This window comes from Cydia pomonella, chromosome 7, assembly GCF_033807575.1.
Source record: "Cydia pomonella isolate Wapato2018A chromosome 7, ilCydPomo1, whole genome shotgun sequence".
Classification (NCBI taxonomy): domain Eukaryota; kingdom Metazoa; phylum Arthropoda; class Insecta; order Lepidoptera; family Tortricidae; genus Cydia; species Cydia pomonella.
In genome coordinates this window covers 7038861-7179946 of record NC_084709.1, presented here as the reverse complement: position 1 = coordinate 7179946, position 141086 = coordinate 7038861, and the positions used below count along the sequence as shown (strand labels likewise).

The window sequence follows — 141086 nt, the reverse complement described above, 5'->3', positions numbered from 1 at the left end:
AATGTATATATATGTACATAGTCCTAATTTATAAGTATTTATAAATACATAGGAAATACCCATGTCTCAGGAACAAATATTCATGCTCATCACACTAATAAATGCCCGTTCCAGGATTTGAACCTGGGACCATCGGCTTCATAGGCAGGGTCGCTGCCAACAAGGCCAGACCCGTTCTCATGATTAACAGACATATAAATACATAAAAAGTTAAAGCATTGATAAAGGGTTGTTGATAACTGGATGCCGAAAAACATGATTTATAGATGCATATTAGCGCGAAATAATCAGTTGATCATCTCATTAGCAAACACATGGAATATAAACTGTAGATAAAGTCATGTTTTTCCAAGGCTGTATGTTTTCAGATGCAGGCAGTGGGCCAAATTTGTTGGGAACGAAGACCTGATACATCTTCCCATAGAAAAGTTACATTTATTCAAACATGTATGTGCACATAATTATGAAAATCAAGCATTTAATAAAATAAAAAAAAACACGACTTAAAAACTGTATTAAAATAATTCGGGTCCACATTAAGCCCGACCAGATAGTAGTCCAATTAAGAACTATCCACTATATAACATACAACTTAAATGTGGACTCGATGCTAACCTGATTTCGAGTACAAAATTTGTAGACAGGAGCCTATGTTTCAACCCTCCCCATTTTATCGATATCGATAAGAATCGTAAGCGTGTAGCGTACTACACTATTTAAATAGCTTATGTTGGTACTATGGTTCTTTGACAGTTCTTTGTCGTACATTTTGGTAATGATTTGCGAAACAAACTGATTCCACTCGCTAGTATGGAAGTCCCGTCTCTTAAAACGTAGTGATTATATGCTCTTTGACAATGACATGCAGTTGCGTCGATGTAGATCTATCATAAAACGTACATGTGACGCATGTGACAATTGTCCAGGATGAAAGAACTATCTTGACAATTAACATAAAGCAATACAATACCACAAAATGTCAACAAGAAACCAGATTTATTATAAAAATACAAATTATATACAAAGCTTCATTTTAAAACCAATGGTCGTGGGTTCTAACCCCGGCTCTTAACAATGTGCATCTTGAAACATGTACCGATTGCTTTTCAGTAAAGTAAAATATATTATCATGAGGAAGATGGAGTAGCCCCAATAAGGTATATTTTCCCCTCTGGGTTAGAAGGTCAGATAGTAGTGAGACAGGGAGATATAGTGAAGAATGCGGAAAAACAAGCATTTATTGTGTTGTTAGGCTAGTTCTTTTTTTCAAAATTTGAAAACGAACGCAACAGCATGCTCAAAGCCCCCTGTGAGTCAGAATCTGTTAAATTCAGGCTTAAGACGAAACAGGAGCTGAGCCCGTACACAAATTTGAGATTTTTAGGTAAAAGGTAAAAAATATCGCCGTGGCGCTGACGAGTGTGGCACCCCGTACCTAGCTAGAGACTATCCCTTGTGTGTGTACCAACAAACCAAATTTTAGACAAATATGATACGTCTTCTTCTTCTTTGTCGTTGTACTCTTTGCAGAGCGTCGTGGTCAACTGCTGATATCAGGCGCAGATGTTGCTTGCCGTACGATTTCTCGCCATTTTTCGCGGTTGGGGGCCATTCTGGCAAATGCGTTCAGGGGACCCTTCATGGCAGATTTGATTTGGTCAGTCCATCGCATAGGTGGCCTTTTGCGCGGTCTTTTTCCGTTTGCTCTACCCTGCACCACTAGACGCTCTATGGAGTCGTTGTTCCTCCTCGAGACGTGACCGAAAAAACTGAGTATGCGGGTCTTTACGAGAGTCGAAAGGCGCTGCTTGATACGGAGTTCTTTAAGGATGGAGACATTAGTCCGAAACTCGGTCCAGGATATCCCCAGCATTTTCCTCCAGCACCATATTTCTAGGGCATCTATCGTCTTCTCCTCTGTCTTTCGGATAGTCCAGGTCTCCGCAGCGTATAAGAATATAGGAAAAACGAGGGCCCGTACAAGCCGAACCTTCGTGGTGTTTGTGACGTTTCGGTGATATCCTTTATAATTTCAGGATTTTCTACACAGCACAGAACATGGCACCCATATAGATCTCAATTCCGTTGTCGGCGAGTCAACAACGACACATATTCTTAATATTGAACTTAATTGGCTCTCATTTCACATTTATGTTTTAAATTAATTATAGGCATGGACATACCATATCCTATTGTAAGTACAAAGTTTCAGAGCAATCTAGCAAGTCATTTTAAAATGAGAGCGTAACTACATTTGTATGGAGAACCGAATTTGCTGCGGACGCACAATGTAGCATAATCGGATTAGGACCAACCTCGAAATCTCTGTAACAGTCATGAAATTTATTATGTATATAAATTAAAGGCCCCTTTTTCATGCCTAAACCATTTAACATTTGGGGACCTCGAGGAATCCGAGCCATCTTGGAAAATGTGTACCATCAACACATTAAATTCTACACAAAAAAGTCCTCGATATCTTTGCAGAACAATACATCTTGTTATAGAGAATACTTGCTGAATCTAAGTTTAACGCTTATACACTTCCAGGGGACATTCTCTTAAAAGGAAACTCGGAGGAATATGAATTCTATTTTTAACTATACATTTGTACGTGGTCTACCCCAATATTAACATTTTACTCTACTGTGACTAAACCAGAAGAAGGGTTATGGGTGTAAGTACTGATGATTCAGTACACCCAGTAGCTAGGTATTAGGATACTGGACGGATTTTTTTAAATGACGTATCGTTAGATTCCTCTTGCCATTCACAACCTACTTTTACTTGTTCTATTAAAGAAAAATCAATACAGCCGCCTTGAGAGGACTCCGAATATTAAATCATATTTTTTCTTCTAGCGCCTAAACTATTGAGCGGAGTACAGTAAAACAGACATCAGTAGATCCACAGTTAGTATACAAGTGCTATGCAATACAAAGTTACTAAAATTAACGGAAGAAAAAGGTTTAGGGCTAAATAATACGTCATTTAAAAAATCCGTCCAGTATCCTACAGGGTGTCCTGAATCCTCAGTACTTATACCCATAACCCTACTTTCTGGTTAAGTTGCAGTCAAGTAAAATATTGATATTGGGGTAGATTATGTACAAATGTATAGTTAAAAGTGAAATTTTTATTCTTCCAAGTTTCCTATTAAGAGAATATCCCATGAAAGGGTATAAGGGCTAAATCTGGGTTTAGCAAGTATTTTTTAAAGCAAGATCATTTTTTTTCGCAAAGATGTCTAAAACTATTTTATGTAGAATTTTATAAGCTTGAATGTTGCCTTACACGATTATTGAATAAAGAACGTAGATTTAGAGTAAAACGCGAATTTCTCCTGGATGGTCCACATTTTCCAAGATGGCTGCGGTTCCTCGAGGTACCCAAATGTCAAATGGTGTGGGCATGAAAAAGGGGCCTTTAACGTATATACATACCAAATTTCATGACTGTTCAGACATTTCGAGTTTGGTCCTAATCCGACTGTGCTAATGCCACTATGTACGTAAACTGTAACTGTACTGCGGACTCAACCTTCACGTTATAATTTTTTAAGTATTAACGTTGACATAGTAACGAAAATAATAAACACGTCAATTGAAGTAAACAATATTATTATATGCAAGAAAATTTTGCAAAATAGGTACATTAATGATTAATATGTAAAACACCATTAATTATTGAATTAAAATTATGATTTTGTGTTAAAAAATATGAGACCCATGATACAGCCCGATTACACGGGCTACATATTAAAAATGATTATCATGGAAACAGTAAATATACACAGGTGAACAAAGTTATAGTAAAATAGGTGCATAATTTCAGAGCTTGCCTGGCCCACCTGTACCACCTACCATGACCACGGCCGTGTCCTACTATTATTTTTTTCTAATACCTATGGCCTTACTAGCGAACAGTATTCCATGTTCTTGATCCAGAATTTAAACCCTTTACTACCTACATATTTGTGGCACTTGGGGTTGAATTTGAAACTCTAGGGCACTAGTGTGGCTCTATGAGAGCGCCTTATATAGGCTTCTGGTGACCAGAGGATCAGCATTGTTAACCAGCGCGGAAATGCACCCAGCCTTCTGAGCACCCTACCGAGCGACCAGAATATAGGGCAAATATATTATGTATACGTTTTTGACTTAAGTGTTTTTATCATGTTTTATATTTAAACTTACAGATGTCGAACTACCAGCAAAGTTTTTGAAGAGGTGTAGTTTTTATATTTCCTGGTACCAAACTGATACAGGAAATTGGAACATCAGTAAATAATCTACACCGAAGACAATGAAATATAGTCACATAATACTTTAATGTTTTATTTTATTAAAGAAATCGGTAAAAAAATGTGTTAACTGAAAAAGATAAATTTTATTTTATTTGTAGTTGAATAACAAAATATGTATTTAATCTACTTTTAACATAGGAATTCTCTTTGTGTAGGTACATATAAATAATAGGTACTTAGGTCTTGGTAAGTAATATATCTGATGGCGACTGTACATACAATGGGGTCGCGTATACGAGTACAAAGAGCATTAAAATAGTTGTTGATAGACCAAGTGAGCGAGCTACTATGGTACCTATCTTTATATCAATTTTATGCATTATGTATTTTTATTTTTTTATTTTATTTATTCAGGATTACAACAGCTTATAATAATTACATGTGCAATTTTAAATTTTAAGTGTATAAAGCCAATTACAGTAATCCACAAGGTCAAATCTTGATATAAGTAAATAGTTAAGAAGGTAGTTACAGAATAGTAGGTATACATTAGTGAACATGATTGAGCACTTACTGAGACACAATTAGCTAAACAAATATATAAAAAGAACCTTTTTTTTTTACTCTGATTAATTATTGAATTGAATATTGAGGTAGGCAATACATTATAAAACAATATTTCAATATTATGTGTAAGCTAGGTCTAGAACCAGTACGGATATTTATGTCTACATATATATAGGAGTGTGTGTGTGTGTGTGTGTGTGTGTGTGCGTGTGTGTGTGTGTGTGTGTGTGTGTGTGTGTGTGTGTGTATGTAATAGCGCAATACAGAAAAAAAAATTGACAAATGTAGTATTATTTTTATAGTAATAAAGGTTATTCATGAACCATCTCGTAATTTAAAAAAAAACGGACTTTATCTCTAAATCATATGCTTTATATTTACAGATGTGTTAGGTTACAACTTGGTTCGTGAACGTGGTTTAGAAGCAACTTGAGACTGGGTGCGGAGTAAATTGCATCAAATTTTTTTACAATTTTGAGCGTTTATAGGAGAATATGTGGAGCGAGCATTATTCGACGTGTAGGTGTGGGTTCAACAAAAAGATCGCATGTCAATAGTTCTTTATTGTCGTTAAAATTCAATTAATAATCGCCTTTATCGACCATCAACTGTGTGGTCACTTTTTAATTGATTGACGTTGTCAGGTACAGTTTCACTACTCGCCGCCGCATTGTTCATAGCGCATTACTTATCCTATCGAATACAAGATGTCGCTGATTCCTGTAAACTTATGTTTAAAAAAAAAGACGCTTTACTCTATGCCATATATTGTAGGAAAGGAAGGGTATTCCCTGTCGTACGTCAAAAAATCCAAGATGGTGCCCAAGCCCATGGACAATAAAGTCTAGCAATAAAATCAACACTTGTCAAAATTTGACATTAGCAATCCACAGTCAGGTGACAATCAAATCAAACCGAACCACTTCGAGTTCAGAGCCATTTCAAACTATATAGTAGTAATAAACAAAGTTGATTTTTGTTTGATTATTTTTTCTATGAATGAGTTTTGATTGTTCCAAATGATAATATCCACAGTTGATAGAATCAACACTTGATACAATCAACATGCGATAGAATCAAGTGTTGATTTGATGTGGACGCGAAATTTGACAGTTGTGCATCTCGAATAAGGCCCCTGGTTAACCGTTTTGACAGTTCATTGTTAGTGAGTCAAATCAGTTGAAGAAACTGCTGGGTTTTATGATTTTTGGTTGTAGTATTTATATTTCACTGATACCTGAACAATTTCTACGGCTCTTCGCGATAACATTTAAATGTCCTATTCATCATCTTTTATGTTTTCGACGTGTTTAATGAAAGATACTGCAATTGGTTTCAATGTAATTATCTAAATAAAACTATGTTTTTTCTCCAATCATGGACAGTAAGGCGCCATTACATTTAGAACAGTTAGAAATTAATGAAACGTCAAACTTAAGCAGCTCAATGGCTTTTTTTATGTTAATTAATAATATAATGTTGCAAGTCTTTAACCCTGATGTTTAATCTCCGCCAAGAAGATCAAAACGAAGTGCAATTGCACTACCTACATTTTCTCGAAGTGCTTCGTCGTTTTGGATTATACCTGATAAACAAAATTCTCGGGATATAATGTCAATAGCACAATAAATTTCAATTGCATATTACACTCATTCACTGATGGTCATCAAAACCCTTAGGGTACTTACTGAAGTCCCATTAGGAAGCTGAAATTAGGTGTGTAGGATAGTATTAGTCCACAAACAACAAAACTCGTAAATCTGAAAAATACTTTTGGGCTTGTAGAGTTAGAAGCTTGTTATGGTTTCGTCTTGGCAAAATTTTACATGAATTTTTTTTTGATGGGATACTTATTTTACAGGATTCGTCGTTGACGTTTCATTAAATTGAATGGCCCTACTCGTATAGCGGGATACATACTCGTATTCAAAAATTTTACCTATCATTACTGATGTCATGATGTGATATGATGAATAAGCTTCAGCGAGATACACTGAGGGTTATTTTATTAGTCTAAAAAATGGACAAGTTTAACATGGACATTATCAAGTTTAAAAAATGTAGGCGCGAATGATTATCGTCCCATAGAAAATTAGAATTTCGCGCCTTTTCAACTAATATTGATAAAGTTGTTTGACAGACTATATATCATATATTATGAATATCAAATCATTAACAATCTTTTAAAATCTAAATGGCGCTCCTAATTAGCAGGTTGGTGTATAAATAAGCAGCTTAAAATGAAAAGGCAAAGAGTTCTATTTTTATACCTAAATAAAAGTTATAATTGTTATAAGGAAGTAAACAATCAATTAACGGCTTGTTTCCACTTCCCATTTTTTTCGTGCCTATATAATCATATAGAGATGACGAGTTTCATGATTTTTGCTTTGCCTTTTGATTTGTCAGTCATGTGCATTACAGAAGATGTTACTTGAATGTAGTCAGTACATGACACCCGGGTAGGGCGCATAATGTTAGTACTGATGAGGTTCCTAATTACCTACTTATATATTTTTAGGATTAATTGCCGTACTATACCTATGAAAGGTACCAAGACTACCAAGTAACTGGTTCTCCATAGTAATATTTAGGACTAAAATTTAAAATCAGTATCTTGTAAACGATGGGTCACCCTAGTGAATGAATTTGAAACATTACACAAGTCAACATAAAATAAACTTTTTCTTGACTTTCTATTTTAATTGATAAAGTTCTTTCCGACGGAAAATTACTAAAAATATTATTAATTGCAAGTAAAGTTTGCTTTTGTAATTTTTACATAGCTTGGAAAATCTCTATATTATTAGTGAATAGCATTGCCGTACATGGCAACGCTGTGAAATTAGGAAGCAAACTTTATGCAATGTAACTATTTTTTTTTTTCATTTTTCATTAGTGAAATTTGTCATCTAAAACTCAAAACCAAAAATCGTGTTGACCGGTGTTATCAAAGAGTAAAGTAAGGTGTTATTAACAAATCATTTAACAACTAAAATAGTCAAACCATATTGGAAATAACTAGGAACACTTGTTTGTGTAAACAAACAAAACAAGCTTCTCCCTAAAATGTTTCCTTTTCGTTGTAGGTAATAAGTAATAAGTAATAATTGTAAGTTTTTTGGAGAAATCGCGAAACGTCTGGTTGACGTAACTGGTGACCGAAGAGCTGGCGGCTTCCTCGCACAACGTATCAGTATTGCGATACAACGAGGAAATGCCGCCAGCATCCTTGGTACAATGCCTCAAGGGCCTATTTTAGATATAAGCTAGTTATAGTAATCATCTGTATATATCCATTATGTATATCGTTATTGTCAATAAATAGTTCTCAATTAAAAAAAAAAAAAATAACAACTATAATAACTAGGTGATCGCGTTGTCTTTAAGAAATAAGATGTTTGTCTACGAATTTGTAACGTACTTTTAGTTTAAACTTGGGTCTTTTGCTTGCCAAGTTTTGTTTATGTTATCTAATCTGTGGCTTCGACCAAAAACACCATTAACTTTTTTACCTATTACGGAAGTTTTGTACTATCGGTAAAGCGGTTTATGTTGAAATATCTAGACCACAAACTTGAAACTAGATAGACAAAAAGAAACCTAGGTTTTGTAACTTTTTACTTTTAGTTTTCTATGTAAGTGATCGATGAATTAAGTACTAGGTTCTTTTTTTTTCATGTCCCCCATGAGTCCCATGACCCACCCCCTGGACGCACCTATGGGACCAATAGGAAGTTCTCAAAAATTTTATAAATATTTAGGTATTTTTATACAGAGTTATTTTGTTATGTATGACCATACTCATACTGAACAACTATTGCTATGGGGCCAAACACGAAAACGTAAAAAAAAATCGGCCGTCTCCAACATTTTGGCGAATCATATGTCAATGGGTTCTATGGAACAGCAGATTTTTTTCGCGATATCGGGATTGGCCCCATAGTAGAACCAACTTCAACACCGGCCAACATCATAAACAAGTCTGCAAAAAATCAGAACTATCGGATTTGACGCAAACGCTATCTAATGTACAAAGTTACTGTATTAATAGTAGTTAAATTATTTATTTACAATAACAAAATACATAATGGATATATACAGATGATTACTACGAGTATAACTAGCTTATTTTACTATTAGGCATTTCCTCGTTGTATCGCAATACCAGCAATACTGATACGTTGTGCGAGGAAGCCGCCAGCTCTTCTTTCACCAGTTACGTCATTAATAGTTAGTTTTATAGCCGATTTCGAGATCAAAATTACATATCTATATCGCTAGCCTCTGCTCGTGACTTTGTTCACGTACAAGTAGCATTATTTTAACGATTTGTACTATGCCATCAGACGCAGTTTTCAAATATTACTGCGACAAAGGGTAGTTTTAATTAGACGCTCAACGCAGAGCGCTGGTAAAAAAGAATTTACAAGGACATGAATGTTTGTAAACTATCCTTTAATTTTGTCTTTCGGGGCATAAATATTACAAATAAGAATAATGACCATTTTTTTATTGATTAATTTCTATTAATATTATTTGTACCTCTTTTAATATACATACTGTTTTTTTTAGAAATTTCGTAATTTAATCAATACAAAAAATGGTAAATATTCTTATTTGTAATATTTATTATATTCAAAGACAAAATTAAAGTAAGTAAGTAAGTAAATATTCTTTATTGCACCAACAATTATACATTTTACATACATGTAAAACTACAAATGAATTTTAAAGGAAAATAGAACCAGGTAACAACAGGCGGTCTTATCGCTAAAAAGCGATCTCTTCCAGACAACCTTTAGGTAGCAGGAAATTTCGAACTCATACAAAAGTCAACAGGTAGTGCAAGGAGCTAAATATGGAGACTATTAAATACAAACACACATACTACTTATATAAGTATTAAAACAATACCTAATATACTAATAAATATACAATATAATATAATACAATATATATATATATATATATATATATATATATATATATATATATATATATACTTACACACATACAATATATAAATGGCAACTTAAGGTAGAGATAGAAAGGTTAGTATATAACTCGTCAAAGTTCTAGTTCTTGATTATACAATTAAAATCACTTATTAAATGTATGAAAGAGATGAGTATGTATATGAGTTGAATTTTATTGCTAATGTCGACTCCATAGCTCGCTATATTAGTCTTACCGTGCGATAAAAACTCCGATGCCTGCCATTAATATCGCCGTGATAACGAAGTATTAAAGCGTATTTTAGAGGCTGAAAATAATTACTTTAATAGTGACTTATTAATCTTGTTATCCAGTGATTTTCACGGTAGTTAAATCCAGCCAAGTCTCATATATTTGTCATAAAACACAACTCGATCGTTACTATAACTTAAACTCGAGTATCGTGACAGCTATGTCTAATTAAATGTCATACTTATACTGGTTTTAGTGAGGCGAGGCGAGAGGTAGATGCTTCATGAGTAAGACCCAGCCCTTGCAAACACGATGGGTACCTAGTTATTATTTATTATCTATCAAGGTAATCGACTTCACGTAATAATGGCAATTGAGGTGCAGTCGAGACAATTGTGATAAAGACTGGTTATTTATAGGTCGTCTTCATTTGTCGGCCTATACTTAGTTATTTCCTGTTCTGAGTTTTAAACCATGTTAGTGATTCAACTATGGATCTATCACTAGAAGCATACAAATAAATTGACATATTAATGGGTCGCACACATAAAAAAACCCAAAAGGTTGAACCCTTATGTGTCTAATACCCCTTGTATTAGTTTGTCTAGGAATCTGCGTGATACAATTATTATTATCATGCGAGCTATTAACTACCATACACTGTGTGTGATCCTAATAAAGACTTTTCGCTGTAAGTAAGCAGTTAATTTGAGTTTTTAGGGTTCCGTACCATAAGGGTTCCCTTATGGTGCGACTCTGTCCGTCCGTCCGTTGTCTGTCACAATGCTAAATATCTCGAGAACCACTTAAGCCATCCATTTGAAATTTGGAATAGTTATGAATAACGCTAACCCATACACATTGATTTTTTTTTTTATGATTTAAAACTAAACAAAACTACTTTCTTACATTTTACATTCCAAAACATTTTTATCTTTTTTTTCGTAGTGAAAAAAAAAAAGATTTATGGAGGAAAATGTGAAAAAATAGTGTGTGTCTATTATTATTACTGACATTTCTATGAGATTCCATTAAAGACACCTTTTTTTAATAAAAAATAAAAACAATTTTTTAAATCAGGTCACATTATAGAAAATTATCCTCGATAAACCAACATACGTGCATTACATCGCGCAAATTAGTTAGACAATTTGCCGATAGATGGCGCTGTACACAATTATACTTAGTATAGGTACTTCTGTTTAAAAGTCTCTCGCCTTTATAGTTATACGAGATAATTCAAAGTTTGTACGGGACCCTCGGTGCGCGAGTAAAACGAACTCGCACTTGACCGGTTTTTTAAAACACATGGCAGTGATTGCAGTAAACATACAACATAAGCATAATTTATACGAGTAAAGCGTGTATTTTTGATACGACCGCATAATCAAAGGATAGTGTGTTTTGGCTTCAATGAACACTTTCATAGGTTTTATAAAAAAAAAACTATGTGAAATAATCAGCAAGCAATGTATCACTACTTTGTTTTAACTCAAAACGTCGCATTTAATGACGCGATTCATGGCCGGTCGAAAAAAAAAAAAAAAAAAAAATATTTTCTAAGAGTTAAAACGTAATTTTAAAAAATCTTTCAGGATCGTTTTAAAGCACTAAAACCTACGTCTAGATTAAGTTTGCGGTTATATCTAAAATACACATATTCATAAACTTTATAAGTATTATAAGTTATAAGTCTAAATTGGATTTCCAAACTCATTATAATCCAACGAATAATATCTCACGTTAACTAGAAACTTATTAAATTATCAGATAACATTTTAATAAGTTACAGATAAACAGTTCTTATCGGACTAAGTTACACGATTTATCCCATTCCTAGTTATTTATTTAATTTTTATTGCACAAAAGAAAACAATCTTACAGTAGAAAAGGCGGACTTAATGCCACGAGGCATTCTTTACCAGTCAACCTTAGCAGAGATATTGTGAGCGGTGCTACAATTACAACAGCAAAAGCAAATCAAACAAAAATACATATAATAACATATACATACAATTATAATATACACATATACTACATATATATAAAATAAAAAAGACTATACATATATGAAGCTAATAAATAAATACATTAAGAAAAGTTACATAATACATTAAGTGAAATAGAAAATTGTGCATACCTTCAGATCCACAGGCAGGATTCGTCATCTTACAAGATTACAAGACACAAGATTATTAAGAGTTACAAGATAACTTTGAAAATGTATTAAACATTCTTAGTTGCCTACTTGTAATACCTACACAGGTTATGAAGACTTACCAGTTAATTACATAATTTAGCTACCGTACTCTGCAGTATGTAGTATAGCTCTAAAAAACATTAATTCACACAAGTATGGTTGCCAAAGCTGCAAAGCACAGAATTTCCCCTGACATGTCAGGATTGCGTGGGAGACTTGGCGAGTCGTTTTTAGAACAAACCGCTAGAAGCGAGCTAAAAGTTTGGAGTTGGGCACAGGAGGCTATGCTGTAGCTACAGAATAATGCGGTGCGTTAAGAAGCCAGTGGTCCGCGAAAGTTGCTGAAATAAGGGATTGAATAAAATAATCCCACTACGCTTGTGTGAGAGCACGATTGTTACTCGGAACGATATTAGCTTCGTAAAAATACCTAGTTTACAAACTCCGATTTACAGGGGTGTAATTAAGGTGGAGACGTCCGTCCACTACCTTACCTTTAAGCAAAGAGAGTTTGAAAGAGAGGTGGATTGACGAAGAAAATTTTGTGGTCACAGTAAATTTACTGCCATATATAAACACATGATTATTACTTTTGGAACGCCATTTGACTTTAATCCTTATTTCTTTTTATTCCTCATAGGTATGTGTTAAATTTGTTAAATATCAAAAAGTGGCGCCATGTTACCGGGCATAACCCAAAGGTTGTGGCGCCATCGCTCGAATCGATGCGGCCATACTAATGGCCTTTGATCTATTAGATGGCGCCAACTTTTGATATTTAACAAATTAATCACATATCGCTCATATCAGTGAAAGGATAAGGATCAAAGTCAAATGGCGTTCTAAAAGTTTTAATCGTGTGTCGAAAGATGGCAGTAAATGTACTGTAGCTCAAAGTTTTCTTTGACAATCCACCTCTATTTCAAATTATCTTTGCTTTAAGTTCGTGTGAATAGGAAACGTCAGCGTTTTTAGAGTGACATCCGAACTTTTGTCAGGATATTTCATTTCTTCATATGGCAACACAAGCAACTTCCTTAATATGGATAAAGTAGGTATGGGACTTTCTCTACACTTAATACGTTAAGGATACGAAGACGGAATAGGTTAATACTTTCATTAACACTTTGGTTTGGTTATGTGATTATGTCACAATTCGCTAATAGATATATTCTACTTAAGAGCAAACCAGGTGCTCATAAATATCTGAACATAATCTTATTGTCGAGACGATCGATTAGAACGAGGGTTTAAATAATCGCTTCCATGACATGACATACCTACAGTGTGTCTCAAAAGACTATCTTTTCTACTGCTAAATAGATAGTAAGGAAACCTCCGTGTGAGGCGTTACAATCGAATTGCAGCACAAACTGTTGCCCGTGAATGTTTTCAAAAGTAAACTCTATTACCTAAGAGAAAGAAGAGCTTCGCTATTATAATCTATGGAATACGAGTTCACCAAAGTAATGTATCTCTGTTTAGCAGCTCCTTTGTACGAGTCCTTATTCACGCCACAAAAGAAGTTTTTGTTATCATTAGCGGTTGTAAAACCTCTATTGCTGGCTGTTTTATGCCTTGCCTTGCCTTTGCCTTAGAAAATCCAGAAAAATTTGAGCTCCGAGTATGCATGGTTGCTGCTAATCTCGGTATCGCAATTATTCTGGTTCGTAAACATTAGCACAAGCCTACGCTAGCTAAGTGAGCCAATTTTGTACTCTGAGTCTGTAACGCAGGGCGTTGACCAAGTTTTATTATTGTTGAATACGTGACGAATTTGTCGTGACGTGATTTTGTCGGCAAGTTGTAAAGATATCATAATAGTTACTTACTACATTTTATGCCATAAATATGACCAGCATTGAAAAATGGCGCACCTTTTTCAACATTTGCGAGAGCTTTACGCTTTTAGCTTTATTAAATGTAATAGTAGCTATCTTAATTCTAACGACTTAGAATATTAGCCAAACAGGATATCCTTTAAATTTGTGTAGGAGACATAATGACGAAAAATTAATTTGATCTTTCTTCTTGCACCCAGAAATGGAAATTGTTTATATACCGTAAGTGTTATGTTTCATTGGTGGATTAATGTGGAGGTTAACTACTAATCCTGTACTTATTAGTACCTTATTATAGAACACAAGCTTTGTAATACCTCTTTATTCCTTAAACGGCGGTTAAATTGGGCACAGTGTCGGTCCCTCATTAGACAAGCTTTGAAAAGGCTAATCTTACTTATTCATTCAAAACCTTCGGCCATAAAGGTTGTGGAGAAACTCAAACATCTGGGTAATCTTATCGATTGAGGCTTAGGCGTAGGCTTACTTAGTCAATTCCACCAATTGACAGATAGGTAATCAAGTTTTTTTTTAAATACACGATGATCAAATCAGGTCATTTAGCCACCAGATTTTTGGTGTAAGAAGACATCGTAGGAAAACGTATTAATTGGTTAAAAACTCAAAATGTAGTTACGTGAAGTCCACAATCCACATTGGACTAGAGGTGTTATATAGCAAAGCAAGTAGAACAGCAATTCCAGCTATGTAAGTACTCTTATATGTCTCATTGTAGTAATAAGCTCACAGAAGCGTGATTCATACTCTACAACTAGTGGCTCTGTGAGCTGTAGACTCTCGGAACCATATGGCACGGCCATTTTGAAAAAAATCCAGAAATTATATCAACAAAAAATACTCCATAACACATACTAATAATTATCCAACCTTGCTCACAAAGTTTAAGAGAACCGGATAAAAATTGCAACCTGTAAGGGAGTCTTTGGATGAATCCGCATGTCCACTGCAATGCAATCCGCTGTCACGCTCATACACCAGAGCGATGTGAGCATTTGCATCAAAATGATAACCGCGTAAAGAAGAACAGCCAAATATATATACGAATGCATTTCTGCCCGAGCTAAAACGGGGACCATCGCTGTCACTTGGTCAATTAATCTAATTTTGAAATCATTTTGTAAAGTTCGAATCGAACAAGCCCCGGTCACCAATCTTCTAGCGTCCCAATGATTTGCTCTCATCCGTGGCAGGTATTTGACTTGAGAATTTATATTGACGCAAATATCTTTGAAGAGGGACGAACTATTTAATACAAAAGGTGCAGCTTTCATTTTAATTAAATTGTAAGGATAACGAAATATTTACTGATCCAATCTGAACCAGTAAGTCGAATTGATGAACTGCCATTATGTACGAGATTTGTTTGCTTTAATCTTCAACTGTTTGTCCATTACAATAGCGATTCGCACTTGACTGGTGTCTTCGTATTAGATTAGTGTATATTAAGTAGGTACATACATAGTTAAAAAAATAATATTTTATCCTTTTTATAATTGAAAAATATAATTCCATTATCGATCTAATCTGACAGCGATCAATTCGATTTTTATTAGGTACTTAATATATAGCACGTGACCGCCTATATAAAAGGAGGTAAACGTTTTTCCACTTCTAAACATTTTCCATTCCCCGTGATTTTTAGTATGTTATTGACTCAATGAAAAACTAGGTTTATAGGTTTTCCTTTTTTTTTTAATTAACAAAACTAGAAAAAAAAATTAAGCGAAACCTATAAATAAACCTAGAATATATTATGCTGAAGCGTTCGACATCAAAATCAAAGTGTTTGTTAAGATTTAGTTAGTGGAAAACATTTTCTTACGAAATGGAATTTCATAGAAAAATTACCGTTACTTCGTTATATTCAAAAAGCTATTCTTCCCTCTTAAATGTTTTTAAAACTTATTTGGGGATCTTCTCTATATCATTCAAAATATATATAAATTCCTACAATATTGTGTCGCTTAACTTCAAATTCGGATAAATCCATTCAACCCTCTTAGGAAATTACTACCTTATTACCATTTTTTAGTACCAAAATCGCGAAATCTAATTTATTTACTGAATAAAGATATTTTATTTATATTATTATTTATTTTATTTAGAAGTTAAGCGCCTCTTTGGTAGTTACGTATTAGCAGTATGCCTGCCCATACGCACACAGAAAGTAATCATATAAGATACAGGAAGATTAAATTTGCTAAATTGCTATTAAAAAGCAATTTGTTCACTACCTCGGTTAAGATTTTTCATCCAGTTTTTATCAATAATATAATTTTATAGGAAGTAATCTAAATGTAGGGAAGAATATATGAATAATGATGACCCACTAATTGGACATAGCGTCGTGAGTATATTTTTTCCCGTCTTCTATAACGACAACCGTAATTACTTATTGTGGCGTATTACTGGGGGCCAATTTACATTGTTTTATGATGCCTGGAAATATCACAAACGTGGTCCCATGCCTGCCATAATAGGACAATGATATAGAGTCAGCTAAGTTAGCAGCGATTTTGATAGCCCAGTCTGGACAAGTGTTAAGTAAACGTTATAATTTCATAGAAGTTTGACTATTAAAATAACACTTGCACTGTCTGGGCTGTCAAAATCGCTGCCAACTTATCTTGGTCTGACTCAACCCAATTCAACTTTATAGCCCTTTCAAATAGCAACATTTGGTAATTTGGCGGCAACAGCGCTATTGTTGACAAAACGTCTATTGCTCGTCAATCTCGTCATGTTCTGAGCTATCATCACACAAGCCGAATCGGTCACCTGTTGTTCTAAGGAAAACGGAATAAGTAGTTTAGAGCTTCCTACATATTTAATTCGTAAATCACGTAAATAACGAAAATAAAATCATATTCGACCTTAACGAGTTCTTATTTATGTAGGCAGAGATAGGTACAGTCAGCGTCAAATACTTTATAGCAACCAAAGTAGCCAAATAGTTCGGTACACCATATATTTAGTATGGTGTACCGAACTATTTGGCCACTTTGACTGCTACAGAGTATTTGACGCTGACTGTACCATCAGCCGTAAAAGTTCATGGCGGCTTTATCAATGAATTCGTTCATAATTTTTCCATGCGAGCTATGATCAATGTACACTGCTACAGTCAGCATCGAAACAACGCGTAGTATTTTCCACCCTCCAATACTTTTCCAAATAGACGTATCTAGTGTCTAACAGTTCGCATTCAAGTGTCTGCAACAGTTTGTTCCATATATACAGATACATATCTCTTTTTGTTAAGCTATCAGAGAATGGCAGATACTTATGACGCATAGTCTGATACGTTACTTTTGATGCTGACTCTACATGCAGGACAAACATGATGATTAGTAGGTGGGTTTAATCCCTAAACATAACTAATGTTATCATCTAGATAGATAAACGGCCCGATACGAAGAATGAGATACGGTAATGATAAGTTCTGTTTTAGGTTCTCATTTAGATATCGTTTGTATGTCGTATAATTGACAGAAGCAGCTCGATTCGGGCAAACAATGTCACTTTGACGTTATTAGAAATATCGTAGATAGATCTTATTGGGATGACGGCGGAATCGAAATAAACGTCAATTTTGACACGTCGTTTAGGTATAGATCTTTCCAAGATCTTAAACATGTCTTAATCATTCTTCGAATCGGGCCGAAAGTTTTCAATTGTGCGGAGCGGTAAGGCATTCGGCTTCCACTCTGTTCAGTCTGGTCGCGGGTTCGAATTCGAATCTCGGCTTATAATACCAATGAATTTATTGAAACTTATACAAAACGATATAGTATAATGCTATGTTACTTACAAAACATAAAAGTAAATAAAAAGTTTTATAGTATATCTTGAGGGTCCTTACAAATCTTAAACAATACTTATAACTAAAAGGATAGTTATTTACTTATTCTAAGTTATTTATGTAATCGAAAATTATATAACACAACCATGCAGAACCGGTTTTTCATTGCCCATAGTAAAAACACGTCATTGTAAAGTAAAACGCCCTAAGACCGAAACCTATAGGTAACGTTCAACCTGATTCATAGATGATAATGAGCAACTTTCAGAGCTTGAGCAATGAAAATATTTAGAATGTTACTTCAACAACGAACTACAAGAAAGAAAATAAAAACTTAAGCTTGAATAGCTTCGCTTTGCCTTACTTAGATAACCAGATTGTCTTAACTAGTTTACCGTCGAGATATACTTAAGGTGACGAGAAAAAAGAAGTTAAACTTTTCTTTTTAATTAAGTCGATAAACTATAACTTATCTAACACTGAAGTAGTTAAGTAATAATAATAAAGCACAAAGAAAAGAATTGTCTTTGCATTTGCATTTTTTTACCACACCAGCTTGTAAAGGCTCTCTTGATTGTTCAAAAACTGATGAGAAACTTGCATTTTATCCACAAGAGTAACAAAGTAATTTGATGCAAATTTTGCGTTGTTTCCTAATGTTGGCTGGTAGAATTGACTTTTAAATTATGAATTTGAATATAAAATTTAATAACGTTCATCTGGATTTGATTTGGTTTGATTCTATTTTAAGTTTTACAATTAGTATTTTCTCCGCGTTGGTGTGATGAAACTCGCTACAATGTGGAATTTTCCGCTTGCTCTGGCAAGCTAATAGGTAACTATTATTAGGTTTAGACCTATAAGATTAGCTGTAGAATTGGAGACTTTTGTGCCGAATTTTAATACTTTTGGACATCATCATCCTCCGAGCGCTGGTCTGGAATTTTGTCACGGCTCACTTGCGGAGCCTAGAGTCAGCTCGGCAACCGAATTCCAAGAATTAACATTAGCACTAGTTTTCAAAGTGACTGCACTTCCTTCTGATCTTCCAACCCAGAGAAGAAAATACAAGGTACAACAAAAATAATACATTAACAAAAAATATTTACTAATCATTTTCTTACTTACGTATCTTTTGCAAAATGTCTTTAAAAATTAAAACTACAATATTTTACCGAAACTTTAGTTTTGATACACAAACCTTAGTTAAAATTATAAACAATTAAAAAAAAATCGTATAATAAAATTTTATCAATTTCTGAAGGCCAGTTATGATCAGGCTTCGGAGTATTTTTAGCACGGTAAAACTAAAATGAGTTGTGGAATCGTTGTTAACTTTAAAATTAAAGTCATACTCATACTCATCCGCATTAATTTAATTCATAAAATGAATAATAACTATAAAAAATACTGAATAGAATCAGGCGTTACTGTGCGGAAATCCATACTAATAATAGTATTTTTCCTACTCCTCTACTGTTATCTGTCATTTATGCATTCATTAACACGAATATAAGAACATACATAAAAGGTTTCAAGAAAAGTCTATATTGTCTATTCCTCATAAAAGCTCTTGTGCTTTTATAAGCTATAACGTTACTGCGATTAATGGCTACCAACCTAACAAACTTACAAAATATTCATTTGGTTGCATAGTAAAAATAATTACTTCATAAGTCAGAAACACGCATGTGACACCCGTAATATAGCAACACCCATAAACTACGAAGACCGCTTAGCGTTGCTTGTTAGTCTCCGTAGGCTACGGTGGCCAAAATTGAGAAAAAACTGTCCAAAATATTAATTTAGCAAGTAGCAAGTACCAGGGCCTCATGAGTTACGAGGGGGTGTCGCCGACCGGCCGGCCGCGGCCCGGGGCGGGTCGGGCGCGGAACAAGGTATGCTCGCGCGTCTTGGCTATATACTTTTGCTGTAATTTGTTTACCTAAATTAAGATTTATTTTTGTTGACTCGTAGGAAAAATATTGTATGCAACGTTGTATAAGTAGGTCAAAAAATTCTCGTGGCGTATTCCTTTACAATGTTCGCCTACGCCTTCGGCTCCGGCTCACATTGTAACTCACGCCACTCGCCTTTTTTGACCCTTCTTATACAACTGTTGCATAATAGTATTTTATGCAACAGTTGTATAAGAAGGGTCAAAAAAGGCGAGTGGCGTGAGTTACAATGTGAGCCGGAGCCGAAGGCGTAGGCGAACATTGTAAAGGAATACGCCACGAGAATTTTTTGACCTACTTATACAACGTTGCATACAATATTTTTCCTACGAGTCAACAAAAATAAATCTTAATTTAGGTAAACAAATTACAGCAAAAGTATATAGCCAAGACGCGCGAGCATCCCTTGTTACGCGCCCGGCCCGCCCCGGGCCGCGGCCGGCCGGCCGGCGACACCTCCTCGTAACTCATGAGGCCCTGGTACTTGCTACTTGCTAAATTAATATTTTGGACAGTTTTTCTCAATTTTGGCCACCGTAGCCTACGGAGACTAATCAGCAACGCTAAGCGGTCTTCGTAGTCTATGGGTGTTGCTATATTACGGGTGTCACATGCGTGTTTCTGACTTATGAAGTAATTATTTTTACTATGCAACCAAATGAATATTTTGTAAGTTGGCAGCAATGCACTTAGTTTAAAACTGTATTCGTTTTGGTTTTGTTAGGTTGGTAGCCATTAATCGCAGTAACATTATAGCTTATAAAAGCACAAGAGCTTTTATGAGGAATAGACAATATAGACTTTTCTTGAAATCTTTTATGTATGTTCTTATATTCGTGTTAATGAATGCATAAATGACAGATAACAGTAGAGGAGTAGGAAAAAATAAAAATATTACTTTGCTGATCCGCGACAACATAACATGCTAGTCAATCAGTGCTAACCCGTTATACTTACTTGCGTATTTTTACATGCAATTAATGTTCCCACCCTCCCACCGCAAAAAAAATCACCAACATCTTCATTGACGAACAACAAATAATATGCAGGTACTACCATAAATCCATAGAACAATCAATATCCATAGAATACGTAGCTATATGAATGAGTCCTTAAAGTCCTTTATAATCTTTACGTGGTAAGACGTGTAAGTTGTTCATTTCATCAGTCCAGTTGTAAAATGTGCAAATAATTGTCATTTTTTTAATGTATTGTGGAGTGAAAGCAATGTTTGTGTGCGAGTGTTAGTTAAAAATCCAATTATGAAATATTTCTACATCGACTGAAATTAAAGTACCATGTTTTATAACTTCCTCAAATTGTTGTGAGCTTGCCATCATTCGTATTTCATTAATATCCGGGTTCCTTTTACGAACTTTTTCGAATTTATCTTTAATTGTGTCAGGGCTAAAACATGTAAAAAATTGTGTCAAGTGTTATTTGAAACACTTGCTTTATTGGAATACTAGTACACTGTAATTTTGTAATAGATTCAACAATAACTTGATAATTGTCTTTAATAAAACTAAGCTCGTTTGGCATGTTCATGTTCATATCCAGCAATGCGGATTGAGCGTTCGGTATTGCGATGGCTTTTCTTGGATATTGATTATATTTTTATAATGACAAATTTAATTACATATATGTAAAAAGTATTACATATAAGTAGTCAGAATATTTAAAAAAAGGATCCGGAGGAACTTAATCAATGAGGATGAGTATGACTTAAATTATAAAGTTGGCAACGACTCCATAGCTCGTTTTAGTCTTACCGTGCTAAAAATACCCCGAAGCCTGGTTATGATTTATAAAGAATATACAGAATCACAAAAAGTGAAATAATTATTGTTCTATTCTTTGTTTCAAATACAATAACTGCGTACCAAAATTTACTCGAAAAAAACCCTGGAAATGTACAAAGAATATTGTAATTTTGAGGCGAAGCATCGATTCTCCACAGTACCGCAAATAGAACAATGACAAAAACCTAAAGCGTTAAATTTAGCGGTCAAACATGATGGGCGTGAGATACAAACGGTCCGACACGAGACCCTGGAGGCAGAGTTTCTTACTTTTGGGCAACAAGTACGTAAAGCCTACCGTACCGTCGTTAACATTTATCTAAAGCCCCGTATTCGCTATAAACATTTTGTTTAGAAACAAGGTTTCAGAAACAGAAATCCACGTGTTTCTGAAACACAGAAATAGTTGCGGTAAACACTATTTGTTTATCGCCAAGTTCATTGCATCTCAGACCGTCCACAGTGTCCACACTATGTAAGCTGAAACATTGTTTCTGTAAACATCTATCGTTAATATTTTGGGCAGTCTATCGTGAACATTCAGCCAGGATGGAAGTGGAGCAGGCAATTTGCTTATGGATTTTACACCGCAGACAGCGACGTCGTCGTCGAAAGCAAAGACGATACTGGGTGCACCCTGTTCTAAGTCATAGACTTAGTTTAAGCCTGTTTGTGACTTTATATCCTATACTGAGATTGCACGCAGATCGATTTTTTTTTTTTTCTTTTTCAATTCTTCCCATGACCTTCTCTTTATTATTTTATTAGAATATTGCTTCGAATTAAGATTCCAAATCGCATCTCTTTTTTCAATTTCGTCAATAAGTAAATCGAGACATATTTCCTCCTCCATTTTGTACGTCGCTCCGTGCGTCCAACCGCCTCAAACCGCGCGGGTCATCTGAACAGGTCGAGGCAGGACTGTAGTTCGTGTCCCGCGCGGCGCCGCGCGGGACAAGAACTTGCGCGCGGTACACGGCGGTGCGCGCGGTGCCGCGCGGCGCCGCGCGCTCATGTGTACAGCAACATACATTTGTTACGATCTTGAACCGCGCGCTGAGCAAACCGCGCGGCACCGCGCGTTCATCTGAACGTAGCCTAAATGTGTGACCAGACAAGCTATGTAACGTATGTTACGTTAATTAGCATAAAATTATCTATTGTAATAATGGCATTGCGGATGCAACAGCATTTTGATATGATTGAAATTATATCATTACACTTGGAATATAAAACACGATTCATGTTTATAGCTATTTACACTACCGATACGGTTAAATATAACTAGTTATAATACTAACACGTTAAAATTATCTGTTTTTATGGTAATATATATGTTATAGGCATACCCGTAAAAGAAACAAGTTAGTTACTGTTTACTGATTTCTTTATTAGATATCGCCGGTACAGTAATATGGATCAATTTAAAATGCAGTTATGTATCACTTCGAACATTATCGCCGACCACTTATTTGTACACAGGGCAACACACGAATGGCTATAAATTTAAAAAATAATGTCAGCGTTATTTCTACTTTTCATCTGGTGTGCGAGATTCAATGCATAATAAAGTTATACCTCTCGAAATATAATCTTCATACAGTACCTACACAGCTACTTTTAGCAGAGCGTTTCGTTCGGAGTTTCGTTATCATAAAAAATAAAAAAACTACGTGTTGGATTGTAATAAAAATTTGCACATACAATGACATCACGTCTAGTTTATAAAGCTCCAATTTATAAAATGCTGTATTTCTTACTATAATATCTGAAGCTACATAAACTAATTACAGGACTAGATATATCTATAAGTTATACTTATCCAATTGTAAGTACAAAGTTTCAGAGCAATCTAGCTGGTCGTTTTAAAATGAGAACGTAACTACGTTTGTATGGAGAACCGAGCTTGTTGGGGACCCTTAAGCCCCATTTAGACGGATCAAGAACATGCATGCGCTTTATTGCGGTATTTGTTCCATCGACTGAATTGTACTATGTAGTTAGCAATGTATCGAATATTGCATGAAAGTTCTCGCTCCCTGTAAATGAAGCTTTAATGTTCGATTAAATAATAGAGTAAATCTTGTAGTAAGGACCGAAAGTCTAATTGCAGCTCACAGATAGTCCTGATATTTTTAAATAGGTACAGTCAAGTACAGAGACTTCCCGCCTATAATGTCAAATGCATGTGGGTCAAGTATACCACAAATGTAGTTTTTCAGCATCTATTAGTATGTCTAGAAACTACACATGTTCCCTTTTTTTTTTTGATCTGGCACTTATTAGAAATTATATTTCGAGAACTATATACACATAAAGTAATTCATTTGCTTCCTTAGTCAATTAAAAGTCGATTTTAACTTACACTATTATGTAATCTATAGGTACTTTGCGAAATTCGTATACATAAGCAAAATATAATACTGCTAACGTAAACGTAGTTGTGACATAAATCACATAAATTATCAGACTATCACATCACATCTATATGTGAAAATTCACAGGCGTATACGCTACACCAAGCTTCAAAGCATTGAGTTAAAAAAATTAAAGATTTTCAGTAATTAGTACCAGGTTACCAAAAAAGCTAATTCATTAATATCACAATTACGTCTTTCAATAATCTGGTACATTGAAAACCCGTCGCTTTACGAAATTACATGTAATTATCTGTGGGACAGCATATTATGTGCTGCTAATTACACATCAGTTAATTAAGGTCGACAGATATTGGCTATGTGCGAAGTGCATTTAGGGGAAGTCAAATCGATCACAGAACATGCCGTGGCATAAATGCCCATTTTCATGTCATTGTTAAAATGTTAACTGATAAATAATTCATGTAGCCCGAAGGCGTTTGCACATAGCCAATACTCGTATGTACATAGCATGTTCAATATAAGTGTCCGCCAGTCTTCAAAGAAAAAGCTTAAAAAGAACATGGTTGCGTAAGCGACGTTTAAATTAAACAGCACACGGTTATTGAGAAAAGATTTTTGTTGCCATTCACATCAAATGTAAAAATAAAAAATAAACTATTAGATAATCACTTCTCTTATAACACACCAAAGAAAAAATAGAAATCTATATTAAAAGATATTGTTTTTCGAGTTTGGAACACTTGAAATATAAACTAGATTAGATAAATAGTTTTCTATGCAAGTCTGCATACATTCTACTATGTTAATGTTACACATATCACGGCTCTATTGAATGGATAAATGAGAACATTTCTAAGATATTTAATTAGTATAAGTGGGCATCCTATCTAAGCTAAAAATTACATAGATAAATACCATCATACACGCTATATCTAACGCTAACCAACATATCACATCCATAGATTCACGCATAGCCGCACATTGGAAAGACATCATTTCATTTACATCGTAACGACTAATGACTCACTAGTCGCATTTGACACTGGTTATTATGATAAAAAGGTGCCCGCGTATCGTCCTACTTAAATAATAAGTACCAAAGAGGCAAGTGTTTCCATTTCACCTCGCTTACCATGTTATAAGCATTCCTATAATTCCTATAAAATGACGCAGGGATGAATAGAATAAATCCAAATTAGGGACAATTTCACAGCATATGCAAAAAACTTTAAGACTCGTAGAAAATAATAAATAGAAGATAAACTACAATAAATTTTGCATACAAATTTAGAAAATAAAGGAGATATAAAAATTCACAGCGCGGCACTAAGTAAATTAAGTATAAAACAGCAACACAACTCGTAGCCTCCCTCGATGGACCGCAGCCATTACACATTCACACTCCTCGAAAAGAACATCTAAAATTACATCACTCATATTAGGATTAGAATCTCGAGTCACATCAACACTGTTCAATTTACCAGTTTCGCCACACTACCAGAGCTGGGTAAGTTAAAGAACACTTTTGTCGCACTGATGTAAGATGTACCGCACTTTAACCGTACAGGGTACGTTTAGCGACCGCAAAAATAAGTCTCACCCTGCAGGCTCGACTCGTGTTCAAACCACCTCCGGGTAGTTTGAAGTTGCCCGGGCGGCTTACCACTGCGGGTTGGGCGGCAGGTAGTCGGGCGGCGCGGCCAGGCCGGCGGGCGGCGCGGGCGGGTAGGGCGGCGCGGGCGCGGGCGGCGCGTAGCCCGCGTAGCCGGCCGGGTAGTTGCCGTAGCCGTAGTACGGCGAATTGGGGTACGCGCCGTAGTTCATGCCGTAACCTAAAACGACGCAGATTAGTTATAATATAACGTTCATATTTGTCACGCGAGAATTCACAAAATAGACTTCTATGCAAAGTAACTTAACTTCAAGAAATTGAGTTTACTTCAGTAACTTATCTTCAAGAATTTACCTTATGTAAAGCTTATATACGAACCTGGATATTGCGCGTAAGGCGCGTCCGGCGGCTGTCCCGGGGCAGGGTAGGGCTGCTGGGGCGGCTCGCCGTCGAGCGCGGGCGGCGCGGCCGGGTCGGCCAGGGCGGGCGGGGCGGGCGGGGCGGGCGGGGCCGGCGGCGCCGCGCCGAGCTCGCTCCGCTTCGCGCCCGGCGACCCCAGCAGACTAGACACACTATGAGACATCCCGGAATTAAACTGACTCTGAGATTCGCCCTCCTTGTTGGGAGACTTTTTCTTCTTCGACTTCGACCCCGGCTTTTCGTCGCCGCCGGGGGAATACGACTGCGTTATATCGTCTAGGTTCCTCCGGAAGTCCGGCATGCCCTCCTTATTTAGCACGCTGGCCGTTCTCTCTAATATGCTCAAGCTGGATTCCGTTTGAGGTCTACTGCCGGGTCTTTGATGCCTATAGTTTTTCAATAAATTAATTTTCCTCTCGACGTTATCCATCGGGGGCGTTCGAGAGTTGTCTACGCGCGTCCTAGAATCGTCGCTTAAATGGGAATCACTAGTGTCAGAATTTTTGACTTCTAGAGCCTCCTCCGAGGGTAGTTTTTCATCGGTAGTCAAAACGATAGGTTCCGAAAGTTTCGCTTGAGTATTGGCACTTTTCTTTTGGTTATCAGAGCTAGTGGAAGATTTTGAATCTTCAGAGTTTTCCGCGAGGGTCTTTGATTTTTGTTCGCTAGCTGCTTTTTTCGCCTTTTCCGTTTCTTCATCGTCGCTGTCTAGGATTTGAGTGTCATCGTCGGAGTCTATCTTGGTCGGGGGATTAGAGTCGCTATTTTCATTATCAGATCTTTTCGCGTCCCTCCTGATTTTCGTTATGCTGAGCGATCCCGGAAGGTTCGGGCGGAGGATGCGGGCGGGGTGCGGCGGCGGGCGGGGGCGCAGGGCGCCGTAGGAGCGCGCGTCGCCGAGCCGGGCCCGCATGTCGGCCAGCTTGTGGCCGGGCAGGCCCCGCATGTCGGCCACCTTGTGGCCGGGCAGCAGGGGCCGGCCGAGCTTGTTGTGGCCGATGATGGCGGGCCGCGTGAGGACCCGCTGGAAGCCGGGGCGGGGGCCGCTCTTGGAAGTTATCGTGATCGCGGAGTTATTCTTTAGAGAGCCCGGTATGCTGCCTGGACGGCTGCCTAGGACTGTAACAAACATAAATATTTAGATAACTTTGCTTCATATAAAATATTTCTGTAGTGTATGCATTCCACCTAAACGTATTTGGCATTATGAAAATTGTAGTACGAAGGAAAATCGAGCGGATTCGTGTTTTTATATACTTCAGAAAACCACAGGTTGCTCTGGAGGAAGCCAAAGGATTTAAACTGAAATAAAATATTTTTTTCTACTCGTCGACTGTAATAATTGAATTAAGATTTCGTATACCAAACTGTAATTGGGTACTATTCATGTATGGGCTCCCAACTCAACTATAATATTCATTTCGAAACGGTTTAGTCAACTATAATAAAATGGACCAATCACAGCTCGCCGCGGTCAAGAGGATGAAACAAAACGATAGCTCAAATTTATTATTTATTTTAGGTTGTATAGTAGAAATAATTGCTTTATAAATCTTAAACGCACATGTGACACCCTTAATATAGCAACATCCATAGACTACGAAAACCGCTTACCATTACTTGTTAGTCTCCATAGGCTACGGTGGCCAAAATCGAGAAAAAACTTTCTAAAAATTGAATTTAGCGCAGAGCAAGTACCAGGGCCTCATGAGCTACGAGGAGGTGTCTTTGACCACCCCGCCGGGTCCCGGCGGCCGGGGCGCGTACGGTTATGAAGGTATCGCGGCTGCTCGCGTATCTTAAATAGTTGTATACTTTTGGCTTGTTTACCTGTATGATTTTATTAGTTTAAAGTATATTTTTATTGACTCGTAGAAAAAGTATTGTATACAATATATAATCAAGCTTTTCAATCTCGTACCTCACTTTGGCAATTCAGCAAGCTTCGTTGCCAAAACACGGTACTTGACTGAAAAGCTCTCTGTTATATCACGATTGTATAAAATACTATTTCAATACCTTCAATACAAAAGATGTATTACCAACCGACAAACCGCTCTATTCATCTGATACAAAACGCCCTTTTTGATAGATACCAAGATAAGAAAACTTCGAAAAAAATAATAGTTACTAAAAGTTTCTTTATTTAATCGCACCTTTGGTTTCACAAATGCGTCGTTAAAATCCTTTTCTCAAACTTGCTATGAAATGATGACATGACTTACGTCAAATGATGTCGGGAAATATTCCGTAATAAGATTCATATACTAGCCGTGTCTTATCCAACCTCGACATTGGCAGAATCATCAACACCTTGATGGAGCCATAACACGAAAAATTGATTGACATATCAGGTGCGATGAGTGAAGATGTTATGTAAAGGAATTTCATACTGCCTTACACAGCTAGGACTGTAAAGCAACCTTCTTTTGTTTTTTAACGTCAAATTGTGACACAACGTCTTGGCATTCAACTTCAACCATCAACAAATATAGGGACCGTGCGCGTTGGAGGGTCTGCCATCTTGTGGCCTGAATCGGAATTATATACATGTACATTTAAACATCATTTTCTTGTGCATAATAGGTTCTGCCATCTTGTGGGCTACATCGGAACAATATACATCACATTTACGCCACGCGCCAAAAATCTGACGGGTCCTGTGCTGCCTCCTACAGTTCATGCACGCTCCCTATAGGTACGGTACGGTGATTTGTTGTGCATATTCGTTGCTAAGCAACGGCGATGGCGCATCGCGCAGGCGCGCGGACTTACGCGCGTAAGGTTGTACACCGTTGGTAGAGTGGCGAGCCGAGTACGTGGCCACAAAACAAATTGACTACATTTTTTGTTTTAATTGCAAGTTTGAGAAAAGCACTATACAAATCTCGGCGAGAAACGGGGTTGCCGGCCGCGTATCTCTACCCGGCTTCGTTACGCTCAGCCGTCTTTATCTACTTGGCCTGCAAACCTACGTTTCCCGGCCTCTATAGTAATGTGCTATTGCGTTTCTCCCAAGCATCTGTATGCATACATTAGATAAACATTTATTAAACTCACTTTTCTTCCCAATAGGGCTGCTATCCTTGTTGTCAGCCGCCTTCTGCCCCAAACCCTTGAACGAGGTTTTGATGGCGATGATCTTGCCCGACTCCAGCTGCATGTAGATGCCCTTCGGTGACTTTAGCACCATGACCCGCTGACCGGCCTTTAGGACGATGTTCGTCTTCTCGGCGGAGTTGGTTGGTATCACCACGTCTAAAGGAAATATTTTGTTAGACATTTTTTATGGGACGATGGTAACCAATCTAGGCAAGGCCCATAATACATTCCTTATAGACAACATAACATTACATACCTAACATACATTAATTAAGTTGTTCATACATTTTATCAGTAATTGTATAAATCTTCATTTTAGCTTCTGTTAATACTTCGATAGATTAAGTAGCATAGATAATAATCTTTTTAGTACCTATTTTTTTCTAACCAATAATAATAATGTTATAAACTAAAAATCTTTTTTGGAGAGGCAACAGTTTTTTACTGTTATCTGTTCTGGTGTACAACTGTGCAGTATACAAACCCATTCTTAACGCATGCCTATGCATACCGTAATACTTACAAGTTATTTAAGTCAGTAGCTATATACAATTAGCTTTGCCAACTAAGTGCCTTCACACAACGCCTAACATCACATGGCGACCCTGCCAGTATAGCCTTGCGCTACGCTGGTGCCTCATGGATAACGGCACGGTGCCCACGGCTCTCACTCTCAGTACTGTGTACACCCAGCCGTAAAACTGCATGGTCACTTTATGAGTGAATTAATTCATAATGTGTCCTTGAAATTGAGCAGGTCTTGGGCTGTGATAGTTACCCAGCGGCAGCGTCATCTCCTGCGCGGTCATGCCCTGCCGGCGCCACACGTCGGCCGGGATCCAGCGCGCGCCGTGCTGCATGGGCCGCACGGTGCCCACGGGCCGCTGCACCACGCTGCCGTCCGCCGTGCGGACCGTCCTGTACGCCGTCGTGGGCTTGGGCGCTAGGGCGGCCTTCTTTTCCAATTCATAGCTGTATCAAACAAAATACGAGAACTTCATTTTGTGTATTTTGATCACTTAGGCTTAGAACGCACTGCGATTAATTTATTGCGGTTTCAGAACCACAAAAAATGTTACGTACAGCATGCTTCATAAGCGCACGCAATTGCAAGACTGAAGCCGCAAGATATTAATCGCAGGCAGTGCATCCTAAGCCATATACAAGTCAAAATTACATGTTGGGTTTTTAAGCAAAACCAAAACACTTAATTTGTAAAATAAAACAATTTAAACGTATTCTACCGCGAATAATGAAATTTATATACATCTAGACGTTTCGAGCCCGAGCACAGAGAAAACATAATGCTCTTGATCGAAATTACAAAAACACAATGTATTACTATTTAAAATATATGAAAACATTTCATGAATTACTATTACGGTAACCGAACAATGCAAGAATGTTGCCTAGTTTGTAGTTATCTCTTCTTCTTCTTCTTTTTTATTTATTATTTATTTGGAGATCGAACAGCTGTGACATTAACATAGAAAAATATAGTAGATACAGGAAGCCAATTATAGGAACTCACAGGTAGTGACATAATACTAAACTAAGATTACGCACTATTGCAACCACATATGTGTATATTCTTTTCATTCTGTTACCCTCTGCTGAGGCGTAGGGCTCGAATCATATTCTTTCACCGACTCCAGTCCTGGGCAGTTATAATAAAAATAAATGGACACCCCCTGGAAACTAAGACATCCGTAAGAAATCCTTGATCCCACTCACCCTCTCTGAGCCAATCGTTTCTCCGCACTGGACAGTTTCTTCTCCTTCCTATCGACCAGCAGTGATTCGTGCTGGAAGGGCTCCTTGCTCAGCAGCTTGCTGTGGTACTGTATGATGCCCTGCATTAACACGTCTAGGTACTTGTCCTTATGCTCGGACAGGTCTTTGGGTTCGGATTCCTGCAAACAAATAGTTTCAGATCTGTTAGTACTTCTTTTAGTCTAATTCTCCCTTTTAAAGTGTCAAATTTTACCTAATGTTAGTCGCTTGCAGGATCTACAATAAACCCTATAGACACTTCCGACAACAACAGAGCGTTCAAACAACGTAAATTCTACTGAACACTTCAATGCCTGTCTTATTTAGTATTTTATACAATCGTTATATACTATTACTAGAGCTATTCAGTCGAGTACCGTGTTTAGACAACGAAGCTTGCTGAGTTACCTAAGTTAGGTACGAGATTGAAAAGCTTGATTATATCACTATTGTATACTATTCTTTTTCTGGGACTCGTCTAAAATAATACTTTTTTTACTATAAAACCTAAATAATTAATGAAGATTGGTAAGTATCTCAGTAGACAAAAATGTAACACAAAAGACATAATGGCGCGACTATTGTAGCCCGTTTAGTCTTTTCGAAGAGAGCGCGGCGGCACGTGATTAGTAAATTTTTTTTATAGTTGACTACAGCGTATCGAAATGAATTGAGTCGGGAGCCCATACATGAAAAAAGTACGCAATTATAGTTTGGTATACGAAATTCTTAATTCAACCATTACAGTCGACGAGTAGAAACAAAATTATATATCTTAAACAAATACGCAACAAAGTTTTGACACACACAATTGACCAACCACACTCAATTTTTCAATACAAATAAAATTAGAGACAGCCGACTGTGTGACTAATTCCGGATTCAGATCAACGAATATGGAGAAAAAAACTTCACGGTAGAATGACGCAATTAGATCATGAGGCATCGGCCTTTGTATCTTCAGTAATAGAGTTTTGTACTATGAAACAGTAGAAAGTAATATATAATAAGCCAAGGGCATTTTGTAATAATAGTAAATAGGATTCTATTATTTTCGCTGTATTACTACAAACTTGAGATTAAAAAATAAATTGAATAATCAATTTTATCGTTTGCTTTCATTACATAGGTATATCTACCAGTTGGCAAAGCAATTATATACACCATGATTTTAATCAATTTGTATTTCATTAATAATAACATTCTGAGCATTTTTTTTACAAATATACTAAGACAAATCAAATCAAATCGGGGAAATCCTGAAGAAAGGCCAGGGCACCCTAAACCGACGAGCGTGTATGAGGAATGTTATGAAAGTGAAGGACGCGAAAGAGGTAAATCCGTGGTCTCTGCCTATCCCTCCGGGAAATAGGCGTAATTATATGTATGTATATATTAAGACACCGTGAGTTCAGGTCGCAGCTCGCTAAACACTAGCAGACGGCTATGCGTGCCAGGGATAATAAGATTACGCCTTTTTAGCAGCAATTTTCATGCGCTCCTGTGCTAAAAAAAAAAAGTGCGTGCGTTCGTTGTTTGATCAGGTTTCGGATCTATGAAATTACTAGAAAAAGGTTTCAAGTGTGCTATTTATATTTTTGGCAACCCTAATGATCCAAAAAGGCGCGACGATTTTTCAAAAACTCTGCTGACCGAACCCATTAAACCATAAACACCAGAGCACACACTGCAGCGTCGATCACCACTCGACACCACAAATTAAAATCAATGTGAATGAATCAGAATGCTATGGAAGTTATTTTGGATTGTAATAATTGGTCATGAATTTGTAATGGATCTGACCTGTCAGTGTCAAAAGTGGTATTTCTTTAACCAGAAAGGAAAAAACGTCACGAAGCCAAACACATTTTTTCAAACCAATTTCATAATCTGTCATACAAGCCATAGTAAGATTGTATGCCAAGCTAGAAATGATCTAGGTGTGGCACAGACAATTTAAATATGACTTCATCATCATTATCGAAATAGAAGTCCTGGTCGGTCGGTGGTCACGACCACGCGGTTCGCCATGCCGTTTGTTGATTAGTAGTCGCAGTACCAAGCTAAAAAGCGACTAATTCTTACCTTCTCACAAATATCGAAGCATAGATTAGTCTCCTTCATTGTCATGGGGTTGCAATTGCACTCGTCGGCAACGCGGTCGGCTATGCCTTTCTTCTTGCTTTTTCGGTCGTTGATCTAAGATAATGTTTAAGTCAAATAACTAATTCTTACCTTCTCGTCATTATCGAAGCACAGATTAGTGATCTCCTTCATGGACAGCACGGCGTCTGGGTTGCACTCGTCGACAACGCGGTCGGCCATGCCCTGCTTGTTGATTTGTCGGTCGTAGATTTTCTTCTCGAGGCACCAGTCCATTACGAAGCGGTATACGAAGCACGGTTTCTTCTGCCCGTATCTGTGTGTAAAAAATTACATAAAAAAATATATTGATTTATTTTTGAGTTCAGACAAAGATACATTGATTGAGTAACATGCGTAAAATCTAAGACAATTTCGTGCTTCGAATTTGACAGGTAAACGAAATGGCGCTGTGCAGCTCCATCCCTTGGATGTCAAACTAAGGGGCACGTTTTTTTCGTAGTATTTACCTCTATTACAATCAATTCTCTTTGGTTCAAATCGCCACTCTTAAAAGTACAAGTCGGAATGAATAAGTATAGTCATAGTAAATTTTTCTTGTTTCTATTTCTTCAAAAAATGTTCTAAGATAGGGTAAACGAATAACATAACGGAACCTAAGCAAATTAATTTACCCAAAAACTCATATGTGGCTTTTCATCAGAGAGACAGAGAGAGAGAGAGAGAGAGAGAGAGAGAGAGAGAGAGATCATGTGTTTTTATTTTTTTCAGATTCTCATCTGCGAGTTGACTGCAATTGACTTACGATCTAGTCTAGATGTAGTGATTCAGAGAGTGCATTTCATAATCAAGTAAAAACGACGCTATAGAGCGAGCGAGCCGGCATCTGATCCAAGATGGCTTCTTCTAGCGCTAGTATAGAATCGTGTTCAATGGTTAACAGGCACTGACCTATAAACTCGGCACACGGCCTGCGTGTCGTGGCAGGGGTTCCACGACGCGTCGAACACGATGACGCGGTTGGCGCCGACCAGGTTAATTCCTAGCGAGCCGGCGCGCGTCGAAACCAGGAACAAGTAAATATTTGGGTTGGCGTTGAATTCGTTTATTAGTTTTTCTCGCTCTAGCGCGTGTGTTGAGCCGTCTAGACCTGAAAAGGAGAAGTTTGATAATACTTATAGAAGATCGAGTGTTTCTGCAATTGTTGCCACAGGAAGATGTTGAAAATAGAATAGATAGAGCTTTTCAAACCTGCCTTTAAACAAAACGTCAATTTCATATTCATATAAAATTATTGTTACATGGATTAAAACTACGTAAGGATACTGTATCGTATAATAAAATGCAATAACTGATATTCGCTTTTATTTCCTAAATGTAGCAACTCATTTTAGAAAAACTGCCAGCAATACGTCGTCCAAAATATGTTAATAAAGTATCATGCATTAAGTAAGTAAACACAAACGGAACAATTTGAATACTTACGATAGTAATTAGTGTTCCTTTCCCACAAGCAGTTTGTGCCAGGAATGTAATTCCTCTCTAAAAAGTCTTCAATGAGGTTCAACGTGAACAAACTCTGGCTGAAAAGCAGTATCCTATCGCCCATCTTTATGCTCTCATTCAGCAAATAGAAGAAAAGTTCCATCTTAGAGGAATTCTCTATAATACCAGGGATATAGTCTTTTAGCAATTCAGCGGCCCAATCATAGGTTACTTCTTCTGCCTTCTTGACTAAAGCTAATTCTTCTTCTCTGTTTAATTTCTCTTCTTTTTCACTGTCCTCAGACTCAGAATCATCTTTCTCCTTAGAAGTTTTTCTATCTTTCCTTCCTTTGGCAAGTCTAGGTCGACCCCTTGGCTTGGGTTTGTCAGATTTCTTGCTTTCCTTGCCTTTTCCTTTTTGTTTCGGTTTTTTACCCTCATCTTCAGATTCGGAAGCATCGCTTTTAGATTTCCTCGTCTTTTCCTTTTTATCTCGAGTTTTCTTTGTATTGTCTTTTGCGAGACCGGATATTTCTTTAACTTTCTTCCCGTCATCTTTGACAATCATCTTGGTGTCTAAATCGGCGATTTTGACTTCACCGTCTGATTCGGATTTCGTTTCAGTTTTCTCCTCAGTTTTGAGTTTGTCGACTTCCGTTTTGATTGAGTCTAGAGGCCAAGATGTGAGCGGACTTCCGGAGCTGTTACTTCCGAGTGGCGGCTTCGTTTCAAGGTAAGACGGGAACGGATAGTTCCCATTGGTACTATTATCTCCCTGATTCGGAAAACCTGGCATGTTAGTCTGGTTGTAATTATAACCTGGATTCCCGTAAGGCGGTGCATTTGGACCTGTTTCGTTTTTGACTTCACTAGGTTGGAATCCAAGATTGGGTTCATTCTTAATCTGTCGATTTCCTGAGTTAGATCCACTATTGTATCCCAAATAAGGTGATGTGTTGTCGAACTGATTTCGTTGGAAACCGCCGTTTGGACCGGGACCAACATTTGGCTTCACGTCATTGTTTAGGAAGTTAGGTTCAGTCTTGATTTGTGGTTCTTCTTTAGGCTGAACGTTGGTAGGGTAGGCAGAGAAGTTGTAAGGAGGCTGGTTGTCCCCGTAAGGAGCTTCGTTATTGGCATATGGCGGTGGATAGGGTTGGTTGGGGTAGCTTGGTGGAGGTTGATTAGATGGGTACGAAGATCCTGGTGGCGGTTGGTTATTGGGATAATTTCCTGATGCTGGTTGGTTATTTGGGTACGTAGATCCTGGTGGCGCTGGATCATTAGGGTAAGGTCCTGGTGGCGGTTGATTATTAGGGTAAGGTCCTGGTGGCGGTTGATTATTAGGGTAGGGTCCTGGTGGTGCTTGATTATTAGGGTAAGAAGGCCCCGTCGGAGGTTGATTATTAGGATAAGAAGATTCTGGTGGCGCTTGATTGTTGGGATACGAAGGTCCTGGAGGGCCGTTAGGATATTCCGGGAATCCTGGCGCATTCTGGTAAGAGCCTTGATACGGTGGTCGGGGTTGGTTCCCGTAACTTGTCCCTGGTTGTTCTTGGTTGTTTTGATAAGGTTGTAGGGCGTTACCAGGGTAGGGTTGCTGGTCATTCGACGACGGGTTGTAGTCGGGCGGATATTGTTGATTGTTGAAGTCGGGTGGATTCCCTGTGTAATTTTGTGGTGGAGCATTATTAGGATACTGTGGATTGTTATAGTAGCCTGGATTGTTGTAGTAGTTGCCGTTGTTCCAGTAGCTCTGATTGTATCCTGGATTGTTCATGTCTGGGTTATTTTGGGGGTACTGGTTGGGGTAGTTGGTGTCGTAGGGCTGCTGGGGGTAGTAGTTGCTGGGGTAGTTTTGGTTGTAAGGTTGCGGTTGATTGGGGGGATAGTAGCCTGGTGGCTGGTTGTGGTAGTTGTAGGGGTAGGCGCCGGGCTGGTCGGGGCGGTTGGGCGGCGGCGGGCCGGGCGGGGCCCCGTGGGGCCCGGGCCCGGGCCGGGGCGGCGCCGGCCCGGTGGTGGTGTTCGGTGGTATTGTCGCAGCTGGTTTTTTCGGGGCACCCTGGCAAAAAATACTTGGGTGAAATGGCTTAATCCTTAAATGTATAGTGTTGCCAAATGTCTACAAAGCATTAGACAGCTCACAGGTTTTAAAAATCTAATCATAATTTTTAGTTCTTTATTATTATTTTGATCGTAAATTAATATACTTTCAGATGTTTTGTTTCTGCGCAGTATTTTAGTTTTATAAAATAACATTAGTTTTAAGACAAAATGGCGGAAAATTTGCCAAATCTCGAAAAGTTGGTGATTTTTAGTATGTGATTTAGGCGGTTTTTTTCGGGGTTTGTAATTATTTTATATTGAAAATCATTATCACAGGTATATCACAAATAGTGTACCTTTCTGATAATAGTAAGATTTTTCATATATCTCTTACTGAAAATATATATATTTATATAAATATGATTTAGCCTACGTAAATTCTAACACTGATTTAGCAGTAAATTCGATGATATATTATTTGTCCGAGAATGAGTAAACAATTATGTAACACATATATTAATTTCAGACAAAAAGAAAAAATCATGCATTTAAGAGTTAAAATGTCAGATGCTAAGTACAGAGGGCACTTTGGGAAATGGGTTCCAAATCCAAGTGACAAAATGTTGACTATGGGTTATTCTCTCGCTATCTTATCGAGTTTTTCGACAGTCAACGCAAACAAGCAAATTTTAGATGAAATCTCATCTGGCACATGGAACCATTTTTGCAAGGACATCCGTGTTTAGCTTTGCGTATACCTATGTAGCTAATTCGCTGAATTTGGTCTGTTGCAACAGGAATTTGTAACTTCTTATCTTCTAACAGTACCAACAGTGAACCAGTGTAGCAGTAAGTACTTACCTTTGGCCGGCCAGGTTTCCTGCCTGTCGGGTTCTTGCTGTTCTTGGCCCGCCCCGCCTTGGTGACGCCTCCGAGCTCTTCTAGATCCAGGTCCTCTTCGATGGCGGCGTTGGCTTCACTCCTCTTTTTCAGAAAGTTGTACAGGACGTCGGGATGGTTCCAGATCTGAACAGAATGTTAGGGATGCATCAAAACAGTAGCTTTGTATACTGCGTCAATTTAATTTACTAAATAGTCTGTGTCAATTTAAGGAAACATTATATTTTGAAATAAATTTAAACTAAGGTACTGTTAGGTAATGTTTTTGTTTACTTCCTATTTTTTATTTTTACTTATTTTTTTTTTATAAAATTGAAACTGCTATCTATAATCAACAGTGTACATTAAGTATTCTTAACCTTACACCAAAAAATATGCAAAAATACTTTAAATCGCATGATAAAATTTGTGTGCGTAGTTTTAAAGAAATTTCAATCCCGTATTCACCCTGGTTGACGGTATTATTGCAACAGGGTAAGGGTATCTCAATAAGAGTGCACTTTTTCGTTTCAAAATAAAAACATGTATTTTTCAAGGAAGGTGTGATATTTATTTAGCATTATAAAGAAGACATGTTCCAATTATGCATGGAGTCAAATATACGGCAAATGACCCCCACAGCCATTATATCTCACTGATAACGCATTGGAACTTGGCTTTTGAGCTCAGGAATTGTTTCTGGTTTATTCACATAAACCCGAGATTTCCCAAAACCCCAAAGAAAGAAATTGCACGGCGTTAAATCGCATGATGCATTGGCCACTTAACATCTAGATTCCGTGAGATGATTCAGTCTGGAAGTTGTTGCAATAAATCGATTATTCCATGGGCACAATGCTTACACGTTCTTATTTTGTGTACGCTCCATTTTTATTAATTGGAACAATCATAGATAAAAACTGTCAAATTTGAGAGTTGTCACATACACGAAAAAATCACACGTACCTTGCAACAAATAGCGAACGCCTTCAAGGGGTTTGGCACAGACGTGGAACGAACGACCTCGTTCATGAAACGGTCGTACAGTTTCCTTTGCAACGGCGTCATGCGCACCAACAGGACGTATTCTTCCTTCTGAGGTAGTGTCGACTGGAGTACTGCGTGCGATCGCCTGAGGTAAAATACTACAATTAGTATGGATCAGGCCGAGACATTAATAATGTTATTCATTTTGACAAAAAAAAGTGAGTAAAGTGAAGTCGTTTTTCACAAGGCTGGCAATTCCTATTCCGACTGACTGGTTTGTCTCGAGTTTTAGTCAAAAGATGCGCGGAAATACCACCTAAAATCAGTACAGCCAATAATAACCAGTCAGACATAGGCAGACAATGTTGTACGAAGATCCATTGCCGGCGTGTCTCGCGAAGCGCCCGCACATGATGTTCGTATTCTATTATAAAGAACGTAATAATGATAGTTCCCTAAATATTTAACAAAACGATGATACTAAGAATAATAGCCGGCAGAGTATTTGAATTTCCCTAGGTAGTGGAAGCATTACTGCCTAATCCGACCTGGCTTCTTTCATCTTCAGGGCATTAAGTAGTTAAAAAGGGACAAATCATTGCACTTGAACGTTAATTTCATTTTTTTAAAGCCCTACCTCTTATTGCGTTGCCAATTCCAGTTACTTACACAAAAAAGAGTTTTAATATAGCCGTCTGTTTTCGTCTGTCACTTCGCTAGAAGTTACGGTGTCCAGTCTGTCAATTGTATTAAAGTACAGTAAAACCCGCTTAAGAAGATTCTGAAAGGGTCACGCCAAAATACATCTTGAAAATAAATTACGAAATTAAGTTGCGGAACCGTTGCGCGGGAAATCGTAATAAAAAGCGGCAAAGTGCGAGTCGGACTCGCGCATGAAGGGTTCCGTACCATTTGAGACGTATTAAAAAAAAATCTACTTGCTAGATCTTGTTCAACATTTTACCACTTTGGACACACATTTTACCACTTTGGAAGTGCCTCTCGCGCAAACTATTCAGTTAGAAAAAAATGATATTAGGAACCTAAATATCATTTTTGAAGACCTATCCATAGATAGCCCACACGTATGGGTTTGATGAAAATTATTTTTTTTTTAAATTTTATGACGTATTAAAAAAAAACTACTCACTATATCTCGTTCAAACCAATTTTCGGTGGAAGTTTGCATGGTAATGTATATCATATATTTTTTTTAGATTTTTCATTCTGTTATTTTAGAAGTTACAGGGGGGGGGACACACATTTTTTCACTTTAGAAGTGTCTCTCGCGCAAACTATTCAGTTTAGAAAAAAAATGATGTTAGGAACCTAAATATCATTTTTGAAGACCTATCCATAGATACCCCACACGTATGGGTTTGATGAAAAAAAAAATTTTTTTTTAATTTTTATGACGTTTTAAAAAAAAACTACTTACTAGATCTCGTTCGAACCAATTTTCGGTGGAAGTTTGCATGGCAATGTATATCATATATTTTTTTTCGATTTTCATTCTGTTATTTTAGAAGTTACGGGGGGGGGACACACTTTTTACCACTTTGGAAGTGTCTCTCGCGCAAACTATTCATTTTAGAAAAAAAATGATATTAGAAACCTCAATATCATTTTTGAAGACCTATCCATAGATACCCCACACGTATGGGTTTGATGAAAAAAGATTTTTTGAGTTTCAGTTCTAAGTATGGGGAACCCCCAAAATTTATTGTTTTTTTTCTATTTTTATGTGAACATCTTAATGCGGTTCATAGAATACATCCACTTACTAAGTTTGAACAGTATAGCTCTTATAGTTTCGGAAAAAAGTGGCTGTGACAGAATCGGACAGACAGACGGACATGACGAATCTATAAGGGTTCCGTTTTTTGCCATTTGGCTACGGAACCCTAAAAATGATAATTTTAAACGGGTTGTAGTATATTTCTGTCGTCTGTGGGTCACCTCTGCACGAAGCCGACGAGCAGCGAGTGGAGCACGTGTGCCCGGTAGCGCATGAGCCGGATGTCCTGCGGCGTGGAGTCGATGCACTGCCCGTTCTGGATGGGCCGCTCGAACATGTTGCAGAACTCCGTCTTGCTGCCGAGGTAGTTCGGCCGGACGAAGTCCACCATGCACCAGTATTCTAGTAGGTTGTTTTGGAGTGGGTAGCCTGTTGGGTATTCATTAAAATGTGTAATTACATAAGGTCAGGAATTTGAAGCCACACAGTAATTAAGCTCCATATTTAAATGGCAAAGCCGTTCCGGATGATTACGGCTGCTCGGGATAATAGGGAGTATTACTGAAATGTTCTGCCGCCAGAGTGCAGCACTAGCGCCTTTCGTAAACCTTAGAGTAACTTATACATACTGTGCCTTAAACTGTTTTTTGACAAGCTTTCACAGATAATAAAATATGACATTGATGCATTAAGGCGGTTTGTTTACAAAGGGCCTACCGGGAAACGTGAAAATCAAAATTTAGTTATCTGCCTCTACATCGCTCGAATATGCAAAGGTGATAGAGAGGTTATATAACGAAATTTCGATTTTCACGTTTCGCGGCAGACCCTCAGATTGTGATGGACTGTGGTAGTGGCGCCCCCTGCGCAGAGTTTCACGTAATATTCCCTATTGACGTTGACATTTTAATATGCAACATAACCGCCGTAAAGAAGCTCCAGCCACTCATCGAATATGTTGTTAGCCGTAATTGACATCTTTTAAATATAAATTGAAACAGTAGTCATAATACTGAAGAAGAAAATACAAAGGCTGAAGCCTACGCGAGGCTGGATTTAAACCAATACTGCTTCCCATAAAACTCGCCCATATGTAGCATTAAAAATCAGTTTGAACTTGTACTTTATTGCAATGAAATACAGTACATAATTTAATGGGATTTCTAATGTATCAGACAGTTGGTGTCTTACCTGTAAGAACGACTCTGCGTTTGGTCCTCATTTGCTTCAAGGCGTATGATATGTTTGAGTGAGAGTTCTTGATCCTGTGGCCCTCGTCGCAAATTACCAAGTCTGGTCCAGGTTTAACCAGTGCTTCATACATTTCTGAAAAATTACAATTTATTTCACACATACTAATCAATAAAATTATTGGTAGGTAGAGTGTACTCAATGTACAATGTGATAGTGGTATTTAAAAAGAAGTTGTGTATGTAGCCACTTACTAACTGCGTAAATTACTTTAATCGAGCCTATAGGCTCGCTCAATTATTTGGGTTATTGAGGTTGTTACAATTGCTCGATGCTTAGCGCTACGGCCACAGATAATATAATAATAATACTCCGCAGATGAGATGATCCCGAAAACTTCGAATGTTTTTCAATAGAAATATTTAGCATTTTTTTATTGTGTAGTGTGTGTATGCATATAGATAAATCTCTTTGGTATGAAGTTAATACCGCAGGTACCACCTGCCCTAAAAATAAAATAATTGTGACTAAAACTGCACACTAACCGTCCAACAGATTCTTGTCCTCATCAGTAGGAGCGTCCTCGTTCTTCTTCTCTTCCTTCTTCATCTCTTCCCTGATATTAGGCTCCAGCCTGCACGACGACTCACCGTGGTCCAGCTTAGAGTCGTTCGACAGCTTCGAGTGGAACGTATAGTCCGAGCCATAGAAAAGTGAAGACTTACCGTCCAACAGCTTCTTGTCCTCATCAGTAGGAGCGTCCTCATTCTTCTTCTCTTCCTTCTTCATCTCTTCCCTGATTTCGGCCTCGAGCTTGCACGTCGGCTCGCCGTCTTCCAGCTTAGAGTCGTCGGACAGCTTCGAGTGGAACGTAGCATCGGAGCCCTGAAGACAATGCCTATGTAATATTGCACGCTACAATGCTTCAACATGTACACCTTAGAGATAAAACTTAGAAGTCTTCTGATCGATAAAATATTGGTTTACCGAACAAATGTCAAAGTGTGAGTATTATTCCTTTGATGTTATGTTATAACATATATTATCAAGGAATTAGTTCAAGTAATGTCAATATTTTTATATTCACGTGACAGTGACGCGATTAAAAGTTATGTACAATTTTAGTGAATTGCTTTCCCATCGTATTTTCTCGATGTCAAGCTACTTCAGTCTCAGTACAAAAAGTAGCTGATTGAAGTAGCATAACAAATACGAACTTTTTAGAGAAAATACGATGGGAAATGCTTGTTCAATACATCTGTACAGCCCGTGGTTGTAAGCGTCACGGGATTCATCATTCGCCGCGAGCAGTATAGATTACAGTCACGGTTTGGACAAATATTAGAAATATTGCCTAACCTAACTTTTTACAGTTCGAACCTTGTAATTTCTATGACTATGTGCGTCTAATAATCTCCAAAACTGTACAGCTAATATTAATATATTAAATAGTCAATGTCATTTATCTCCCTTGACATTAAACAAAACATAGGTAAGTGCTAATTAAAAAAAAACATACCTTAGTATCCTCATTGAGCGTATCTGGTGTGTCCTTGTTTTTGTTTCGTTCTTCCCTCTCTGTCTCCTCGTCCTTGAGTTCAGCTTTCTTTTTCTTACGAGGCTTCTTGTCCTTCATGCTGAGCTGGCGGTACAGCTCGCAGCCAGTCATGAGGACGCCGCCAGTTGTTCAGCAAACCTTACATATAAGAACCATACCTGAGTATCCTCGTTGAGTGTGTCCGGTTTATCCTTGTTCCTCTCCCTCTCTTCCCTCTCTTTCTCCTCGGCCTTGAGCTCGGCTTTCTTTTTCTTACGAGGCTTTTTGTCCTTCTTCATGCTGAGCAGGCGGTACAGCTCGTAGCCAATCATGAGGACGCCGCCGACCGTTGTCCATTCCTAATATGAAACAAGCAAGGTTAATAAATTCGAAATTTAAGGTATAAACTCTAAATTATAACATCATGATGAGTACAAACCGGTCTAAGAATCATCCCCGATGTGTTACAAAATGGTTTACAGAAAACCGCAACTAAAGAAGTCTATCTGTTCTGGAAATATTGTGGAACATTGATTTGTAGGCAAAAATACAGAAACATTTAAACAGCCTCTCAACCTAAATGCATAAACCGTCTTCATTCCATCAGAAGTAAAATTACAAAACTCTTGTTGTGAGAAAAGTCGGGGGTAAAAAAAATTGTTTGGGCATCTGGTTCGACTTTTTAACAACTCAAACCACAAAAACGCTGAGGAACATTACGAATGAATCCATTTTTTTTAGTTATATTGCTTTGTGTTATTTGTTGACACAAATAATGTTATTTACATTAGACTTGATACTGTTTAGAGCAACCATTGATAAACCATTCACAAGACCTGGCACGAATGGAATGAATGAGTAAATGAAAATATCTGCGTTTATCGCATTAACCAATAAAATGGTGGCTCTTACTGTATAGATATCTCTAATTCAATGAATTTTTCGTTGATTTGATTCGAGAATCAACCTGTACGAATTGCAATAGCCAGAAGACTGTCGAGTGACCGACCTTGACGACTTTGGCGCGCATCTGCAGCGTCTTGTGGCTGTCGTTGAGCACGTAGATGGGGAAGCTGCGCGGCCGCACCTCGCCGTGCGCCGCCAGCGGGCTCGCCGCCGCGTCCAGCGGCAGCCACATGTTGAACTCCGCCACCTGACAACGCACGTTTGCTTTAATTATACTTTTCTCAAAAATGGACGACAACGTCGACTTTGCCGTTTAGAAAGTAGGTCGCGAAGTGCGTAGTTTATGGTGAATCAAAAATTAAAAAGTTAAAAACATTGCAGTCTCGATTTCAGAAAGATTCGAATTGGAATGTTCCATACAATAGTACATTGTGCAACGAGGGGGTAAGTGAAATTTTGGATACGAGGGTGGTCGTCCGCCATTTTGTAATTTCTTGGCAGGTGAGGCTTCGAAGGCACAGACCTATTCGGCATTCAGCCACGATTGAAAATTATGTAAAAATATTTTAAACGGCTGTTAAATTAATCAAACTAAATAATTTTAAACATAAACAAAAATATTAAATTATAAACGTCAGCATTTTAAAAGTAAAACTCATTTATACTACTTGGTTTGTATGAATAAGTGACATCATTTTTAAAAAAAAGCTATATTATATTATAGCTTGTTTTTTCACAATCCATAACTCCCGCGGGAACAAAATAGGACTTTGTCCTTCAGCACACCTGCATGAAATGAGATCTTGAAGATCAATCTTTACTCAACGACCGAATCAACCATGTCACTTATAAGAAACGGCATATAAAGCCCTTCAAAATATGACCTACCAAGACAGAAAAACTACTAATAGTTGTAAAATAATTATAAGTAATATGACTGGATTTACAATAGGATAAACAGGACAATTATTCGATCAATGTATTATTGTATTAAGTTGCTAAATTATATTGTGCATCTTGTAAGTGAAAATTATTTTTCATGAAAACAATGTTCACCTTATTTCTCGCCTGAAACACAGGGAATTCTAGTTCAGACAAATGTAAACCAACACTATTTTTAAGTCCACTTTAACGATAGAATACGTATTTTTAAATAAATTATATATTATTTTTATGTTTTTATGCATAGAGAATCATTAAACAGTAAAAATGCATCATGTACGCAGAGAGTAATATGTTCGCGATTTCTTCAAACAACATGGTGAAAAGTCTATGAAAGTAATTCAACTCAGCAAATAATAAGTACACAGAAGTAGGGCTCAGCAAGGTCATTTACAATGTTCACGTACGCAGATCATATTTCTGCATGAATGGGTACTATAAGAAAACGAGGGGTAATTATCTATTTTTTCTTACCCAATTTTGCAAAGTATTGATAGGCATGATACACAGCACGGTCTTGGAGCTGGTGTGCCTCAGGAATATGTCGCAGAAGCACACGATTTGCAGGGTCTTCCCGAGGCCCATGGAGTGTGCCAGGATACACCCGAAGCCGGTAGATGTTGAAAATCTTTCAACGGACTCAATTATGTTATCGAATAAGAATCTGACGCCACCGATCTGAAATTGAATTATCTATCATGATTTCGGAGTTTTTACACCATAGTTTTAGTATGCCTCAAAGTATTTGTGCCGGCTGTAGACACTCGTCGAGAGCCTCTCGCCGGGAGTCTCGGCAAAAACGACCTAGTCGAAGAGCGAGACGAAAAGAGAGCAGACGAGACAGGCAGTACACTACTCGTTCTCGGCCTGTCTCGGGGGCTCTCGATGAGTGTGTACACTGTACAGCCGGCATCACGTTTTATACAGGACCGCCAATTTTATTTCACTTGAGGTTTAACTTCAAGAGAGAGTGAGAGAGAGTCTATTCTAACGCTGAACTAAGTAGGCCTAATTTTAAATGTAAAAGGCTATATAAGTAAATATTCTTTATTGTGCACCAAACAGTTAAAAATACCCAGAAAATGAAAGACAGGTACAATCAACGTCAGGCAGTCTTATCGTTAAAAAGCGATCTCCTACTTTTCCTTCGGATAGCAGGAAACTAAGAACTATAAACTTTATAGTACATATCTACAACTAAACTTTGTAGTACTTATGTACAACTAAACTATAACTGGAAACTAGGACCTACAGTAATGGCAAAATAAAAAATAACGAGCCAATTTGATTGACGTTGTGACTTGTGGTGTTACAAGTTGGTTAAAACTCAAGTCCTTTGAGTCCTCTGCTTTAAGGCTCGACTCAGTTTTTCAGACTCTAGTCATTAAGTCGAAACTTGAGTCCTTATCGAAACCTAGCTCTTTTGTAGAGACTTGAGCCCTTAAAAAGAGAATTCTCAAATTCTGTAGAAAAGTTTTCTTAAAGGCATTATCTACACATTGAATTCATGGGTTATGCAGAAATAATTTTAAAAAATCAATTTTCCTTTCTGTGACTCGTAGATAAAACCTATAAATTTTTTGACGAAGTCTTTATTCTAAGACTCGATTCCTTTTAAGTTGCACTTACAAAACTCAATAAGTTTTGTGGCAAAAATTTCATTTTTGGTACAAGCTTTTATCGCCGACTGTACTTTTTTTTCCACAGGCAACTAATGCTCACCGAGACAATTCTAAAAACCCCAAACACAATTAGGTTGCGTTGTTTTATCACAGAGTTCCTATGGCTACCTCCTGTCTCCATCATCAGATCGGCTTGATGGTACCATAATATTGCATTGTCACCCAACTTACATATGTATGCAAATTCTCAGCTTTATCGGAAACCGGGAAGTGGGTCAAATTTTACTTGCAAGATTTGTCCCATACATACTAACAGGGCAAGTTAAATAAAAGCTTGTAATAAAGGACTCGACTCGGGACTCGTAATAACGAATAGAGTTCTTCAACTTTCGACTTAAAAGACTCGAGTTCTTATTCTTACCAACTCTAGCGACAAATCAAGGCCATCGGCCCGCTGTATGCACGGCATCCATGTGGACGACTTGGATTTGACTTTTCATCTCCGTGATTTGCCCTCTAGTGCATTATGGCTATATGTATCTCTAGCATCTTCCCTACAATTATTCCATTATAAAAAAACGTACCTGATGAGGTTTAATAACCCGTGCTATCTGAGGGGCTAAAAAGATGTCTTCTTCGTTTTCGGGATGTCCAAGATTAATTAGTACTCGGCCTTGTTCGTCTGGTGTGTTGTAAGCGTCATTTACGTGGAGACCTGGAAAATTACGATTTCTTTAGTAAGTCTAGCCATGAACAGTCTTCATCAGATATATCAAACCGGCCAAGGTGCTTAAAAATGTCTGAGCGTGCACTTTAACTTCTAGATAATAGGAGCTTTGTTAAGATATTTGTGAACACCTTGGCCGCTCCAATATATCTGATGGCGACTGTACACGTGACAAGTGATATTGATACTACATGCAGGCAGGGCAACATGTGCCTCCGAATTTATCAGCCAAACTGGTCGCGCACTATACAATGTTGAAAAATATTTACCAGAATTATGAGGATCTTCCTCAACCTCTGGGCTCTTCGGAGCCTCTGAGTCGGACAGCATTATGCAATCATCTGAATCGGATCCCGACGACGACGACTCCTCGCCACTGCTGCTGTCCACGATCTCGACCACCTGCAACATAAGGTAGAAGTTTATTTAAAAATTCACTGCCAGCGACCCGCTAGGCGGGTTCTCTGTTCGCAGGCGCTTATCGTTACATACGGTTTTTCCCATGTTATCGGCTACACTTGTAGCGCGTAGCTCACGCTGGCACTGAATGTGTTAAACCGAAATCTGAATCCTCCCGATTTGGGGCAATTTCTGGCCAGTCATTATCGTCTCGCCATTTTTTATTGGGTCTAGCATTCTGCCGCTAAACAATATTTCTAATAATTTATACTTATTAGTTGAATTATCCCACACAATATTTCTGATGGTTGGTGGAATATTTGTAATTATGCTAAAAGGGCTCAAAAGGGTCTTAGTTTTTGTTTAGATATATTAGGTAACAAATTTGTATGAGTCCATAGTTACTCGAAATAAATGTTTTTCATTCAATTACCGTCGCCCATGGACTCCCACAACACCAGAGAGGTTGTAAAGTGAAATTGTAAATCCATTTGACTTGTATAAAAACTCTTATTATTAAGTTTTTTTTTAAGAGTTACCCCATCAAAGGATTTTTTTTTTCTTGTTGTGACATGAGAATATATCTAAAGAACTTACCTCCTTCTTATCAGTCTTTTGATCGGGTTTCATGGCGCCAGACGTCGTTGGTTTCGGGATCTTTGTCACCTCCACCTGACCTGACTTCATTGTGGTCTTCTTCATCTCTCCAGACGGCAGCTTCACCAATACTGTATTTGGTAGGCTGTAAAAATAATATGTCAGTGAACCAAAAAATTGGTTGGTTTATATTAAATAAGTCGCTGGCAGCAGTTTCAGAAAGAAGTGCAGTTCTTCAACAATTCTATATTATCAAATGTAACTTCAGACATTCACTTCAATACAACATTGTATTAAGGTGCGTCCAGATCTGGCAAATGCGAGGCAAGTGCGCACACATATCTGCTTTAGATTGCAGGCCTGATAAGCGTAGCTCATGTAAGGCACGCGCGTAATCTACAGAAAACATACTTAGATCTGGAGTCTGGACACACCTTGAAAGCACCAAGTAGTAAAAATATTAAGCTAAATTCAGATAAAAATATGTTTAGGAATAACATACTTGAGTTTATGTCCAGGCCCTTTCTTCAGTAGGGATGAGCCTCCTTGTAATAGTGATAACGTTTTTTGGTGTATTTTGTTCTGCCGATTTATCGCTATTTGTCTTTGTACCTAAAAAAATATTTCATATATGATTCAAGTGTGTAATGGGAATGTGGATTGCAATATTCAACACCGAATAGACGCTGCTTGCAGGCAGGCAATTTAAACAACTGATAGTTGCCTGTATCTGAGTGATCTTCACTTAAAATGTATTCCTTGCGCTGGTTAAGTATTTGTCTAGTCTGTTCTTAAACTGATTGACATTCATGATGCTGAGACCACATCTTCTGGTAGTTTGTTCCACGCTTTGACCACTCTGTTGCTGAGAAAATGTCTGAGAAAATTTCTATTGTTGCAAATTTAACTAGATCTCTCAACTTTGACCTTTGGTTCACCTTGTTCTGACTGTATCCTACACTGATCCAACCTATTACATTATATATTGTGATAATTACCTCTCTGATGATCCTCTGCTGCTCCTGGACTCTCGCCAGACGCTCTGACTCCTGCCGCTGCGCAGCCAAGGTAGATGCATCTAGGTTCTTCTCGTCCATCACATCTCGGATGTTTCGTCTCATGTTGATTGCATTGGTGTTTTGTTTTTTCTAAAAATAAGTTTGTTTTAATTAATTAAATACAATGATAAGTAGCTATTGATTTTATTAATAGTAGTAGTATAACTCTTTATTGTATAAAAATATTAACAAAACAGGAAAAAACACTCAATAAAAATTTGTTATATATTAAACCATATAGATAGACCATAATTATGTCTTGATGTTTACATGTTACATACCTTTAACCCAGGCCATGCATCAAAATCATCACTAAATCGGTAAGATGCATAATCTTTATGCCTACCTTCAATTATAAGGCCCTTGCATACTATCTATAATGATAAATTAAGTGAAAAAGTATAACCTGACTATGGTTCATCTATATAGATTAGAGTTGGACCCTGCTCGAGTTTACCTGCCAAGTGCCATGTCAAGTCAGTGCAAGTCAAGCCTATCCTACTAGGGCTATAAAAACAACTTAATTACCTTACAAAGTAAAGAATAGTAAGTAAAGTATTATGTGTAAAGTATTGTTTGCCCGAAAAGGGTAAAACAGTAACAAAAAAAGTACCTAGTTATACTTCTTGTACCTACACAGTTTCAAAATAAATATTTCTGATTCTGATTCTGAAAGTTACTAAGGGCAGGCCCGGGTAGCCATAGTGGGCTAAAAGTCTGACCACTCCTATTACAGCACATAAATTGAGCAGAATTCTGTTATGTAAATTACAAACAGTAGGGGGTAAAACTTAACTCCAACATTTCAAATTGTAAAAAACAGCTTTTTTTTTATTTTTAACGCATTTTCTACAAAATTATGTGTGCTGATGGTAAAGGGCAGTGTTAGCTGTTCTGCCAAAGCCATATCAACAATTACAAGAGGTTACCTTAGTATTTGTAGAATATACAAGTAATACTCACATCTTCATCAGTCTCTGGCTTCTTTTCTTCCTCACTCTGTTTTTCTTCTTCATCTTCCTTCTTTATTGGCTTAACGCTAATCTCCCCCATTTCTTTCAACTTTTCCGTAATGTCAAAATCTTGACTGTTCTCCTCATTTTTCATGTCTAATAATTCATCTGCTTTTTCTGGACACAACTCACTCTCTTCTACTTCTGAAATCTCCACATTTCTAGTTAAATCTAAGTCACCATCACTAATAATATCACTTATAGATAATGTTTTTTTCTCTTCAGGTAACTCCGCTTCGGCAGGCACAAGCTCTGGCTCTGGACTGGCAGGTTTAGGCGGCTTTTCAACACTCTTTTTACTTTGTACAAAATCACCAGTCTCTGGATCTATGTAACTTTCGTCATCTTGGTTCAACTCTTCAACAGCAGTTGGATTAACCACAAACTCCTCCTCTGACAAACCATCACTGTCAGATTTACTGTCCTCACTTGAATAATCACTTAACTCTAATATATTGTTACCAACAAGACTTCTTATAGCTACACCAGTGTCTTTTTTGAGTTTTTTCGTGAAATCGTGAAATTGTTTGACTGCTTCTAGTTTTCGTTTGTTGCTCATAGGCCGCGGGCGCGGGTTGGAGCGCCGCCGGCCGCGCATTGCTGCTGCCTGAGCAAAATGCGCCCGCTGGATCCTGGCTATAGTGTCATCGTCATCGTCGCTGTCCCAAGTGTCCTCATCAGAACCCTCTTCGTCGCGACCTTTTCCTTTTCTCTTGTTGCCAGAACTGCTGCCGCTCACGTCACTCATGGTTTTCTCGTTCACGCTTCAAAATCCAAATGTCTTTCGTTCATGTCCCGCGACGCAAGTGGAAATTTCGCATTCAAAAGGCCATTCTCATACAAGGTATCCTAAAACAAATTACATATAAAATTAACTGAATTTTATATTTAAAAACATTGACATCGTTATTTATTATATATTATAAACAAACATAAAACTCTTTGAGATCCTTACGTTCTTTGTAGTTATTTCACGGTTTAGATAAATCGTATAAATAGGAGGTGAAATAAGCCGGATAACACCCTATAATATTCACCTTAAGCAATTCCTCAATTCGGAAAACATTACATTATATTGTTATTTAATTGTTAATTATCACTACAAAATAATATCTGCAATTAAATTTTAGGGAAGCCATTACTTCCGCAGTAAATAGCCTATTCGACAAGCGTGTGTTTACAAAAATTGTCAGAAGATGTCACAAGAAAAGCTATCAGATGACTCTTGAGTGACAATAGTTCTTAAGGTGTGTAATTGCATGTCATTTGATAGAATTGTGCATAAGACTTTAACCTTGTCATAAATAACTTGGGATACAAAACACATCCTTGTTGACTTACATCAATACGGTGTAAGTTACGGAAGCAATTTTTTTTAGACAATGGCAACATTATTGATTTTATTTAGTGTTGTCATTCGAAAACCATAGACTCGTTGCTTATACTTTTCTAAATCTACGAGTAGAAATTTTTTAAGAGACGTTACAAACTCACTATTTTTGTTATGTTGGCTTTCATGATTACTTATACTAAATTATAGAAAACTTGAATTGAGAGATATACGGTACCTGTAAGGTAACGTAGTGATTATATGCTCTTTGAGGTAAACCCCAATTTTTGTCGTAACTTTTTTTATTTGAGGCTTTTCTTAGTTTTCTTTGATCTAGATGTCCTAGGTTGGTCGTAAAAAGCTTAAAATTAAATAAATAAAAGGTTACTTGGTTCCATTCTGTATAAAAATCCTACAGGTTTAATGTGGAATGATTATACTAGAATTCTTCTTTCATTCTTAATAATTAGTTTATTATAAAAAAGGTTAAAAATAAATAGTAAATAAACAAGGATTTAATTGATGATCTATTTACATTCACAAGTATGAATTGTATATTTTAACACGTAAAACTACAGTTGTTTCCATTCATTTATGCAGCTGCACCAACAAGTCGCTGCTCACGTTTTCGCAGGCGGCGCTCGCGCTCAAATTCTTTCATGCGCAGAACATAGCTGTAATCAGTTAAAAATAAATGAATATAACACTTTTCTTGGCAATTATTTTAAGGATTTTGAAAATGGAGTTTTTTATTTAATAACTGTAAGGAATAACTCCAGTATTTTTTTTTGTTTCTGACTCCTGTAACTCAAATATGTTACCAATACCAATGCTGCCATTAAAATGAAACATAGTCAACTCACTTTATTTTGTGTATTGAGAAATAGTTAAACTTTGTTTCCACAGGTCAAGCAAGAGAAAGTAGAATGATATCTCATCACTTATAACTATTAAGGAAAATGTCTTTTAACAGTGATGAAATAAATTTGAAATAAGTGAGTGAGAAAAAGATGTAATATGACCTCAAATGCTACTTAACTATAACTACATAAACAAGTAAGCATGAGGTTCTAAGTACGGCTTATCAAATCATGTATTAAATATTGAGCTTTGCTTTCCTTTGAGTTAACAAGTTATAATTATGCTACTTGATATTATTACTGTAAAGTTTTATCTAATATCTAAAAACTCTAAATACCCAATAAATATAATAAGTGTCACTGAAAGAGGAGAGAGAATCAACTAAGAGGTACTTTTTTTATTGATGCTTGATTTTCTTCTTATTACTTTTATGCATTGATTTAAAGGTATCTTGAATTCATGCAAGTCACACATCTTTTCCATAATCATTACTTGATTGGCTAAATCATTTAATCAGCATCTATAACCAAAAATATGGAACAAATAGATAGAAGAAACTAAGATTAAGCTACAGTCCATCTTAGTTAACTTTGGAATCACTTGAATCAATGGATTTAACAATTGGAGTCGCCTTTAAGAGCTTACCCCTCTGTCAGAAACCTTGGCCAGTGGTCATATGTATTGTATAGGCTGATGTCTATCTGACATTATATGTTTTTTGTGGGGGAGGGGCACATCAAATATACATGCCCCTCCCCCGCAAAATACAGCTGTTTTGTACAGACAAGGTGTCTCCAGTTGTTAAATTCTCCAAGACTTGAACAGAAGTAAGTGATATTTTCATAGAAATTTGACATTAAGGATGACCTTGCCACACTTTGCCATTGCAAATTTTATGCAGTTAGCTTGGTCCGACTCTAAACATATAACAATATTTTTCACAGTTAGATTTTCAGAATAATTGTCACCAGAATTTAAAAAATATCTTTCAAAGGAAATACAGCGTATATGAGACCAATACTTACTCTTGTTGTTCACAGTTCAGATAATTATGTTTTTCATGGGCACACTTGTAAAGCAATGGCATCTTATTGTATCTGCATACTTGGTATTCCAGTAAATGATGGGCACAGTAATCGCGGAATTTCGGAGGGATTCGAGCGGATACTAGATCCTCCTCCTTCGCTACCATTTCTGTAAAATCAACAAAGATTGCGGTTATAACCTGAAGAAAAGAATTATATAATAGACACTAAAACTTGTACCAGATCAAAACAGATAATTATAATTATTGAGTGACTGAAGTATTAAGTAGTTTCTTTGCCGATTTAAGAGTATTTTTCTAGTTTATCGGGTGAATACCTCGTTGTTTTCGCTGAAACGTAAAACCACTTTGCGCGTCGAAGGTAGGCTTATCGTCCATGACGAGGCCCACATCGCGAGCGTTCAATGAACCCATGATCTGACCCATGTTTAAAGTTTAGCCAGAACTGGGTTTCAGATGAATAAACACTCGGTAACGAATAATTAAAATGGTTTTTATGTGATGTGATCGGGGTTTCATTCAATTCTCTCAGATTTTTGATCAACCATAGATGACATGACATGACAGCTGTATTTTTTCTGCGATGTTTCATTTCACGCAGTACCAAGTACCGAATATAGGAAACGTACGAAGTATAATAACATAGCCAGTGGATGCCAGGGGGCCTACCGCGAAAACCGAAATTCGCAAATTGTGGGATCTTTCTTTTTCACTCTACGCTACAGTGACAGCTGGCTTAGACTCCATATTTATCTATGTTACCCACTATGGAATTTTTATGAAATACAGAACAATGACGTCACAGTCAAGTTACCTACTCTTTATAGTTCTTTCGGATTTATTAAATAGAAATTGAATCTGAAAATAACTGCGGACTTTTTTTTTCGTATATTTTTCGTGCATGGTATGAAATAATTTATTTTGAATACAGGATACTTCCCTTTTATATTCAGGAGCACAAATACCGAACCAAGACTACTCACTACACTATAGTGTTCACTTCAGTAATGAGGGTAGGTGGAAAAGAAATACTACCTACACAAAAAATTTGAACCCTAACAACCTAGCATGTAAGTCATATAACCGTTAAGAAACGGATTCTGCACCTTACTTATTTCGACTCTTTATAGTTAATTGCAATGGATACTGTAGCAAGGTATAAAAAACATAATTTACATATTGTGAAAACCATTGGAAAGGGCACTTATGGGTAAGTAATTTCTTTGGACTCCAATTTACTAAAGTGTGATTTTAAAATACATGTATATTCTGTATGTCTATTTTCAGAAATGTATTTTTATGCGAAAGGCTTGATATTCATTTAGCAACAATAGTGAAAGATATACAATTGGACGTAAAGATACAAGACCATAAGAAAGTAAGTCTATTCATTGTACATTATTACTAAGTATTGAATATTGGCACAGAGAGTTATTGTTTTAACAACGAACCATAGAAGCGGAGCATAAATCTCGCGACCTAAATGCGTAAGCGTAATGAATTTTTCGGCGGTTAACACATTCACTGCCGGGAACCCACCTGGTGGGCGCTCGTGAACTTTGTTCAGATGCAGGACAACCCGCTGGGCGGGTTGTTTTGTACGCAGCTATAGACCACCGGTTTCTGGGGTAGTGCGCCGTTTTTTTGTCTGGCAGTGAATGTGTGTTACGACGTTTCGGTCACTTGGTACAGGCATGTACAGGTTGCGATTGCTACAATTTCATTGTTTGGTATGGCTTCTCTATTAGTAATAATAACTCAATGTGTCTATTAAACATTTTTATAAAATGTTTTCTTCTTCACCTAAATTACAGAATGTTTCTTCATCCATGTATCGTTTTTTTCAGGACATTGAAAATGAAGTGGATATTTTATCAGCGATGAACCATCCCAATATAATTAAATTCTATGATTGCTATTACAATGACCGGCATGTTATGATATCTATGGAGTATGCTACTGGTGGTAACCTGGCTGAATGCATGTACCATCGCTATCCAAAATTAATTAAACAGCAGGTAATTTCAGTATAAATTAGATCTTTCCCAATACTACGGTTAGTTCATCCCGAACTTATTAGTTCTCGCGATATATAAAACACGTGAATTCGTGAAATGTAGTTTTTCATAATAAAAACTTTTTTCACCACACCAACTGGTAAAGGGCCTCTTGATTGTTCAAAAACTAATGAGAAAGTTGCATTTTATCCACATGTGGGGCAAAGTAATCAGATGCAAATTTTGAGTTGTTTCTTTATGTTAGCTGGTAGAATTGACTTTTAAATTATGATATTAGATGATAATTTTTTTATTACGTTCATTTGGATTTTTTTTGGTATTTCATAGTTAGTATTTTGTGGTATTTTCCTCGCGTTGGGGTGGTGAAAAAGTTTGTGTTTCATTCGGAGGCAAAGTTTGTTTAACGGCTTGAAACCCTCGCAACGCTACGCTCGCTACTTCGCTACGCTCGTGATTCAATTTTGGAATCTTTTGCCTGCTCGGGTATCAATATTAGCATGAGCAGTTACAACTTTGCATGCTCCCTTGTAAAACAAATAACTATTTTTATGCCTATAAAATATTCAAAATTCAAAAATTTATTCTGCAAGTAGGCCTCAAGGGCTCTTTTACAAGTCAATACAACATTTATAGTAACATCATATAGTGACATGAAAAATACATAACAACATTTATAAATACAACAGCCAATACCTGGGTAAACATTACATTATAATAATCTTAAAATAAATAATTAATACAATACAATAGAGATATAGTCTCTATGGTTAAAAACACATTAAATCTGTGATATTAATAGCGTGATTCAGGATTTTCGCCATACCGAACAGCACAATCAATTTAACCAACTTTACGTGTGTTTATTACACTTTAAAATTGAAATAGACACCTTTTTTTTTCAAATAAAAGAACAATTTTTGAAATAGGTTCACACGATTGAGAAATATCCTCGAAAAACCAACATACGTTAATTATATCGCGCAAATTAGTTAGACAAATCGCTGTACACAATTATACTTTGTATAAGTACTTCTGATCAAGTCTTTCGCCTCACAGTTATACGGGAAAATTCAAAGTTTGTACGGAAGTACGGAACCCTCGGTGCGCTAGTATAAAAACTCACTTGGCCGGTTTTTTTTAATAACAACGCACAACGCCATCTATTGTGCGTTTCTGAAGTCTTTACTGGGTCTGGTCTGGGGTCATCGTTGGAGGGTCTGCTATCTTGTGGCCTGAATCGGAACCATAAACATGTATATTTAATTATTTACACGTCATGTGTTTTCTTGTGCATGGTAGGTTCTGCCATCTTTTGGGCTACATCGGAACAATAAACATCACATTTACGCCTCGCGCCAAAAATCTGACGGCTCCTGTGCTACCTCTCCTACAGTTCATGCACGCTCCCTATTTCACGAAAAATCTTGCTAATGCGATTCAGCATTCTTAGTTCCTACTACTCGAAACAGCGCCATCCCATCTAGCATGTGTTTAGATAACTAAGAAAAACTATACTAGTGGGGGGGGGGGGCATTGTCTGCAGGAAAATCTTGATAACGCGATTCAGGATTTTAAGTATCAGGAACAGCGCCATCTAGGAGGTGTTTTGATAATTAATCAGAAACAGGCTAGTTGGGTCATTGTTTCCAGAAAAATCTTTATAGCGCGATTCAGGATGTTTAATACTCGGAACAGTGCCATCTAGAATTAGTTTTGGTAACTATGCAAAAACTGTGCAAGTATGTACAGAATCTAAATAACTGTATGATTCTTAACTGGACCATTTATCAATTTTAGTTATCATTGTTTAATTTATTTTCCAACCAATAGGTACTGTATAATACATATCTGTTTCAGGAAATTATGTTTTATTTGTCACAAATCCTGCTTGGCGTGAACTACATACACAGTCTTAATGTGATTCATAGAGATTTAAAAGCAGAGAACATTCTTCTAACAGGCAAACATGGTCTTTTGGTGAAAATAGGTGACTTTGGTATTTCTAAAATGTTGGCTTCGTAAGTAGCTTTAATTACTAAAGGAGTATTTGATTTTACATACCAAAAGATGACGTTGTTAATTTTTTTATTTTTTTAGTGCTAAGAAAACCTCAACAGTGATTGGGACTCCTTATTACTTGGCACCAGAGCTATGCGAAGGAAAACCTTATGATACCAAAAGCGACGTGTGGGCTCTAGGATGTCTATTGTATGAGATGTGCACACACAAAAGACCATTTGAATCAGAGGTAAGTTTTCTCGTTTATATGTTTACAGGATTGTTTTACTTACGGTAGGCCATACACTTTACATATATAATCAAATTAATCAATCATTGTAACAAGCTAAATCAGAGTATGTCCCGCTAGATGGCGTTATAAATCTAATATGTTTGAAAGTTTGGTTTTAAGATTTTGTGCATGTAGGATATAATCATATACTCCATCTAAACTCGTTTTTTTTTTTCCAGACTTTAGTTGGCTTAGTAAAGGCAATCACAAGCGAAAGCGTACACCCAATAGATTTGACGTTGTATGAAAGAGGTGTACAGGATCTAATCGATTCTATGCTATCAATTCTACCGACGAAGCGGCCATCCGTGAAGGAGCTCATGGGTAGACAGGTTATTCTGCCTATGGTGTATACAGTTTTATTAGATGCAGGGAATGAGGAGTTACTTTATGAAGTTGCTAAGGAATTTTAAAATTAATTAATTTTAAGTTTTTCCCTTCAATGACGTAGCTTTCCAAGCTGATGTAATTATTATATTTGAAATCAGTGTGAAATATTAAATGCGTGCAGGTTTCGCTTTAGCAAATGAATGAATTAATGTTTGACAAAAGTGACTATGACAATGTAATGAAATGGAGTATTTTAATCAAATAAAACAATTTATCGACTTTAAACTTGATTTATTAAAAAAAGTTTCGCTAATAAGAAAGTGTGTATCTGTTCTTTTGCCAAATAAGGTTTATTGTGTAGTATCCACCTTAAGAGCAGTATTTGTAGTTATGTTCTTATCAGCTCAACGGCACACAAATATATTCTTAAAATTAAAGGAAATGTATCTGTTCTTAACATTAGGTTTCGCATTCTCACAGGCCATTCTGGTCAGTTTCCATTTCTTCTTCGTCTTCTTCTGAAATAAAAGAAAATGTTTATTAGCATAGGAAATAAATCACATTGTAAAATTAACGAGTGCTGACAGAACAACTCCATTACTTGTTGAATTTGGGAAAGGTATAGTACCTTTCAGTCAGTTTCAGTCGCTTTCGTAAAAACTAGTGTCTACGCCAATTCTCTGGAATAGATGTCAAGCAGACCCCAGGCTCCCATGACTCCCATTAGCCGTGGCGAAAAGCCAGGACAAACGCGAGGAAGATGATGACTTCGTTTTTAGGGACCTCAGTAAATATATTCTTTAAATTGATACTACAACGAATAACTATCACCATTTTAAATGCAGTTTTCATAACAATGCCTACATAACTTGTGCAAAAATGAGTTTAGGGTGGTTTAACATCTAACTCTTTTTTAAATCCAACAAGAATCTATTGAAATTATTATTAAGTGTAAACTAATGCAAATATGCGTTGTAACCGTGCTTAATAAAAACCCATTTGAGTGGGTTGGTTACCACCCCACTTTTGTTACCACAAAGAGGCAAATTATTTGGGCTATTGTTTTGAAAAGCTTTTAATGCTGTTTCTGGATTATATCTGGCAGAATTACAAAACTTCTACAAAATAAATAGTACAACATAAAAATATACAGCCGATCCAAATATGTGTTTACAAAATTAGGCGGCTGCAACACTTGAATCGACCCAAATATGGTGCTAACCGGTGTAATCCCTGTGATTGAAGAATAATTATTAAATTAAATCTATTATGTCAATTATGAATAAACAAATCAATTCATGAGGCACCATCCTTCACTTTCAGGAGTCTGTCTCCATTATCCAGGAACCACTTTCTGATGATGGACTCCTGTGGAAATTATTTTTATCATTTTCTTTATGATGTTGATGAATGAAAAATCAAACTATACACAACTAATATACTCAGAGCGCGTTTACAGTGGATAGACTGCAACAGTTGATGACACAATATTAAAAGTAAAAACAATATAAAAATAACCATACTAAAAACATGCCAGGCCAAGGCGTCAGTCAAAACGAGGAAACGCGCCCTATACAAGTTTCACCTTTACCCCAGGTTCGATTGAGATGAATTTTTTCCTAAGTACATATGTAAGTTGGATGACAAAAAAGTAAAATCAGCTGGACTTGAAATTATCATCAAAAGTATTACAATGTGGGTTGCCTTGCCAATAAGGGACACCTTTTGTTTGAAATTACAAAAATATTGTCTATTTATACAGTAGTAATAAGCTGTCTTACGCTGGCCATTTGTTGGCTGTGCTTGCAATGGCTTTTGGCCGGGAATCTGCCCTGACTGCAACATTCTTGTGAGCTTCTCAACCTCCACCAGGGATGAGGCGTTCTTGATGGCTTCTCGAATCTTGTGGATCTCTTGAGGAGTGAGGTCTGGAAGGTGAAATTAAACAAATTAATAAAAGCATGATTATCATATCACCCAAAAGATGTTTTCTGCTAGACACAGGCCACAATAATCTCCACAGTGGTCAGACAATTTGTGCAGTCCTTCATCGAATGGTTCTGAGTTAAATTTATATTTAGCAAAACGCTTCTTTATGTTCTTCTGTTCTTCGCAGAGTTTTCAGGAGCAATAGCTTAATTAGGGTTGTGCTTCAGGTGTATTCAGCTTTTAAAATGTCAAAATAATAAGTAATTACTACTTGATGATAAGAAAACTTTCAAAGTAGGTACCTACAGAAAATTATCCTACCCCATAAAAAGTAAAATATATGTGAATGAAGAATTTCAATTGGAACTGGCCTCATGCATACAATGTGTCTCTCCCGTACTGCTACCCTAACCTAGTCAGACCCTGTCTACAAAGCAGGAGGCCCCGGGTTCTAATCCTGGTAAGGTTTAAAGTTTATTTGTGTTCATCACACATATCCTGACTTATGAATGGTTTCTATGTATTTAAGTACATATTAATATCTATCTATTATATATATTATCGTCTAGTACCCACATTTGTTTAACATTGTCCCATATTATTTAATTATTTATTTATTTACTGCTGAAATGGTCAAAGAACTTACTAGTGACTTTGTTGTCAGGCATGTTTCCTCCGGGGACAAATGTCTTTGCCTTCCTACTGATCTCCTTTTGCATTTCTTTGCCCTTTTTACTCTTGAACAGCACATTGGCATCATCCCTCTCTTTTTGCTTTATTTTTCGGAAATCCAGTAATCTTAGTTCTGGCATTTTAAATGCAATATAAGCTCTGGAAAACGAAATTACTTTAATAACATAAAATAAAAATAATCAATAAAACATATACTTCTTTACCAAATTCATAACTGGAACATGGATCTGAACTGTTCATTTTTGTAGATATTGTGGATGATATTTTTCTTGGGATAGTTTTGAACAAGTCAAAAACCTGGATTTCATTATAATATCAAAAGGAAAATGTAAAGAATACCAGATTATTTTTTGCAGTGGTTATTTTAGTTGATATAATAAAAGGTAGACATAAACTAATAAGTATTTTTTCCAGATGTACCCCATTTTAACCTCTAGCAACCTATCATAGAAAAAATACAGAATTACAAAATTGCAATTACTAATTATTTAAATTTCATTGTAGGTAATTAGTACTAGTTTTAGGAAGGTGATATGATATGCTATGGGTTAAAAATTACTTCAAAGAACCTTATCCATATATCCTACTAACCTGTAATGTTGCTTATTTGCCACTGGATTATTCATTAGGGACAGTGTTCTCAGCTTTGGCAATGTAGCTAGGGGGTCCAAATCACCAAGTTCTGTTATATTGTTGTTGGACATTATCAGAGACTCCAAATTGGGCAAATACTGCTCCAATGATTCACCAATCCTCCTGAAATAAATGGTAATATCAAATATATCTGCCAATACAAAACTTCATAAGATCCAGGGCAATTTCATTGATTTTCGGTTTAAAGGTATTTATTTTTAATAAGATATGACATTTCGCTTACACAAGAAATATGTATGGCATCATGGGTTAATGATGCAATGCCCAAAATAAATAATATATAAATAAAACAATTATTTTATTATAAAATGTTATATACAGTTTGCCCGAATCTGTAATCAGTGCACCCTCAGTGAATTCTTTTAAAAACAGACTCGACAAACATTTTATAAATGGACAAAACACAAGTGCAGGACATTGATGTACACGTATCAGCTATAAGCTGCCTGTGCATTCATAAATAAATAATAATACTTACACAATCCTGTTGTTGTTCAGTAGTATGCATTTCAAGCGTTTCAATAAGGGGAATCCATCCAATTTTCTTATATCATTATCGGAGAAATCAATGGTATCAAACTGATCAAGTGTAGCCCCCAAGTTTTCTATTTGTGGTATTTTGTAACCTGCAAAAAATCAGATAATAGTCAGTAAAGTTAAACAAATCAAACCAAGAATTGCTGAACCAAAACGAAGCACAGTTAGAATTACGGTACAAATGTAGTCAGGCTATCTTGCGTATATTCAGGCTAAAGGTATTTTTTTATTATTAAAAATCATAATTTAAAGGAGAATTTTTAGTATGAGGTTATGTATCAGGGCGATTCAGTTTCTAACCTCTCAAGTCTAATTCGCGATCCCGACAGGGATTCATATACTGCATAGAGTTCTGTATAAGCTCCGTTGTGAGCTTCACCATGATTGAATCAAGTTTGTTTTGTTTTCTTGGAAATTATGCGAGCTCTGTTTTCTGATAACGCCGCATCACACAAATCAAATCACACAATGTGTCAAATCAATTGTCAAAATGAACGGTGAAGTCTATACTCTATGGCTAACGCCAGATACGTAGTGTTGCCAGGCGTACCAATCTAATGCCAAGTATACATGTTATGTTATGTTATCACTAGCTGTGCCCGCGGCTCCGCCCGCGTGGTATTCGGTCTGTGTCAGTAACCGGCTCATTCAACGCTAATTTCTCTGCCTCTCCCCTGGAGGTGGAACTTGAAGTAAAGTTGGCAGATGGATACGCTAGAGGACTGTAGTCTAGATAAAATATTTTACAATTAGGTACCACTTAATAAAACTACACTCCAAAATCAATTGTTATTTTTTTCAAATTCGTCCTTATTCAAATTTTTGACGTGATTTAAACGACATAGAGTAGTAGATGTATATCGGACAATACAGTTCCACTTTTGTATTTTTTTTACGTCCTTGACTGTACCTATCCAAATCATGTCCATGGAAAATATCATCCAAATCGGTGCTCCAGACCAATCAGTCTAAGCATGAAAAGGTAAGAAATATACCCATAGAAATCCATACTTCCGAACACTATCGAATTTAGGTGTAATACCTATTAGTTAGAAGTAGGATTAGAGGAAAGGAGAATACTCGTAGATATCAAAAACTTGAGGCCGAGTATTTACATTTTGTTTACAGTTATGTTTATGTATGCACAACTAAATGTATACATATAATTATATCTACAGTTACATACTAATAATTAGGTAATACTAATAATAGGTATGTAATAGTAGGTTCCGTTGCATAACTTCGGAGGCGACAAATTCCGAAGAAGCATGATTGGAACTCCAACTTTCAGGGTTAATGTGTGTGCTGGGAGTCCTGAAGCACTCAATGAGCTAAGGAACTAAGAAACTCTACCACCCGGTAGAGTTCCTTAGTTATGTTGTGACATTGCCTTCATCCAAGACAGTGTTAATGGAATTATATACTGCATGTTCACCTTAATTCGATTTCCGCCTGCTCATTTTTCTGCGTGAGCATGGACCGTTCCTCTATGGGCGTGAGGATGGATCTCTCACAAACCCAAGAATGGCTCAGGTCTCCGTACACGCTACGAATGAAGTTTTCAAGGGATGGAACGATCCTGCATAACGTCTGTGGTAGTTGTGGCTACGCCTAAGATCACGATCGTCGCTATAGTTTCGTAACGTCAATGCGTTGTGAGACTTTCGTGAAAGGTTCGCTTTTTTCGGGAAGGCATTTTCAGTTTTTAGTTCTTATGGCATTTTAACGCGTATGAAATGCGAGTCCCAAATCGTTTGACATTTACACCGCAAACATCAGAGATTTTTTTTTTCATAGTACACACCTTCGTAGCCATTATTAAGTGCTAAAAGAGGCGATACGTATGAATATGGATACGATAAAATGACGATTAGGTATAATTCATGACGGAGAAAATATTTTTTTAAATAATTATGCAGTTATACGCGTGTTGATATGTGTGTTGATTTTGCCACTACTTAACTATGTAAGTAAACTCATTTTTAACCGACTTCAAGATTTCAAAAGGAGGAGAATCGAGGGAACTCTTCAAATATGAAAGTCATACATATAATGATTTTTGTATTTTCTTTAACAAATCTAGCATTTACATTTAAAAAAGTGACATTTGATGAAGTGGAACTGCTGATGATGATCAGAATGGAACTCTTCAACGATACACAGTACACGTTTGGCGATTTGTCCTCTTCGCTGTGTTTGTTAAGTAAATTAGATTTGTATGACAAAATTTTGTCAGGTTCGAGTTCTGACGATGGGGTCCATGAGGAATCGAGGGAACTCTTCAAATGTGAAAGGCATACATATAGTGATTTTTGTATTTTTATCAACAAATCAAGTATTTACATTTGTAGAAGTGACATTTGATGAAGTGTAACTGTTCATGATGAACAGAATGGAATTCTTCAACGATGCATAGTTCACGTTTGGCAATTTGTTCTCTGTGCATGTTTGTCAAGTAGTTAGGTTTTCAAGACACATTTTTATATTTCTATCCTATTTAGTTTTTTTAATAATTATCTGGTGCTTTATTTCATGCATGGTGTGAAATAATTTATCTTAAACTCGACATCGACCACAGTCAAATACCCTATTGCGGGTATCTTACCAGTCAACCATAGGGCAAATCTGAAAAGTGTCTAGGTGGGTGCAGTGACAAAAAAAAAAACATGTTACCTCCTTTTCTACATAATTAGGCGTAGGACGCTGTTTTTTTAATTTAATTGTATGAAATCAAAAATCAACAATAATCGTTCTTTCACCGGTCTACCTCATTGAAGTCGGTTTTTTTTTTCTTAAAAATTATTAGTTTACTTGATTACTAAATTTTTACTCAGTTTCCCAAAAGATGGCACTCTGCAATGTATGGCAATTAATTTACTGTCGTTTAATTTCGTTGTATTATTACATCAACACAATTGAAATTGAATTGATATCCGTACCCCCCTCTTCTAACTTTAGAGTTATTTTGGCAAAATCCTTCCTCGGTGGCTTAATTTCAGCACCATATCTGTTAGTTTAGCAGGGTACTCGATACTCGTAGCACAAAAGTTTGCACCTCCTTCCTAAGTAGCGCCATAAGATTCAGGTGCAAACTTAACTCAATCGAGTGTAGTGGCTACCCCCTATTCTAGGGGTTGAATTTTTATAGCCTATAACTTGGCCGGGCATTTTCTCGACAGATTAGTAAATTTTGCATCAAAATCCGTTCAGCCGTTTTCTCGTGATGCGAGGTCAAATAAACAGACAAACAGAAAAACAGACAAACAGACAAAAATTCTAAAAACTGTTGGAACGTGTTCTGTTAACGATTCTTAGTATCCCCAGCCTACTTTTTTTCGAATATCTTCCATGTACAGACTTTCGACCCCCTTCAGCTTTATTATATGTATAGATTAATGATAAGTTGCGAAAGATTTATTTTATTTCACTAAACTATATTATTATTATTTATTTATTATTATTATTATTTATTATTATTAATAATAATAATATACAAATATGAAACTCGTGCTTAGTAACAGTCAACAATTTAAATAACTTTCACGTGAGCGTGAGCTACGCTGACTATAATCTGGCAAACTAAAGTAATGAGAAGACAAGGACGTGACATTCAAATTATTATGCGAATTTGAATTTTTGAATAAAGAATTTTCCAATATTCTGCTTTTTTGCTTTTGAAAAGCTAATGGGCCAGGCTAAAATTTCATTATTTCACAACAATTTCCTTCATTCACCTATATTGAGCCTTACTATACAGAATCTTTTAAAAATAAAACAGATGTTACCATAAATTGTCACAATACAGGTACACTAATACGTCAAATCATAATATTCTGTCCTGTCATTCTGTTTAGGAGTTTCGAGTCAATCTTCCAGAACTTAAAAGCGGGTTTTCAAATAAAAGCTCAATTATGTCGGAAATGGAAGTGGGTGATAACGAAAATGACTGTTCCAATGATTTGTGTAAGTGCCAGTCTTATTTGTACATTTTTAGAAAGTAAAACAATGGCCAAGTTAACCCTATGTTTGGGCCGGCTGCTGTGGTTTTAATTTAGCTTGGGGTTTATTCTTTTATAGTGTTGCTTGATCGAGTGTTCCTGCGACTTGGGAATGCGGAAACAGATGACCAGCTAGAGAGTTGTCTTGGACGTTTCCTACCTCCTGTGATTTTGAAGCTGTCCTCGGCGCATGAACAGGTACCCGAAACCCAAATTAACTAATATTGGCCTAGACATTGTATTAGTTTTATTTAATAATTTCTCTTAAACTTATTGTTGTGCTATCAATAAGAGATTGGTGTAGAATAATTGTTATATTCTACTTCAAAATAAATCATATTTTTTAATCAACAACTATTATCAGAAAGTTTTACTCATTGTTCAGATTCTGAGGCGTCAGTTAAAATACTTACTTATTTTCTTTTTTAGAGTTCAGATTTATTCCAATCATATTGATCATGCTGGCCCATTTGGAGTTTTGAATAGTCAATTATAATGACTGTTCTCTGTTGTATATTAAACAGGAGTTGTTTTATTTAACCTAGTAATGATAATAGATATAAAAGGTAGGGTCAAGAAGGGAACAGTGACTCAGAAAAAACCTGGCCAGGTACAATGGCTTACTCAATCTAATTCCAACAGGAGAGAGGCTATTTTATTCCCTGCTATTACAACAGCAACATTCAGTTATCAAACAAATTCAAATGGACAAGCAATGGTTAACCCATAAGTGTGCTACAGTGTATAGCGATATTTGGGCGACTGAGCCATTTTTCTCGCCTTGATCCTATACATCCAATATCTCTTCAAGTGACACACATCTTTTTAGAGTTGATGAAATTTTGACTTTATTTAATTTGATCAAATTTAAAATTTAAATGACATAATAATCGGTCGGGAGTCCATGAAGGGATGAGTTTTCAGAAAATATCTGATTCATTTAGCATTGAACTGTCAAGATTTAACTGATTGGGAAATTGATATGTTCAATATTAGATTGTGGTTGTGTTCAATGCAAAATTGGATAAAATTGGCGTGATACAAAGTAATAGTTATGTCTTTAACTCTAGAGTGCTTGCACTTTGAGCATTTTCCTGCTCGTGGCAAAAAACTGCTATTACTTTAACATGATACATTATTCAAGGTCATAAAACTGACTACAAACGGATTTTATTTAAAGATTCAAAAAGAAGAAAGATTCAAAGAATTTATTTGCACAGAATACTTATATACATGCATTTATTATTATTAAAGCGTTATGTGTTCTACACTCAGATTATTATTATTATTATTTTATTTTTTACCTTGTTTTGGGGCTGACTGCAGATCCCATCTGCTGGGTGAAAGCCTCCTCACTTTTTCTCCACGCATCCCTGTCTTGGGCTTTTTGGAGCCAGTCTTTTCCTGCGACGGAGGAGAACAAACTGATTTATCCATCATTAAAACAAAAAAAATATTTTAAGTATGGGCGGTAAAATGGTACCCCACATGAGCACCCACTTTTCACGGAAAGGTGCACAACTACTCTAGGGTTAAAGGTCTAAATCCTCAAGGGTGTTGGCTATTGACAGCCTGTTACAAGTTAGCTTCGCCTTCCTCACAATACTAACTATTCTAGGTGCGCACCAAAGTGATGGAACTGCTGGTGCATGTGAACAAGAGAGTGAAGTGCCGTGCTGACGTACAGCTCCCCGTGGAGACGCTGCTGCAACTCTACAAGGACCCTAAGGCCAACAGCTTTATCATTGTAAGTGCCTTATCATAGATAATATCTTGTATATGTACTGGGTAGGTAATATCATTTATCTTATATCTGGAGAGATGAATGGCACAAATGATGACTGAATAGAATTACTTTCGAATGACACCCTTCCCAGGTTTGCTCAAGAGAGTGGGAAAACGAGTGTACTTTGGGGTTGCACATATCTATTGGCTGATATTACCACTTACCATCAAGCGGGCCTCATGTTTGTTTTACACTTTAATGCAGGACTCACCAACTAGTTTCTTCAGGGGTCCGGTTTTTAAAATGAAATGACCATCGCCATCATTTCTACTTGAGTTTTGTATTGTATTGTATTGTATTGTAGTTTGGGCGATTTTCCGCAACTCGACGACTGGCGCCTATTTTGCGTGACAAGGGGGGGTGGAGGGTTGGCTACTCTTGCCAGCCCAACTCCTCGAGGAATCCTATCAAACCTTTGATGTTGAGTAGGACCTCAGGGAGGTCTCTCGGGGATCCGAGATGTTTTGCCCTGTATGGGGCCACTCCGCTGCATTCCAGCACCACGTGAGAGGCTGTTTCTTCTGTCTCCATGCATCCTCGGCATAAGGGACTGTCTGTGATACCTGTTATGAAAAGATGTTTGTTAAATAGTCCATGACCTGTTATGACACTGGTTACCATACTCAGTCGGACCTTCCCTAGTTGAAGGAGCGCCCTTGTGAGCTTTCCGTTGATGCCAGGCATGGCTTCTTTTGCCTGTCTGCATCCAGTCTGATTCAGCCAGTGTTCTGTGTGTAGTTTCCCTGTACGTGCCAGCAGCATTGAGCGTACCTTGCTAAACGGTATCGGAAGAATCGGTTCCGGACCAATCGCCCCCGCACCCGATCCTTGCCTGGCAAGCTCGTCCGCAGCATCGTTACCCCGGGATCCACTGTGTCCCTTGATCCATTGTAAAGTGAACTTATTATTATTATGACATACCTCCATTAGTCGTTCGTGGCATTCGTGTATAAGTTTGGATGTAATTATATGGCTATTTAGAGCCATTAAGACTGCTCTACTGTCGGAGAGTATGCGGATGGAGGATCCTACTACCTTCCTTGCAATGATGGCAGCTGCCGCGTTTAAGATGCCCATGCACTCAGCTTGGAATACCGAGTTATGGGCTCCTAGCGGTGTGGTGATTGACATGTTCAGGTCTTCTGAGAAGGTTCCGGAGCCCGACCCGCTGTCTGTTTTGGACCCATCAGTGAAGATTCTCAGCTCCCGGAGATTGAGTCCTTCGTGGTTGTCGTCCTCATATAACTGTATTTTGTACCTTTTGTCAAAGATAGCTTGTTTGTGAATCCGATCCGTGCCCGACCTAAGCACTGGAAATTCGTCATATACCTTTTCCAGGCATCAAAATCAAAATCAAAAAATCAAAATCAAAATATTCTTTATTCAAATAGGCCTAGCAACAAGCACTTTTAAATCGTCAAATTTTACAAATATCATCTTAATCTAAATATCAGAGCAATTTATTGATGCAGTTATTATTGTTCTAAAAAAAACATTGAACTATTATAGATATGGTAAACTTAATAATAAGAATTTCATAAAAAGATCGTCATACATCAAAATTGTATAAAAATACTAGTCTAGAACCTTTCTAGAATAAAATCTAAATGTCAAAAAATACGGTATATATATACATTGAATTAATTTCATCATTTCAATTCATTAATAACATAACAATAAATAATTCATTCTTTACAATCACACTTAATCCCACGGTGTTTCATCATTCATGTAGTCTTGTGTGCTATAATAGGCTTTAGAGATAAGCTTACGTTTTACATAATTTTTAAATTTACTAACAGACAATTCAGTTATAATATTAGGAAGTTTATTGTAAAATCTTACACAATTACCCATGAATGATTTCTTAATTTTATGGAGCCTAGTGAAGGGCACTGCGAGCTTATGCTTATTTCTAGTATTAATATTATGTATTTCACAGTTTTTCTTAAAACTGGCAATGTTTTTATGTACATACAGAATATTCTCATAAATATATTGACAGTGTACTGTCATTATGTTAATGTCCTTAAACTTATCTCTAAGTGTGTCTCTATGGTACATTTTATATATTGCACGAATAGCCCTCTTCTGCAGAACAAAAATGGTATTTATCTCTGAAGCACTACCCCATAGTAAAATACCATATGACATAATGCTATGAAAGTAACTAAAGTAAACTAATCGAGCTGTTTTCACGTCTGTTAACTGACGGATCTTGCTCACTGCAAAAGCTGCAGAACTCAGTCTATTCGAGAGATTAGCAATATGGGGACCCCATTGTAGTTTAGAATCTAAAGTTATACCAAGAAAAACTGTGCTATCTACTAGTTCCAATTCCTCATCCTTGACAATGACACCTGTTTGCTCATTCCTTATGTGACTTGTAACAAACTTAATGCACTTAGTCTTTTTCTCATTTAACAATAAATTATTAACATTAAACCAATTTACTACTTTAGAAATAGCATTGTTTACATCACTGCAAGCTTGTTGCTGTCGTTTGACTTTGAAAATAAGTGAAGTATCGTCTGCAAACAATACTATGTCATGGTGGGTCTTTACTAGGTAAGGCAGGTCATTAATGTAGATAAGGAACAGGAACGGCCCCAATATTGATCCCTGCGGTACACCCATAGAGACCAATGACCCCGGTGATCGCTGTCCACTCACATCAACCCTTTGTATTCTACCGTGTAAGTAAGACTTTATTAAATTCAGTGCCGAGCCTCTTACTCCATAATAGTGCAGTTTCCTGATCAATGTTTCATGACAGACGCAATCGAAGGCCTTAGATAAGTCACAGAAGATACCTAAAGCATCCTGTGACTCCTCCCAGGCATCGAAGATCTGTTTAATTAGCTCAACACCAGCGTCGGTTGTTGAGCGACCCCGTGTAAAACCAAATTGTTTGTTGTGCATTAGATTATTAATGTTAAAATGTTTCAATAACTGACTCAAAACTATTTTTTCAAAAATTTTGCTGAATGTTGGTAACACTGATATCGGTCTAAAGTTAGTGGGGTCGGATGTGCTACCTGATTTAAATAAAGGAGTGACTTTACTATGTTTCATTAGATCAGGAAACTCACCGCAGTCAACACTGTTATTAAATATAACTACCAGGTCAGGCGCTACAACTTCTATTAAGGATTTGACAGTATGAACGGAGACTCCCCAAAGGTCACTAGTTTTTTTTACATTAATTGATTTAAACGCCTTTAATATATCTGAGGCACTCACATGTTCAAAATTAAGGTTTCTAGTACATTCTGGGACATTCTCTTCTAACAGTGTAACGGCAGACGAGGGTGATGAATTTAAGTTCTTAGTTGTGGAAGCTGGTACCTCGGTGAAGAATTTTTCAAATTCTGTTGCTACATCTAAACTGGAATCTACGATTTTGTCATCAATTTTTAGTTTAAGATCTTTCATCCTTTGCTTTGATCTACCAGTCTCCACATTAATTACTTTCCACGTTGTTTTAATTATATCAGAGCTAGTTTTTATTGTTTGACTTATATAATTACGCTTAGCGATATGGCAATCTATTTTAAACTTCTTCGAATATTGTTTAACATATTCCTTAAATTCATCACTCGTATTGAACCGCCGTTCCTCATACAAGGCATACAATGCACGTCTTCGTTGATGTAACTCTGCAGTAGCCCACTCACTAAAAACTGATGCATCACTAACCATGACCGATTTTGTAGTAAATATCGCATTATAATTTTCCATAAAAGTGTGAAAGAATGAATTATACATATCATTAGGACTCATGTTGGAAGACAGAAAGGGTAGCGCCTGAATTAAACTTTGTTTCATTCGTTCCACGCGGTCAGAGGTTACTGGTACAAAAGTTATTTGTTTTCGCAAGGTATTTTTCCTTACAGCCTCAAACACCATTAATTGGCCTAAGTGGTCTGATTCTAACTTGCTGATTACATTTTTAGCGGTAGGAAAAATATCAGTGAAAATATTATCTATACAGGTGGCACTAGTGGCAGTCACTCTAGTAGGCTCCATAAACATGTGGTTGAGATTACATGATTTGAAAAGATTCAACAATCTACAACTTACTGTTGAATTTTCCAAAATATTTACATTATAGTCGCCGCATATAAGTAATTTCTTACTAGAAGGTGATATTTTAAGTAGGACGGATTCCATTATGCTTTCAAATATTTCAAAATTACTTAAAGGCGGCCTATACGCACAGACAACAATAAATTGCTCCAATTCTACTGCACTTAGTTCTATAGTCCGCTCAACAGACATGGATACAATGTCCTTACGTTCCTTAAATTTTAACTGACTATTTAATATAATTAATGACCCACCATGTATGGAACTAAGTCTGGTGAACGAACTGCCCACCTGGTGATTATTAAATTGAGGCATTAATTCATTATTATTCAACCAATGTTCAGTAATACATAAAATATCAATATTATAATCATTCAAAAAAAGTTCAATCTGTAAATCTTTTCCTCTAATACATTGAATGTTTTGATGCACCAGGTGGATGTACATTCCATGTTTGCAGTATTTTTCATCAGATTTACTAAAAGCTAAATTGCCAGAGACAGATTCTTTTGTCTTAAGAGCTAATTTAAATTATTGGTTATGACTGGAACCAAAACCAAGTTCATACCGGTCTGCTCAATAGAAGCAGGATAAACTGCCAAATTTTTGGCAGAAATGTCAAACAAATATGATAGCGACAAAGCTATTTGTCTTTTATAATAATTTGAAAGGTATAACTTACCTTTAGTCCAAAAAACCATAGGCATATGGTATTTGCTAACAAATTTGTTAGTGTCAATTATACTAAACTTATCACTATATGTACAAAGATTATATAAAAATATATTTAACTTACACCTAGTGTTATTTTCTGCCTCTGACATTTGATCACAATAGGGGAATGTGAAAATAATAATTTCATTCACTATAAGTGTCCTTAATTTTTCAAAGAATTTTATTAAATTATTTTTATTCACATTACCCCTATTCCCCATAAGAATAAGCAGTGTTGTCTTTGAATTAATAGTACTATCATTTAAAATTCGTTTTGAGAGATTTTCAAGGCTACTATGAGGCAGACAATTGTTGATTGTACTAAGTCCCTTTAAGTAATAGTTTAAAAATGTGCTCATATTGCTTCCAATTTCATCACAGTACATAATGACATTAGGTTCAGGTGTGCTTTGTTGTGTAGTGTGGAAGGAGCTATTATCATTTTGTTGTGATGGAGTCAAACTGTCACACAGGTTCGGCTCGAGTGCTCCACTCGACGAATGACCATTCATTTGCATACAAGCACATGACTGGCCATTGGTCAGAGACTCAACCCGCTCTGAATTTTGCCTAATTTGGGATATTAAATCATCCATGGCTAAAGAATATTCATTGATAACTTTTTTTGAACTCTCATTTATTGCATCTAAGGATTTAATTGAATCCTCCAAACTCTGAACTTTTAATTTTAATGTCTGTGTGTCAGTTTCATATTGTAATTTACTATGTTCTAACTGAGCAGAGTATAAATCTAACTTATCCACTAAGCTTACATTAACTTTACAAAATCTCAATTTTTTAAAAAACAATTTATTTATTTTTGACAACTTTTGTTTTTTTTTAATAAGTCTATTTAATTTAATATATTTCTTTAGTTTGTTTCCGCTGCAACTTACTAACCTTGGTGTGGTGGTATCATTGGCTAAATCTGTAGTGGCCACAGGGTTTTCAATTGGTGCGGTAACCAACTGAGAGTCGGGCCGAACCAGTTCTTCGAATAAGGTCTGAGTGTGTGCTGCTGCTACATTGTTTTGGGCCTCCTGTAGCTCGTAGATTTGTTCGTGGGCGTCGTGCAGTGCTCTCTCCAATGAGTTGATGTCCTTCAGGGCCTGCTCATAGGCAGCACTACACTCAGTGAACCTGTCAACCGTCTCCTGAAGCTGGGCCCGCTCTGAATTTACATTATTATAGTCAGTTTCTAAAGAACACAGTTGCTTTTTCAGCTTATCATTGCTATTAAGTACTAATAATAGTTCCTTCTCACTGTCTTCTCTTTCACTAAGCAATTGAGCACAAGATTCCTTGGATTTTTTCAATTCCAGCAAGGTAAGTTGGAGTTTATCAGTCTCCTGCTGGCGAGCCGCTGCGGCTGCTCTGCGGGTTAGCATTGTAGATGTTTTTTTTTATTATATTAAACCCAAAAAAAACAAGGATTCGCTTACTCAAGCCAAGTGATATTTAGGTACGTACTTACATGAAATAGTGACGATTGACTATGTCTACACTGTGTTCTAACCCTGTGCAATGATTTACGCTTTATTATACGCACACTTAGTAATTACTAGTGATAAAAACAACCAGAAAGGATTTTAAGGCGAACACAGATTTCAAATGTATAACCTATAACGGCTACAAATTTGAGATATTACAAGACACGTAAACGTCACTAAAGCACTTCACTTATTATGTATACATAAAACTTAATGTTAAAACTATTTAATACACACTTAAACAGCTTAATATTACATGAAATATCATTAAAATTAAAATAATTACAAGGGACCTAGCAAAATCAGCTGCTTATCGTTTGACAGCCAGGGTTGCATGTTGTGTGGAGAGCTCCTATGCTGTTAGACCATATATTAAGGGTTCGCAACCTTACCGCTGAGAGACTGGCCTCTTGCTGTATGTGTAGGTGCAGCGGTGGAAGGTTTAACATGACCTCCATGGCTGCAGTTGGAGTGGACCTCGTGCAGCCAGTGGTGGCCGCGCATGCGAGCCTTTGGAGTCTTTGTAGCTTGTCTCGTACGTTGCCTATGTTTGTTCTTGGCCACCAAACCAGGGCACCGTAACAGAGTAGGGGGCGGATTATCGTCTTATAGAGCCAAAGGGTGATTTTCGGGTTCAGTCCCCACCTCTTACCAATCATCCTTCTGCACTGCCAAAAGACAACTCCCGCCTTGTCTATACGTTTGTTGATGTGATTGTTCCAATTGAGTTTACTGTCGAGAGTTAGTCCTAAGTACTTAACTTCATCGGTCAGCTGCAGCTCGGTTTGGAAAAGTGTTGGTCTGGTAAAGTTTCCAAGCGCCCTTTTATTGGTGAACATTACCATTTCTGTTTTGGTGGGGTTAACTGATAGGTCAAATTCTCTGCACCAGCGTTCTACGATCCGGAGAGCTGACTGGGTGAGGTCGCATACTGTACTGGCAAATTTACCTGATATCAATATTGCCAGATCGTCAGCGTAGCCTATTGTGTAGAAGTGTTCCTCGTTCAGTTTGGTTATAAGGTTGTTAACTACTAGGTTCCACAGCAGAGGCGACAGGACTCCCCCTTGAGGACATCCTCTCACCGCTGCTACGGCCTGCGGTCGACCTGCATACCTTATAATCCTCTTGTTTAACATGTTCATGATCCACTTTGTTAGTCCGGGTTCCGCGCCATGGCTTTCCAAGGCATTCCCTACTTGAGTTTATTAAATAAGTAAAAAATAATATAGGTTGGTGGTCTGGATCCGGACCGCGGTCCGCCATTTGGTGATCCCTGCTCTAATGCATGGCCTTTCTATACATGCAATGTCTATTCTATGGTCTATGCAATCCTTAACTTTATATCAGTAAACTAAATAGATTATTTTTATTGAACTGAAATATGTTTTCAGAATTTCTCTATAATTTACATCACAATGGGATTCCCGAGGTTGCCGCGCGAGCAGCAACTGGCTTTGGTGCCATCTTTGCTAGAGGCTATTGAGAACAAGCCTCAGGGGCACCAGGATGGGTAAATAACTTTACTTCTATATTTATTTTAAAGAAGATACAGATGCCAAGCTAATCCTGCATGCTATGTGCAATGGCAAAGTTTGGAAATGTCATCATTAATGTCAACTATCTATGAAAATATTATATTTATAATGACACTTCCCCTTTTGTTCTATCCAAGTCAGTGCAAAGTTAGCTTACGGAGTCTAGTCGCTTTTAAGGTGCAGTAGGTTCAGAGAGCGGAGTTAATGAAAAATCATACCGCTCTTAAGCAATGTTGAGGATTCTTAACATGATATCCGCGGTCCCGAGCACGCAAATTCATCTCGCTCACGCTTACGCTCTGTGAGCGTGAGTGAGAGAATAACACGAACCCCTGCTCCCCTAGTGAGCTGTGGCAAAAATTAGCGTGGTAATAAAACCAGCACCCTTTAGTTGCATTCATTAGCAAAACACGAATACGGTTTTATTAGGCCGCGGAATGGACGCACGCACAAATCAAGGCCGTTAATACAGATGTAGGGATTGCAAACCGGATTGGTTTTCAATCCGGCCGGATCCGGCCGGATTTTGTCCGTAGTCCGGCCGGATCCGGCCGGACCGGATCCGGTTTGGTATAGGGATATAAAAGTTAATTAAATGACATATTTTTCTAGTTTTTTGCGTAATACGTATTCCTAAATCTATAATTTGAAGTTAATAAATAACTTCTTAACAATAAAATAGAACTCGGTATTAAAAAGTGTCACAATGTCAATATCACTTGAAAAACAAAATTTGAAATCGGTAATTTATTATATTTAACCATTCAAAAGTGCTCAAATTTTCGTTTATAATTATAAATTTGATTAGTTTCCAAAGCCTGATGATGGGAGTTGGGGTGGGAATTGAAGCTCCTTGAAAGGACAAGTTTTCGTAACTGTTCTTTGATTGAATTATTTGTAGAGTCTGTTCGGAAAGAGAAGAGTCGTGAAATGTATTGGGCCCCATACATTCCACGACTCTTCTCTTTCCTCACAAACTCTAACGTTCACATCCATTCTAGCATAGAGAAATAAGAAATACACAGAGTGCTCACTCCATACATCAGTTTTGGTACCAAAACGCTTATTATTTTCGTAGTCGACATCTAGCATCGAGTAGCGGAACTCTCAGTACTGCTACTCGACAATAGATATCGCGGCAAACAAAAAGTGTAATGCTCAACGATTTTTCGCTAATATTATAACCAGAGTAACCGGAACTCTATTTTCAACTCCTACGCTTACTATTATTTATTTCTTTTAACGAAGATTTTTTACTTTTAACCAATTATGTTATTAAATGCGCTCTAGTATTATCTTGCTCTATTTTTTTTGTCCGAAAAAGTAGTAGACTGTATGCCTTAAAAAAGTTGTACTTTTTTTAATTTATAGAAAAGTATATTGGTCAAATTATAGGGAACAACACACGACACGACGATCTCATGCGAAAATTAATAGAATGTATGATTGAAAACCATCGCGGAAAGGGACTCCCTAAGAAAAGTTACATAGATCAAATAAAGAATTGGCTAGACGTAGAGTAGCATGTACCAGGAGATGAAGGAAATTGCATAAGATTGGATGAAATTGTAAATACAAAAGATTCTCTCTTAAATTTGAATAGAAAAGAATCTATATTTTATCATATATATACATATATCGCAGAAAACTAAAGATTATCAATATTATCATATATTCTTCATTCACACATATTGATGAGCCCAACTGTAGTCGGTTGAGTACCGCCGACTTAATCCTGCTCATTTGTTTACTTTTAATCTCCTATCACAACATTATGACACGACATTAACCTTCTCTTTAGCATAAATTACGAATGCCTTCCATGGAACTCCATCCTTTCATTTTTCCTTCTATTACAGTATTTATGTAATCGTCATATCGTGCCACCAACATGAAAGAAAAAGAAATCCTCTTCTGTTCCCAGTCATCGTCATAATAAATATATTTTTATCTTACCAAATTTAAACTTTTTCATTCGTTTTTTGTTATGTTCAACTTCATACCTCGTATCCGTTGCCTTTTCTTCATCTGAAACGCACAGCGCGTGCTGTATTTAGGCGTTTTTTTATTTTACCGGATCCGGTCCGGATCCGGTGATTTTTACCGGATCCGGTAGCTCCTGAAAAGTGCCGGATCCGGCCGGATTACCGGATCCGCCGGACCGGATTGCAATCCCTATACAGATGTAGTGAATAATCATTTACGATGGTAAATACGATGGTATTTTTTCGGTACAAAAAGTACTGAGGTTGACTGAAGTAGCATTACAAATACAAACGTTTCCGAGAAAGTATGATGGCAAAGGATTGTTCACTACCTCACATTTGACCGAGCGTAATGAATGAATGGCCTTGATTTCCCGCTCGCCAAACCGCCGGTCGCGTGCGTCCAGTTCGTGTGGCCTTAGATATGAAATTAATTTTTACAGAATATTGGTATTAATAATGCCACTATTGGGCGGCATTAAAGAAGCAGATCTGAATCTCAAGGAGAAGCCCAAACTGGCCTCACTCATACTGAAGTTTGCCACGGACATACTGTTGCTACCTTACAGGTGAGTGCTTTAACCTTTTTGACGCCAATGACGGATTTATCCGCATCGTACGTCCAATGCCGAAGATGGATTAATCCGTCACAGAGCACAGAGCAACATAGACCCAATTTCAGTTTTGACACTTCAGTGACGTGGCGTCCGGGTGATAGCTTTTGTGTTCGATACAGCGTCGAAAAGGTGGATTATGAATTTTCCATTTCCAAAATGAAAGTTTTCTTTGTTAAATGTCAATTTTTTCCTGATATTTCCGAGAACTTTTCATAGTTTTTGGAAATTTTCCGCAACTTACCCATCTGTAAAATGTATTTATTCCAGAGCTCTGCCAAATACAGGCGACAGTGAGTTCCAAGTGCCTCCAGGCATGAGCATGAGAACTTATAAAAGGATCGTGGACAAGAATCAACTCAATCCCAATCAGTTAGAAGAGGTAAGTACCTATATACACAGATATATGTATTAGGATAATCATAGATGGGAATATTGGGATAGTTGTGGTTGGTGTAACCGACCCTTAAATTGAGGAGTGTTTGCCAAAGGGCTTATTTCTCTATGAAAACCATAAAAAAATAAGCCCTTATGAAAAGACCTTCATTTGTTTTTCACGCTTAGTTATTTTACGTTACGTTAGTTACGTGTTGATCGAGTTAGTTTTGCAATATACCTTCTACTATTTATTTTCTGTATAACTCATTAGTTCGACATGTTTCAGATGAAATTATCGATAGTGAACTTGATAAGCAAGGACATATTCAACACTTGCGACGTGCTGCTGCCGCTGGTGGTGGCTGCCGCCGACTCTCGGTTCAGTGTCGCCAACCACGCCAACAGCCCGCTCATACGAGCTAACAGGTAACATTGCTAACATTGCCCAACTTGATAAGCATGGACGTATTCCACACTCACGACGAGCTGCTGCCGCTGGTGGTGATCGCGGTTGACTCGCGGTTCAACGCCGCCAACCATGCCAACAGCCCGCTCATATGAGCTAACAGGTAACATTGCCCATATTTGGCATCTAAGCCGAAGGGAAATATTTCCGTATCAGGTTTTCCAATCGTCGTTCCTTTTCCCTAAGAACTTACAGGAATTTTCAGTTAACAGTATGTATTGATGATGGTATTCGAGCGGGTTTGCAAGTTTCTGATGTGTGATGTTACGTTTTAAAATCTTTTTTGTTGCAGTTCTGTGGACTGGTCGCAGCCTTCGGTAGTGGCTCCACTGTACTCACTCTATTTAGGCACATGGGGAGGTCTAAAGGTGCCCCCAGATGACCGCAAGGTAAGTTGCCCCTTCCCCAGTTTTACGCATTTTATTGTCAACCAATTTTAAGCTTTTCTTATCATGTATATACTGTATTGATTTCTATAATTAACTAAATACATATTTCTAGGTGCCAGCGTGTACCAGACTTAGGCTTAAGATAATTCAGTACTTGAACAAAGCAACAGGAGCAGGCATCATGTTTCCCCATTGTGTACAGGTAATAACTTAACACACCAACCAGCATTACATCTCTTCGTTACACAATATCAAGCAGTAGCACCATGTAGCTGCAGAAATAACTGACCCCCATGCAAACAAGTTTCTATGCATGGGTTAGTTATCTCTGCAGCTTACTGTACATAATATCAAAGATAATTTGAAATAGAGGTGGATTTTCAAAGAAAACTTTGTAGCCACAGTAAATTTACTGCCATCGCTCGAAACGATGCCGACATACCTTTGAGTTATCCTGGGTAAGATGGCGCCACTTTTTAATATATCAGTGAAAGAATAGGGCTAATAAAGACAAATGGCGTTCTAAAAGTTTTAATCGTGTGTCTAAAGATGGCAGTAAATATACTGTGGCTAAAAAAACATCTTTGACAATCCACCTCTATTACAAATTCTCTTTAATAATATCCATTATTGCTTGGATAATTAAGTTATGTAAATATGTTCCCAGGTGATATTCTCTTCGTTGTTCGACCCGAATACAAACTCCAGACTGCGCAACATGGCGCTGATGTTCTTACTCAATGTCATCAACAGGTAACTAATTTTTTTTTTTGCGAAAATTTCGTAACGACAAAAAATCTACAATTGTATAGTTTAATAATGACCTACCGAAAAACCTTTACCGTTTTTTTGCCTGGTCTCCACTACCCTAAGGTTATCTGGAAGAGATCGCTCTTTAGCGATAAGACCGCCCGTTGTCTACTATAGTCTAAGATGTGTATTTAATTTGTATGTCATTATGTTCTTTTCATATTGGTGAGCAATAAAGAATATTTGTATTATATATTGTGACTGATTCTAGTTATCTTGAAACATCCGTCCAACTATTAGTACGTAGAATTACAGTCAGGAACATAATTTTAATCAGATTGGGAAACCCGTACCAACTTTGATTCAGTTTTTGGGCATGGTACCGGGACAGTGCACAGGAAATAATTTTCCCTGACATAATGCCTGCCGCCTCGTGACGTATAGGGAGCGTGCATGAACTGTAGGAGGCAGCACAGGAGCCGTCAGATTTTTGGCGCGAGGCGTAAATGTGATGTTTTTTGTTCCGATGTAGCCCACACGATGGCAGAACCTAATATGCACAAGAAAACACGTGACATGTAAATGTACATGTTTATGGTTCCGATTCAGGCCACAAGATGTCAGACCCTCCAACGCGCACGGTCCGTATACTGCAAATTACACCCAGATTGTATATTGCACATACAAGCAGTGTATCTTCTTATATAATTTCCCATAACAGAGGTTTCTTTGCTTTCATCTTTACAGTGGGGACCTCGGACAACTTCGGAAGGTATCCTCAGTGTTCCTACAAGGACTGCTGAAGATAATCCGTTCTGACGAATACGCCGAACACCAACCCAAAGCCTACATGTGTTTAGGTCAGTGACTATTAATAATACGTAGGTTACATTCAAATGATTCAATAAGCATGCCTAATGGCCCACCCGAAATGTGACTGTCAAATGATTACTAAAATATAATAGTAAAAATTCGAAAATAATCACTATTCGCTATGTGCACGACTGTCACGCAACCTAGCGTCCACAAGTCTAGGGGAAAACGTCAATGCACTACATCTTATAAAACTACTGAACAGATTTTCATACGACTTTCATCCATCAATATAGTGATTCTTGAGGAAGGTTTGTTGTATACTTAACTTGTTAAAGGTTTTGTGTAAATTGGTTGATATATAACGATGTTGTCGGAAAAAATCACGCTGGCTAGGAGGTTTAATCGAAAACGCTGCTTAATTCGTTTGAGATATAACAGCACAATATATGGTGGGGTTGTCTCTCTTTCATGGGTCTACAAAAAGTCCACGATGTTGAATGGCTATCTTTTAAGGATAACTTATTACCCATTCTTAACTTTTAGAAAATGATTACATAGTATGTGCCATTTGCAAAGCTATTTACACAGATACAGTATTAATAATTATCAGATTAAATACGTTATTTATATTAAGCATTTCATACAGATTACAATGGCCCCTTACACCATACAATATAAATGAATATTTCAGAAGTAATCGTAAATTAAAGTTTTATTTCGAGCCATATGACTTGTACGAAATGTTAAAGACGCTATCCGCAGTTAGTACTAATTTTTACCACCTTATGCGCTGGGATTGCTTTACTTACCCCCTCCATGCACTTCGCACGGTCCCAATTAGTAAAGTAAAAACAATTTACGATGCAAAAGATTCATTTTGCGCTAGCGACATACGTTGGAAGAGTTTAGCGATAGGGGTAATATAACCATTATGAGAAGAGACTTAGAATTCTAAGTATCAAGGGACTATTTGTGAGTTTACGACATCGTTTTCAAAAATTAGCTGACGTTGTTCCTACCTTCTGGTATTTAAATAACCTTAAATCATTAAAAAGATGATGGTTCTTGATAAAGAGATAAAGCTAGAACCTTTCCCATATTTCCCCGAACAGGCAGGCTAGCAATGAAGTGCCCGAAGACCATCAATAATCAGTTCGCGCTCCTCGAAGAGTTGGTCAAGAAGATACCTGAAGCCACGCCCGAGATGAGGACGGCTTTGCGGGACGCTTTGCTGGAGATGGCTGTAGCTTATAGAATCAATCCGGAAGGTATGTAGTTACTTTATAATCTGAACAGGGAAGCAAATCGCGACAGTAAAACAGTACTGTAGGGCTAAGATGGTCATTTGTCACCATGCCTGTCACGTTCTAACAAGTATGTAAGCGCAAAAGTGACGGGCATAGTGACAATTCATAAAAATTTAACCATGTTGCCACCGCAGTACTGTCAAGGTTTGCAATCTTTACAGAATACACGAGAAAAAGTATACGCTTAAACTGTGTTTTTCATTCCCCTGCTAGGACGTATCTCAGTCGCATTTTTTTCACTTGTCACTATGCCTGTCACGTTCTAACAAGCATGTAAGTGCGAAAGTGACAATGCTTTCCTCCCTTAAAGAGCAGCACGTTTCTTTCGGATCTCTAGGGTTGTAAAATAGGTTTTCAGATAGGGTTGTTATGCTTAATGAGTCTAATTTATATATGCCTTCAGATAAACTCGAAATAATGGACACAATTTCTGAAGACCCGGGAACATCGCAAGAGCCGATGGAGACCGACGAAGGTTCAGAGAGCAAGAAACCTAAAACAACCGCGTTTGACGAGCCTCAGGCGTTGGCACTCTTCGCTTTACTAGACCAGTGAGTACTAGTCCGAAGTTTGTATCAAATTCAACTTAAAATGTATTAAAATAGAGGTTAAAATCCTTACGAGAGATTAAAAGAAACCCAAGAGAACTGGTTTTGTTCGAGCGCAATCAATGGCACTTTTTGCTTTACTAGACCAGTGAGTAGTAGTGCCAATGTTGTATGAAATTGCATTTAAAACGTATTAAAATTAGATTCGATTACCTGTAAGGTCTCCCTCTACGAACTTTTCAGAGACTTAAGAAACCTAAAACGAGCGCGTTTGATGAGCATCAAGCGGAGGATGCAGACGCTATTTAACAAGTACCAAATATATTAAACCCACTGCAGACAAAATTAAACTTTACTGCACAGCAAAAAGCACTTTTCTCAATAACAAATTAATCATGTATGTTTCTCTTTCCAACAGTTACATGCAAAGCGAGGAGTCAATGATCAGGTACATCGCGATGCGATATTCCGCGGCAGTGTACCCACAAGACTACATCCCGTCTAGATATCTGCTCTTACTGGCCAGTGGAGACAGGTGAGATAACTGTTAACAAACAGACACATTAGAAATATCAAAACCGCTCCCTATTTCGTCAGTTTTTCGGCGTGAGTCAAAGGACCGGCAATATGAAGTATGGATCGTCGCGATTAATCGCGCGAGTAGAGCAGTGTGTGGCGAGCGCGGGCAACATCGCGGTAGCTCGCGCTAGCATGCTGTGGAGCATAGTGTGTCCGTACTATAATAATGTGCATTTTCATGTTAACAGCAGTAACTGATCTTTGTCAGACGTCGAGATATACTTGTATTGAGATGTGGTGTAATGTGTTGCACGGTTGCAATAAGTTGTTCCAATGCCGACGACCGGTCAGCCTAGTGGGTAGTGACCCTGCGTATACAGCCGATGGTCCCGGTTTCAAATCCTGGTAAGGGCATTTATTCGTGAGATGAGCATTGATATTTGTTCCTGAGTCATGGGTGTTTTATATGTATTTAAGTATTTATAAATATTTACATATTATATGCGTTGTCTAAGTCCCCACAACACAAGCCTTATTGAGCTTACTGTGAGACTTAGTCAATTTGTGTAATAATGTCATAATATTAAAAATAACCGGCCAAGAGCATGTCGGGCCACGCTCAGTGTAGGGTTCCGTAGTTACTCTTCCGTCACAATAAGCTAAACTGGAGCTTAAAGTATAGTAAATTGTTAACCAAGGGATGAAACGGTACCTTTCACCTGAGTTAAATAAATAGGCAAATTTGCATAATCAGTACCTAATTAAAATAAGTCTTTTTACTATGAAGGGAAAACTTTTTGCGATAGCTCAAAAACAGCTAAACTGATCATGTCCGCTATAGTTTTCATTTAATGTCTTTATTAAGCTCTACTTCCACGATTTATTTCATATTTTTTGGACCTATGGTTCAAAAGTTAGAGGGGGGGGGGACACATTTTTTTTTCTTTCGGAGCGATTATCTCCGAATATATTCACTTTATCAAAACTGTTTCTTGAAAACCCCTATTAGTTTTGAAAGACCTTTCCAACGATACCCCACACTCTAGGGTTAAAGCGAAAAAACAATTTCACCCCCACTTTACGTGTAGGGGAGGAACCCTAAAAAAAAATACATTTTTAGATTTTATTGTACGACTTTGTCGGCTTTATTGATTTATATATCCATGCCAAATTTCAGCTTTCTAGCACTAACGACCACGGAGCAAAGCCTCGGACAGACAGACAGACAGACAGACAGACGGACATGGCGAAACTATAAGGGTTCCGTTTTATGCCATTTGGCTACGGAACCCTAAAAAAATGCCTCTGGGCGGCCACTTATATTATTGATGAACCTTTTAAATCCTGTTAGTACGATTTTCATTCACGCCTTTGAATTTTGAAGAACTAAAATTGAATAGCATAATAACATTTTACGGATTGGAGATCAATGACAATGGTTTGTGATGTCCACTCGTGGCGGTTGATTGTTTCAAGGGCGACATTACACACGAGGTTTTCCCGAGGGTCTACAGTATGAGGTTCTTCAAAAAAGGAGTGTACAGATTTGTAAAGGGTCGGCAACGCGCATGTAACACCTGGAGTTGCAAGCGTCCATAGGCTACGGTGACTGCTTACCATCAGGCGGGCCGTATGCTTGTTTGCCACCGTCGTGGTATAAAAAATAATATATATTATATAGCACTTTCTGTATTCGAGCTCCTTGATGTTATTTCGAGCTCAGGGTTTACTATTGCTACCTAGTAAAAATTCTATTACCCTCTATGTTACCAAAACAAGGCTTGACGTACATTTTCACGTAAAATTGTATACAATGGAAATGTGTAAACGTTTACGAGTATTTCAAGAATTATTCATTTTATGCATATAGTGTAATAATTGCAAAACTGCTCGTAAGTTTTGAGGTTATGGATTCAAATACTTATGTATGTCCATTTTTGACGAGATGCAATAAATGTGCCATTTTCATCCAAAGGGGTACTTATTGTTGGTTGTCAATAAGACGCTATTTCCATATAGCTTCAATTTGAAATCAACCTTCTCCATAACCGACCATGTAGTTTAAAAATGTCACAAATTATTTTGTACAGCCAAGATGAGGTGTCCACAGAAGCACTAAAATGCCTCTACGGAACATCCCGTCCGAGCGAAATAGAAGATGTCGTAAACAACGTGAACAAGAAAGAGACAACCACAGTCAACTTAGACGACGAAACCTCCAAGAAAGACAAGGACAAAGAACAAGAGGAGGAGTTTAAAGTGCCAAAGTTTGGGGATATAGTGAATTACGTGTGGGATCAAATGCAGAAGAGGAAAAAGGGGTCTAACTCGAAGCATCGGTTTGTGGTCAATAATCAAGTGTTGCAGTTTCATCCTTTGACTTATCAAGAGGTGAGTTCGGATCTTCCTATTAGATATCTTATTGTCGACATGGAGGGTGTTTATTTAGTCACCTGCAATAATTTACGGGGTATTTTTTTGTTTTCGCGATTTCGGGGTTGGTCTCATAGTAAAACTGTAAAAGTTGCTCAGAATGACCTATATGTTCTCCCCGTAAATTACTGCAGGTGACTAAAACACCCTGTATGTTACCCAAACAGTGTCCCTTGATTCCCCGAGTAAAATTACGCCGATTTCCGTTTCGCAGACAACTATCCGCAGGCGGGTCCATTCTACAGGATTGGTCTGCGAAACGATGTTCGGCGAAAAGTTGTCTGCGAATCGATAATCTGCTAAAAATTGGTCGGGGAATCATTAGATACCCTACCCAAACACATCTTTGTGTGTCATTTACATTCGCTTTAAAACCAATTTTTTTAACCCCTCGCTTGGTATGCGATATCGCCCCTCTCTAAATTAGAATTAGACTGTAGTGTAATTCCAAAGCAAGCCATTCTATTACGAGTATTATATATTCTCATTCATAATGCACGTTTGAGTGTTTATGTAGTATCTCTAGATATGCGTTAATTTTTAACCCTAGATATATTGTCGATTATCGCTGTTCTGTCTGATTCGGTCAGTAAAATTATTAAGCACTGGAACTCTCATCATTTGAAGTTCAGATGAGCTATAAGTGTCTCTGTCTTAATTATATTGCATTAATAACATAGATGAAGGTTCGTGTAATATTGATTTGAGGGACACGCCTGAAAATAATGAATGTATTATTAAATGCATTATCCAAAAAAAAAAACACGCAATTAAATCGTGACCCGCGTTATTTTTCGCGCATTGACCCTATCGAAATTGGTATGACAAAACGTCACTTACGCAACAATATCATTTACTTTATCATCATTAATTTCATCCCGTCAGTTTTGTCAATAGTTCTGTAAGTGGTACATTTCCAGATCCTTCGGTACCTCCGCATGTGCCTGAACCGCGAGGCGGGGCTGCGAGACTGCTCCGAGCATCCCAACGCCACGTCGCCGCTGCTCGCCAAGTACTTCTACGAGCGGCTGCTCGATTCGGAGGTGCTGGAGCGGTACCTCTCCATGATCACCTCTCTACTGAGCGCTAGCTCAGGTAACATAATAAAAAAAAAAACACTTGACATTCTCACAAAAAGCCCTTTAATTTTATATGCCGTATGATAGTTGGATCTTTTTTAAGTAATGTGTACCCCCAAAAGTGGCCGCCGTTTTTAAAACTAATTTAGTTACACGCCTTGACTGTGACAGATGGACAGCAGACACACAAGTGATCCTTTATCCTTTTCGACGCCGTGTCAAACACAAGCTATCACTCGGACGTCACGGCACCGAAGTGTCAAAACTGAAATTGAACTTTATGCATATGCACATAGGTCTATGTTGCTCTGTGGTCTGTGACGGCTTAATCCGCCTTCGGCCTTGCACATACGGTGCGGATATATCCGTCATTAGCGTCAAAAAGGCTAAGAGTTACATTATTTCCTTTTGAGGTACGGACCCCTAAAAACAGTAATTGATTTATGTCCAATTTGGTGTCAAGTCTGCCTAAATTTTGGTGTCAAGTTTGAAAATTTCCATAAATCACGTTGTTTTTTTTTTCAGAATTAATGCCCATCACATGCTTCCTGGACATTGTCGGCTGCGTGCCCGAAAAGATAGCCTCTAAATACACGAGCCTCCTCCCCTTCCTCAAAAACCTCTTCGTGACCACTACCAAGGAAGACATAAGAGAAACCGCCTCCGTTATTTACGCTATAATCACAGTACATACTAGCGAAAAATCAGCGATAGAGAGGGATCTGAAAGAGTTCGTGGTACAGGGTGATAGTAATAGAAGTTTAGAGTCGCAGTGCGGTTATCTGTGTGTGTTCTCGCACATGTGTGAGCGGTGTTTGGTGTTGGCGAAGAGGGGGAAGTTTGGGGGGAAAGGGTTCAGTGGGGCCAACTGGGAGCCGCACCGAGAGGGAGTTAGGACTTTAGGTAAGTAGTTTGTTTCCTGAGTTTGTATGTACTCAATATCTTATATTCTCTACGGGTTGTATAGACAAAGAAAACAAAGTGACTCAAGGAAACAATACCACCGATTCAAAAGGTTTGCTAAGTATAGAGTTCATAGGGAAATGTAACTAGTGACGTCACAATGAATCCACCTCCTTATGAGTTTCTGTTGATTTTAAAAGCGCAAATATATGCTTGACATTACTTTTCGTAAATTTGATTTGTTTTTTTTTTTTTTTTTATACTACGTCGGTGGCAAACAAGCATACGGTTCGCCTGATGGTAAGTAGTCTCCGTAGCCTATGTACGCCTGCAACTCCGGAGGAGTTACATTCGCGTTGCCGAGCCTAACACTCCGCACCCTCGTTGAGCTCTGGCAACCTTACTCACCGGCATCACAACACTATGAGTAGGGTCTAGTGTTATTTGGCTGCGGTTTTCTGTAAGGTGGAGGTACTTCCCCAATTGGGCTCTGCTCTAGATCTGGAATGACATCCGCTGCGCTTTGCCCTACCACACAAAGCGAGATGACATTCACAGTGCCCAATATATTTTAGACGTAGTTTAAGGACATACCCGGGTCCTGGTCTGCCGTGATATAATTTTAACTTTTTATACGAAACTTATATTAATATTAGCATATTGAGTGAACGACCGAGTCACGTGGTTTTGTTTGTTAAATATCTAAATGAACAGACTTTCAATAGCCTGTTCCATTACATTATTTCTTATAACGATAATGAATCACATTTTATCTTTCAGCTAAATTCCTGTCTAACCCACAAACGCTACTTGTCAGTACATCGGTATCGGCTATATCTCTCCTTGCGAGAGTTGGACCGCTACCTCTCCCTGACTCCGATCCTAAGCAGGCTGCGACCATTCAAAGCAACACCCCGTTCAATGTTAACAGAACTGATACTGAGGACACTGTTAACAAGGTATCTGGCGTCAAATAATCTTTAAATTGTTTGCCTTATTTAGGTGTGCTATCTAAGGAGATACGCTTCATGTCTTATCTTTCCTTTCTACATAAAAAAAACATATAGCATGAAAAGACAAGTACTCAATGAGTGGAGCGAATCTTCGCGAATGACACTGTTTAGACACAACTATACCATCATGACAGAATAAGTAATGGTACTACCGTACAGAAAAGAAACTTCCTACAAAACCGAAGTTTGACAGCGATTCAGGGACGAATTATGCTGTCCCTTTCTAATGTATCCCTATCTGATATTTAGGGTTGTCAAAATTCAAGTCATTATCTAATCTGTGGTTGTGCATGCAAAAGGGCGTCAAGTTGTGCCTACCCTAATAATTGCTCGGAGCAATGCTAAGCCGAGAATGCTGCAGTTTCTCCCCGCTGCCAGCACTGCATCTTTCCTGTTGGCATTTGTCAAAAGAAAATGAATTGTCATCAAGATAAAGTTAGTTTATTTTTCAAGTAAACCTATTACAATGCCCTTATCAACGTCAAATTAAGCTACACCGGCTCTAACCTTACACCTCTGCCCGAGAAGATTGAAATCCCTCCTAAATTGGAGGAGGCTCTCCGAATCTGGAACCGGCGGGACGCATCTTTCCAGAAAATTACATCTTATAATGAATTAAATTAAACAATACAATTTAAATTACTACAAAACTCGTGTAATTACTATTACGTTGTGTATTTGTCATTTTGAAATTACACTTATCAAAATAATTATACAAAAAGGGTGTTTTAAATAATGTGTTGTATTCCAGTTCACAGTAGCGGACAGCCTGTTCAGAATAGTCGGTAACGCTAAGCTTCCGTCTAAAATAAAGGAACGGGCGCTGTATACGCTCGGTTTACTCTGTTGTGGAGAGCGCTTCCCCTTCGCGAAGCAAATCGTTAAAGGGTTCCTGCAGATGGCTAAAGATGTAAGTATTGATTGTGCCTCAATCGCTCATAGTTTTGACTGCGAAAGCCTATTTAGGATTGCCAAACCGTTATGTCTTATAACTATAACTTTTTCCATTTTTTCGTTAGATATAAAATTTTGCAGTCATTTTCTTTAGCAAGTAATACTCGTAATGCCTTGATCACATGTACCAAGTATAGTGGCGAGACAGTGCCCTCGGTGTTCGGTTCTTGTGGACTTTGTGACGAGTCCTCGGCCTAGTACTCGGCCCAGCAAAATGACGAGCGAATTACTCGGACCTTGTTTTATATGAATAGTGATAACGACCACTCGTCACTTGGTACTATAGCGAGCGGCGGCGCGCACGGTTTTTTTTTCCTTTTTGCTATTTATGTGTGCACTCAGGAATCTCTACAAAGTGAACTGACTCGTTAGGAAAAGCAAAATGCGTGCTGCTCACCTACCCTATTCTCTCGGCAGAGTACCAATTTGCTATCTCGCCACTGTGCTCGGAACGTGTGATCAAGACATATTGTGATAACAATGTTACTACAGTGGTCCTAAAAATCGGATATTTAAATTCTAACTATGTTTTTTTCAGAGTAAAGAATTTGAAATCCATTTACAAATTGGTGAGTCGTTAGTGTTGTGCGTTGAGGGTGTGAACTCTAACGAAAACAGGGATCTGTGGACCGAGCTACCTAAAGAGGTAAGCTATGTAATTAATTATATTTGGAGTAGCGTTTGTAATTATGTATAAATAATTCCTACTAAGCAAATGAGAATTTTTAGGGTGATGCAAAAATAAGAGATCGAGAAGCGTTGAAGGAAAACGACGAGCTGTTGGAATGGCTACTGCAGGAGTTGTTCAAGATCGGCAAACACCCCCACCCACACTCGAGACAGGTACTTTTACATTTTAGTACCTGCCTTTAATTCCATGTATCTTTCGAAAGAAAACTATTAAGTTGAACAAATTTAATACGATATTTGGGCGAATCAACTTTCTGACCGACAGTTAGGAGTGTCTCTTGCGTTACTCAAAATATCTCTGGTGTTACCAAGAAATCAGGCATCTAATAAACATATCTGGGAGATCGAGTTTTACTCGGAAAACATAAAAACTCAAAAATGCGCGTTTTCCCAGAGAAGATTAGCTAGCTAAATCGATTTTTCGCCCCCGTATAGAAAACTTCATCGAAATTGTTTCCGAGATCCCCGAAATATATATAAAGAAAGAATTGCTCGTTTAAAAGTATAAGATTCTCCCATTTATGTTTAGTTCAAATCATGCAACCTACATCTTATAGAATTTCTTTTAAATGTACTTTTTATTTTGAATTGGCCATCGTTCTAATACTCTAGTGTTTGTTTGACAGGCTACTAGCATTTGGCTCCTGGCTTTACTAAAGAACTGCCCCGAACGGGCGCCTATTTCGAACAAGCTGCCAGCGCTCCAGGAAGTTTTTATGGATTTCTTATCCGAGAACAGTGGTAAGTCAAATAATAACTAGACTGGCTTTATTCATTATAATGTAGTGTGTGTGGGTGAGACATAACACACACACTACGATACGGACATCAAGCAAAAATAAAAATTATATTCTTATCGGTTTAGAACTCTTTTTTAATTTAACTTACTTTTACCCGTTTGCCGTTATAGGGAAAGTAACATTTTTGGAATATATGTGTCATTTAGCATATTTTGACTTTCGTCAGCTCAAAATCAGATTACGGTATCATATAAAGATTTATTTTTGCTGTATTATTTGTATGAGTAACGTAAAATTAGTTATGTTGTCAGGTCTCCTTTTTTAAACCTTTATGTTAACAGAAATTTGTGGTCTGGTCTCATTTTTTAACCTTTTATGTTAACAGAAATAGTCCAAGACGTCGCCAGCAAGGGCTTAAGTTTGGTGTATCAGAATTCGGACGAGGATGCGAAAAAGGCTCTGGTGGGCCAGATAATAGAGCAGCTCACCAGCGGCAAGCGTGCGGTAGCACAAGTTACAGAGGACACAAAGATATTCGAGGAGGGGCAGCTAGGAAAGGCTCCCACGGGGTAAGTGTCGGTATAGTAATAGATAGTAGTAGATTGCTAACCAAGGGATGAAAGGCACTCAATTCAGGAAAGGCTCCCACGGGGTAAGTGTCGGTATAGTAATAGATAGTAGTAGATTGCTAACCAAGGGATGAAAGGCACTCAATTCAGGAAAGGCTCCCACGGGGTAAGTGTCGGTATAGTAATAGATAGTAGTAGATTGCTAACCAAGGGATGAAAGGCACTCAATTCAGGAAAGGCTCCCACGGGGTAAGTGTCGGTATAGTAATAGATAGTAGTAGATTGCTAACCAAGGGATGAAAGGCACTCAATTCAGGAAAGGCTCCCACGGGGTAAGTGTCGGTATAGTAATAGATAGTAGTAGATTGCTAACCAAGGGATGAAAGGCACTCAATTCAGGAAAGGCTCCCACGGGGTAAGTGTCGGTATAGTAATAGATAGTAGTAGATTGCTAACCAAGGGATGAAAGGCACTCAATTCAGGAAAGGCTCCCACGGGGTAAGTGTCGGTATAGTAATAGATAGTAGTAGATTGCTAACCAAGGGATGAAAGGCACTCAATTCAGGAAAGGCTCCCACGGGGTAAGTGTCGGTATAGTAATAGATAGTAGTAGATTGCTAACCAAGGGATGAAAGGCACTCAATTCAGGAAAGGCTCCCACGGGGTGTCGGTATAGTAATAGATAGTAGTAGATTGTTAACCAAGGGATGAAAGGCACTCAATTCAGGAAAGGCTCCCACGGGGTAAGTGTCGGTATAGTAATAGATAGTAGTAGATTGCTAACCAAGGGATGAAAGGCACTCAATTCAGGAAAGGCTCCCACGGGGTAAGTGTCGGTATAGTAATAGATAGTAGTAGATTGCTAACCAAGGGATGAAAGGCACTCAATTCAGGAAAGGCTCCCACGGGGTGTCGGTATAGTAATAGATAGTAGTAGATTGTTAACCAAGGGATGAAAGGCACTCAATTCAGTCGTGTCACCGTGGGGGTTTCTTATACATCTCCAAGAAGTCGTTGGGCCGAAGTTGAAATGATGCTTTTCACCTGAGAGAAAATACATGTGTATTAAAAAAAACATGAACTTACGTGGTATTTCTTGAGGGTACTTTCATTTAACAGTTTAGCTAAAAGTATCGTAATTTATGGAATGTGGAATTTAATATCATAATGGAAATTGTTTAACAATTCCATTTTGAAGAATAAGAGGGAGGCCTTTGCCCAGCAGTGGGACAGTATGGGCTCATAATAATAATAATAATAATAGGTGTACTCCTTACATTTCATTAAAGTGTCAAAAGGGCCTCTACGTGTTGGCTTCGGCTCCGCGCACGCCTCCCAAAGGTCCGGAGCACCATTGTTCCGTGATGGGAAAGACATACAATAATAATAATAAATAATAATTCCATTTTAAACGAATTTTTAATTGCTTATCATAAAAATATTTTAAATAAAATCTACTTGGAATGTAAAATGTTCTAGTTCAGAAACATATCACTTTCTGCACGTTTCATAGAACAACTATGACCCACATTAAGAGTATGAGAAATGAAAAATAAATAGTTATAACAATCCTCCTACGGCAAGTTAGGTTTTCAAGCTACAAGTACATGATTAGGTCATTATGAACCAAAAGAGTACTTCTTGTCGGTTGACAATTAGGCGCATTTTCTATATAGCTTCAAGTTGAAATCAACCTTATTGACAACCGACGGTGTTGAAAACACATTTGTTTGCAGAGGCAACCTGTCCACATACAAAGAACTGTGTTCGCTCGCTTCGGATTTAAATCAGCCGGATCTACTATACAAGTTTATGCATTTGGCACACCATAATTCCGTGTGGAATTCCAAGAAAGGTGAGTAGGTTTAAACTGGTACAAAGTTTTTTTTTAATGTTTTTAATTACAATATAAAATGTTTTTCTGGCTTAGTGTTTTAACGGTTAATTGTTTTTCAGGAGCGGCATTCGGTTTCCACTCTATAGCTCTACAAGCGGGCGCCCAGTTATCCGAGCATTTGCCCAAGATCGTGCCGCGCTTGTATCGCTACCGGTTCGACCCGACGCCACGCATACAGAACTCTATGGCGAGCATATGGCACGCTCTAGTGCCCAACACACAGGCTACGGTAAGTAACAGTTACTTATCCTTCAGGAGCTGCGCTCGGTTTCCACTCTATAGCTCTACAGACGAGAGCTCAGCTCTCCGAGCACTTGCCCAAGATCTTGCCCCGCCTGTACCGCTACCGGTTCGACCCAACGCCGCGCATACAGAACTCTATGGCGAGCATATGACACGCTCTAGTGCCCAACACACAGGCTACAGACTTACTACAGGCTAAATAAAAAAGTTACACAAGATTCCGCTAATTTTAGTACCACCGAGTGTCACCTTCAAGTTGACTTCTTAAGCTTATTATAACGATTTTTTTGCTGTCCAGGTTCACAAATACCACAAAGAGATCCTCGACGACCTCGTGGCAAACATGACTTCGAACCAATGGCGAGTGAGGATGTCCTGCTGTAACGCCCTTGCCGATCTTTTGAGGTATGTTATCGATTTGTTTAGTCACTCTTGTTGCGCTTTGAGATTATATTTGGACCTTGCCTGTACTACATAAATTGTACCCTTGTTATGATCGTGATTATTTTGGGCCCACTATGTATCACAGAATAAACCTGTCTATTATCGACGAGTTGTTCACATCCATAAAATGACTATCACTGTTAGACACTTAACTGAGACAGTTTATCGCAAATTATTGTGCTTGATTATGGCGAAGATGAAGGTTATGCTACTTATGCTGTCTGCGACTGGTTTTGTATCTGTGAGTGGAAAAAAATAATACTGAATCCCATACTAAGCGATCATCTATTACGTATTGCTGTACGAATGCACTGTTTCAGAGGAGCGCTGAGTCTTCACGAGTCCTTGGCACAGCTGCCGACTCTGTGGGCCCAACTGTTCAGGGTCATGGATGACGTCCACGAGGGCACGAGGCAAGCCGCCACAACCACTGCTAATGTGCTTTCTAAGGTAATGTAACGAAAAAGTATATGAACATTGTGATATTTAAATGAAATGAGAACGGAAGAACTTTTAGTACCTAATCAATGAAACAAACTCAAACTACCCTAAAGTGGGGTACGGTGGGGTGCGGTAAATCATAGGTACGAGTCGTTCGAGAGATCGGTCCAAATTATATGTCAACTATAACACATGGAAATTCATGTGTCGGTAGTTATTAACTTAGTTTTGCTGGGCATTTTGCCTATTTTGCGTCCACACGAGGCGCCAGCCCAGCCACTCCCCAAAACCAAGCAATGTCTTCAGGTCGCTAACTGCCTCCTTTAGTGTGCACGGAGTCCCTATATATTTGTTCCTGTATATTTCTACCTGCTTACAGCCTAGGAGAATATATTTTGCTGTTTCGTCTTCTTTTCTTACCACATTGGGCTGTCTTTTGGGTTGGGTTTTACCTTTTTATATTTCCTAATTTAACACTTGAAACTTGTTTGTCAGTGGAGTACCTTTGATTGAAACCGCAATTTTTAAGACACCTCTTTACATTAACAGCTTTGCGTCCGCGCTTCCGACGTGAGCCAAGGCAAGGACGGCAAGCAGATCGTGTCCGCGATCCTGCCCGTGTTGCTCGACAACGGCATCACTAACATCGTGCGCGAAGTCAGGAGTGTCAGGTAAGCACCATATACAACTAAACAAATAAACAAGCAAAATTAAATAAATAACAGTGAGTCGTTAATAGGCCATTTTTATGTCGATTAAATTTTTTTCATAGATTTTGATAAAGATTGGTAGGTTTGAAAAGCTCCGTATTCTATTCGGAATAAACGCGGAATCCAAATTTGGGACAGAATAAATGTGTGAGAATTCCCACTGAGTGGAAGATTTTGTAGGATATACGGTGAAATAGCGATTATGTTGTACAGAATAAGGAACTAACAAGCAGGTTCGGTGGATAGCAAGCAATAAGATGGTGAATTGGTGGCATAAATAGTCAAAAGTAATGAAAATTGAGACCGTTCTATATTTTATGGCGCTCTATTTGTCAATCGTTGTTGTTTGAAAAACAAACACTAGAAATCTTCTTCGAGGGTCTAGAGAGGATCACCTCGATACCTCGGTATTGTACTGTATTGTCTTTCCCAACAATAAAGTTACATAAATAAAACTACATTCACGATCCTTAACCTTTTGACCGCCAAAGACGTCATATGACGCGCGCGGCTACAGTCCAATATCAACCTTCATGCGTACCGACAAGGTTCATGATTACGCGCCGCGTGCGATAGGCGTGGCGTTCAAAAGGTTAAACAATTGACAAAAGATGTGATTATAATCAAGCCATCATCAGCTTACAGACAGTATCAAAACTAGTGAGTGCGGCGGGCGACTCCCTCGCGCCGTTCCTGCCCAAACTGATACCCGCCTTGGTAGCCGCGGCGGGCGAACTGGAGTCCGCCAAACTATCCTACCTCAGCACGGCGATGGGCACTGACAGCGGCACCAGAGACCTTATCGACGACATGCGAGCCAATGCGGCCAGGCAACACTATACTACTGATACTGTTGTTAAGGTAAATAAAACATATTCTTGTACAAATATTAGGGTTTTTCAACGGTTAGTCATAATATGCAAGTTGACAGCTCATAGTGAACAAAATAAAAACAGCTTTTTAATTCGTTTCGGCTGAGATATTTCTGCGTAAAAATCGATCTGTTTTAGTTTTGAGATTTTGTGGTTGATCAGTCTGATCCCTTATTAAAAGTTGTTTATTATAATGTACATAATTACCTTGAAAATTATTGATTATTTTGACATACCAACATATTTGAAATTATTGTATTCTTGTACCTGTATTATTTTATAGTAAAAACCAAGTTGGCTTTATAAACTCCATTTTCTAACACGTTCCATCAATCATTATTTCCAATCTTCTTCCTCGCGTTGTCCCGGCATTTTGCCACGGCTCATGGGAGCCTGGGGTCCGCTTGACAACTAATCCCAAGATTTGGCGTAGACACAAGTTTTTACGAAAGCGACTACCATCTGACCTTCCAAGCCAGAGGGTAAACTAGGCCTTGTTGGGATTAGTCCGGTTTCCTCACGATGTTTTTCCTTCACCGAAAAGCGACTGGTAAATATCAAATGATATTTCGTACATAAGAACCGAAAAACTCATTGGTACGAGCCGGGGTTTGAACCCGCGACCTCCGGATTGCAAGTCGCACGCTCTTACCGCTAGGCAACCAGCGCAATCATTATTTCCAATAGTTCTTTAAAATTTAATTTTAAATATTTAAATTTTCCCACAGTGCATGCCATTCATAAACATCGAAGTGATGAAAGAAACTCTCCCCAAAATCCTCGAACTGACCAAATCGCCCCAACTCGGCACTAAAGTCGCCTGCACACACTTCATAGTGCTGGCCGCGCATTACTTGCGGAATGAGATGGAGCCGGTCGCAGGGAAGATTATGAGCAACCTGCTCAATGGGGCGTTCGACAGGAACGCGACGGTTAGGAAGAACTATGCGGAGGCGTTGGGACAAGTTTCAGCTTACGCTAAGGTAAGGTTTATTAATTATGTATGAACCCTTCCCAAAATCCTGGAACTGACCAAATCGCCCCAACTCGGCACTAAAGTCGCCTGCACACACTTCATCGTGATCGATTATAAATAACCTGCTCAGTGGAGTGTTCGACAGAAACGCGACGGTTAGGAAGAACTATGCGGAGTCGTTGGGGCAGGTTTCAGCTAATGTAGGCTTTTATTGGTTATCCTTTACGTAAAGTAACTGATTTTACTGCTACTACGACGATGGGTATCCTGTAAGGTACAAGCCGTACAAGTACGTAGTTAAGCGTCGGAAACTGGGTGCTCAGCGTTAAAAAGCTTTGATGAAATTTTCTTGTTACTAACTATAAGTAAACTTGTTTAAATATAGTAATTTTGAACCTTCTTCTAGTAGTCGATCGACTTGACGTTAAATCTAAAGATTCATCATTACGTGTCTTATCATGCAAACAAACGTGACGTTCCAATAATATGATTCATAGACAATCTAGACATCGTAATGTCAGATGATCCGTTCGTTACTGCGATTACTGATAAATATCTTAGTAGAAAATATATTTTTCAGTGTTTATTTGGTTGATTTCAATACTTTGTGAGTTTCTTTAAATATACTATAACATTTTAAGTGATGATTATTGTGTAATTCCAGAGAAAAGTGTGATAATGTCTTCGAGAAGTGTTTGTTTACATGATAGGACAAGTAAGGATGAATACACTTTCTAGTACCTAAGTAATCGGTTGACTTAGTGGCATTTGGTAGATATATGTAGAGATATGGCATTGGCAGTTAAATAACTGCTCGCGAGTGATGAGACTATGTCTCTATAAAATATTAGGTGTATGTCTGTTGTGCGCATTTTATTATTTGTTGGTGAAATCAATTATGAAACCTTTGTTATCAAAAGATACAATGACAAATGAGTTAGATATGCATCCTCATACTTATTATTTTTCTAACATGTAAATTAATGATTCTCCGTTTCAGCAATCGTCAATCGATAAGCTAATGAAGAAGTTAGTCGGCCTATACGAGACGAAAGAAGAAGACACAGCGCGTTCGGCCATCGCGCTCACTCTCAAATCCATCGCCAAGGCCAAGATAGAACACGTCAAGGACAATGAGGCGGTCTTGGCGCCTATGGTATTCTTGGCCATGCATGCACCAAAGGATGACGGTAAAATAATGTTGTTATTATATCATCCAAAAGCTGATAAAACGATACACGGCACGTTCACGCTCAAATCGATAGGGAGCGTGCATAAACTGTAGGGTGTAGGGGGCAGTACAGGAGACGTCAGATTTTTGGCGCGATGTGGGAATGTGAAGTTTATGCATCCATCCACACGATGGCAGAATCTACTATGCTTTGGCGTAAAGTGTACATGTTTATGTTTCCGATTGAGGCCACAAGATGGCAGACCCTCCAACGCGCACGGTCCCATTGCCGTTATGGCCTCCGAAAAAATTAGTATTTTATACAATTGTGATATAATAGAGAGCTTTTTAGTCGAGTACCATGTTTAGACAACGAAGCTTGCTGAGTTACCTAAGTAAGGCACGAGATTGAAAAGCTTGATTATATCACTATTGGGTACAATAATTTTTCTACGAGTCGTCTAAAATAATCCTTTTTTTATTATAAAACCTACATAATTAATGAAAATTGGTAAGTTTCTCAGTAGACAAAAATGTAGTACAAAATACATAAACGCGCGACTCCGCGCCCCTATAGTATATTCTATGGGAGCGCGGCGGCACGTGATTGGTAATTTTTTTATTGTTGACTACAGCGTATCGAAATGAATCTTATAGTTGAATTGGGACCTCATACGTGAAAAGTACGCAATTATAGTTTGGTATACGAAATCTTAATATTACAGTCGACGAGTAGAAAAAATTTATTTCGAGCGAGCTGTAGCATCCTTTTATTCGACAGCGATTTAGTCGAAGGGATAGTATATAGCCACTTTGAAGGAATCTCGCTCTAATCGGTTTAAGCAACCAGAGATTTTTCCAGTCCAGTCCAGCAGGGACTAGTAAATATTGTATATTGTCTCTTTACTATAATATTTTGTATGGTATAATATAATATGATCTATATGTTGTCCAGACTCGAGCACAGTGGAGATGTTCGAGGAGATATGGACGGACATGAGCCCGGCGCGGGCCAGCGGCATCCGCCGGCACCTGCCCGCCCTCCGCCACGAGCTCGAGCGCGCGCTCGGCTCCAGCAGCTGGACCAAGAAGATACAGGTGAGGGTACAATTGGAACTATGAAGCAGTTAAGGACACTTATCTCAAGTGACAATCTTAAAGACGCGTACTATGCATAAGTGCACTCAATCCTTTCATATAGAATCCTGTTATGGGGAAATGCAGCTGATTTTGAGCGGTTGTATGATCCGTGTCACTCTGAACGCATGTATATAACCACCACGCGCGTCAGTTGATCGATAACAATTCTTTCCTTTTGTCTTCGATCACTATACGGTCAATCCGTCTCGAGCCTTCAAGAAAATCATTACGAAAGCTATCTTGTGTTGTTAGTCTATAGTCTATTTTTTTTTATCCCGTAGACTAAAATGACATTTCATGTGTTGCTAGTTTTTTACGTCTTACAAATAGTGATGTGCTACAACCGGTACTAACCGAAAATAAACTATTGGGAGGTACTTATACAGGTGATGGCACTTCATTTTCACATTTGTTTTTTGCCTCTGTGCTCACATATACTATCATAAATTTCTCGCCTTGGCTGAGGGGTTTAACTTTTCGTTTTTTCCGAGGCGATAGCACTTCTTCGCCGCGTCCATGAGACGAAGTAGATGGGCGATTAGGATCCATGTATATGGAAACTAAACTTAACAATAATGCAGCAAACGTAACATAATAATAACTAACTAAAATCAACAAACGCCACAAAAAAAAGTCAACAAAAATGTACTGATCACATTCGATCACTATACGAGTAAAGTAACGAATAAGAATGTCGAATACGTAAACTAAAAATACCAAAATGGCGTTGCGTCAAATTGGCGATACGTCAATGTATTTTTTTAAATTTTTGAGTAGATTAGTAGTGAGTAGATTTTATTTATTGTTTATTTCCTATCATATAGTGAGTAGATGTCATTTATAGTTTATTTTGAATCTAAAATTAATTTAATATTTATCAGTTATTGACAAACCCAAATCAAAGATCAGCACTGTTTGTTTTAAGCTGGTCACATTATTTCTACGTTTGGCATTTGTGGTTGTCATTTTAGTCTACGGAATAAAAGAACAGACTATATCTATATTTATTTCATCCCTGATAATGTCAATTCAGCATTGTTTTGGTCTCCCCTCAAATTCTTGGTGGCAAAGCAAAACATCTTCTCTTATCTAGAAAAGCCGATCAATTTTATTACGGTGCTCTAAATCATAACTTACGCGTAACAATTTTTCTTCCTCAGGCGGCGAACGCGGTAAAGACGATATGCAAAGACCTCCCGGATGGCTTAGGCGACCAGCGGGAACAGTTGATCCGGGCGCTGTTAGCTGCCATTCACGGGAAGACCTTTGACGGGAAACAGCACATGATTCAAGCGCTCGCTGAGTGCTGCAGGTTAGTTTGAACCTTGTGTTGTAACTGACAATTCATAGGTCAGTCTAGTGTTGCTGTTAGTAGTAAATGTAAGACGACATGCAAAGATCTCCTGGACCTGGTGACGAGCGAGAATAGTTGATCGAAGCGCTGTTAGCAGCTGTCTACGTGAAGACCTTCGAAGGGAAACAGCACAAGCTGTTTATATAATACAAGCGTTTGCTGAGCGTCTATAAATTAATGAAAATCTAGAAAGCAATGTCCTCTAATTTATTCATCGACTTCAAATTATCAAAAGTTTAAGTATTCAGACACCTGTGTCTAGATCTGTTATCACTGCCTTTTAAGCAAGGGGCTTATCACTAGCTTTGAAACCCCTCTAAGAACGCTGAATGAGAAACAATATCTAGCCACAAATTTCTCTAAGTCTACATAACATGTCTCGTATCTAACTTATCAATATCTTCCAGCGTGAAAGACGGCGAGGCGCCTATATCCCAAGCGCTGGCGTCAGAATGCATCACCGCGCTGCTAGTAGAAGCGCGGAAACAAGAAATGGTGTACAAGAAACACGCCATCGCCGCGCTAGGGGAGGCGCTCAGCGCCATTGAGACGGACCACTTCAATCAAGTCTATGAGATCGTCAAAGTCATACTATCCAAGGTAAATTTTATTAAGATTTAAAAACCTGATTTCATTTTAACGAACTAAAGATCCAAGGAATGGTGAGTCTAACCAAGAAATTCACAGCTAACCTCTACTGTTCACGAACCCTTGTGTGTTTTAGAGACTCTTGTAACCTAAATCTAAAACTTGAACTTGAAATGTAAACAAGGGTGCTGATCCATTAATCCATATCAATCGATCACATATCTGATCGATGATATCGGTGAGTTATGCACGCTCCTTATGACAAGTTACAATACTCTTCATCATTCATAAATTTTGTTTATTCATTGTATAAAAAAAAGATAGTGTTATTCACACACACAATATCTCTTGTCTTTTAGGATGAATTATCAATGGGCAAGGAATCAGACGAGGAGGACAACGAAGGCGCGCGCGTGCGGCGCGAGCAGCTCGGCGCGCTCAAGGAAGCCGCCTACGAACTGCTGGGCAAGGCCTGGCCCAAGGACGCCGCCACGCAAGGTAAACTACACGGTAGGAATAGACGGCAATTATGTAGCTATTGGCACGAGTTGTCAGGCAAGGAGTCCGACGAAAAGACAACGAAGGCGCGCGCGTGCGACGTGTTATCAATGGGCAAGGAATCAGAAGACGCTGCCACCCTAGGTAAACTAGACAATATTATAGGACGAGTTGTCAGGCGAGGATCAGACGATAAGGACAATAAAGGCGCGAGCAGCTCGCTGAAGAAAACCACTTTAGAACTTTTGAGCAAGGCGTGGCTTCCTCCAACTCGAATGTAAGGTCCTTAGGGCCAACGGAGTGTTTAATTCAAAGTTTCAAGGAAGGCCCACATTGGCATGCCGCTTGAGCCCGATAATGATAATCAAAATTCAAGGGGTTAAATGGGGAGAAACGTGATAACCTTTTTTACATCGTATATTATAATCCTCGCTTAAACGTATTTTTATTTTCAGAAAAATACCAAGACGTTTTCTTCGAACACTGCGCGACCTCATACTCCATGAGTTCACGTTCCACGCAACTGGCTATTCTCGCCGCCGCCACGCGAGTTGTCGAACGATTGGTCGTGCTTAATGTCGAGCCTATGGATACGGATAACGTCTCTGACAGTAGAAGCAAGGCTATAAGCAGCGTCGTTGGACATGCGGCCACCATTATAGACTACACGTTGAGTAAGTAACAGTTCACACACACAGTTGGTTATCCTCTCGCTTTTAGAGAGGGTTCGTGCTTAGTGCCGAAGGTTATGGACACGGACGTCTCTGACAGTAGAAGCAAGGCTATAAGCAGCGTCGTTGGACATGCGGCCACCATTATTGACTACACGTTGAGTAAGTAATAGTTCACACACACACAGTTGGCTATCGCCCTCGTTTATGAGACTGGTTGTGCTTAGTGCCGAGCCTATGGACACGGACGTCTCTGACAGTAGAAGCAAGGCTATAAGCAGCGTCGTTGGACATGCGGCCACCATTATTGACTACACGTTGAGTAAGTAACAGTTCACACACACAGTTGGTTATCCTCTAATTTTAGAGACGGGTCGTGCTTAGTGCCGAGGTTATGGACACGGACGTCTCTGACAGTAGAAGCAAGGCTATAAGCAGCGTCGTTGGACATGCGGCCACCATTATTGACTACACGTTGAGTAACTAACAGTTTACACACACAGTTCGCTGTCCTCTCGTTTTAGAGACCGGGTCCGCTATCATTGACTGGATGTTGAGTAAATAACAGTAAATACACACACACACACACATACAGTTAGTTGGCTATCCTCTCTGACACGCTGTAGACTAGTCATACTTAATTAGTGCCGAGCTTATGGACACGGACAAATAACGTTAGTACGAACAGGGCTATAGGCAGCTTGGTCGGTCATGCGGCCGACGTCATCAACTATAAATTTAGTAATAATTGTTAACAAAGGAATAAATAAATAATTACCATATCTCATGTGAACTTAATATAACATGTTTATCTCGATGCAATGTTGTGGCGCATGAATAAATATCATAATTGCGTTCTTGCAGAAAACAGCAATCAAGTGAGGCACAGGCGAGACGCGTTGAATCTCATGGAAGTACTCGTCAAAAAGCTCAAAGGTAAACCAATCTCACCTTATTTAACAGTACAGTCAAGTAATCTTTACCGCTCTGTCATCGAAATTTAAGGCACTGACTTTCAGAAATGTCTAAATCCTAAGTTAATATTTATTTTGTTATAGATTAAAAAAAACTAGTTACACTATAAAATAATTTTTTTCATACACTTATACTATGAATTTTCGCAAATGATTTTTACGCTTAAGACCCTAATCTGATAAATATAAGCCATTGTTTCTTTTGTGCGAGCGGTGGGCTCCCGTGTTGGGCGTGCCAAAGCAGCATTGTCGTTTAAAAAGCGGCAGTATCGCGGTGTTTTTAAGGTTCAAATCTATATAATAATATGAGCGCCCGAATACATTGAGGTGGTCGATCGTCCTACATTACCAAAACATGTTACATGTACATAGATTTGAACCTTAAAACCACTATGATACCGCCGCTTATTAAACGCCATTGTTGCTTTGGCACGCGCTTAAAACGGGAACCCACCGCTCGAACAAAATAAACAATGGCTTTTGTTTAACAGTTTAGGGTCTTAGGTGTAAAAATCATTTGAGAATATTCATACTATACAACATAATTAAATATATAGATTTGTTTTTTAGATTTAAACAAATTGGAGGAACTGGAGAAACTGAGCAGTATTTATAACTTGTATTCAAAAGATCTATCGAAGGACTCTTCACATGAAATAAGGGCAAAAGTTGATAACATTAAAGTGTACTTGAAATGAACTTATATGATAAATATGTAATAAAACAACTCTGTAAATTAAATGTCTTTTTATTTCATGATTGTGGTTACAGTAACAAATAGGTTTATAGGCAATGTAATTTTATTAAATTATCTTATACAACAGTTATCACATGAGAATATATTAATTTAATTAAGAATATTAGTATACTACTGGACGATTATTATATTTGGAATACATAATAATTCATAACGGAACTTGACCCTATGTTTTTGTGTGTTTTGATTTATGCGCCGATTTTAATAACCTTCGGTGATTAATGGCTATGAAATTAAATTAATATTTATATTATTTTTGGTAAATGCTTTATTTTAGGAGCAACGTTCTGTATTCTAGTTTTAAAATATTCCAGTAGTATAAACATTGATAAAATAACCCCACAAATGAATAAACCTAATTTTGCTAATTATTTATCCATAGCCTAGCAAGTTGAAAAAGAGGGTTTCATATTGAATTAAATATTTAACACAAAACATATAACACCTATTTTAGGTCTGAAACAGTTATAAAAATAAATAATTGTCAGTCGATAAAAATATGGCATGTCATGAACTTGAATGCCAATTAAATTGCAATTTATGACTATAAAACATTAAGAGTGCGTCGACCGTCCAGTGGCATTAGGGGAATTGTGTTTTCTAATAAACCAATTAATTTATGTATAAATCAGTATATTAGAATTGCTGTTATACTGATTTCGTGGTCTTTTCCACATACTTTTATTTTGCATATTTTTCGCTTTATCAACTAAACGGCCAATGGTGGCCACATTTTCAGTTGAAGAGGGCGCCACTGGACGGTGGAAGCAGTCTTAAAAAACGTTACGTAATATAGACATAACTAAGTTTAAACGCGATGATGTAACCAGTGCCATTACATATTTGAACAACAGGACTTCCAGTTGAACTTCAAAATGGCGAAGTCGTCTCTGGAATTTTTTTTGCTCATTAAAGTGTAATATTGATAGCTTATTATAGTTATTATGAAGCGAACTAACGTAGAAGTGTGCAGCTAACGAAGAACTAGTCTAGAAACGCGTTTAACCATTCTTTAGACAACTCCCGGCAATCCATCGAGGTTATTTGCCAAGTCCAGCAATAACTAGACGCCGACGCTCAAAAGACGCTAGTGTGAGGTGACCATTACGAAAAGCAACCATCGTATATCGTCATACACTTACTTTTGTAATTGGCGAAGTCATTATAAAATTGATGGGAGCCGTTTTTTAAAAGAAGATCTCTCAACTACTACTACTAATCTGTCAATATATTTATGTCTTGCGAGTTCCACTTGGTTCCAGCAACCAAGTACCTATTCGTACCACGTAAGTTTTTCGTGGTACGAATACTTGGTTGCTGGAACTACTATTATTTGTACATAAAATGGTTCATCTAGAATCTTGCTGTTGACGCTAAAAGATAAATAAATTAAATACAAGATTTACAAATACCGCTAGCGTGAAGGACGTATCACACAAAAATGAACCTTAAATAATAAAAGACAAACTGGTATTTACCTTTAAAACTCTATTTAAAAAAATCTCGTTATAATACATGTTACCTATCTACATAATTGTTGAAGCTCTGTATATTATGTTCCTACCGAATGCATATCATATTTTTCGTTCATTGTTAAAACAGATTGTTATAAAGTAAAACGCTAGTAACGCATATAACTGTATTATTTTATAAAAGTTAATGATTACTCGTACTGGGTCATTCTGCAGATCTGTGCCTGCGTCTAAACTCCGTCAAACCATACTAAATGTATGAAGTTTGACGGAGTTGAATCTGACCGCAGTCATATAATTTGAGAATGATCTACTGATGAATATATGTATTTTACTGTAGTTAGATTTTCAACAAAACTAGAATTTCTGTAATAAAGAAAATAATCACTACCTCTTCTCAACCGTGTTGCGGTAGATGTCGTTAGACGCCCTCCTAAGACGCATGTGAAGGATAAGGTGGATATTCCCTAAGTAGCGATAGCTAACTTGGTATCCCGGAATCGCGTATTTGAGCCAAATGAGGCAAATTAAAGGGAGGGCCGAGTATTTCAATGTATTTATTTTCAGCAGAGGTGCCAAAAATCTTATCATGGTTAATAAATCCGACACAAGACACGACAATTCAACGGAGCCACGCCGTTTTGTCGCCTAAATTGTGTTAAGTTTATTGCCTGATTTAAATTTCAAATAAATAAATCATAAATAAAGAAAACACTAAACAGAATAGCCCGTGAAACAGAATAATTGACGTTAATTTTAGGCATTGAGGAAATTCTCTATTATCTCCTTAGTTTTTCACCACTTATGATAAATACACATTCTATTATACAGCTAGTTATAAAACGTATAAAAACAGGATGACACAAAAATGAATAACTAAATGTGTTATCATTTTAAGGCATCCCTGTCGGCCTTAAGACATTTAAACATCTAATATTTCCACTATAACTACAGATGTCCTAAACAGACAGGGGCATCTTTCTTTCCCATTACATACTATTTCACTATTCTGCTCTACAGCGTATATATAGCTATTAAGAAACCAATTTGCTGTTATGCGTGGTATGGCCGTATTGTTATAGGCTTAGCGTTTAACTGAGCCGATTGGTATGAAGTAATTATGATAAGCTGCGGATTGTTGAAGGCTTGACTGCATGAAGCTGGTTTATATTATGTTAAGTAAAAATATAATATATCTATACTCTGTATCTTTAGGTATTTAAATAAAAATAATCAAAGTCTACCCACAAATTTCTCCTTAAGCCAGTTGAGGGGAGATGAAAACATTACATGATCAAGTAATATAGGTGAAAGTCAGGTCGTTCAGTCACAGATCTAGGCGGTTATGTATTTGGTTGGTCAACCAATAATTGTTATAACTACCGGAATATTTACAAATTGTTTACTTTCTTTACATACCTAACGATACACAGTATAGATTTCGGTCTAAATCTCAGCTAGAGTTAGACCAAGATAAGTCTGCAAAGATTTTGATAGCACACGCATTGCAAGTGTTATATTAAACGTCAAACTTCTATGAAATTATGACTTATAAATAAAACTTGTACTGCGTAAGCTATCAAAATCATTGCAGACTTATCTTGGTCTAATCCTACCTTCTACTAGAAAATCACAGCGCATTTTTTACCAACCGCCTGAGGTAAATAGACCTATAGTTCGTGTCATTCATGATGACGCGCAGATTTGTCAAATCTAACCTTTCATAATATGACAATACGAGTCAAGGCATGTGTCTTCGTGAATGACACGATGTATACAAGGTGGCCAAAAAATATGTGCATTCCCGTTGCCAGGGAGGTTTTGAGCTTATACTGAGCAACTTTTACTATGGGACCAAACCCGAAATCGCGAAAAAAAATTCTTGGTCATTTTATACATTCTAGCTGGTCCATTTTTTATGGGAGGGTAAAGGGTTCTTTTTCGCGATTTTGGGGTTGGTTGGTCACATAGTAAAAGTTGCTCAGTATAATCCCAAAACCTCCCTGGCAACGGGAATGCACATATTTTTTGGCCACCTTGTATAATACAACTTGTTTTACTAATTGACTTACGTAACGGGCTTACAGTTTCTAACATTCATTATAGAGGGGCAACGTACCAACATAAAAAGGTGATAAGAATTATATGCAGTAGAACGTTTACAAATGAAGAGTATCAAGACGAAGGTTAATTATCGAACTATTTACTTTTAATCAGCATTTTTAACACCAACTGAAGTTTTTGTTTTATTTATCATGTTTAAGATCACGTTAGGAGTGAGTTGCAGATAGCATAGAAGCGTAACATTCATTAATGTAATCCTAATAACCGGCATGGTGCGCAAAATGTTGTCAATATACCGTCTTGTAGATATTATTGAAACTAATTGTATACATAAATAACTACGTCACAAATCTCTTGAAAACCGCCAGTTTCACCAATAAGGAGCAAGCTGAAAATAGCGCTGCAGCCTCCGTGCTGTAGCACAATGCTGAGCTTGAGCCTTTTTGCTAGCACACTTAGTTAATTTATTGTTTGTACCTTATAGTTTACGTGTGTTTGGCTGTTTGAAAATAAAATATGTTTTTTTTTTTTTGATGAACTAACAGTAACACTAAACTTCTTAACTGATCATTGGCGAGCGGGCGATGGAACAATAAGAAATAGCCGACCTCAAAGATGTTACCGCGCAAGATAGACACCCAGCTCATTATAATTAGTACTACGCAAAAGATACGGAGGATGCTATTTCGTGTGACTTTTCTAACCCCTCGAATCCCACGAACACGATATCGCGTCGGCAGAAAAGTTACCTTTAAGTCCCACAGACGCTATATGCACAATCGATTTCATACAAAATGTATGGAACGTCTGGGACTTTATACTTTGTCTATGCCTGAGACTCGAAGGAATTCTAATGAGCAACAACAAATGTACCTAAAATGACATATATGTAAGGGCCTTACGGGCACTAAGAATGGTGCTAGTTCAGTGGTGTCACTCACGAATTCGAGCCAATCATGCACTTTAGGTAACGCAACTAATTGCGCGCGTGATGCGAACTCATCAACCAATCGCGTTGTGGCGTTAAGACTGCAGGATTGGCTCGAATTCGCGTGCGTGACACCGCTGAGCAGGCCTGGCCCCATTCTTATTGCCCGTAAGGCCCGTCCTTACATATATGTCAATGACCTAAAATAATTGGAATATATTAAATAGTTCACTACGACTAACACTAATAAAATTATTACAATGGACAAAAGCAAATACTTTTTTTGTACAAAAAATAAATCTCTTATATGACTCAAGCATCCACATTTATTAACACAATTATAATATTTATAACAACCAATATTATACTGCAGAATAATTTACTGTACACCTTACTACGAGTTTTCATAAAGAAACATTGAATAAACTGGGTTTGATTTTGGGCCTAAATCCTAGTCTATTTTAGGCTAGCGCATACGATGGAATTCAAAGAATTTAAAGTCGAAAAACACACATGGCTGTATTTGCCCAAACATTCGTGTTGCATCTCCTTCCAATATCTCAAACGAAAATGACCGTAATATTTGCGCAATAATAGCCAAGTATGTCATGGGCGTAAATTAGGACAGAATTTCCCGATACCGTAGTTTTAGTTTATTCTCAATCAATTTACCTTTAATCCGTATACACCACAATTCCAACTGTTATAATAAACTACAATAATTCTGTACGCTGTCAATTTACAAGGCCTCAAAAGTTCTTTACAAAAACCCGGTCTATTGCACTTCACACATCATCGAAGAGGCCTCGCGGCGGCGCGCTCATCTTGTCCCGCCGCCGCTCGTCGAACTGCGACTGTATGGCGGGCAGCGTGCTCGCGCCGAACCGCTGGTCGAGGTCGTCGTCTACGCTAGTCCGGTTGTAAGGCAGCTCCGCGCGCTGGTAGGCGGAGATCGGCTGGGATCGTTCGGGACTCGGTTGGACGTAGTGGTCTGAGTCCACGTCGTGAAGGAGCCCGGTGTGGGCTGAAATGTGGTACCATGCACAATAACCGGTATAAAAATTATGGTAAAGTGAGTTGGAGTGTTAGTAACGCAGTGTGTGAAGTGTTGGTGTTAGGTGACGAATCTGACGTCACAAATAAAAATCGTGTTTAATTTCTTCACGAAAAAGAGTAATAAAATATGATTTTTCGCTTAAATGCGACCGAATATATATTTATTTTAAATGTATTGCATGAAACATGGAATTTTTTATGGGCGTTTTCTACCAGTCAACTTTAGAGCTGAACAGAGTCATTCAAATACTTTGCTGACCTTAGTATGTACAATTTAAGTGCAATCAGCCAATTGCTTGTAACTGAGTGTCATATATGTGATTTGATGTGCGTGTAAATTAAAAAAAACTATGTGTTGAATTTTATTGAATTCTGAATTCTATATGTGTTCTATTGTGAAGTGTTCAAACACCGTTAGTTTCACAAAAACAAGACCAAAAGTAAAGTCGGTGCAAGTGAGATGTAGTGCGTAACAATTACCAACACCTGGACCCTATTTTATAGTTACAATTTCCAAGTTTTAATAGGCAACACAATAAGTCAAAAGACTTGTTCTCACATTTGAAGAAGACTTGTAAGTTGTAATTTAAATGTAAATAAAATAGGGTCAAAATGGCCCATATAAATCCACACCCGTTGTTTTGTCGTTGTTAAAAATAATATATACTCAGTTATACAAGATATCAAAGGTTTAACATGCATCAAGACGATTGTTAAATGATTCCGTTACAGTGTCTACATCAATGAACATACATGTAAAACACTTTGGGCTGTAGATAAATTAAATTTAATTAAATCGCATTTATTTAAGACCAACTAAGGGTTAATATTGTTGTTGTATTGTAGAAGTGGAGAAAAATCTCAGAACAAATCTGGGCCATAAGCAACTGTACGAGCATATTGAATTGTCCAATGTCAACTTCTGACAACCTGAATTACCGCATAATGCTCGGGGCCGTGCTACATTTATTTTAGGTTTCAAATTAAATGCACGATTTTTTAATTTTTACAGGTTTTCTACTATTAATAACTCTTTGCGATAAGGTAAAGAGTAAGAGATGAGTATAACCGGGGTAGGTGTTACCTCCGTCCTGGTGGTCCCGCCGGGCGCGGTGGCCGGAGTAGCGCTCGCTGTAGTCGCGGCGCCGCGTCAGGGACTCCTCCGCGCGCTGCCGCTTCCGCTTTTCTAAACACGAATATACAATAAGTACATTGTGCAACGAAGGGATAAGTGAAATTTTGCAAATGAGGTCTTTAGATACACGACAGCCGCAGGGGGGAGTTACACACAATGTTTTTCATCACACTTGCGAAAGAAAAAACTAAATTTTAAGCGATAACTCTTCAATTATTTCAGATATTCGTCCGCCATATTGTCATTCTTTGACAGGTTAGGCACAGGGCACAGGCCTATCCGGCATTCAGCTACGATAGAAAATTCTGTAAAAATATTTTAAATGGCTATATCGGCTATTAAATTAAACAAATTATATATTTTTATACATAAACAATCAAAAAAATTATAAAGGTCAGCATTTTAAAAGTAAAACTCATTTATAGGTTCGTATTAATTAGTAATCCAATAAAATAAAAAAAGATATAACTTGCCCGGGAACAAAACGTGCCTTTGTCCTTCAGTATACCTGCATGAATTAAAATATTTTTCGAGCAAGGGTGATGAAATCGTTATTTACGATGCACGTGCAGAAAATAGGAAATTCGCAACGAGTGATGATAAATTAGAACAAGACCGAAGGGAGTGTTTTATATCAACAATTTAATGCCAATTCTGCACTTGTATCGTAAATAACTATTGACGAGCAGTGAATAACGATTGAAGACTAACCTCGCTTAACGATCTCCCGGCCCTCATCAACGAGATCAGTCGTCAGCTCGTCGTCGCCCACGAACTGGTGGAAGCCGCAGAGCGAGAGGAGGCGACTGCCGAGCGAGAGGTACGTAGCCGCGCACAGCAGTACCACGAGCATCGGGAAGTAGATGTTGAAGCCTTCGGCGATGATGCCCAGGACGTCCATGTGGCCCATTATCTTTGGAAAATATGAATATGGTTAAGTGTGTGTGAGGCCTCAATCGTGGCTTAACCTTTTCGACGCCGTGTCAAACTCAAAAGCTTTTTTTAATACTACGCCGGTGGCAAACAAGCATACGGCCCGCCTGATGGTAAGCAGTCTCCGTAGCCTATGTACGCCTGTAACTCCAAAGGAGTTACGTGCGCGTTGCCGATCTTAACCCCCCTCGTTGAGCTCTGACGCTGTCTCGGACGCCACGTCACCGAAGTGTAAAAACTGAAATTGCATTGTATGCATATGCACGTAGGTCTATGTTGCTCTGTGGACTGTGACGGATTAATCCGTCTTCAACGTTGGACCTACGGTGCGAATATATCGGTCATTGGCGTTAAAAAGGCGGGGAAATTAGCTTTCTTACTGCTTCAGTAGGATTGCTTTAGCTTTGAAGCTTGTAAGGATATGTCACTACTAATGGGGTTGGCAACTGTCAAAGGTTTGCATAGATGGCGCCATCATAGCTTGCCCCTGTCTCTAATTTTGTTCTATAAGATTTGGTTTAAAAAGGTTGGGATACAGGGCATTAAAAAAAATCGACACAGGGCAAGCTATGCTGGCGCCATCTGTTAAATAATTCGACCGGCCAACCCGTTACCTAGATACTGATGACCGATAAGAGCATGACCATCTTACCCCCTTATTCATAAACGTCTACTAAAGTTGACAAGCCGCTAATAATCGATTGTCCCTTTCCGACGTATTGGTATGATGGAAAGGGACAAACAATGATTAGTGGCTTGTCAACTTTAGTAGACGTTTATGAATAAGGGGGTTAGACTCTACAATGGAGTCGCAGTAGGACATGTATAAGGTGCGATAAGTTGCGCTTCGTTTGATAGTTTGTACACTTACGCATTATATTGGACGGCATTTTGTTGTGAAATTCACAGGATTCGCGGTAATTCTAGCTTGCCTGGGCGCGAGTAAAGCTGTTACAATTTATTTAGAGCATACATTACATATATTTTTAAGTTTCTTAAATTTAAATCTTGTTTTTTGCCCAAGATACTAAAATGATCTGTTATTTTAGCGTCGATGTATGTGCTCTTGTTTTTACTTTTTCTTAATAAACTACGAAACTCACCTGAGTATAATAAGTCTCCATCACATACTCCTTAATAACATGCGAGTCCATATGTACAAGGCTGAGGAAGTTGAGGCACATGGCGGGCGTGAGGCGGCACACCATCATGCCGGAGAAGATGAGGCTGTACTCGTTGGTCTGGTGGTGCGGCGCCAGATACCACAGATTCAGCAATCTGATCTTCAGTACCGTCGAGTACGCGCAGTAGAACATGTACGCGATCACGAGAGTCGACACCCACTGGAATAGAAAATGAACGTTAAGTTATGGGCGCGTATGAGCTTTACGAATGCGCGCCGGGAGTCAGGCCTCACTTCCATTTATAATATAAAACCTCATCGTAACTATATAGGTTTTTAGCCGCCAAAAAACGAAAACTGTACCGCTTGGGCCAAGGCAGCGGAGAAAGGCTGGCTAGCTTAACTGGTGGCTTGGCCACCTCGAAAGGATGGGGGCTGATTGTGCTGTAACTCATTACAGCACACTACACCTACGCAGACGCCGTCATCCTAAGTATCAGTGGGTGGATAGATTGGAAGCAGATCTCCGTGATCTCAGCGTCAGTTAAAGATGACGTGAATTTTGTGTCGTAGGCCAAGACTCATTTTGGGTTATCGCACCAACCAAGTAAGTAGTAGCAAAGAGAATTTGAAATTTAGGTGCATTGACAATTGAATTGAAACTTTGTAACCATAAGTAAATTTACGGCCATCTTTCAACACACGATGAAAACTTTTAGAACGCCATTTGACTTTGATCCTTATTCTTTCACTGATGGGTTAAATTTGTTAAATATCAAGAAGTGACGTCATCGCATAGATCAAAGGCCATAGGTATGGCGACATCGTTTTGAGCGATTCGGTCTTCAAATATTAGGACGTTGCTGTTCAATCTATGCTTCTTATTTGAAGTATTCAAATCAACCAACTATTTTAAATCGATGCCCTTCCCAATACTACAAAGTACGAGTATTGGGTAGTACAATATAGGTGAGAATAAAAGGGAATGAAAGATACAACGATAATAGCAATACTCACGACAATAGCCGCATAGTTGTAAGTGTATTTAGCAGCGTTGAGGATGTTTGCGAAGATGGACAGCACGGGCTGCTTGCTGAAGAACGTCATCTCGGACCACACGAGCGCCAGCGACATGATGCCGGTGATCACAGCCATCGTCTTCAGGAAGTACTGCTTTAGGATGCACTCCCAGTACCATTCTGAAAAAAAAAACGGACCCAAAATGATATTCCAACTTTCAAAGTGTGCTTTGTTCTTTTTATTTCTGATCACATTAACTTTAACTGCAACGGTTAAGTTATTATTATGATGTATTTGGCTTAGGATAAGAGTTGTGACCGCAGATAAAAAAATGTAAAGTACCTATGCGTCTTTGTATGCGTAATCGAGGGCTACTACTGCTTGACAATAAATTTACCTACCACAAAACGCCGTAAAACGTCATTCACGCCGAGGCGGCGCGCGCGTTTGCCTCGCCCGAGCGCGCCGCCTCGGCCGAGGCAAGTCTACATTGGCCGGTTTGTACGCGAGGAAATTGCCTCGCGCGTATGCTCGCTCTGTGTGGACCCGCCTATTTACTTCAGTCAGCTATCAAATTTGGGGCATTTGAACTTCTTTATGCGTCTTAGTTTTCCTTTGCATATGGGGATTCGCCGAATGTTGGCGGTTATAGAGGACCCAGATAGTCGCCAGTTTAAACGATACAAAGCAACGTGTTTTGCCTATAATCAATCAAAATCGAATATATGTAAAAAAAAAATCCGCTTAACAATTATTTCACTGGTTGTAATTTTGTCGTGTAATGTGTGTGCACATTATTAATAAAATAAATATGAATACAAAACGGTCTAGACTAATAAGTAGTGCACGGATGCCACGGATGGTGCGGTTGGTGGTCTCCTCTAGGCATTCCACAAAAAGGACTACATTTTTGGGGATGTGACGTATATGGCAACTACCTTAATAACCTGCAGAAATCTTTATTATATGTCGTTGAATATAAATTTAAGATATCACACGTTATCAAGCCAAATATCGGCTTCTTAGCCTTGTCAAAAGTGTAACAAAAATTACGTCACATACCCGAGATTTTTCTGGAATGCCCCTCCAGGCGGTACGTCCCACACTCACCTGTAGTGGGCGGGTACAGCAGCCGCAGGGCGCGCGGCCGTGCAGTGTGGAACGTGTGGGTGAAGCGCCGGTCCGGAGAGCGCAGGTTGGTAGCCACGTCCTCTAGGTGGAACACTCGCTCCAACGTTATGCCCCACTGGGTCTCGGTGCGTTGGAGGACGTGGAGGGCCTTGATCATCTGAAAAAAAGCGCACATTAAGAATTTGTTTTTTTCTTTTCAGAGTGAGACACTCAAATAAAAGTTTAGGCATAGCTTTGGGTGACTTCTTAATAAAATATTTATCTAGGTCCTTCACTTGTCACTTCTGATTGGGTAAAAGGGAGAAAAAAAATTACTAGATATTTTGGTCAATACTGAAGTATGTTTTTATTTATATTTATAGTGCCTGTAAAAGTGGTCAATCGCAGGGACAGACGGTCGGAGAGACGAACAAATATATTATGGTTCCGCTTTTATCACTATGACTATGTACCTAAACTATCTTTCAACAAATGAAAAATTCATTCCACACACATAAAGCATAATAAACAAGGAAGTCAAAGTTACCTTCTTATGTAAGTTGACGAGCGACTTGAGCGACGGCGCCGCGGGCCGCTCGGGCGCCGGGCGGCTGTTGAGGCGGTCCCGCAGCTGCACGGGCAGCTTCTGCACCGTGGTCTCCACGTGCCGGTGCAGCGGGTGCCCGGGGCCCACGGCCGCGGTGATCGCCGACAGACTCTGTTTAAAGGGAATAAAGTTTATTTCCGATTGCAATAATTTCTTAAGCTCGGACGTGCAGTTTGCTCGTATGTGGATTCTTAAGTTAAATCAGTAAGGTGCATTGTTGATTGCTATAAGTTACCAAGACCAGCCTGCTTAGGCGGTCACGCAACCGAATTGGCAGCTTTAGCAGGTGACCGGATGATAGCCAAAAGACTCTATTTCAAGGTAATGAAGTTCATTATCAATTAAGATAATTCTTTGAGCCCCGCGAGCGGCTTGGTCGCATGTGGGCATTAAGTCAAAGGAGTATAGTACATTGTGCAACGAAGGGGGTAAGTGAAATTTTGGATACGAGGGTGGTAATTCCCGACAGCAGCAGGCTGGAGGGAATTAAAGACCCGAGTTTGCAATATTCTTACCCCCACAGTTACACACAATGTTTTTCATCACAGTTGCGAAGAAAAAACTAAATTTTAAGCGAAATAATTATTAAATATGGTAACATATCAAACATTCGTCCGCCATTTTGGAATTTCTTGGCAGGTGAGGCATCGAAGGCACAGACCTATTCGGCATTCAGCCACGATTAAAAGTTATGTAAAAATGTTAAAATGGCTGTTAAATTAATCAAATTAAATAATTTTAAACATAAACAAAAATATTAAATTATAAACGTCAGTATTTTAAAAGTAAAACTCATGCTAACTTGGTTTGTATGAATAAGTGACATAAAAAAATAATAACGCTATAACTCCCTAGGGAGTTATAGCTTTTTTCACACTCCTTAACTCCCGCGGGAACAAAATAGTCCTTTGTCCTTCAGCACACCTGCATGAAATAAGATCTTTTTCGAGCAAGTGTGATGAAAAAGAAGTTTTCAAGATCAAGTCAACCGCGGCCCACGGTGGGTCACGGCTGTGATCGAGAATAAACTCTATCTGGAGGGAATGAAGCTTAATATCGATTGCGATGAATACAGATGGGGTGGGTTAAATCAAGGGATTAAGGTATTCTAGAAAGTAGAACTCACATCCAATATGTCGTCCATATTTTCCTCTGCTTCACATTTGTCAGTACTCAGTTTGGCTATCTTGAAGTAAGTGTATGTCAGAGTATAATTCTTCTTAGAGTTGTTCCACAGATTTCTTGGTACCTCCACCAGGGCGTAGCCCAAAAGAAGAATCAGGAGAAACAGACCCCATGTATTACTAGCTGAAAAAAAAGCCAGAATGTACAATGTACATTCAGTCTATAAGTTGAGTAGAGATCAAAGGAAATTACACTGTTTTGATCTAAATATAGTCGCAAATCTCGTAACTTTAGGTATTATTTACAATAGTAGTAAATCTCTAATGTGCTTTAATGGAGTTAGAGGTTTGCGACTTTAGCCAACAATGCGCAACAATGCGCATGTAACTCCTCTGGAGTTGCAGGTGTACATAGGCTACGGAGACTGCTTAACATCAGGCAGGCCGTATGCTTGTTTGCCACCGACGTAGTATAAAAAAAAACAATATCAGTTAAATACATTTTGTGTCTAAAATGATATTTCTTACCCAAAATGTATTGAAGTGAGTCAAAATTGACTTCTAAGGGCAGGCGAGAATGGTTTCTACAATTTGTACTTGATTGAAAGATATAAACTAGGGGAATAGAGATTTAAATATTTAGCCCAAGCCCAACTAGTTGCAAAATCAAGTCAGTTACTTTTTTCATAGCTATATATTATATTTTTTGTATTTGCTTTTGATTTGAACGGTTTATGTTTAAATTATGTTTATAAAACAAATAAATATTTGTCTATCCATCTATTGTGGTGGACATATACACAAATAAGTTCATATGCACTGATAGGCCTACAGACCTGAGGACGCGATAGCCTTGATCTTGGCCCAGTCCAAAGACACACCCTTCAGTGCAATGTAAATGAGCAGAATGCCGCAGATGAAGAGATACGAGCCGTAGTAAATGGCATTGTCAACGAGCGCCGACTTCAGCTTGCCCTTAACTGTGAAGTCGCCCGCTTTGCTGTATGACTGCATCATTGGCATTATCAACCTGTAATAGAAGGAAAGAAAGACTGTTTTACTTTGTAGGTATCAACTGTGTCAAAGGATCTCAATCATGTAAAAAATTAACTCTTATATCATTGAATAATATAGGATTTATGCCAAATATATTTTAAAAAAAAACATAGATATATGATTGAACTATAACTAACACCGGTAAAGAAAAAAATATTGAGTTATAATGAACAAAAAAAATACCAGGTAAGACATTGTGAAGTCCAATAGACAACCCTCCAGAGATTAGGGAACACACTGTCATCCACAAAGCTCCATGGTTTCTGACATTTTGTGACTGGGGGGATGGTGGTGGTGGACTCATTGTGTAGAGGAGACACACTCGGGGCCACTGTAGTTGAGTTGCTGTTTTGCATGCATTGTCGATATACCGTCTGCAAGATACAGTTATATTAATTTAGTACGCAGCAAAGTCGTCTGCTAATTTTACCTTATTTTGAAATAATTTACTGTCTTGCGTGAGAAACTCACATTTCTCTAAAAAGGTATGCATAAAATCTAACAGCCTGACAAGAAAATATGTAATGTGGAACTACTGAATAAGGATTTGAGTTTTGAGGCTTTAGTGAACACCAAGGAAAAACAAAACAGTTTTGACCCAATTTTTATTAAACTTTTATTTGTTTATACTACAACAATAAATTGTGTGATAGTGTAGCAGTGGTAAAATCTGCTAATCATATTTCCAATTAGTATTATAATAACATATAAGATAATCAATTACTAGCCAAGACTAAAAGGGGCGGAAAATGGTTATCTATCAATGATAAGACTTATATCCAGACGAGGTAAATTATTATTAACTTTCTGTACCTAAGTTTTGTATTGCAAAACCACAATAAGAATTAGACAGTGATGCAAAATCGGCCCACATGTGATGGTTGGATTAATGAAGAAACTAATAAGATTTAGATAACAATTTTACTCACCGAAGACACATCCAATGGCAATATAAACATAATAACAAACGAGAAGTACCATGCTGTAACTACAGCTACTGTCACTATTATGTGATTTCTGTACACATCTCCATATCTGTACAACAATGTAGCTGCCAATATAAACGCTGATATAATCTCTATCACAAACAGTGTGTAAGCCATATTGACAGGCTAATTTGAACAAGAAATCTTTAGTTTTTCTTCGCCGTCACCGCTGTTCTTTGTTTGTCTCTCCACACTCGCGCCGCTTCGTGCTGAAGCTGTTCGAAACGTACTTGAGTCGATGATTTTAACGGCAACAATATCGGCTTCTCAATCTCATACTCCGCGGGACATTCCTCGTAAAACAAGACACCAGTATCAGGCAAAATCGGATCGAACTCTATACTTATGTTATCAGACTTCGTATCAGACATTTTAGACACTCGTTAAAAATAATAACATTGTTGATGGTAAGTATAAAGCTAACATTAATGAAAAATCAATGATTTAGACACGCTTTAAGCATTAGTTTTAATATTTTGATAACAAGACAGAAAATTAGGTCGTGTTGTGGAAAATGTGGATGACGTTATTGACGTTAGTCTGTTCACATCATTCAACTGCGTTTAGTTTAGATAGTAGTGGTTTTGATAAACATCGTGGATGCGACAATTATAGCCCACATATTATATGAAGCGCTGCAGAGTGAACGGCGTGAACGTTCATATCGCGAAAACGTGTTGTAGTAGCATTAGCAATATAATTAGCAATTTAGCACCATTTAGCACTGTGCTTTAGCTGTCATTCACATGGACCACAGATAGTATAAATATCTTATTTGCGGTTTCTAATTTCTATCAGTAGTCAATGTCAATAGCATTCCCGTTAGATGACGCTGCCTTCTCCTTATAACATCTGGCAAACCGCGCACTGAAACCGCGGGGAAAATATATCATTCGGATTCAGACTGCACCAGCGTTACTGCTGCAGTATAGCGGCCGACATTGACATTGCTGCCGACTGTACTGCAGCCGCAAATGTCAAAACCAATGTTGATGCCCGGATTTTTATAATACTTATATAGGTATAGTTTTGCTCTTTGCAATCTCTCAATTTATCGGGCGCTGGGTATCGCACACAAGCAATATATCATACTCGTATATTACTTGGCTACTTTCTCATAAACATGAAGGTAACGAAACGCGCTCATATATTCGCCAACAAGCGTTCGAGAATAATTCCCTCGTGAGCGATAAAATGCTTCCTCCCTCACTGGCACAGATTGAAAGTGTAATTTTTATTGAAATAGGGAAGAGGGCTTATCTCGCCAGCGTGAAATATTTCTAACAAGATGCTCGGGTATGTGTGAAATCCAATGAAATAGATTGTTATCTATTTTTACTATAGTTGGTCAAACCAATTTGTCAGTAAATAAGAACAATAAAAACTATACTCATCCTTTTCTTTTGGATGCTAGTACTAGTGTAAGACAAAGATAGTATGACTCCCTCTGTCTATGTTTGAAATGAGATAGCCCTTTGACAGACTATATAACGGTTTATGGTAGCGTCCACTTTTTTATTTGTTTTTTAGTTGGTAGAGCGCTGTCACCACTGTCACCAGTACACGCTGGTAGCCCGAAGTCGCGAGCTCGAGGTTCGATTGACTTCAAGCAGATAAAGGTAGTTAGTTTTTAAATTGTCCTTAATTTCAAACGTTTCTGAGTAAGTACATATTTGTAATTTCACTAATTTACATGTTTACCTAAATATGAAAAGTGATGATGGTTAAAAGGGGAATATTGTATGTCACCATCAACACAGTACATGCCCCGGAGCTTTTTGTAAAATAAAACATCCATAAGGTGTATTCGAGTAATACCGAACTGTTCAGAATGCGGATTAATTACAAAAATGGTCTCTAATAAGATGGAATTATGAGCGATTTTCCAGAATTCGCCGACATTTTGAAGTAAGTATGTAGTCGGAATTACCCGAATACCTAAACCCTGACTATCAAATTTTTGTTAACTAGAATCTTTTAAATAAGAGGTTAGTATACACAGGAAAAATAGTAGCAACCTAAGTAAAAACAGTCAAATCCAACGCAAGGAAAGCAATAGCGCATTTAAACAAGATTTAACACTGCGGCTGCCGAGCGAGCCGGTTCATTGGCTACTTCTGTCGGGTTTTCTGTAGCGCTATAAAAAATGCTTACTGCCGACAACCAACTAAACTCTCTGCCGTTTGTAGCGCTCAACTCACAGAACACACATGGCCGTATAGTCGGACCACCGGACCACGCTAAGTTTTCATGCCAAGTGCCAAGTGCTCCGTCAAGTATCGGAACTTATGGGGATATGTACGAATTCTTACGGCCAATTTAATGTGGTAAGAGTCTAATTACCTAATTATTTGGATCAGCTTAATATCAAAACTCAAAGTGACGCAGCCTTTATTAAGCAAACACGAATCTAGAAGTGGATTTTCGGCATCACTCTCATTAACAATAAATCTGACAAATCCCCAATCGTACAAAAAGTAGAAACGCGTTGGGGTAGGGCTTGTAACCCGTAAGTGTGGTTAACACGCTTTATAGAGTCCTTCTAAAGTTACTTTTACACCGACTTGGATATAAGAAATAAAGGGAGTGACTGATAAACGACATTTTTTCATAGAAATTTGAGATTAAATGATGACATAATACCTTGTAATTGCAAATGGCATTCAAGTTAGCTTGGTTCGACTAGATATAAGAAATTGTTGTAAGAAAGAGAGACACAAAAAGCGCTAACAGGTTACAAGCGTTTTAACCTTTTCGACGCCGTTCCAAACACAAATGCTGTTACGCTACGTCACCAAAGCGTCAAAACTGAAATTGAACTTTGTGCATATGCACTTAGGTCTATGTCGCTCTGTGGTATGTGACGGATTAATCCGTCTTCGGCGTTGGACCTACGGTGCGGATATATCCGTCATTGACGTCAGCAAATTTAAATATGTGTATCAATATAACGCGATTCAAGAGTAGGCATTATAGAGCCCTAGTTTATTAGTATCCTATTTTATCTCCCCTCGCGGCTGTTTATTGCCTGGCCCATCTATCGAAGCTGTAAACATTTGGCCGTTTCATTGCTTTATTTATGGCCGAATTAGCATTCAAAGTCAAATGCAGACAATACAATAGAAAGGTTCGTACGCAAATGAATTTCCTTTAGTGCCCACAACCGCAACCATTAGGAATGAACAGTGCAATAAACCGCGAATAAAGGAGGCGTATTCAGACTTCAAAATATTGTAGATCGATGCAGCTTTCCTAATGATGTACTTCTTCACCGAGGGGGGACCCTAAGCAATTTAGCTTTTTAGGGTTCCGTACCAAAAAGGTACCAAAGGAACCCTTATGGTGAGACTCTGTCCGTCCGTCTATCCGTCTGTTTGTCACATTGTTACATATCTCGAGTACCACTTAAGCTATCGATTTGAAATTTGGAATAGCTATGAACAATGCTAACCCAGACACAATAAAAGTTTTTTTTATTAACTATGGAAAATGCCCAATATGAAGAGGGGAAAATATCAAAATCTAATAGTGACTAGGTCAAGTGGGGTATTATTTGAAAGAACTAAAATTGTACATTCCGAAACATTTTTTCTTTCTTCGTATTGAAAAAAAAAAATTATATAAAGGTGAGCTTTATCTCCGAAGTTTACCGAAGAGAAATTATGAAATTTTTATAATATATTAACATTACTATAAATTTTATAGGAAAAAGATAATCATACTTACCTCTATTTTGATAAAAAAAATAACAAAAATCATTACCGAATTCAGCTTGCAATTTAACCAAATGTACCTGTACACTTGAAGTTTCTATGAGATTATATTAATGACACCTTTTTCAAATAAAAGTACAATTTTTGAAATATAATATGTGAATAATTTACTCCCCGTATTGCTCAATTTTAATTTAGTTATCAACTCTGAAATCCCGAATACTAACCATCGTGCGAGTTTTCACTCCCCAATGGGAGTGATGTTCTGCTTTGTCCATTGACTATAACTCTCTAGGGAGATATAGCTTTTTTTCAAATTATGTCACTTATTCATACAAACCAAGTAGCATTAATGAATTTTTCTTCGAAAATACATAATTTTCAATCGTGGCTGAATGCCGAACAGGTCTGTGCCTTCGATGCCTCACCTGCCAAGAAATTCGAAAATGGCGGACGAATGTTTGATATGTCACCGTATTTAAGAATTATTTCGTTTAAAATTTTGTTTTTTCTTCGCAAGTGTGATGAAAAACATTGTGTGTAACTCCGGGGGTAAAAATATTGTAAACTCGGGTCTTTAATTCCCGACAGCCGCACAAATTTTCACTTACCCCCCTCGTTGCACAATATACTATAATACTCACTAAATAATTATACAGCTCTCATAAGAAAGCTTGGGTCAGCCAAAAACTTAGTTTTCCTGCTCATTAGATCGATTTAAAAATGTGTTTCTGTATATTGATTTAGGTAGGTACTTGATGTTATGAAATAGCTTATTAGTTTGCCTGGTAGAAGACTATGATAGAGCCGGGCGAGTCGAAACAAAAATGTTTCTAAAAATACCAAATTGAAAAGGTTGTAGGTTGTAGCACATCAGAGATTGACTGAATATCCGTAGTTTTTCAATGACTTGGTAAAAACTGCGTCGCTTTTATCATATCCACCTTATATGCAGTTATACTTAAAGTTCAAACTTGAATATTATTCCAAGACAATAAGGTACAAACTGGAATGAATAATCAAATTGACATAGGGTGGTAATTATAAACGCGGCAGAATAGAACCCTCGTCAATCAGATGCAGCGACGCAGTGATCCTTGTGTCGTTATTATAAAACCAGACCGAGGATTCAAAGTGATGACAAAGCACAGGCGAATCTAACGCTCATGGACCAGTGTAACAAGGTACACCTACCGATAGAAAAAATAACTATTGGTAATCAGCCGTCCTTCGGTTTACTCTACTGAAGTAACATCCTAGGGTGATTGTAACTTTTACGGATATACAAAGGATAACAGGTTGCCAGAATGGCCAAGAAATAAATCGTTGGGGGTATCTAAGTGTGATCATGGATTTCGAAGTCAAGTTATATTGGTTTTAGTCGAACGAATAGAATTTCCGACGTGATGAAAATACTTCGTGATATATTTAACTCTTTTTGTAGCTCTAAAGAACTTTAGGTACTAGTTTTAAGCCTCTGTTGGACATTTGTCTACGAACACTTCGGTTGTACACTGATAAAAACTTTCGCAGACAAAAACAGGTTTACACATAATACTCTCTGGCGTAATAATGCTAGCGTAGGTAAATATGTAGCTCTATAAGTATGCGATCTTTGCTTTGATCGCACTCTGGTTTGGCAAAAGTCAGTACAAAACTTATTAAATTTTACATTATTGCCGGGGCGTTAAAGTGACTCTGAGAAGAGATGGTGGTCGTATCGGGCGTATATCGTTGAGTGTGGCATTCCTTGTAAAGCGTGTCATGTTCTTCTAGTTAGAGAGCCTGCGGTGTACAGGTGTACATACACGGATGTCACCTCAGCCCGACTAATACGGACAAAAGGTTTGAGATAACTATAAACATTTAGTATAAGTAGGTCTGAAACTTTCACTTTATATTCTTCATTCGATCAAAAGCTCGGCAGACAGTTCAGAACTTACATTTCATATCAACATTATTTTATAAACAACGATGAATAGGTATACGTGTGTAATGTGAATGCCCTTAAACATTGCAACCGTGTATTTTCCGTAAACTTTTATCGTTCTTTGCAAGCCCTCGAGGATTAAACTTTCGATGAATCTTTTTTAAGTCACCGTTTAAGTTACGGAATTAGAATGCGAAATCTAAAACTTTTAATATTTTACGGTAATATACACTTATACCTACCTATGCATTTCGATAGGCATTCCAAAGGGATTTTATATCAATAATTTACATTAAAAGTAATGGCGTTGTATACAAAACGGCCTATCTATTGTCGAAACTCGAACCTTTTCATGGATTGTAAACCAATTCCAGTATAGTGTGACGGTGACCTGACTCCCCCCTCGGACCTCCGAGGATCTTAAATTTTTAGACGTACCTGGTCTAATCTAAAAAACGTTACCTTTATTAAAAAAAAAAAATGCTTAAGTACACCCAATGAAAATATATCGGCCAAGTTCTGTTATTTCTTTATGTCATAACACTAATAACATATCTCGGGTTGGCTGCCAGTTCCCTTTGTGTAGAGGCTCTCTACACGGTGTCAGAGCAAATAACGCTTGGAAAAATGTCTTTATTGTATTACCGGAGCCATGTGTTTACAGTTGGTATGGTTTTAGATTAACCGGGTTAAGTTTTGCTATTGTTATCCGCGGCATAGAAGTAAATTCTGAGTCCTAAATTACCTACATTTTGTGTAGGGGAATGACGTTTCCAAAAGGTTACCATTACCACGCTGGCGAAATGCAAAAGTTTGAAGAAGGAAAGGTTGTACACTCATGGACATTGTTGAGCTATTTAGGGTTCAAGCTAATTTGGTTGTCAATACTAACGGTATGATGTCCAATGTAAAATAAACCCAATGTAAAATAGCAACAATTAAATTCCATGACTGTAAAGTCAAGGTATTAAATATAGACCCGGACAAAGTGCCAAAAATATGTACACACTACTTTAATGTATAGGTAATAAGGACGTGTATACATATTTTTGAAACTTTGTTCGTGTCGATATTTAATACCTTGACTGTACCTACCGACTTCAGTTTTTGTGTTATTTTTATTTCCGAATTTTGTGACATTTAACACTCTTACTGGCGGTGAAAAGAGTTCCTACAGCTCCCGATGCACAGGCTTGGCTGCGATGACCACTTACCATCAATCTGGCTGTATGCTTGATTGCTTTCATATTGGTATAAAAAAGGAATAACCTTAGAAATTCTGAATACCGAACTGGAAGTAATACTTAGTAGGAGCCGTATTATGTAAAATCCACAAGCTTTAGGCTTTGAGGGATTGAAAGAAAACATTACGTAAGCCTACATGGAACGCACGGCTTGAAAGGAACTCGTGAATCGTGAATGGCCTATAAAAGAACACCATGGCTTTGATTACGTAATTAAAAGGCATACTAAGTAGGTAGATATACTAAAGACTGAAGTTAGCGTTAACGCGTTTGGTGGTGGCTTTAGATACAAGTTGCAGTTATTACCAAGCAGTTGCAGTTGTTTAGTTGCAGTTGTTCCGGTGTTAGTTTACGATGCGAGGAGGCCTTTGCCCACCAGTGCACAGGAGGGCATATGCAGCTCCTGCACTTATATATATATGTATCTATATGCATTAGTCTTTATACTCGGGTATCTCCGAACTGATTTTAATCTTGCGCCGCAAGGTTAGAAAGGCAGGCTTATCATGCGCTCTTTGTCTAAATATAAATATTTATCATAAAGTAAGATATACTGAAAACTGCGGTCATCTAGCAAACGTAGCGCATAATATAAACTACTTGTGTTCTCCGCGTATGTCCTCATAGATGAATGGAGTAATTTTTCATCTGCGTGTGGCGATACGAGGCGAGTAATGGCGCCGCTCCGTCTCCGTCCGCGGCCAGTTGACGCTAGGGTTAATGATGCCACGAGGATCGGCGGGCAGGACGGCATCGTCCTAGTTTTAACTATTCTAAGAAAAAAGAGGATGTATCATATTAGGCTGCCTATAAGGCGGGGATGAGAGGGGACAACTAATAGCATTGGTTTACGGTTATGATGTACCTAATCCAGCGGAGCGGAGAAGAGATGTGGATTACAACCTATTAGTTGATTCCTCTCATCTCCACTTCAGTGGAAAAGTAGCTTTATACTTTTGAATGAGCCGTATTATTTGTACAAGTACATATAACATAATTATATTATCGTCTTCCTAGCGTTGTTCCAGTATTTTGCCACGGCTCACCCAGAGAGCCTGGGGTCTGCAAAACACATATATCTGTGGCCCTAGTGAAAAAGGGTACAAGTCTCTGGCAGCGCAGGTGTAAAGGGGTGTAAGTTCCACGTAACACTTATGCCCTTATACACCTAAACTGCCAGAGACTTGTACCCTTTTTCACTAGGGCCACAGATATATGGATTTATAAATCAGTTTCTAATAACGCCTACGAGTACGACAATTTGATATGAACAATGCGCAATATACGAGTATGTATATTCAATGAGGAAAACAAAAAAATGTCTCTCATTTTTATAATAAATTGTAGGTAAGCTGTTTATTGAACTGTCGTATTTTATTATTTTTGCAACACATTTTTCGGAGAATAATGTTTTATATTCTTCGCATATAATTTTCCACAGTTAAACACCTGCTAGTTAATAATAAGACATCTCTGAAGAAACATAATAGACAGCAATGTAATAAAAATTTTATTGGATGTAAGCATATTTTAATAGGTATTTTAAAACAAATCTTTCACGTTTATTGTTTTTGGTTTTCAGTCTGACAATGCGTGTGACTCCTGTTGAAGCTACTCGTTATGGAGCGAAACATGTCGAGCAATCTTCGACTTGGCGGCTTAGATAGTCATGCAAGTTTGCACGCCTAAGTCGCCCAAATTATACATCCATTGCGGTATGCCCGCGGGGTGTGTAAATCGGGGCTCTGAATAGTTGGCAACTTTACAATTGGTTCCATTCAAACCCAGTTAGACCCACGTCTGTTCGCCGTTCGCTTTGCGTTTAAGAACTTCTGCATTCGGTCATGATAGAGTAATAGACGTAATAAACCTACACGAATCAAATAACTTGACTGGTTAAATGCTAGAAAAGATGTTCAAATCGCAATTGCACCTTGCAAACATCTCTGGAGATGCCAATCGTTTACGCTCCGTAGATAGAGAGAGATGACTACGCTACGCTACGAAGCGTAATCGATTGACATGTTGGCTAGGCACCCTGGTGCCGATATGTATTTTGGACTCAATAGTTTATTAGTATCGGACCAACCCTGCAACTGGTTCTTTATTGACTATTGACATTAATTCAACACCTAGAGGGTTAGAATTTAGATGTTTGCTTCAGATTGCCCGTGTGCGGTGCGGATACGTGACACCTGTTTAATAGCTTTAGTACAAACATCATCATGACCGACACTGTGCTTGTTTTTAAGATTTCTTATGATCGCTACGATGTCGCAAGGAACTCGGCGTCATATAGAAAGATCCCGGGACGTTTGTCGTAATATTATGCGGTTCAGTCATTTCCATATCGTTACCTTTTATTTCGTCTATTTTATTTAATTTATTTAATCTTTATTGCACATAAGAAAACACACTGTACAATAGGCGAACTTAATGCCGTAAGGCATTCTCTACCAGTCAACCTGTAGGCAAAGCAGATAAGTTGTAGGCGGTGCAAAAACATAGGTATAGGTGATACAATTGATACATGTACGAACACAATACATTCATAAAAAATACACATACATAAACATACATATATATTAATAATATTGATACAAATACATATACTTACATATACATACCTATATATATATATATATATATATATATATATATATATATATATATATATATATATATATATATATATATATATATATATATGAAATCAGATGAACTTACAAAGCAGAAACATTAAGATTTTCCAGTACTGCCAGCAAAGTGCTCACTTAAGGATTTTTTAAAAGCAAACCTGTTCGGACACTGTCTAATTTTGACAGGGAGACTATTCCAAAGGCGAGCTGCCTGAATAGAGAAAGAATCGGACATGTAACCAGTTCGGTGAGATGGTATAGACAGAGATAGATTGCCAGAAGAGCGAAGCTGACGGACACGAGAGACACCATAGTAGTGGAAGAAAGATTTTAGATATTCGGGGGACTGAGGGTCGTTAAGAACAGAAAAGAGGGTGCAGAGCATGCGAATGTTGCGCCGAATACGAATGGGAAACCAGCCAAGTTTTGAGCGGAATGAGGAGACATGATCGTATTTGCGGAGACAGAAAACAAAACGGATACAATTATTCATTAAACGATCTAATTTGTCCAAGAGCTCCTCATTTAAGTCCGGATAACACACATCGCCATAGTCGATTATTGGTAGGATTAAAGTTTGTACTAATAATATTTTGGTTTTAATAGGTAAAAAGTGTTTAAGTCTGTTGAGAGCATGAAGAGAACCAGTAACTTTGCGGCTTATTTCAGCTATCTGTGTCCTCCAGCTCAGGGTACTATCGATAAAGACACCCAAGTCTTTTACACTTTGGCTGTAGGGAATAGGCGTGCCACTAAAGTATACAGGAGGTATAAATTCGAGTTTAAGGAGCTGTCGGGCGCCGCCTATGACAATGGCCTGACACTTGGAGGGGTTAACGAATAGACCGAACTTCTGAGACCAATGTTGGATGTGTATAAGATCCAGATTTAACTTATCAATGGTGGCAGTAAGGTCAGCAATGTTACACCGGTCATAGAGTTGCAGGTCGTCGGCGTAGAGATGGTACGAGCAGCGAAGGTCCGGAGTTATAAAATTGACAAAGATAGAAAACAATAGGGGTGAAAGAATACCTCCTTGTGGTACACCAGTGGCTAAGTCACACCATTCGGACAAAGTGCGGTCGACACGTACAGCTTGCTGACGTCCACAAAGATACGCCGAGAACCAATTTAAGGCACAAGGCGACACGTTGAGGTGCTCAAGTAGGGCAAGGAGAATTTCATGGTCGACAGTATTGAAGGCGTTTGAGAAGTCAACGAGGATAAGTACTGTGACCATTTGGTTCTCCATACCCCGCCTGATGTCCTCGGTCACTTTGAGCAGCGCGGTACAGGTGCTATGTCCCGGTCGAAAACCAGACTGAAAGGGGCTTAGAAGTTTGTTTGAGAGAATAAACCTTGACAGCTGTTTATGAGCCACCGCTTCAGCGATCTTCGATAGAAAAGGGAGTATAGAAATAGGTCGGAACTGACTAACCAACGAGGGATTATTTGTTTTCGGCAGAGGTATGACAAACGCTTTGCGCCAAAGTGACGGAAATTCACCGTTAGAGAGCGAGAAGTTAATAATATCAGTCAGTATAGGAAGCACGCAGTCAAGGACAGACACTATCATATACCGACTAATATCATCACAACCAACAGCTTTAGATTTAATGGCCTTAATAATGGTCTTAACCTCGGATTGAGTAGTGGGTGAGAATGAAAACGAGACAGTGTCAATTGAAGGTAGGGCTAAAATTTCGAAAATGGTATTGATTTTAGTATTGCTATCGACGGATTGGGCAGACGAGAAATGCTTGTTAAGGTCAGAAAGGGAGAAAGAAATACTGTCAAATTGATTAACGGGTTTGCCAAGACCGAGAGATTTTAAGAACTTCCAAACGTCAGCCATGGAAGATGAGGTGACATTTAAATGGATAAATCGCCGCTTCGCTGAACGCACCATTTGGTTACACCGGTTTCGTGCAGTCTTAAAGAGCGCCCAGTTTTCGTCTGTGCGGTAACGCTTAAAGCGTTTAAAGGCACGGTCTCTTCTACGCATAGCCATGCGCACGCCGTCTGTAATCCAAGGCGCTGGTCTATGAAATGGTGCAAGTCTATGAAAAAATTATTAAATTCATTCGCCATGACTGATGGATTAGTTGTTTCATCCCTAACAATTTTTAAAATCGGTTCCTTAGGCATATTTTCAGTGTTATTTTTAACGACTCGCCACGTCGCTTTGGACTTGTTAGTAGCATTTTTTATAAAATGAGTTTTCTGTGAACGTTGAGTAAGGTTCATATTTTTTTTAAATTGACCATTGTATGTTTTGAAAGCATTTTTATTTTGTATGCTAGGTTGGGTTCAGTATTTCCAGAGCAGTATCCTTCTTTTTTTACTACACAATTTAATCCCTTTGGAAATCCATTTAGGTTTCTTGATTATTCCGAGTTTAATGGTTTTATATGGGAAACACAAAGAATAGAATAGCTGAAAAATATCTAAAAAGTTATTGTAATGAGATGGTATAGAATAGACAAATCCTGTAAAACAACTATTTACCATCAGTTTTTAATCCCTGGCAACATTTTACCATAAACAAGCGCCAAAGAGCTGCTTAAGTTCAATTTTTCATTGATATTTGTTAGTTTGAAAATTAATGGCGCCATACATCCCATTACTGGAGCAAAAAACAATAGTTTTAATTGGTTAATAACATTCAAACCAACTGCAGTAGCTTTCATTAAATAAATAGAAAAAATAACGGCCGAATTGGACATTCAACTTTTAAAGCATAAAGCGGTAGAAATTTTACAGATGTCGTTGAAATATTAAAAATACTCCAAACTTTCTCTTAAATGTCCCATGATTGGTGCCGTTAACATATGTGTACTAACAAAAATAGGGGTTGTTATTAATTAGAAATAAATATTATTCATTCATTCATTACGTAGGTACTATTGAGATCGATACGTACCTAATCAATCAAAACCATATGTAGGTACTTACGCTATAGTAAAATTACAAAATGTATTCTTTAACAACCTCGAACCTATTTAAAAGAAGGTACTCGTTTTAGTTCGAAATTTTGAACCACATAAGTAGCATTATTGCATTCGATTCAGACCGTGCACAAAAAATACCAAAAGTTGAAAAGTTCGAATCAATTCTGTTTTAATTCGGTTCAATTATTCGGGATTCAAGCTGCATTCGTCCTCAAACTGTAATCATTAATTTGCACTCAGACAGAGCACATACCACTGTGTACATTCTTTACTTTCTTATCCTCGTATTTTTACTTAATTGGGAAGTCACAGAAACAACCTTATCTCGTAGAATATAAAGTTCAAGTTCCTAATTATAAGTACGGTTTAGTCAGACATGTTAAGATTTTGTAATCCGGGTGTCGAGGATGGAAAATTGGACATTTCACTTGGTGGTCTATTTATCTCGACCACGTACTCGATGGGTTAAATGATTTTACGAAAACGTGCGTATAAAGGCAGTGAAATTATGCAGTAGCAGTAGGTAGGTACTATTCTGATTTCGACAGTTGCATTGTAGAATGATTCGAAGGTTCGAACCCCAGCTAGTACATCGCACCAATAAGCCAATTTGATAATCAATTTCCAGTTGAATATACATATATGTATTTATCTATCAAGGAATAATAGTGTTCCGGAAGCCCGTTTGACACTTTGACATGTGCTACTCTTACCAGTATTAGAGTGTAAGGACTATTGAGAGTAGATGAAATCTAGAATGAACTAGGCTATTGGGTAAAAGGGATAGGCTAGACAGAGTTATGGGATATAAACCCGGACACTTGCCTATTAAAATGGTATGAAATTTCCGGCAGACGGTGACTCGCCCCCACAAGATAGGCATTGGGCACACACAAAAAGCGACATCTAATAAGATGGTTCAAGAGCAATACCGGTGTGAGCCGAGGGTAAAGAGGTGTCACTGGACTTAAAACATTATTTCATTTTTATTATTTTAATAAAATGTGCCGTTTCTAAGCAAAAAGTCCCACTTTGTCGCTTGCTATAAGGACGATTTGACAGGTTATTCGTATACAGTACAAGCAAATCTCGTCCTTATGGTAAGCGACAAAGTGGGACCTTTAACAAGACAACGATACAAATATATATAATGTAGACAACTTGCCACTTATGTTTCCACATCTACCCTTGAGAACTCAGCTCTCGTGGCTCCATTCTGGACAGCTGGCTAAGGCAAGCCCGAGGGCTCTGTGCCACCCACCCACAATACCCACATGTCGGGTTACAGTAATCCCCAGAAGCAACCGGGTACGTGGGGTCGCTACTCCCCAACAGTTTGCCATTGGCTGCCCTGCGTTACCTGATTGTACTGGGAAAACCAGCAGGCGATGGGGTCGTCACATCTCTACGCCAATATGTATTATTTGTACACCAGTTGTTTTCAGATTATTTCTTATTCTGTTCAATCACATACATATACAAGCAAGAGCCTTTACCTTGTAATTTTTGTGTATGCCCTTATTTACGTTGTCAGCCCTCATGTGGCCTCTGCTCGGTGCAAATGACGACCATCACCGAGCTCGTATACTGCGGGGGTAAATGAGAAACGGAGCTAAGTGCCGCTCGAAGCTGAATATTTCGTATTTAGTTAAGAGGAAAGAGGACGATCGATTCTCCATACAAACGTAGTCTTCATTTTCCTCCCTGGATATTGACATTATGGAAAATATTTTTACAGAAGTTTATGTATTTTAGTCATTTAAACGGTCGGGACGTTTGATTTTTTTCGATTTTTTAATTATTATAAAAGTTAAGAGCGAAAGACAGGTTTCATACAAATTTTTTTAATTCTCCTGATTCTTATGATATTGAAAAAATTTTAAAAATTCAAACTGTCAGGCATAGCTATGAAAACACATCAAACTCTGTAAAAATATATTCAATAATATTAATATCCAGAAAGGAAAATGGGGACAACATTTGTGTAGTAAGGCGGTTTCGGAGCGGTCGTCCCCTTTCGTCTTAATGTGACGCTGCGGCATATTGACTACCTAGCGTAGGTATATTTATTTCAGATTGGGTTATGATTGTTATGAGGCCGCACTTTATTGATGGTTATGTGGGCGGTCGTAGGTCGTTTGCCAGTTGACAGCTAACTAGGTTTCAATATATGGAAGATAGAGGCAAGGAACAAAATCTCCATATACCAAAAAGTGTCCGAAAAAGCCATAAATAGGTGGCGCTACAATATCTAGAATACTTGAGAAAAAAATCTAATCATAGCGCACTTCACCCCGTCAATAACGCCTAGGTTCTTAGCTACTCTGGAGAGATTTGGAACTATTATTTATAGCTGACAGCTGGACACTATTGCAACAATTCTGCCTAAGGAGTTTCTGTTCCTTACATTTACCTTCCATATTTCAATATTTGAATTCAACTAAAAAGTTTAAGTTTTTGCTAGATAAGCGGTTATATTTTTTTTCCGAGCACAAAAATCTCATGTCTTTTAAATTAATAATTTGTACTTAAATGAATAAATAAACATTGCAAGGTAAAATTATGTTCTATAAAATAAAATAAAAACACTAAGAATCTTGCACAGCCAGGGACTGTTTTAAAAGGAAGACTGGTTTAAATCTTTCGACTTTCACATAAAGCCATATTTCTATTTCCACTTAGTGAGGCTGTAACGTAAAATATTTGTAACTCTATGAAGTTTTAAATAAATGAAACGCATGTGAAACAAGTAATAAATCATAATATACTGACCCTTTTTATTTCCGCCAATAAAGCCTGTTGAATAATGGAAACAGCTATTAAAACCCAAATTATATGTGCGGTGAATAGCTAATCAGCAATCACCAATGCAATACAAGTTTGTACTTTTGAACACTCGTTAGCACGCGATGCCAATGAAATGCTCAAATTTATGCATCGTTTCCAACACATTTTTGGAATTAGGTAAATACTAAATAGGTTTGTACAACTTGTAAATATAAAAACTCAAATGTGGAAAGCAGTGTCGCTTGCGGTATGTCCGGAGTCCGGAGCGATACGACAAAGAAAAGAGCGTACGGGAAGTGACTCAAGAGAAAAGGGTCTGAGTCCCTTTGCCGATTTGGGAATTTTTATGTAAAATATCCGTCGCGTTTATAAGAGCGGCTCCGAAAATTAGTGCGATAAGGACAACTGCAGCTTAGGCAAAAATCCTGCGTAAAAACCTCAAAAATTTAGGTTGCGTACTCGACTCTTTCCTCCTCCAAAATAAACCAATCGTTACAAAATGTTGAAATGTAAATGATAATGAACTTATCTGTGTCGGACTGTTTTTTTTTTTTGGCTAATTGTTGTCAGTTTTGAATATTACGCTTGTCTTTGCGCCATATAAGTAAAGAATCAGTAGGTACGAGTATATCATCAAAAAATACTACATCTCGTTTTGTAACTTCGGCTCTTGAATTTTTAGAAACCCTATTATAAACTAATTCAAAGATTCAAAGATTCAAAGAATTTATTTGCATAGAACACAGTAATATAAAGGTCTTACAAGATAAAAGAAAATCCGTGCATTCAGTCTGCATGCAGGCGTGCAAATATTTTAAAAAACAGTCAATATATATAAAAATAGAAACAAAAATTTAAAAATATCAAATTTACACAATGTCAAGTAAAATAATAATCGAGGGTCGAAGTTAAACAAAATGTCAAAGTTATAATAAATAAAATAGAATTTACAATATTTCCTGAATATGAATGTCAATTATCAACTAGAAATTTCAGCAGCATGTCAGTTGTGATCTAAATATTTTTGTACACTATAGAAACAATTATCAAGAAGCCAAGCAGTCAGTTTATTCTTGAATCTATTTCCTTTCAATAATTTGATGTCATTAGGTAATCGATTATATATTACTATACACGCATAATTGCAAAAAATACTATACTTTGTTGCAGTGTTTGTGTGCGTTGCATATTTCAGATAACTGTAGATGTGGGCGTACGCGCTCTAAAGAGAGGCGCACAATTGAAAAATAAAATTAAACCACAAACAAAATAATTAACTAAACCACCTGGTTACTTACTTAATAATTAGCTCAACAGCTCAGAGCTCCAATTTATGGATTACATCTTTAATTAATTTTACAACCCTTTTGCTGTCCCGCAATCTAACCTTCACCGATTAACAGCTGTCAAGTGCCTGGATCAGGTTAAAATATGGTACAACATCCAGGGGTTTTGGTGACCTATAAATTGTAAACGATTTTCCGGACTTGCTCTTGAACAGGGCTCGGCTTATGGCGCTTATGCGGTCCAAGTCGAGGATGAATTTTAACGGCCCCAAGTTACTTTCCTGATTGGCACAACCCTGGTGAAAAAAAGTATTTGTACTTTGTTTAATACAAATATGTATTTTACCAGGTCGAGTATCTATCTACTGCCAAGCAAATAACAGCCATCTTATTTATTATTTTGTACTTGAAAGGATATCTATTTCGGTGAGGAAATTCTAACCTGAATATACTCGTTCATATACCTATTACCTACATTGCAGCTTCTAATCAAGATTTTAAATAGAGGATCGACTCGATTACTGGGTGGGCGTAGATGATTGGACGAATTAACATAAATACGACTGATCCTTCGTTTATACAGACTAATTCAACTACGAAACTAAAGGGGCTTTCGCAGGTATTCTAACCTAACTAAATACAGAAAATGAATAAAAAATATTCAAAGGAGTATAATAAATCAATATCATAATCAATAATTATCATACCACTTTTGTACAAGATCCATTGCTGAACAATAGCCTGCCCCAAGGGTGACCCCTTAGTCTACAAAAACTGATCATTCCCTGTGGTTCTAAATAAATGAAAATAAATGATGCTGTCAAAGTTTTTAGATGGAAAGAAATCATCCAAGACTCAATAACATTTCTTATCAAAAATGTTTTATAATTTTACTGTTTAAAAAAGATACCAGTTTCTAAATAACTTAATTCAATCCAGGTGCTTCAGTAATGGTTCGGTATCAATGGTACCATTAGGCAATTTGAGAAGCACAATGTGTTGTGGGTGTCGACATTCAGAAACAAAAAGCGGGAGCATGGAGCGATTTCCATGTATGCCGGTCATCTGCCTTGCCTTATCTTTGACAGCCTGATACGACGCTCTCTCGCTTGGTCTTCCTTTCTTTCGCTTTGCTTCAACTCTTCCTTCTGATGGTTTTGATAAATTCGTCGTAAGTTCGTATCAGAGCGACTACCGCGAAGTGCCTCGGGTGTTCAAGCATCTTTACACTTCTGCTGTATATGGTTCCCAACAAACTTTTGTCTCCTACTTAATCTTTCTACTTTCACTAATTACTTACTTTTCATTCTACTAATTAATCTTTGCAATTTAATGCCAGAACCATACGTCCCAAAATCCTCCAGTCTCTCCTTATCACGTTGTTAACGTTTTGCATCCGTACAGTGCTATGCTCCAGATACTTATAAACTTTTTTGAGTCTTTCCCTTACCTATATTGCCTGATATCCGGGTTTTAACTAAATAGACAGTTTTTTGTATTAAAAGCTTTTTTAGTCCTCGCTATTCTGATAAGAAAGTCTGGTGTACATCTGGACTCATTAGTATTAATTATGTTGCCTAAATATTTAAATAATTTAACCTGTTCTATTGTGCTATTATTTATAATTATTGGTCTTTGACTTTGGGTTTTTTTGAGATATTTTTCGAAGACTGTGTTGAAGCTACAAGTATCTATAAGAAGCTATAAGTTGTAACCAACTATTTCGTCAAATCTTGCAAGCCGTTTTTCGGCTACGTTAGTATACTTTTTCTGAAATTTGGCATAGTTATAGTTAAGAAAATACAGTCGGTGTAAAAACTTGTATCAAAAAGGAAATATTAAAAAAAATACTTGTTCGATATTATTTCGATAACCATGTCACCGTAAAATTGTAAATACTCGTCAGTTTATAATCTCGCTAGTTACATTATAAACTGACGGTAGTTAGATTACAAACTATTCAAACTAACCTAACCTAACTACGGTGGATTATAAAATAACGGGTGTATACAGTCTTACCTATGCCTACGTTATGTGCAGTCGAGAATGTCGTCCCAAGCTGCGGCTATCTGTTTGGCTCGGGGCAATATCGGATCACAATGCACTCATGACCAGCGGCCGCGGCCGTGTTTTCCTTATTTTGCTATATGTACTTGCAGGCTTTCATGTCGTTATTTTAGATTAAAAGCATCATATGGAACAAAACAGTAGTGAAATATATTATGATAGTTCCAGTCGCCGTCGTAGTATTGAAAACAATTACTAATTTTTAGCAGAAGTTTCAAAATAGTGTAGGTGCGAGATTGAGTTCCTTTAAAACTTTGCTATTTTAGATTGCATAGATATATGATATTAAAAAAAAATGCTGTAATAAACGAGAAAGTTAATGTAATATCTTGCAGAACACCAAATGTTGTAACTTTTTAAGACTAAACAAGTACCACCAAAAACTTTTTTTTGATACACACTCTTATTGCTCGCTGTGCTTTGTCTGCATGTATATCAAGTACTTTTCGAGACCTTTCTAATAAGCCTAAACTCAATGATTTTGCGTTTTTCAGATCAGCTCCTTGCTACCATATTATGGCATACTCATCAGAAATACGGAAGCACGCTAAATTTCAACTGAATCCATACACGAGAAGTGATTCAAATTTAAATTGGTTATAAGATTTGAATCACTTATACAAATTACCCAGTGATGTTAAGTAGAGTGAAAAAACCCTGGTTTTCAATGAATAATTTATAGAAACATAACTTACATAATATAATACACATGCCGATAACCACAAAAGTTAACGAAACGCGCAAGGACCATGCCATAAATTCGAGTTTTGATTAAAAAAGTTTGCCCTCTGATGTAGTTGAACTTTTTTAATAAAAAATTTAATTTTGCTGGTCAGGAATAACTATCCGCTTTTAATTATAACAAAGCAAGTTTGAAATTATCAGACATTAACTAAAACAAGTCTGAACAAGAAAAAACTTATATTTTAGCTGGCGGATATTTTAACTTACGGTAAGTACTTAAATTAAGACTTTGGACAAGAAGGTTATTTAAAACTGTTAAAGATTAATATAAGCAGTATAGTTACTCGTTCGAGAATGACACGAAAATAAGTTTTGTATTTTGCTAAATTCGTTATTTAAATAATAGACGTACAACTATCGATAGAATTTTGTACCATAAAGCTTATATTTGAGCTGGTCGTTGGTCCGTGAAAGTATTGATAAGAGCTCTATGCGTAATATTATAAATTGTTACCTGCCGCTATTCAGGCCCAGGGTTTGGTTTATAAGCCAGTAACTTTGAAGACTTTTGTAATGGGGTTCCTTTGCGTCGAATCTGGTTCCGTCGAGTTCTGATTGGATTGTTCGTTGTGCCAACATCATAAACAAGTCTGCAAAAAATCAGAACTACCGGATTTGACGCAAACGCTAATGTATAAAGTTACTGCATTATTACCTGACATTATTAATAGGATAACCAGCGAACCAAGGTGAAATCCATCCAGAGTCATAATTGACTAAGTAGGTACGAGTCTTTGCACCTAGTACCTACTGCAACGCTTAGTGTCTCTATTCTCTAATTTTAAAGTTTTTGTGTAACTTTACTCGACCTTACTCACAGATAGGTAACTCAGTTCGTATTTATTTTTGACAACCGAAAAAAAAGATTAAACTTTTAATTTGTTAAAACACACTATGATTTTATTGGTAAACATCGTACTTCCACGTGTGGAATACCTAACACATGTCTTTGTGCAAACGTCATAAAACAAAAACATAAACCGCACCTAATGAGCTTCTAAGAGGGTATTATTGCCCCAGAAGAGCATTTTAGAAAGCAAAATACTAGTTCTTTTCAAACTTTAAGTTGTAACACAAAATTAAACTGTGCTTCCGTGGTATTGAGTTATTTTTTCAGTGTCAGTGGGCTCTCTATACTCCATTAGCGTCTCACTGAGCTTATGATTTTATTATTAGTGTATAAAAATACTCTTACCAGTTCTATAATGGGTTTTGGGAGCCATATTTCTCTTTTTTTTCTAATAGACTTCAAAAATTTCTTGAGGTACTCGAGAAACTCGAGAAATCATGGACGAGAATTCCCGTGCCTCGAGAAATAAAAAAGGACGAGAAACCAGAAGCCCTAGTATTGGGTACTTAAGTCAATATGGGATACCCTAGTTCTCCTAATTGATATTACCGTACTGTGTAATTGTAATCATAAAATGAAATCTCTTGTTAAATTAAAATAAATTATTAGGAATGTAAAAGATATTTATAAATTTATATCGTTATTACAAAGGAATAAGGTGCGCGATCTTTGACGTCACTGTACTCTGTCGATAAAGCGAGAACGTATTTATAAATTGCCCGGCTTCAATATTGAAGGCAAAGAGAAGTTCCCAATTTCCGCAACGCCAATGCACTAATCTAAAGAGTTCGGTCTAGCGAACAAATAGATTTGGCTTTTTTAGTTTTAGGGTTTCGTAGCCAAGAAGGCAAACTCGGAACCGTTATATTTTTTTATGCATGTCTCTCTGGTGTTCAGTGTATTTCAGTCATTATTGTACACATAAATTTGTTCTCTTGTAAGCCGCTAACATATAATTCTGCAGTAAAAGTCTTATTTTTTTTCAAGGGATGCATCACACAACATGTTTTTTTTTTTCATTTTCCATTCTGATGTGTTGTCTCTTTTTTATTTGATACTTAAAAAAGTTAAATCAACGAACCACTTAGTGAAAAATTATCATGATAAATTGCAAGAATTTTGAAGAACCATTTCTTTCCCATGCAGCTCGAGCCGCGAAAACGAAGCGGAGGCCAGAGGAGTCATGGCCGTCGAGACAAAAAGTTTAAAAATCTTTGCTGGATCCGATAATATTGCAGCTGCGATAATATTGTATCTAGGTACGTTTCTAGATACGAGTTTAGCCGTGAATTATGCAGGCTCATCAATATTCCGGCTGTCGTTAATCTGTCCATCTATAATCCAGTTGGTTTAATTAATCGCACAGAGAAAAATAAAAGCAAGCCCCTTTCTGATTTTAATAATAAATCAATTTGTAAGCGCATCGTGGGATTTCAGAGCGTCGGTTTGGAAGCGTTCGAAATCATTTTATGGAAATTTTCAGTCGCATTTTAGTTTTTCTTTGACTATGCTTTGAAATTGTGTCTAATATTGGTCTGTAATTATATGAATTCCAGGCACATTTCCTTTTGATTGAAATAATCATTCGAAAAGCTGTAGCAATAGGACTTTGGCCGGTTCCGCACTTAATTGAATTTATTTACTCTATTGCATTCCGTTGCAGATGTATACAAGTTTCCGAATGACGTTTTCTTTCACCGAAATATAAATGGTAAATAACAAATGATAAATGATTATTTTTGAAATTACTGCTTGATTGTTATTACATATTTATTTAACATAGGTGCAATTATTAATAAAGTAAGCAAGCAATACAATAGTCGCATAATATAGATACTAACAGACAATGCCTACCTTAAACCATTGAAGGTAGGACATTGAACTTAAAAGATTTTGGAAATTCAATTTATAAGCTTGGGGTTTGA

The 141086-nt window shown here is 37.7% G+C and overlaps 6 protein-coding genes across 8 annotated transcripts; 2 read left to right on the top strand and 4 right to left on the bottom strand.

Moving 5' to 3' along the window:
- Nucleotides 1-22996: 22996 nt before the first annotated feature.
- On the bottom strand, nucleotides 22997-51538 carry LOC133519702 (uncharacterized). 2 transcript variants are annotated; one of them, XM_061853758.1, is made up of 23 exons: nucleotides 51101-51538; nucleotides 50096-50994; nucleotides 49073-49222; nucleotides 48577-48686; nucleotides 48075-48219; nucleotides 47348-47480; nucleotides 46936-47066; nucleotides 45204-45407; nucleotides 43891-44034; nucleotides 43061-43240; nucleotides 42070-42229; nucleotides 41345-41479; nucleotides 40375-40582; nucleotides 38395-38560; nucleotides 37411-37575; nucleotides 34504-36565; nucleotides 33970-34168; nucleotides 33151-33334; nucleotides 30877-31055; nucleotides 29921-30114; nucleotides 29101-29298; nucleotides 25999-27159; nucleotides 22997-25840 (listed from the first exon to the last, which is right to left on the bottom strand). In XM_061853758.1, the coding sequence occupies exons 2-23, from the start codon at nucleotides 50891-50893 to the stop codon at nucleotides 25668-25670; spliced, it is 7179 nt and encodes a 2392-aa protein (XP_061709742.1). In that variant the 5' UTR covers nucleotides 50894-50994; nucleotides 51101-51538; the 3' UTR covers nucleotides 22997-25667. The 2 variants fall into 2 exon arrangements, with proteins under 2 accessions (XP_061709742.1, XP_061709741.1); XM_061853757.1 differs by having other exon boundaries at nucleotides 51183-51538.
- Nucleotides 51539-51968: 430 nt separating this feature from the next.
- LOC133519719 (NADH dehydrogenase [ubiquinone] 1 beta subcomplex subunit 7) lies at nucleotides 51969-53939 on the bottom strand. Its single transcript, XM_061853782.1, has 3 exons — nucleotides 53699-53939; nucleotides 53362-53530; nucleotides 51969-52149 (listed from the first exon to the last, which is right to left on the bottom strand). The coding sequence occupies exons 1-3, from the start codon at nucleotides 53805-53807 to the stop codon at nucleotides 52068-52070; spliced, it is 360 nt and encodes a 119-aa protein (XP_061709766.1). The 5' UTR covers nucleotides 53808-53939; the 3' UTR covers nucleotides 51969-52067.
- Nucleotides 53940-54280: 341 nt separating this feature from the next.
- LOC133519713 (serine/threonine-protein kinase Nek8-like) lies at nucleotides 54281-58304 on the top strand. Its single transcript, XM_061853777.1, has 6 exons — nucleotides 54281-54591; nucleotides 54669-54759; nucleotides 55229-55399; nucleotides 57257-57417; nucleotides 57497-57647; nucleotides 57869-58304. Exons 1-6 carry the CDS (start codon nucleotides 54521-54523, stop codon nucleotides 58100-58102), a joined length of 879 nt encoding a protein of 292 aa, XP_061709761.1. The 5' UTR covers nucleotides 54281-54520; the 3' UTR covers nucleotides 58103-58304.
- On the bottom strand, nucleotides 58290-62310 carry LOC133519715 (U2 small nuclear ribonucleoprotein A'). The gene is made up of 6 exons (XM_061853779.1): nucleotides 62133-62310; nucleotides 61774-61921; nucleotides 61233-61397; nucleotides 60595-60779; nucleotides 59801-59947; nucleotides 58290-58537 (listed from the first exon to the last, which is right to left on the bottom strand). Exons 1-6 carry the CDS (start codon nucleotides 62212-62214, stop codon nucleotides 58494-58496), a joined length of 771 nt encoding a protein of 256 aa, XP_061709763.1. The 5' UTR covers nucleotides 62215-62310; the 3' UTR covers nucleotides 58290-58493.
- A 3300-nt stretch (nucleotides 62311-65610) lies between these two features.
- On the top strand, nucleotides 65611-104320 carry LOC133519703 (proteasome-associated protein ECM29 homolog). The gene is made up of 38 exons (XM_061853759.1): nucleotides 65611-65795; nucleotides 65910-66028; nucleotides 67449-67577; nucleotides 75304-75422; nucleotides 77876-78001; nucleotides 78317-78428; nucleotides 78711-78850; nucleotides 79183-79279; nucleotides 79392-79481; nucleotides 79947-80032; nucleotides 80777-80889; nucleotides 81958-82113; nucleotides 82556-82703; nucleotides 83119-83235; nucleotides 85310-85610; nucleotides 86573-86747; nucleotides 87257-87634; nucleotides 88415-88593; nucleotides 89399-89557; nucleotides 90140-90247; nucleotides 90331-90444; nucleotides 90918-91032; nucleotides 91417-91600; nucleotides 93337-93455; nucleotides 93557-93726; nucleotides 94039-94145; nucleotides 94505-94634; nucleotides 95175-95296; nucleotides 95974-96196; nucleotides 96936-97190; nucleotides 98184-98373; nucleotides 99310-99452; nucleotides 100655-100806; nucleotides 101256-101448; nucleotides 101796-101934; nucleotides 102390-102608; nucleotides 103470-103541; nucleotides 104150-104320. Exons 1-38 carry the CDS (start codon nucleotides 65744-65746, stop codon nucleotides 104275-104277), a joined length of 5679 nt encoding a protein of 1892 aa, XP_061709743.1. The 5' UTR covers nucleotides 65611-65743; the 3' UTR covers nucleotides 104278-104320.
- Nucleotides 104321-105296: 976 nt separating this feature from the next.
- LOC133519706 (LMBR1 domain-containing protein 2 homolog) lies at nucleotides 105297-119655 on the bottom strand. Of its 2 annotated transcripts, none has more exons than XM_061853763.1 (11): nucleotides 118894-119655; nucleotides 118148-118338; nucleotides 117745-117938; nucleotides 116911-117092; nucleotides 115725-115895; nucleotides 115178-115355; nucleotides 114065-114246; nucleotides 113028-113267; nucleotides 111703-111904; nucleotides 110941-111042; nucleotides 105297-109824 (listed from the first exon to the last, which is right to left on the bottom strand). In XM_061853763.1, the coding sequence occupies exons 1-11, from the start codon at nucleotides 119065-119067 to the stop codon at nucleotides 109586-109588; spliced, it is 2055 nt and encodes a 684-aa protein (XP_061709747.1). In that variant the 5' UTR covers nucleotides 119068-119655; the 3' UTR covers nucleotides 105297-109585. The 2 variants fall into 2 exon arrangements, with proteins under 2 accessions (XP_061709747.1, XP_061709748.1); XM_061853764.1 differs by having other exon boundaries at nucleotides 105297-109791; nucleotides 118894-119649.
- Nucleotides 119656-141086: the final 21431 nt, after the last annotated feature.

Bases quoted from the DNA above. Each gene is read 5' to 3' on its own strand.
- LOC133519702 (XM_061853758.1), bottom strand. From the start codon at position 50,893: ATGAGTGACGTGAGCGGCAGCAGTTCTGGCAACAAGAGAAAAGGAAAA. The intron at 45,408-46,935 runs GTACGTTTTTTT...ATTCAATTTCAG, and splicing joins GGGTTATTAAACCTCATCAG to ATCGGTGGCGTCAGATTCTT. The intron at 27,160-29,100 runs GTGAGTTTAATA...TGTTTGTTACAG, and splicing joins CAGCCCTATTGGGAAGAAAA to TCCTAGGCAGCCGTCCAGGC.
- LOC133519719 (XM_061853782.1), bottom strand. From the start codon at position 53,807: ATGGGTCAGATCATGGGTTCATTGAACGCTCGCGATGTGGGCCTCGTC. The intron at 53,531-53,698 runs GTATTCACCCGA...TTGATTTTACAG, and splicing joins GTTTCAGCGAAAACAACGAG to AAATGGTAGCGAAGGAGGAG. The intron at 52,150-53,361 runs GTAAGTATTGGT...AACTGATTACAG, and splicing joins CTGAACTGTGAACAACAAGA to CTATGTTCTGCGCATGAAAG.
- LOC133519713 (XM_061853777.1), top strand. From the start codon at position 54,521: ATGGATACTGTAGCAAGGTATAAAAAACATAATTTACATATTGTGAAA. The intron at 55,400-57,256 runs GTAATTTCAGTA...TATCTGTTTCAG, and splicing joins CAAAATTAATTAAACAGCAG to GAAATTATGTTTTATTTGTC. The intron at 57,418-57,496 runs GTAAGTAGCTTT...TTATTTTTTTAG, and splicing joins ATTTCTAAAATGTTGGCTTC to TGCTAAGAAAACCTCAACAG.
- LOC133519715 (XM_061853779.1), bottom strand. From the start codon at position 62,214: ATGGTGAAGCTCACAACGGAGCTTATACAGAACTCTATGCAGTATATG. The intron at 61,922-62,132 runs GTTAGAAACTGA...GATTTTTTGCAG, and splicing joins TCGCGAATTAGACTTGAGAG to GTTACAAAATACCACAAATA. The intron at 59,948-60,594 runs GTAAGTTCTTTG...TTCACCTTCCAG, and splicing joins GCCTGACAACAAAGTCACTA to ACCTCACTCCTCAAGAGATC.
- LOC133519703 (XM_061853759.1), top strand. From the start codon at position 65,744: ATGTCGGAAATGGAAGTGGGTGATAACGAAAATGACTGTTCCAATGAT. The intron at 67,578-75,303 runs GTAAGTGCCTTA...ATATGTTTTCAG, and splicing joins AGGCCAACAGCTTTATCATT to AATTTCTCTATAATTTACAT. The intron at 98,374-99,309 runs GTAAAATAATGT...TATGTTGTCCAG, and splicing joins GCATGCACCAAAGGATGACG to ACTCGAGCACAGTGGAGATG.
- LOC133519706 (XM_061853763.1), bottom strand. From the start codon at position 119,067: ATGGCTTACACACTGTTTGTGATAGAGATTATATCAGCGTTTATATTG. The intron at 118,339-118,893 runs GTGAGTAAAATT...TGTATCTTGCAG, and splicing joins TGCCATTGGATGTGTCTTCG to ACGGTATATCGACAATGCAT. The intron at 117,093-117,744 runs GTCTGTAGGCCT...CTTTTTTTTCAG, and splicing joins CAAGGCTATCGCGTCCTCAG to CTAGTAATACATGGGGTCTG.